This window comes from Halichoeres trimaculatus, unplaced genomic scaffold (genome assembly GCF_033239565.1).
Source record: "Halichoeres trimaculatus isolate MK-OKI-2021-1 unplaced genomic scaffold, fHalTri1.1 fHalTri1_scaffold_6, whole genome shotgun sequence".
NCBI lineage: Eukaryota > Metazoa > Chordata > Actinopteri > Labriformes > Labridae > Halichoeres > Halichoeres trimaculatus.
In genome coordinates, this window is record NW_027437184.1 from 31,191,314 (window position 1) to 31,305,209 (window position 113,896).

Consider the following 113,896-nt stretch of genomic DNA (forward strand, 5'->3'; position numbering starts at 1 on the left):
AGGATACAGAAACCCCAGTCTAAGATTATCAAAGTCTGTCTTCCATTTTTTTTTATTGAGGTTAGGATTTTAGGACATAACAGTGTGGTAAACCACCTACCCTGTTTTACACCTTTATTCCCAGAATTAAGAAGGATCTAGCTCTTTCAGTCAAAAGTTAACCCTGTTTTTAACATGAAGCTATGGCTAAAACTGAAAATATTTCTTTTATCATGTTTATTCTTTTCATTTAAACTATGCTTTATGTTACATCAGTGACTCCATCTTGGGGAGGTAAAAAAAGCTACTAGATTATTAACATGTAACATGATAAATCACTGTGAAAGATAGATTAAATAAATAAATAAAGTAAAATAAATCAATAAAAATAGTGGATCTTGAAGTTGTAATTAGTAACAAGTATCACAAATCTTTAAAGAAAATGTTGATTTTTTTGTTATGTGAAAGTCAGAGGAGAAAGGGGAACCTCAAATTGTCACTTGGTTTGGTCTACGTTTAAAAGATTCACAGTGACTAACTCAGGAACTTGTCGTTAGTCACTGAAAGCTGTATGAGATTGTCTTCAGAGCTCACAAACACTGTGATGTTGTGTCAGCTCTGACACTATCTGTAGCTCACAGGCTCTGTTACATGAAAACAAAAACAGCCATGAGGGGTGACATCGAATCATGGGCAGTAACGGATAATGAAACTGAAAAGGATGATACCTGGATTCCATTTAGCTGCGTCAGTGTCATCGCCCTGTGCTGATTCATGTCTCATGATCAGAACCTAGAAACACCTCAGCTTTTCCTACTACAACAAACCAAAAATGCTTTAGTGAAGACCCAAAGATCTCCGGGTCTGTATACTGAGGGATGAATTCTTTAAATGTAGTTGGATCCACCCAGTAATAATCAGATTATATGCCTGTAATTCAATGCTGAGTCTGTCCCTGTACCTTCTTTGACCAGTAGGTGGCAGCAAGAAAGAGGGAATCCTCAGGAGTGTGAAAGGCGTTTTTCTTTCAGTCTAATTTAGTGAGAGCAAGATCCTGACAAAAGATTTTGGAAAACTGTGTGTTTTATAAATGAAGAATCAAGTCCCTCCCCTGATGGATGCTGAGAGCCCTGCAAAATACTGATCTGATACCTCTTTTTTACAAAACTTAAATAGGAAATCAAAGATTTAATGGATTTACCAAAGTACAGATATTTGATCTGTTATTAATGGTTTGGATCTTAATCAGCTGCACTGTGACCTGTGTTTTTCTTTACACCAACTCCAGGATCCTTGTGCCATATTCTTGAGATCCCTGCTCAGCTTCTTTGTTGTTTTAATGGAAATCTCAGGCTGCATCTCAGAGGATGGTTAGATGAACCTGACATGACACCAGGTGAGATCATGTTTCAGAGCCATGACTTTATGAGATTTATCACAATGTTAAAGTACAAAGAGTGATGTGATACTTGAAGGAGATACTTTGGACTGATATAATTTAGTGTAATAGTATGCAGGTAACATTTTTTTTCTTGGAACTTTTAATTGCGTATTTTTCAAATATTTAAAGCTCCTATGAGGAACTTTTGTTTGTGTCAAATCTAACGCCCCCTGTAAACAGAGTAGTTCTTTTTATTTATATTCCTCTGTCTATATGCAGGTAACCTTTTTTCACAAATTGAAGGACTATGACTCATGCTTATTTTTTTACAAGTTAAATGCTTGAAATATTAAGTATATTGGGTATATGTGACTAAAAACATGAAAAATATATTTTCCTCAGTGTGCTCTTGACATCATCACAGATTTATTCAGCCTTTCTGAAGTTAGCCATGTCTACTTTTGAAGCTTAAAAAAGGAAGAATTTATTCCAGTATGTTTCATAACTAGTAAAAACTTCTCCAGGAAGCCTTCATGTACACACATTTTGGCGCCAGCGGTCAGTCAGTGTTGGTGGAGGCTGCTGACCTCATAGCGTTGGTCAGCAGGGCGTGGCCAACCGGATTTCAAAGGATGGTCAGAGGTAGCTCATCCCCCTGTTGAAATCTTACATTTAAGTTGCCACCCTAGAATCCTAGTCTATGGTTGATTTAACACTACAAAAACTAAAATCTAAGCAGGAGTTCATATCTTGTTTTTTTTTGTTTTTTTTTAGCAAAACCTGTCTCATGAGAATTGATATGAGTCATATTAACCGGAGAAGTCCAGAAAAATGCCTTTTTTTTCAAGATTTTCAAAGGCAAAATGATGCCTGAATTTCTTGTAAGGAAAAAAAAATAGCCAGTGTGGTAAGATAATTTTTCTTGCCTTTTTTTTTTTTTTAAGAAAAATGTTATTATACAAGAAATTTACCCCACTCTTACCTCATTGGCATATTTTTTTTTTACTTTTTACATGCAATTATTTACAGTTAGACATTTTTCTGGATTTTTCAGTCAAATATGGCTCAAATTATAGAAAAAAAAATACAGTTTTATGAAAAAATCTGACATAAACTCTTGGTTAGATTTCAGTTTTTATGCTTTGTCAGAGGTGAGAATTGACATTGAAATATTTAAATCAACTATTTAGGTAGATTTCCTCGTTTTATATATATACAATGTAGCACATCTACTCATGTTGAGACTTTGAATTGGAGAACATAATATTTTTGCCACATAGTCAACAGGAAGAAGTATTAACTCACAGCCCTCTGTGGATTGTTTTAATGTGATGTGAGTGATTTGGATTTTTTTTGTCTTTACTTTGATTATTCAGAGTCAACTTCTGTTGTTAAAGCATTTTTACCAATCAGAATCAAGTATTAAACACATCCAGGTGATTAGTTTGGAAAGAGAAATATTATTTATTGTTTTTATATAAATTTCAGTTGATACTCTGTGATGCGTGTCATTCAAACATGCTTTGTCTCCTCATAGTTGTCCCATCAAATGCATGAAAAAAGCCCTAAAAATATATATTTCTAAGATTTACCTTTTGAAAAAAAAACCATGAATCATTTCTTATTTATCTGAAAAGGCACTGGATTATGCATCTTATTAAAACCATAACTGTTTATCAAACTTCCAGCTGAATCCTAACTAATCTCTCAGTATCACAAACCTTGTGAGTCCTCTCCTTCTAGTAACAAAAAAAGAATGACAATAGATTTAATGAATATTTTAAAAGGTCAGCTCCAAACATGTCCAAAGACATTAAAATATCCTGTTTTCAGTAATTGTTTATGGCTGATGTGTTTTTTTCCTCAGGATAAACAAGTTTAATAATAAAAACACATCTGTCTCCTCTGTCATAAAAACAGAACCTGAGCTGCAACACCAAACACAAGATGTCCTCTGCATCACTGAAAGGTCTGTTTTCAATTTGAGAACTACACTTTAAGCTTCAGCAAGATGCAAATTAGACTAAATGAGTCCTCTGCTTGTCATGTCAAATAAAAGATCCTTCTCAGATGTAAAGTTGGCACACAGACTTTCCCTTCTGATGACTGATAAAAGCACGCTCTGCAAAGTCAAACATCATCTGCAGAGTGGAACAATACAAGCGAATGTATTTTCTTGAGTGGAAAAGGACTTAAAAAGTGTTCAGTTAAAGTCCTGCACGTATCAAATAACAAACCAAATGACTTGTTGTGATGACGCAACGTTTAACTGCAGCATTCATGAAACAAATCATCTGAGTTTACAACGAAAAACACAAACTGTTCCTCCGTTTCAGCCAGCAGATCATGATCACTCAGCGCGGTAAACAGGGAAGCCCGATGAAATTGTGTATTCAATAAATGTAATCCCTCCCTGCTGTTTCCAGCACAATGATGTAAAAGCAGCCAGCAGGGAGCTCCAGCTGCACTGACTTCAATTATTGATGAGATTTGTCTTAAAAGAGATGGATCTTTTTTTTATTTGAGTAAAAGTGACAATGATTACAGATCAGCCTAGAAGCTAGAGGGTCAATCTTCACCGCAGCGTCTTTTATTGCGGCGGGGTTAGCCTAAAACCTCTCCCTCAGTGGCCCCCTGCTGGGCGGCGGTGCTTAGGTTCCCTCTGATAGTTTGTTTTACTTTGATTGCCCGGTGATCAACTCCAGCTGCACTGGGTAACTAAATATGTTTTCTGTGTGTGTTCTCTGTTTTGTTTAGCTTTGTTTATGTTTACAGAAGAACAGACCAGACACTGTTAGAAAGTCACACAGCTCTGTTGTGGGTCTGTGTGATGACTTGAGGTCAGTATTGTGTTCAACCAAAATCACTTTGTATATCAGTCGAGTGCGTTGTGCTCTCATGTTTGGGCTTAGTCAATATGGAAAGGCATCAATTTAAAGATGGAGGGTGAAAGCTGTCAGCATCTTGAGTTGATTTTTACTTCTCCTGGTGTTTACTGCAGAACAAAGACTTCTGGAGGTTTCTATCATGATCCAAATGTTTTTATGGGAGCAATAAATCCCCGTAATTCTACAACACAGAACCATATCACTCTCTATAATGCTCAGCTGTCATGTGCGGACTAAACGGATCAAACACTGAAACCACTTCGCCGTGCAGAAACCTCCAGGGCTTAAAATGAAGCCTGCAGTTCCTCGAGCGGCCACATGGTGGTGGCTTCAGAAGTGAGACGATTTCAGAAGAATGAAACATGTTAACAGCGAGGTTTATAAAACAAGTTTGATTTTCATAGCTTTGTAAAATGTTTTGACATTTTTACAAGTGGAGTGTTTAGCATACCGAGGTTTAAAGCTATGTGTAATTACGGGTGTGGCGGCTTTGAGTGACAGGTGGATGCTGCTAGCTGTTTGCAAAGTGTGACTGTAGGCAACTCAGGCTGTTAACTAAACCCATGGATGTGTCATTTGTGGTATTCATAGATGTTTTAATGCAAATATCACAACCCTGGTTCTGCTCAGCAGTGATAGTTGTCTGCTGTTTTCACTTCTGACATGTTTGATAGTTCTCTTTTTGTCATATGATGTTTTAAAGAGGGGGCATTCTGCTTTCCCACATTTTAAACATGTTCAAACCGATTTTTAAAGCTCTCTATATCCAAATGTTGTAGAAATCCCTGAATCTGTCATGAAGATCTTGTGCTATTTTTAGAACTGATCAAAACAGTTCTAAAAATAGCACGAGATCTTAATGAGATCTTCACATTACTTGCTGAAATGATGAGGTCTTCACATTAGGATCTCCTAACTGAGAAGCAGACCTCTAACACCAAGGTCTGCCAATATCTCTGCCTTTCACAGGCCTCTAGTGGACTGGCCAATCAGAGGAGAGGGGGTTTGTGGAGCAGGAAGTCATAAAGAGACAGCAACCCAAACGAAATGTTTCAGACCAAGGCTAAAATAAGGAAGAAGAGTTTTTTTTTTCCTGCTGTAAATCACTTAAAGGTACTGCAGGGAATCAGACAGTATAAAGCCTTTAAACAGGAACAATACCCCCTCTTTAAAGTAGCTTGTGATTATGATTCAGGGTTGCTGCTGGTTTTGGTCATGTACAAGATGGTTTATTTCAAGTAACCTGGTTTGTTAATGAGTTTGCTACATGCCTGACAGACTGTTAGCCTCTTTAGTCTCATTAAAAAAAGAATAAACAACTCTGTAAGCCACCACCACAAATTGAATCTCATTCTACAGCAAACACTGCGGTTACCTGGCTCATTAGCGAGCTAATGAGTTAGCTTACACAAAGCTTTGATTTTGTGTCCCAGAGAAATACCAACTAGCTCCACAAAAACAAGATGTTGGACGTCGTCATTTTAACCCCTCATGAGCGGGTAACATCTCAGGGTCTTTGTCCACTTCATCCAGTAACTCCTCAGCGGCCTGTTATTTACAGAATATATCAGACAGATAGGAAGTCTGAGAACATCATCTTTTGAGAGTTGAAGAGGATTACATTTATTGAAACGTACGTGTTCTCCCTGGATTCTGCTGATCGCGTATTGAATGACCCATTTGCCAACCAAGCCTTCGGTCAATGGTTCAGTAATCATGAATAACCAATAGCAGATAGACATCAGAAAAATATACACTTGCACATAAATCATCACGAGTAACTGACTTTAATGATGGAAAACATGTCTGAGAAATTTATTCAATGTTTATTTCAGTTTTCTATTTTGACCAATGTTCCATCTGTTATAATGGAGACTATAATAACTACACTGCCACCAGCCACCGGGGGGAGCTCTAAAAGTACGGGCTTCACTTGGGATAGTTATTTCTAGGGATGTGTTAATCCGACTTCTTTAGCCCCAAAAAGAATGAATTCAGATTTAGGGGTTTAGGGTTAAGGTTTTGTGTTAAGGTTTGGGTTTAGGGCCAGGGTTAGCAGGGTTAGGGTTTCAGGTTAGTAGGTTAGGGTATAGGGTTTAGGGTAAGTGGTTAGTGCTGTGGTCTGTATAATAATAATAACATTTAATCTTTTTTTATACACTGAGAATGACACAGAGAATATATATAAACACATTTTTTTAAATCAAATTTTTCGATCTTTGTAAACCTAAAAGAACTTAAAATATTTGAACTGACTTTATTAATATTCTGTGGGATTATGGATGTCTAAATGTGTGGCAAGTATATCTCCAGTACTGATGTAGATTACAGCTTAATTGTACAACAAAGCAGTGGACAAGTGAGGAATTGAACTTGCACACACTGCAAATTGACTACATACTGTATCTCATCAGTCAAAGACATGGTTTTCACCATTAACAACTTTGCATACTTTATTGTTGAGGCAGAAAAAGACGCTGAGTTTATTTTCTCCTTATTCTCTGGTTGAATTTGGTGTATTTGGATTAAGTTGGTGTGTAACTACTGCAGACACACCTCTACTGTCCCCCTAATGAAAAAGGACTTCTTATTAGAGTTGGAGGGGATGTTTGTCTCGTCCTTGGCTGCAGGATCATTATTATGAATGGTTCCAGGGGCTCAGGTTAGTGGAGCAGTCAGAAACCTTTGGTGGAATATCCCTGCAGAGGAGCCTGAGCTGGGAGCACAGTGTGTTTGTTGTGTAGTCTGGCATGGATGTGTCTGGTTTTGTTTGCACTTTGTGGTCGTTTGCAGCACGTTGATGGGCACACTGAATACAACCACACTGCATGTGGTGAACAGACCTCATGCAGAGTATGTGGACGGGACTAAAATTAGCTCTGATTGCAACGCCGTAAAAGCTGAGAGCTTAGGTTTGTAACAGTCATGTCATATGTTTTTGATGACTGAATATAGACACCAAGGATACTGCGGTGTGACTCTTAGATTTCTCTCTGTTTTCTCTTCACAGAGGTCTTGTTTGAATCTTGAATCTTTAAAGGAGTTATTTTTTCTTTCTGGAGGTCTTACATAACTACAAAGGCTCTGATCCCATACAGTGGATCCATACGAGTGACAACCCGGGTGCTTTGAAGTCCTCTGATCCACGTTAGATTAAATTTCTACGTCTGTTTCATCACAAAAATTGGCGCTCTGCAGCAAAGTTCGATAAAACCATGACGGCTTATTGACTTTAGTATCAGAGAAATCCCTGACGTTGACTTTCTTGATTCAGTTTTTTCCACACATCAAAGTTTAAAAACATGTGGGTCAAGTTGGGATTGGGAGAGAAAGTAAAACATGCTAACCACAAACTGATAGTTAGCTAAATGCTAACAGTAGCTTACCATCCTTCAAAAAAAAACAAAAAAAAAAACATTTGGACAGGTTATAAGCACGCTAGGAATGACAACAAAAACACAACACGACACCAGGACGTCATGGTGCTGAGCGAGTAGATACCAACATACCAGAACGTACTCACTGATTTCTCCTGCATGAATCATAGGTGAACGTGACAAGCCGTGACACATTTAACATTTTGTGACAGAACCTGTAAGCGTGCTGATGGTTAGCTGTCATACCATGTGGTTAGCACACGTGGCTCACTCGTTCCTTTCAAACAGACCGACTGGAATATTTAATTACTCCTTTCCTGGAGTCCATATGTTAAAGGGTGCGAATGAGTCAACGCACATGACAATTTGTTCATCATGTGCTAACAGTACTTGTAGCTCATATATTTATTCAACAAAGAATACAAAGAAAGCAAACAAAAAAACAGTTTTATCTGTGAGAAAGGTGAGATAAAGCTTAAGACTGAGTTTGTACTCAGTTTATATTTAGTGAAGTAAATCATGTCGAACTTTGTCCCTGTTGAACAAAAGGACTCGACCAGACTGGTAGAGTCTTTACCTCACAGGTGCTCCTTCGTTCAAGCATTTGACTTAGTGTTGTCCGTCAATAGACTATGAAAATATTTGTGCTGCCACTTTGACGTCATGTTTTGTTGAAGTTCCATCTAAGACTGTAATTTTGACATTTTGGACATTTCCGTTTCTGCTTTTGGAATCAGAGCTGACTGTGTCTGGACAACAGACTGGATTTAATGTCATTTTATCCCAATCACTGTTGAAGAATCTCTGAAGAAGTAATTTGCCAAACACCAGTGGGCATTGTCCAAAACAAATTCTGCGTAATAGTCTATTTTCTCCTCCAAACAGGCCAAATAAAAACACACTATATTTAACCCTTTGAGCCCTGGCCTCTTTTTTTGGGTCTCTGCAAGGAAAATGACCAATATTGGAAAAAGTATATCTCTGCAAGTACAGAGTCCATTTGAATCATTCTGGGGTCATAATAAAAAAACTAAAAAACTTATGAAATGTGTTCAGAGGAGTCAGTGTTGATATTTCTGTCAATGACTCAGAGTAATAACTCTAGTATTCTTTATGCCTTTTGTTGCGGAGGGCCCTTCGAGTCCCCCAGTTGACCATGCACTCATCAGGAAAATGTTGACTTTGGATAAAACAAAATTCAAAGCAGGCTAATTTCCTTTTCTATCCATTCACACCAAATGTGAATACTTGGGCAAGTGCAGTAAACCAACATGTGAATGCTGATTGGCTATCATGGTGCAAATAATTTAACCCAGTCTAGGAGAGCACAAGAAGAAAATTTTCCGATGTGCTGAGTTTACGCCATACATGCTGTCAGACAAGAACTTGTGTCTATTTAAATCTTTACATGTAATTTGCTCATGTTATTATTAGGGTCCTCACCCACAGGAAGAGGGCGCTATTGTATTATTTTAACTTCTGTTTTGTGTGAACACAACCTGCCATCTGTACAGTCTCGGTCTGGTTGTTGTAAGATAAACTGCAGATTTTTGGCACCTCTGTATCAGCTTCACTTTTGAACCAAGAGTCTATGTCTGTCTCAAATCCTGTACTCCTGTTAGTACCATAGACTGTAAATAAAAAATAGACGTCATCTTGCTTGGCTCGAAGTGAGGTCTCCACATAAACTGCTCCCCCTGGTGGTTGTCTGCAGTACAGGTCAAAAAATCCAGCTCTCCAGTCATTCCAGATGGGCTGTGGTCAAACTTTAGAAAATGTATACACCTGGTAGAAATTTTTCTCACATCCGCTTGTTGTGGTGATTTGAAGATATCATTTGGCTGCCTTGTATTCAAGTCCTCTTTTTTTCTGAAAAGTTTTGTTTTAATTAGTTATACGAGGTTAAAAATGAGGTTTTACGTCACGTTTAGCGATGATTGACAGCTGCTGTTCTTGTGTATTTATTTCAGTTATAGTAAAATATGTCGGGAGGTAGAGTCAAGAAGTGATCAGACTCTTGAAAGAAAAACATTGCGGCTTCACACTTACAGGAAATGACCATTTAATTTCACAACCGTGCACAGGTGTTCTGATATTCATTCATTAAATCCATCAATCATCGTTTGATGTATTCCTGCCCCTTCCTCTATGTCGACAAGATGGTTATGAGAAACTAGCGTGACTTTTGTGCAGACATTCATATACAATCATTCTCATTCCAACATAGCGTTGACATTGTTTTATTTCAGCTCACTGTCTTGATCAGTCTTACAGATTTCATTGTCTCTGATTTGAAGTGTTGGCCTCCAGCACGTGGTTTTGTTTACTGAATCAGGAAAGTAGGTTATGTGCTTCCACTTTGACCCCTCCCTTCACGTTATGAAGCTGTTTGACGTGTTTCCAGAGCACTCAACAAACCCTCCTGCCTGAATCTGCATCCACCGGCAGTTTTCGCGGTCGGATCTCGTGTTGCCTAATTTGCATCTCCAGTGGAAAGGGCAGACCACACATTCCCAGAGCTGGTATGCTTGGAAGGCAGTGTGAGACATTCCTGAGTAATATTTCAGTGATGGCATCATGTCATGACACAGACACCTGCATTGACACGTAAAGCTCAGCTTAAGCTGCACTCAGAGCCCCAGGATAAAGCAGCGCGGTGGAGGGCGGACTCTCGGATCGAAGCGCACTGGAGGACGAATCTGTGACGTCTGCTCACATCAGAGGAGTGTGCTGTTTTACTGTGCGTGGGTTGAAGCATTAGAAACATTTCCAAAGGTTTGCGCTGACTCCACTCCAAGGCATGCAGGGTCTTCTTTTCAGTAGTCAAGCACACTGTATATCTGTGACACACCTGGATGACGCAGATTCACTGGCAGAACTCCCGGGACAGTAAAAGTGGGAGGGTGGAAGATGCATGACTAGATATTATGTCGAGCAGAGACTCCTCTCTGTCTAGTCATGGTGAGGTGGCTTATATGCAAAAACTCTTTACTCATGCTGGAGGAAAAACAGTTTGTTGAATGATTCTGATCAAAGCAGATAACTGATTCAGCTTCTTAAAAAGAAAGTATGTTGTCTGTAAAAAAAAAAAAAAAACTGAATATGAGGTTAAAAGAAATTATTTAACTTCCAGCTTCTTAAGTAAAGTGATACTAAACTGAAAATGATCAATAACAACTTTGTTCAAGTGTTCAGACCAATTAAAAAGATGAGGCTGAAAATGCCAGTCCTTTTAAACTTAATAATATTTATTGAAAGGATACGAAAAGGGGTCATCCCTATGTTCCCACATTCCTGAGACACTTTCAAAATTATGTCCTGTGTTCCTACATTTCCTTTCATTTTATGTCCTATTCTCCCACAATGTTTTGGAAACACTGTTTAGTAAATAAATGAATTAATGAATAAAGGATTTTATTTTGATCAGCAGCAGATATAAATAATCACAAATACAATCATAACAAGAAAAAGAAAAAAATGCTGATGGAAAAAGGTTTTGGTTTAAGCAGAGCTTATAGATGCTGAACCCCTTGTTTTGGTTTACTTGAAGATAGAATTTCTTTAAAAGAATGTCAACTTTTACAGGAATAATCCTGCTCAATTGTCCCCTACAGGCTTCCATACATGTGTGTCAGTGTCTGTGTCTGCCTCAACATCTCTTCTCTGCCTGTATGTTGATGTTTTGGTTGTTTTGGGATGTTTCTAGACAGATAGTCAGCGTTACAACACCAGCCAATCACAGCGTGCCCAGTGCACAAGTGACTTTGTGTGTTGATGATCATGAGTTGAAGATGCTATCTTGAGCGGCTATGATAGCGAAGGTAACACAAAGAGAAGTCCAATCAAACTGGAAAAAAGGCAAAACAGATAAAGCTTTTTCCTAAACAAGGGTGAAGCTTGGCTTGACTATCACTTGCTTTCAGGGACTTGGAAAGCAGCTTGAAACAAAGAGCGACACAAGTTGCTGAGCAGAAATATGTCAATATTTCAAAAACGTAATTAGCTTGTGCTAACATGCCAAGTAAGGTGCACTGCTCTTAAGACGCTTTCTCCCAAAAATGTGATACTGCAGGTGTATGCTAGGCTAGTAAATGTGTTTAGGTTGTCAAAGTTGGAGGTTGAGGGTGTGTGCTGCAGCTGGCACTGAGCCAAGGAGGAGGAGCCCAGTTTGAATTTGTGATTGCTAACAATTGATGAAAACTCCTGCATACCCTACTTTTAATGAACTCCTCATGGTTAATATTGGAATACAGAGCTGTGGGAACATAGAGCTGTGGGAACATAGAGCTGTGAGAACATAGGCCGGTGGAAACGTAGGCACACTCCCTCCGCAAACAAGCCAGGATACAAATTTTAAAACCTTGTCATTTTTCTGAACTGAAAAAAAAAAATCTTCAGTCACAAACTTGTTTTAAAATGTAAGAAAAGTTTAGTGTATAATGTTTAGACGTCAGTGGCAGGTAAATAAGTTTGATTACAGGAAGGAATTGTACCTGAGGAAGTCCAGTTACCTGAAAATACAACTCAGTAAAGTCAAGACAGCTCTGTACCTCATCACTTTTCACCTCTAATGACTGAACCTGGACAAATATGGATAAAAAAATTCTGCTTTGAAACTTAAAGCTATCAAACAGTCTACTTCTGAAAGTGGCGAAGATCAAACCCAACTTTTGTTTGAGACGACGGCGGATAAAAAAGTTCAGCGTCTTCCTCACAAACTAACAGCTTAAAGTGGATTTATGCTGAATAATCTTTCACCTGTGTTGAAAAAATCTGCGAGTACACAGCCCCACTTGGATCTGGGTGTTAACTCTTTGAGAAAGCGGAAGCAGTGCGGATGTGTGTTTCGTCACGCTGCCCTGGCGTGGGACCATTAGGCGTGCTGCCATGTTGGCACTGTGTGGGCAGGAACAGCAGATGCTTCTGCCTAGCTGTGCTCTGTTAAAATACCCACACATAATTTAGTTTAACGCAGCGCGGGGAGACGTGTTTGGTGGTGTCAGAGCTGATCGGAGGAGCGGAGCATCAGTGGATAGTGATGGTTAGAGAGTCTGTGTTTAAATGATTGTAAATCACAGAACAACAGAGGGCAGCCAAGTTCCTGTTGATTCGTTGATTCAGGCTCTAAATCTTTCTGAATCGACCCAGTGATCGACTTCAAATGAGACCAATAATCTGTGCTCTCAGATGGAGTGAGTTATGAAGAGTCTGAAGCTGCTGATAAGCCTGTTTGATCTTGGCATGCCAAAGCCACAATAAAGGAAACAAAGGCTTTTGGAGCTGAGGCTTTGCACTAACCACAGCCATGATGTGTTTAGGAGTGTGTGTGTTTATATATTAATGTGTGGATGACAGGAAAGGAGACATCCACACATATAAAACTCAAAGATTTAGTTGTATTTTTATTTTTACAATAATTCTCAATATTTCAGAGATATTCTCTGTTTAATGTGTCTAAATCTTCTCATGTGTGAAACAAATGTCACCCACTCTCCTTCTCTGGGTAGAAAGTTATTTTTATCAATTATTTATCATAACTCTTTTGATCAGTCAGTCGGGTAACTGTTTAATAACTTGAATCCTCATTTCATTTTTTTTAGGTCAGGTTAAGACCTGTAAATCAAATGTGACAACCACCACAGTTAAGTGTATTTGTTATTATTATTTCATTAAGCTATAGACCAAAGACAACCGTAAAGACAAACAGCTGACAGGAAAAGGAAGTATTATTATAAAGTAATTATCTAAATCTAAAAGACAAAATCTGAACATACTTAAGACTAAAATAATCTGCTAGAGGTTATTTTTGTTAAATATGATCGTGACACAAATTTAAAATTGAAAGCAAAACTTCTAAGTTTTTGACCCATTTGCTATATTTTATTTTTACTTTTACAACTGTTCAGTTTTAGCTCTGTATAAATAGTGTCATGACCCTGCTAAAACAGGAAACACACATCTTATCTCATCTTACTTTCACTTTACTGTAAAACCTGACATCCATTATAGTCAACATTTTATTCAATTGGAAATAAAAGTTGAACACGTTACAGTTGACTCGTGACAAGAAGTCTAAGGCCTAAAGTAAAGTTTGTGGTTAAATAAAATGACATAAAGTTCATGAGAAATTAAAAAAAAGAAAGTTGATTATAAATCAGGCTCTAAAGGTACAAGTTTGGATTAACTTTAAAAATTATAGATATTTTAAAAATATTTAAATAATCCCAGAATTATGCAACAGAATGGAAAGGATGTTAAATTTTTTAATCTTAATTTGGGGATGGTGTATTTACCTCAAATCATTTTAAATTTGTTTCATCCAAAATCTCCAACCCTGCTTTTAAAATGTGTTAAGATCTGAATATTATTACTGATGCATAACACAATTAAAAGACCAAACTCATGTAAATGTTCACATATTTCAGAGTGGATTAGCTTCTGAACTAGAGGTGTCATAAATTCCTAATTTTGTGTTCACTTAAAAGAATATATTTTTCATGGAACGTGTTTAGTTTGAGTAAATAAAAAAAAAAACTCTGTTAGATTTCACAGTGAACATTAAAGATCTCCTGGCAGTAAAGAAGTCAAAGTTATTACGACACTCTCCTCAACTGTCTGATTGAGTTTAATCCAGTTTTTAGTAAATTACCCACTTCCTCTGTTTTGTCTCTTGCTCCTTTTTCTTTATTTCATTTTAGGATTTAACGTACAACCTGCTCTAGATCCACCAAACCAAATGTGAAATCTTGTGATTTTGGTCTTAAGATTTAATTCGGGAGTGTATTCGTATGACAGCTGGAAAAAATCAAGAATGTTTCTTTTTATCCTGGAGGATGATTTCAATCAAACATTTTGCACTTGCGTTAAATTTTTGACTTCATTTTGTAGTTTTTAACTTTTGTTGAAACCGTTTTTCTCCTGAACTGTTCGCCGTACATTCGTCTGATGATACTGTACCCTCCTGTATTCTTAACAAAACCTGCTCCTGTAAATAAAACCTGCTCTAATCCTGGGTGACATCCCCATAAAATCCGAATTTGAGCCGTAAGCATCGTTCTCTGTGCGGTTCGTTCTGCCTGCTTCCTCCTCTCCGGTCCCATACGACCCCCTGACAGCTTCTCACAAAAACAAAGAAGCTTAATGTGATTTTAACTAAAAAAGGGAGGAAAAAAATCCAAATGGCCAGCATAATTTAATGAGACAGAGTGTGAAAGGAACTAAGTGGATAACCAAATGCAGAGTGGGCTTGTGGGTGGGCGGTGGATGAAGTCAGTGATATTTCAGCATCCCTCGGTGGTTAGCCTGCTGACAGGAAGGAGGAAAAAAACCGTGGAGTGAGAGACAGGGAGGGAGGTGGTGTGAGGAGGGAGTGGGGTAATTGTGCCAGAAATTAAAGCAGCGATTTAACAGTAGAAGCAACACATGTACAGCACGAGGAGAGACGAGAGGGAGGAAAAGGGGAAGGACAAAAGAAAAAAGTGTCGTTATTCGAATCGTCGGTCCCCCAGCCTGTTTGGACAGGCAGGATTTGCATGTTGGGTTTTCAGTCGGAGCCCCGGGGTAGGGTGGGGTGGGGCGAGGTGGGTGGAAACAGTCGTCTTCGTGGTGCTCAGGGTGTGGCCGCTCTGGGAACAGGACTTTCCTCTACGGAGGGGAGGGGGGGCTCAGCAGCACAGGTCACACACCTGACCTCCAGATATGAGATCACACCACGGTCAGGTCCACTTTCATGTTTGTAATTTATGAAAACAGGGATGTAATCTTACTAATAAAACACCTTTGATTTCAAAATGAACATTGCATAAAGCTTATATCGTCATAGTTATGACCTGCATGTTTCACCTTTTGATGAGCTGTACCAGAATTAGCTTAAAGCTAGTTTATGTGTAGTCCTTGTTTATTGTACATGGCTCTGAAACCAAACAAAACATAAAAGTTTTCAATCTGTTCTTAGTTAAAGCACAAGTTATTAAGAGCAAAGACATGACACAAAAGTGAGTATTTAAAGGTAAAAACACTTTTTTCAAACCTGACTGAATTAGTATCAGGATAATAAAGTTCATCTGGCCCTGCCCTCTAAAGGTTAGCTGAGTGTCCAAAATGGAGATGATGTCAGTGTGAGGAGAGTAAATCAGTAACGTGATAACCGTTTGGATGTGAAACATAAGACGGGGAAATCAGAGTTGTGATGGACTTCTCCTCCTTGTCGCTCCTTCTCGGCTGACATGTGAGATTCTTCAGAGGCCTGAGGGTCAACACCGGCTCAGTGTGGTCAAGACTTATCACATGGAGAAAAAAACCAGAAGAACACTGATCCTCTTTTTTTTTTTTAACAGACTTTATTTAAAGCTGATGGCATGAAAAAAAAACAGTGCTTACATTTTTCAAATAACCCACGTTCAGGCAGCTGTCACACAATAAATACAGGCTTACACATCAAAATATAAACAGAATTTCTAGACAAACACACACACACACACATTTAGACAGACATGCCAAAAGGGGGCTCCCTTATGGAACAGGACATCCTGAAACTGCCAAGAAAAACACTCTGTCAGCCAGCGAGCCATTCCTGTGTTATCCAATGATTTTAGCTTTTATGACGAGGAAAAAGCTCTAGAAAAATAAGAAGAAGCTAAAATAAATCTGAGGCTTTGTGGCAGAAAAAAGTATCCAATGGTCAAGCAATGATTTTCAGCTTTATATAATCAGCAATTTGTGGCCCCTCGGAGAAAAAAATCCCCAATAAAATGCAGCCTCCGACAAAAAAATAGAAAAAAAAAAAGTGGATGTTGAGAAACAAAAGAAAGTCCTCCGAATACGAGAAGAGGGAAGTGTAAAAGGGAAGGGGAGAGCCGGCTGAGCACTGTGTGTACCATACCTAGGACTGGGTGTCACAATGTGATGTGTTGCAATAAGGTGTGTACTGTCTGGATTCTCTGGAAATTCAAGAGGACGGAGCCAACTCACACACACACACACACACACTCACGCACACGTATACAAAAGTACACCGTTGACATCACTACATCTGCATTTGCAAACATGAGAAGACACAGTTCCCCCCACATGTAACCACATAAAAACCCTCACGGACGTCAGCATGGAGGAAATAAACAATAGAGCCATGTCTCTGACGCTACCGGAGCGGTTGGGATAAAGGGAAGTGACATCGCAGAAGCACACACTCACACACACACACCTCTAAAAATGGGAACTGATGCTAACTGAAACAATGACAGTAACAGAAAGGAGGACAAAACAGGATGCTGGTCAGATGAGAGAGCCCGAAATGTCAGACAGCCTACAGACTGTTGTCGCCTTGCAATCTTAACAGCCAACACCAGTCTGATAAGCTATTTGACAGGCCGAGAGAGTGACGAACGCATGTACAGACAACAATGAAAGAAAGAAAAAAAGGAGCCTAATCCGACTTACCATGACAGGAGAGAAAAAAGAGGAGGTGTAAAATGTTCTGACTAGAGCTGGTGCAGAGCGCAGGGTTCAGCCCGCTCAACAGTACCCCTCTGTTTTGAATCTACTCGAGTGATTCGTCTCCTGGCTCCGTGACTGGGGCAGTGCAACGAGTTCATTCGAAGGTTCAGCTGAGGTAACGGCACAGACGCTTTTCACTGTGCTGCGCTTGAGGCTTTTTTTTCCTCCCTCCCTCTCTCTCCCTCCCTCCCTCCTGCTTGTGCCTGCTCTAGCGCCCACTGTGCTCAGTCCAGCGTAGCACAGCGGCGGTACTGAGAGGAAGAAAATAGCACATTTCTCTGGTAATTTACACAAAAAAAGAGAGAGAAAAGGGAGAAGATAAACGGAGAGAAAGCTGAGGCTAACTCTCGACAACGGAAGCGCGGTTATATAAAACGGAGAGTTTCTGCTTTAAGACCGGATCATGTGATGCCAAACATTAGCTTGCTATCCTCGTTGGGTGAAAAAGGGATTGAAAAAATAAACCCTCGATTGAAACTGAAGACAAAGAAAACATGTCACGGGCTGTCCGAGTTAAGACGAGGAGCCACTCTGCATCCCACCACTTCCAGGCAGACTCCTACTGTAGCCTCTTACCGGAGCTCAATCTGCTTTAATCCATAAAAGATAAAAGGGAGGGAAACAAATGTGGCAGCCACGCAGCCTACTACCACGGTCTCACTCAAACACACGCAAAAACACACACACTCTCTCACACACACACACACACACACAAGGTCGTAGAACTGATTCAATATATGGCTGCATCTGGTAAAGTAGCCCCCGGGCTGACTCATGTGCTCTCTTCCTGGAAGCAGAACAATAAGGGCAGACAAAGGGACCAGCAGGGTGATTCATGGCCGATTTATCATTTCACATCCAAAAAGTAGTAAGAAGAGCTTTTTGTTACACAAGAAGTGGTCCAGAGACAGCACGAGACTAGCATCACTACTACAGCTGCCTGTAGAGCTCTTCAGTGAGGAGAAACCATCTGATTTACTCACAGCTCGTACTCTGACTCTACTCACTGTACGTCTTTAAACACAGAAAACATGTCATTCAATAAATAATAAAATCAAAGATTAAACACTAGCTTATTCAGATGTAGAGGCTCTACACTTGTGTTAGACTTCATGGTTCCTCTATGGATCAGACAGTGCAGCTTAAGGCCCCACTGTGGAGAATTACAGCCAGCAGCTTCTTCTCACGTGCTCACAAGCTGCTAAAAGCACGGACACGGACAACAGCTTACTCACACGCACCCCACCAAGCACCTACCTTACAGAGAACACCCGCAGAAAATCACTACCAAATGCAAAGCAAGAGTGTAACACAAGTCCGAGTTCAAGAGAAACATGCCGCTACAGAATCGAGAAGAGAAACCAGATGGAAGCAGAGCGGCGGCGTCACGGACTGCCGAGGAGGAGAGCAGTGATGGGAGCTGGTGAAGTTTGCTCTGACGGCGTGCCGGCCTTCACTCCGTCTTCCCCTGCGAGTATTTCTCCTGCTGCCTGCGCTTGGCGTAGCTCTGCGCCATGGAGTTGACAATGGAGCAGACAAAGAAGCATACCATGATGACCACAACCTTCTCGAAGAGCCACGACAGCCAGCTCTCCTCCTGCCAGAGAGAACCACAGAGAGAAGACAGAGAGGAGCTCGGTCAGTGCGCTCGCCGAGGGCCACCCGTCCCCCCCACCTCTTCCTCTCCTCACCCCCACACCCTGCTCTTTCCCCTCTCTGCTCCTGATGCTGTAGGCTAGGTGGGGATCCAGCTCCATGTGCAGGACAGATAGAGATCAGGGGTAATAAAACACGAGGCAGCCCCCACCGTCCTCCCCTCACAACGCCCCCGCTGACCCCAGCCTGCAGCCTGCCTCCACCAAGTTAAATTGCCTCGCTTCTCTCCTGTAACTGCAGGAGGCTCAAGTTACAAGAAAAAAGGAACATTGTTCTAGAAATGCCTTAATCTGTCCTTGTGCAACTCCTTTTTTCTGCTCTGCATCTCAGTCAGCGTGTGGAAGGAGCAGCTTCGCTCTCAATGAACCGGGAGCAGGAGCGGGAGTGAGAGGGAGCTACAACTGGCTCTTTTTGTTGGAGACCGGGGGGTTTTGATGGATTGTCACTGGCGGAGGTGGAGGTGGATGGGGGAGGATGAGGCCCCCGCCCCGGTCTACAGTCAGTGAGGGTTCAGGCGGGGCACCGAGTGCAAGTGTGTGTATGTGACACATAGGGGAGTGACCACACTCACACACACACTCCCAATTGGTAAGATGGAGCATGAGTCAGCACGCCCCGCGCTACAGTAGTACAGTTCAATACAGCTCAGAGCCAGACCCCACACTGGCCCCTCTCCTCCCCCTCCCCCTCCTCCTCCCCCCTCCCCTCTTTCTCCTCCCTCTCCAGCCCGCCCAGCACAGCCCGGAGCTACTCTGTCATTCTGGCCCTAAACAAGCCCCTGTAATCTACTGTAACACTACAGGCTGGAGGAGAAGACGCTCACACCAGAGATCAGTCAGAAAAATCATTTAGAGTCAGACCCAGAGGGAGAAGTTGGAAATAATGTGCTCTTTAGAGAGAGACGGGTCAGAGGGGGAAATAAAAGAAGCTGGGATAAAGAGAAGAAAGGGAGCAGAAGAAAAAAAAAGGAGGGAGAAGAAGTGAAAGAGGCAAAAGTAAGGGGGCTGCATTCTTTCCTCAGCGCGCACACGTGAATGAATAGGAGCTGAGAGGCCCCTGTACTTACAGTCGGGATCCCCGCTCCGGCGTGATGGTGCAGCTTGGCCTTCTGGGCCTCCAAGTACTCCCTGAAGGGCTTCTGCAGTGCCGCACCCAGCAGAGGAACAGATCTGCCTCCAACATAGAAAGAGACAGGGAGAGGGGGAGAGGAAAAGGAGGGAAAGAAGGAAAGAGGTAGGGAAGAAAGAGGAGAGAAGGAGGGAGGGAGGGAGGGAGAGGATGGGGTGGTGGGGAGGAGGAGGGAGGGAGGGAGGGGGGGGGGGGGCACAAATCACGTCACATCATTGTTACTCACCAGCCCAAGGGCAGCAACAAAGGGAGGCATGCTGTCCTGTGTCCTGTACAGTGTCGTCGGTCTCCCCTGCTTCCCCCGTCTCCCCTCCGTGAAGGGTGAGACACAGACGGAGAGAGCAACGAGTGCAATCCCTCCACTGCTCATCCCCACACACACACACAAACACACACACACACACACACAGACGCGCTCTCACACAGAGGAAGGGAAAAAAAAAAAAAAACAAGAACGGGCTGTGCCGGAGAAAATAAAGCTGCTTCAAAACAAAAACAGTCAAAAGAAAATAAATGAAAAAGGAAAGAAAAGGAGTGAAGTGATCCTCAGAGAGCAGCCACGGCAGCAGCAGCAGCAGCAGCGATAGTCACCCACATTCTCCCGCTCTGCTCTCCTCTCCACACACACACATACTCTGCTTCCTCTGCCTCACACACACTCATCGGTGAACCCGTTCAACTCCCCTGCAGTGCCTCCTCTGCCGCTGCAGCGAGGAGAAATGAATGACTTCTCAGAACTCTCACATTTATCACAAGGCGGTTCCTGTAAGAACTAGTTTCAGCCAATTAATGAGGAAGTGAGTCGTACCCGAGCTGTGTCATCACTGGCTGAGACCTGGAGGGGAAGGCCCACAGGGGGAGGGCACTCCTATAAGACAGCCCATATTAGGAAAACCCTTTACGAGATTTAGCCACCCCCCCACCACCACCACCATCACCCCCCCTTGCTTACACACACACGCAAAGAAAAAAGAAAAAAAGACGCGAGAGACTGCAGAGAATGCCCGAGAATACTGAATCAGTGGCCCATCCCTTGGCTGGAGTTAGTGATTAATCACTAAACAAATACAAAGTAAAGACCCTCACTTCTCCTGCTTCACACACTCATTACATCCTCAACCTGTGTTCAGCTCACACACCTCTGCTCCCCGTCTCTCAAAGACATCACTCACATCAAAGGTTCAGGGGCAGGTTTGCGTGGGCGCTCGTGTCACATACGGTTGAGTTTATGGCTGATAACTTTCTCCGAGGGAGGCAAAGTCATTTCCGTCCCTTCCCCACCTCCACAAACACACACACACACACACACACACACACACACACACACACACACACAGGAATGAGTACACACACCTTTATAATGGTGAGAGAAAACAGGTTGTGTTGAATGGCTGAGTTTAAGACAAGGAAGCCTTTTAGTAATGATTAACCAGGTAATGGATATCCTCCATGTGAATAAAGAGGACAGGATGTCGAGCAGATGGATCATGTGTTAAATTAAACAATAGGAAATGGTCAGGAGGATCAAAAATCAAGCTTGTTTTGTTTTTTGTTGTTTTTGGAGGGAAACGAAGCCTCGACTTCTTCCCATCCCCCCACATCCAAATAGAAGAAAATCCTCATATTTACAGACACGAAAACTAATTCAAAAGCATCAGACGTGGATGAAACTGTGAGTTTGAACAAGAAAAGAGAGATTAGAGACACAGGAGACGTGGAGTTCTAGGTAAACAGGCAAAGAACAAAGAGTGAGGGAAAGAGTTTTTGAGAAATGGCGGGCGAATCATCTCCTACACGATGAGCAATACTGAGTCATGAGCCCGGGCAAATCCACCAACAAAGAGGCTCAAAGCTAGCAGTCTAAAACACGTTTTAATGCCTCACAGTCAGCTCCGTCTCTCTCTGTCTTTACATTAAATATCTCATGACTTTCTGCTTTCTGAGGATTAATTTTCACCCTCTGATGAAGAAGCTGTGAAACTGTTGGATTTTTGCTCTAGGTGTGTTCATGTTTTACCCGTGAGTACCTGTGAGAGCCTCTTTCTGTAAAACAAGTTCAGATCATCTTCTCTCTGACTCTGAGGAAGATGGTTGAATGTGTAAATTGTCAGGTAAACGTGTAATGAGCTGTGTTGTAGCTTTTCTGAAGGTTGTTGTAAATTTTAAGTAAAAGTTGAGAAATCTTTCACTTTGGTTTCTGACTTGTTCTTTTTTTGTTTCACGAGGAAGGTGAGAGGTGAAAAAAAGCTGAAAATGTAAACAGCCATAATATTATAACAGGAGAAATGTATTCTTAGTATTTCTGCTCTGATGTGCTGAACTTTAAAAAAAGTGTTACTAAAATCCTCAGTCTTGAGTAGAAGTTAAAGAAAACTCTTCACTTCTGTTTTTTTTTCTCAAAAAGTCAGGCTCTGAAAGTCTGTGGCCTTGGAAAACAGGGGAATAAATCAGTTTGGACTAAAGTATTTACAGCCCGTTTAAAAGTAGAGTCACAGTTTTACACTGTAAAAAAATAAAAGGTTAATTTTCTGTATTTTTTTTCTATAAAAGTTAATTTCAAGCAAAAGAAAAAAAAGACAAAGTTTATGAGAAGTTTAGTTCAGTAGAGAAACACCAGGCGGGTTTCTGAGAAAAGCATGCTTGTTAGTTTTTCTTAATTTATTTTAAGTTAAACCTTTGAAATGTCAAAGTTTGAATTGAATAAAACAAAGCCCACAGCTTTGTGTCTTCAGTTTGATTTAATCATGGTAAAACTCCAGCGTGCTTAAAATAAAAAGAAATTGTACAGTTTTTTCTCCAAGCTGTGTTTCCTCATCATTAAGCGGAACATTAAAAAGGACAGAAATGTTTTCTGGGTTTTCTAAAAAAAATATTTTAATTCAAATAAAATATTTTCTGTGTGATTACATCCTCTTTATTAAAATCTAAACCTTAGATCTTACAGAGACAGAAGAGTTTTTCTGTCAGGTGCATAAAAAGCAATTAATAGGATCAGTTCTATAAAACGTGCCTCTGCTCACTTTTTCCTCCTGACAGGAGAAAAAAAAAGGATAGAATTGATGAAAAGTCTTAAACTGAGGTGGTTTTTATATCTATAAAACACGCCTGTGTCCTCTCTAACTTTATAAGTCCTCATTTCAATTAATTCCAGAAGAGCAAAAAGCTGTAGGTGCTGCATTTACGTAGGATCTGAAAAACAGCATCCAGTTAGTTTATGTTGTTTTTATCAACTCTTTAAGAGCATGTTTTACACCTGCACATGTGGTAAATCACAGGAGGTGTGTGTGTGATATATAACGTCTTTATTAACTTCTAACATGTAAGGTATGTAGGCTGACAGAGTAAAAGCATCAAGGTAACGTCACAGCTTCAATTAGTTTCAGGCTCTTCACACAATAACTTACATTTCTTCTGATTAAATCATAAAAATTTAGCAGTAAAAAGTTTATGTTTCATAGATTTATGAGCTCTACATGAACACCTTTTATATCTCATGCAGATCTAAGACCAGGAGCGGGGGGTTAATCTATGAAATGAAAGAAAAATGTGTGTGTCTGCTGATATGTCATGTGTGTGAGAGGAGCTGCTCCGAAAGAAAATCTGACGCAGTAAAGAGTTTGATTTTCTTTTTTTTTTCTAAAGTAAGTGATGAACTTAAAAGAAAAATCCAAGGAGAAAATGGACAAAAATTTAAAACTGCGATCTCACACACCACGTGCCTCTCACAGCTGACAAATTTACTGCTTCTTAGAATTCAGATTCCTCCAGCACTGAATAAAAAGATGGATCAATATTTCTTAAATGTGAAAATTTCTGCTCCACAGACAGTGAAACCCTCAGCAGCAGCAGCAGCAGCAGCAGCAGTAGCATCCTCTGATGCCATCCTCCTCATCATCATCATCCCTCTGTCCTATTTTTTTTTTCAGTGTGGTCGTACAGTAAAAACACCAAACACAACATGGTGGAGCAGACCAAAGTGTTTGACATTTTGCAGCAATGTGTTTTAGAAGAATTTAACAACAAGCTGTCTGCTGGTGGACTCCACCATCACAGTCAATTTGAGCAGCAATGCATCAAACTGTGGAGCCACAAATTTCATAAAGTAACCCCTCACACACTCACACACACACACCTCACACCACACACAACGGGATGTGTGTGTGGTGTTTTTATTTATTTGAAGAAAAGTTCAACTATTAGAAAAAAATGTGCATCCTCAGCATTGCTTTCTGTCTGTTTGAAAAAAAACGTCAGATTATAAAAAAAAGATGTGTCACCTGCAACAAAAGGAATCCTTCATCGATATGTGTGACAAACTGTTCAGGAAATTCAAACTCTGTAATCTTAGATTAAAAAAAAAACTAAATGAAGCTCAAACTTTATGTTTTTGCTTTAAGAAAAAAAATATGATTGTGCTCTTACACAATGTCTGCTGTGGGCTGCAGGTTCATGCTTCAGCCTTCTTTGCTCTGAATGTGAAGTATTTTTATAAACTGTGTAATTAAAAGCTGCACATCTGTTTGACATTTAAATTTCTGCATAAACTCTCATTCTTCTCATCATGTGAAAAGGACAAACAGGTCAGAAACCGTGCCCTGCAGATAAAAAGAGCTGAATCTGATCAATACTGGATGAAGAGTGGAGCAGGAGATGACACAGCTCGGAGAAATGGAGGGAAACCCCCTCTTCGCTCCACTTCCTGCTGCCTGATTATTGCAGTAAAGGGTTAATCTGTAAGCGCCATCTCAGCCGCTCATTTTTTAATGATCTATCATTTCCTGCTGCCGTTTGAGCGTACAGAGAGTTTGTGCGTCCTGCGTTGGTTCTGTGAAAACTCAATCCCACAGACCATGAGACAGAAGCAACCTTTGACCCGCGTGCCCTTTCTTCTGACGAAGCCTCCTGACTCCGAGTAACACTTCAAAGTCACATTTTTTGTACTTGATGTTCATAAAAATCCCCAAATCAGATCACACACGCACACACACACGCACGCAAACACTTGTGCCCTGACGCCACAGGCAGCAGTGATAGAGAACAAGGGCTCACATGACAGCCAAACCCCCGGCCAGGTCCGACTGGTTACGACATCATCACAACAACTGCTTAGGCAATCACCCGCGTTACCCAACGCTCCACAGGGCCACAGTTCACACCTAACACAACAGCAACGCAAGGCACACACTGTTGTTGGGCAGAGCTCTGACCTGAGGCGCTGGGACTCTGACCTCTGCATCATGCCTCTGAAAAACACTCCTGTTCTCCTTTTATCAGCCCGACGAATTAACGCTGATAGGATGTGATTTTATTAAGCGTTGGAATGATGAGATAATGGAATCATAGGAGGAGGAGTGTGTCCCCGTTTTTGTAAGGAAAATTTTGACTCACGTGCAAATGTTGTAAGGTAATATCTGCGTGTGTTCGTGTGTGTGTGTGTGTTTGTCTCTGAGCAAGTGTGTGTCTGTTCCCCCTCCAGTTCATCGAGGCTTTTTCCCAATGACTTCACCACTAAAGCATGGAGCCCACTCCTGGACGGAGATCCCCTTTGCCCAGCGTGTTTATCACATCCCTGCTCCACAGCCATCCATGTGTCAGCCACACACACATATATATCCACACACACACACAAGTTCGGACACATGCTATCCTCTTGGGAGACTGCAGTGCTGCCAGGAAATCAGGGGGCACCAATTATAGCAGTCTATTATTCCTCTCACTTCCCAGACAGCCACATAAAACAGCCCTCCAACCCCACACAACCTCCCCCATCAAAGTTCAGGTCCACAAGCCCACACCGACCGACCGACCCTCCTGGTCTGAGTGTGAAGGTGTGTGTGGACTTGCTGGGTCACTGGGTAACCAGGCCTGGACTTGTCTGATGGTGAGAAAGAGTTGCTCAATGAGTCAGATGTGAGTGGAGACGCATTGGGACGAGTCATGCTGCTGTTGGGAGAGCGGCTTGAAATAGATGGAGAAGAAGACAGAGAGACGGACATTCAGTGAAGTCCAACAGCCGCCTCGTCCCCTGGTGTCACATCTTAGGATTCAGAGCTTATCATGCTGTAATGTTGTTTGTATAGGGACAGGTGATCTAAGATTCACATCATATGACAAAACTTGTCTCATTAGTTACTGAAATGATGATGGACACAAACCCAAGGTGAGCGATTGGGTTGAAGTTATGCAAAATAAAAAAGGTGATTATCTCTGCTGTTAATAAAAGTTAAAAAAAAAAAAATCTGAGCAGAATAAATAAAAAATCATGCTAGAATTTCATAATACAGAATTCACAGATCCCCTGGGTTTATCTGTTGCTGCTTTTATATTTATTTTCTTTATTTCATGCGTTTATTTTAAATGACTGTTTGTGGTGTAGAAATGATGATTGGTAAATCAGTGGAGGAAAACAGGTACACAAAGATTTAATTTTGTAAACTTTAGTTCCTTTTCTGCTTTGTGTTTCCTTTATTTTGTCACATAACAACTGTTTTTTGATATATTTTTTTTAATAAAGGAAAAAGAAGACTATCTAAGAGATGTTATCATGTCTGATGAGTGTGTCATGTCGTCTGTACACTTCACTGGCTGCCTGTGACTTTTACAGTTGATTAAAAATACTTTGAGTATGTTTTCTTTTATATGCCTGTTTTCTTATCTTATTTTATTTCAATCTACCTGTACAGCACTTAATTTACTGCTGTGGTTGTTTTTAAATGTGCTTTATAAATAAAGTTGGTATGGTAGTTGGTACAGGAAAGTGAAACATCTATGGATGCAGCTGACTTCATCTTCTTATGTTAGAGCTTTATCATGGTTAAAAATAAAAAAGATTAAAAATGATAACTTGCTTTAAGGATAAGCTAATGTTCCTGAGATGTGCATCTATTCAGAAGAATCCAACCTGTCCTCCCATACTATGGAGCTCAGTAAAGCAGTGATCATGTTTTGGTGTATAGTAGCATTTTAAAGTGTATTTCTCTGGTTGACAGTACTCCATTACGGTCACAGTTAGAGCTGCAAACAGTAATGGTTTGCTCTAAAGTAGACATGCACCGACGAATCTTTAATTTTGGGAGATCGGTGATCAGTGATGGGTGATCGGCCCATCCTTAAATCTGAAATTAATCATATATACCTTCAGGAAGGTCTGACAGCAACCAATTGGTTGTTAAAGCAAAAACATAAAGATCTTATTGTTTCACAAGTACTGTATGATGATTTTCAATAAAACAAGATTGGAACATTAAACATATATTCTGTCAGTTATAAAAAAAAAAAAAAACGGTATTGGTATCGGCCCAAGTTGGTATCGGCAGGTCAGGCTTTTTAAAGATTGGTGATCGGCCAGAAAATTGTGATCAGTGCACACCTACTCTAAAGTAGGTATGTATATTTGAAAAGCTGAGCATATGTTGTGTCTGAGTGGATGAGCAGCTATCATTAAGTTAAATGAAGGCTTTGTCAGAACCAGCACAGGTGAGGACTGGTGCTGCTAGCTCTGCTAACATGACCCACACTTCACAAACCTGTCTCCCTGATCCTGGATTAAACCTTTCAAACAAAAAAACTGTGCTCAGCTTCAAGTTTGTTTCCTAGGTTTAGATCAGATAGAAATCAAGTTTCTGTTGGAAACAACTGGTAAATTAACTGCTTTGGAAAATCCCTGTTTTGCAGTTTTTCTTGTTACTGTCACAGTCTGACATTTCCATTAACATTTATCACTCCTTTTATAGTTCTGTATCCTGTGCCCTGTTCTGTTTGCTGTTTATTACATGAGTCCTCTTCAGTGTTGAAGATTTCTCTGTCACAGCTTCCAGTTTCTGTCTTTAACCTCTCTTCCTTTTCTCCAACATCTTCAAACCTTTTGCACTTTTATTCACTTCCTTCTGGGTATTCATTTGTTTACATAAAGTCGACTGAAGTCCATGATTAAAGAAGTACCTATAGTCTGTTATAGAGAAATAGCTGACTGTTACTATGAGTCATTGCTCAGTTATAACCAATCAGAATCAAACACCCCAACCTGAAGCAGATGTCTGTCTAACATGAGTCTGGTTCAGCTCGAGGTTTCTGTCTGTTAGAGGAAGTTTGTTCTGTGACTTACTAAGAGCTGCAAAGGTCTCCACTCATGGTGGGTTCAGATGAGATCAGAATGAATCTTTCCTTTAAAAAGAGATCTTTGTTAATGATGAAACATAAGAGTTCGGTTTAGATCTGCTCTGTTTGTAAAGTGTCACCAGATAACATCTGTTGTGATATGGCAATGTATAAACAAAGAGTGACGACATAAACCTGCAACCCATCACCTCAGTGTATGTGATATATAAATAAATATATTAACAAACATTGCCATCTGCTTTTCTGTACATTTTTCAAAGATTTGGATTTGGCAGTCCATGTGACAAAGACAAGACAGAGTTTTGAAAATTCTCCACCTTTGAAAGAGGTTGAGAAAAACTGCATTGTCAGAGATGTGCAGAAAAAAATGTTTGAGCCAGGACATTTTCAAACAGTCCTCTTATCCTCAAACTTGGCCAAATCACTTAGAAAGAGTTCAAATGTCCACAATCTAGAGTCAATCTGCTCAGAGGAATGGTCTCTGAACAGGCTCTATGGTGACACTGTCAATACATCGTGAACACCCACTGTATTTCTTTTAACCACTGTGGATCTCAGACAGAAAACAGGTAGTCAGTGAGAAAACCACACAAAACAAAAACGGAGTGAAATGATCACACTACAACACGACCAACAGATATAAAAGGCAGGAAAGGAACAAGGTTACACCACACAAGAATTAATGACAAGTGGAATAGATGAGATCTCAGTGTGACTGTCCCATAAAGTCATTGTCTGTCACAAATGCAGCACTGGGGGGGGTTAGCCACCCAGAACCAAGAACAGTGAGGGACTTTTTCAGGCTGTATGTATGTGCACGTAGTGACACCACTGTATGGAAACTAAGTGGGTCATCTATACTGTGACAAACTGTTCAGACAACCACAAAGGTTACCTGTGAAAAACTACAACATGACGCTTCCTCTGCAGGGCTATATGTTTTACATAGGCTGCTGTATAGATGTGAGGGCGGGGGGAGTACACTGCTTCACAAAATAATATTGAGAAACTGAAACCAGAATTTTCTACAAATGTAAAGCAAATTCTTTAAGCTAAAACCCTGCAATGTTAAAGAGATTTAATAAATGTTCATGTATGAACTGAATTGTTAAAAAAAAAAACTGTTTTGTACAAATAGAAATTTCTCTGTGTGTAAGATTAACAACAGGATTTAATGTTAGTGTTTTATCATCGTGTCTGCTTGAGATTTGAGTTTAACTCAAAAACAAAAGAATTAAAATTAGATAAAAACAGACTTACAATAAGAACTTCCTGATATAATGGACATTAACAGAGCTCTCAAAAGTTTGTTTGCTTCCTTTTATCACAAAATCCAGCATTTCTTCAGTGTGTAACTTTGGGAACAACAAGAATACTGATAATGTGATATCAAGGGATAACTGATAGAGAGAAGGAAACAATCTTTAAAGTCTGGGAAAAGTTGATCAAATCAGACAAGCAATAAATAAGAGTTGAAGTTTACAGGAAAGACACTTTGTTTCTAATTTGATTGAACACTGACTCAGCCAGACTCGTCATTGAAGCACTTCTTCCATTTTTCTCTTTTCATGAAGACTGAAACCTAGTCCTAACCTGAAATCTACAATCAGGAATGGAGAGCTTTTATTTACTTGGCTTTGACTAGTTTTACTTGGTAGCTGTTTTCTTTCTTTAGTTTTTAAAACCTGGATATTTACAGATCTTTTAGGAGAGAAGGAGTCGTAAAAATACAAATCTGCAGCTCACTCCATAAAAAGTTGTTAACTCTTGAACTCTTAGTCTGGTTAAAATATAACTAAATAAGGTTTAATCTTTTAACAGCATACAGATGTGCTATTTTTAGCTCATTTTTGGTGTTTTGTGGTGTGTGCATTTTAATGTATTTCCATATCTTCAGGCTCTGACTTAGGATTTGACTTAGAGCAGAACATTTTAAGATAAAATTAGTTACATCTAGGAACTTATTAGTGCAATGCCCACAAGTGTAACCATACTAAATATCCATGTTTTTCAAATAAAGTCCCTTCAGTTAATTTTATCTATCAGTTTGACAGTAGCTTTGTATATGAGTTTACATCCTGAACACGAAGAAGACAAATCTAAAAGTTTTAAAACAGCAGTTTAAGAAAAAAAATCTAAAAAAGAGAAACAAAAGAACTAAATTACTTCTAAATAAAACTGTTGTTTTGTGTGAATCTAACTGAAGATCCCGTAGCAGCCTCGTCTGGAGATTTGCACAGTAATAAAATGTGTTCGCAGTGTTGATTCTCTGAGGTTTGACAAAATAAAGTAATAGGCATATGATTTATGAGTTTGGGATAAAACAAATAAAGCTTTCTCATAATCAAGATTTATGTTCATCCTCGTTTCCCGGCCTTACACAGATTATCCACAACTGGACAGAGCGAGCAGAGTGTATTTATGGGGAGAATGAACACAAAGGACCCTCCGTTTGAGTCCTGCTTCTCTCAGAGCATGTTCAGATCCAGGCTGATGACAGGGGACTGTATGTGGGTTTTGACAGAGGTGTGGTGGGGTGAGGGGTCTGGATGGCTGCCTGTCTGGGTCCGTCTGAGTCAGGGCCTGTCTGGGATGACTCCTCTCAGAGAACACACACACAAACACACTCATGACAACTGGTGAAATTACAGCACACACTACGATGTTCATGGGATTTACAAAACAATACCCTTCAGTGGATGCTGCTGATTCAGAGCTTGGGGTCGGGTTCTGTTCTCCCTGATGAATGAGCTGCTCTAAAAATGACTCAATGGCGTACTGTTTCCTAAAACAACATACAAGCCGGTTGCCATCCTGGTGAATAAGTAACTTCATAGCCTGGACTTGTGCTTGTTGTAGGATTTGATGAGCGAGCAGGAGGGGAGTGTGAGACTCAGGCCCAAAACAAATGAATCAGAGATGAATAAAGCCGGAGGTCCTGGAACATACAATGCACCCAAGAGGCACATAACATGACACCGGACCTGGATCACACATCTGACCTCTCCCTGTCTTTGTGTGTGTGTCTCTTCCTCACTTACTCATCAAAGCTACAGTTACATTCACGTCTTTGTGTACCTCCTCTAAATCTCTCAGCCGGGCCATAAGCTCAGACACGGCCTGTACTACATGAAATTAACAATCTGTCTTCCTGAGCGATTGAATATTATTCTTTAACAGTTGCGGTGAGACCTTTTGGCTCACAGTCAAACCTCTCTACAGCCTCTGTATTTCTGTCACAGCTTGAGAGCCAAGGTAATCAGAATGAAAGTGGGGGTAGATGAGAAAATGGACGCCCCGCTGAGCCTCGCATTAAACTTAACGACTCAGTATAAAAAAGGAGTCGGCCACGACCCGCCGCTCCATCCCTCACTCTCACTGTCTTACCCTGTTTCCCCGAGACGCCGTCACCCTAAGTGAGGCGTCGGACTGTGTTTGGGTTTTGAGGAGAGAAGGGCAGGCAGTGGAAGGACTGATCAATGCCATCTTTGTCAGGGCGCTTCTCAGGTGACCAGCGCTCTCGGTGACTAACAGGATCGAAAACACTCCCTTAATGCAGATTGAGTTAAGGGGAAGACTTTACTCATACTGGGCTAAATATAGGATCAGTGACGTCATGGGGTGTGAGCACTGACTGAAATGCAGAAACATTTTGGGTTTTCATTAATCAATCTTGAAAAGGTTCCTCACCTACAGGAAATACACTGAATCAAAGAGGCAGTTACACTCTATTAAGAAAACCAAACTATGGAGCACCCCAAGGAGGATGTCTTGAGCCACTTTATTTTAAGGCCAACCTGCAACAGCGCGTTGCTTTGTGTTGCAGAAGTGTGAGAGGCAAATATTGCCACTGTTTTACTCACACCACACCTTTGTCAACCTCCAGTCTAAGAATATAAGACAATGGTGAAGTGCTAAAATTTGCCGTTTCTAGAGGGTCTGCTTGAGGCTGGCTCTGGAAGTCACATACACACCAAGACAAAAAAAAGCTGTTTTCAAAGCAGAAATTAACCTATTTACATCTTGGTTCAAAACGTCTCCTGTCTGAGTCGCTAATTTTGCTATCTGCACACACTGTACGGGGGGTGAATTTTTTTCTAACTCTACAGTTCAGAGAATATTCATGAGCTCACCCAATCAGAGGGACAGCTCGGGGTCACATGACTGACAGGCACCCTATAGGCTGTACGCGAAGCCCTTGCCACTACCAATATGGCTGCTATAGCCGATATGCTTCATTTTCCGTTTCAGAAACAGACGGGTGATGTCGTAGACTACGTTCATGTTTTATACAGTCTATGGTCTCATCATTATATGTGTTCAACATTGTAGATGAAGAGTTTCAGGGGTGTAAATATGCAACTTTTTTGTTTAAATAGTTAAAACAACATATTAATGAGACAGTGCTTCTGTAAGTATTACTCAAGTGTCCCCTGATTTAGTTGTTGTGTTCATTATATTGAGTCTTACTTTAGAAGTAAAGCACTTTGTAGTGAATTTTCAATTACTGAAATGTATTTTTAAAGAGAAGCTACAATTGGAACTCAGTAATTGGTAAGAAAATAGTCTGCCAAGGTGCAAAAAACTTCTCAGATTAACAAACATTAGCATCCCTCAAAAATCTGTTTCCTCACTTGCTGACTTTCTAACACCGCACTACTTTTACCTCCAGTACAGACAACCCCATGCTCAGTGTGAAACTACACAAACATGGTTTCAGTTTGAGTATGAGAAGGGGGATCAGGATCAGTCAAATTCAGTGGAAACAAGCAGAAACAGACTTTTGTTTTCTCCAGCAACACCACTTTTTAACTACTGTGAAAACCCCAAAATAGTTTGATTTGCATGTTTCGCAGCAATTTCACTTCTCCAGCAACCCAGCTTTCCTTGAGTTGGCTGGTAGTTAAAGGTCAGAAGAATGTGAGCTGACCTAGAGGCTAATTGATAGGTTCAACTGTTTTACATCTTTTTTTTTTTTTTTTTTTTTAATTTTTGTTAAAATATGAGGTGTGCATTTAAAACTAGTGGTGATCTGATTGTTGTAACTATTCTTCTTTTCAGGATAATTATTATATAATCACTGTGTATATGGCAAGTTTTCATGCAAATGATAAATATTTTTTCCAGCTCTCACTCTGAGCAAAAACAAAATGTAATTTGAGGTCTAACTGAGAAAATATAAACTTTGTTGAGGCTGAGTTGGAGAAAGTAAGTAGGGCACCTTTTTTACTAAGGTTTCGGGCTGCAGTAAGAAATTATATTATCACATGCACTGAACTGAAACATCAATAAGAGCCTCTTTAAGCTCAGAGGGTACCAACCTTGTTTAATGGTTAATAATAATACTTTTATTAAGTGTGCATAGGGCAGCATTTTGCAACATTTTTCATTTATTCTTTAAATTTGATGTTGTGATAAATGCTCATTACAAGCTCCTTAAGCTCAACGCCACATCTTATTTATTCAACAGAGACTGTTAAATTACTAACATTAACAACAAAGCCCCGAAACAATCCATCACATTTAGAAGATAAAACTGGTAATACCAGCTTAACATGGGTGCACCACTGCAAACGTCATTTTTTACAGTTGTCTGTGGACTTCTTTCACCTTCACTGATACCTTGTGTAAACACTACTGACAATTAGTCATCAAATTGCATCCGCTTTCAACCAACAGTTAAAAACTAATGAAACCCTCATTAACCATTATGAATAGAGAAAATAGATTTCTAAGATGAAAAATCTGCCCGGATTAATCATCCAAATAATTGACTGAGTGTTGCAGCTCTGAGTTAATCACACGGGGAATAAAGTAGCTGTCGTCTCTCTTTTCTCTCATTAAGACTGATTTAAATGTTGATAGTGAAATGTAAAGTTCTAGCATGTTCCAGTGAACAGCTCATCCACTCCTCGCCTTGCCCTGCCCTGACCTGTGACTCTGCCCTGGCCTCCCTCCGAGTGGGGCCGCCTGCGGTGATAGCCTTGTGTGGCAGGAACAGCCATCTGCGGGCCCTTTGTGCTGTTAATGGACTCCCGCCTCAGAGATGGCCTCTCATGGAAATGCATGTATTCTCATGTAGAAGTTCAGCCCCCCCCACACGACCTGAGCAGACCAGTTCCTACTGGAAAAGCTTTTCACGTCCGGAGTCTTCCTCTCTGCACCTCAATGGATTTCTCTCTGAGGTCCTGACAGTGATGGTCCCTCCTCTGATACACTAGTCTGATGGATTTGTCAAGCTCAATACAAGACACAGAGAGAGACAAACTGGGTCGTGATGGATTACTTTTAGTCACTTTGAGAGACGCTGCGAAAACAGGGTCCTGTTGTTCAGATAGTTAAATCAAGACAGGACTAATCTGGATTTAGAAATCTCAAATCTGACTTTCCAGGTTCAGAAAATTTGTTCACCTTTAATGACTTTCAGTTTTAGATTCTGGATCAAATGGGGCTGATTTTTTTGATTTAAGAAGACCAAAGTGTGCAACAGCAAACAGGTGTTAGCTGCATAGAGTTTCACTGGGAGACAAAAACTGGGAGAAATACACACATTCCCTTCTATTTCAACAACTCTTTAACAGTTAGGGCTACTCAAGTCTGTATTCAAATAAATAAATAAATAAATAATCACTAAAATCTCAAAAATAAGACATAAAAGTATTTCATCACTTTTTGAAGGCGTTCTGACCCTTAAAGTGCAAAATAAAATCACTTTGACGGACAAAAATTACAAATCATAAATACATAAATACATTTAAATTTAGATAATTTCAACAAAAACGATCAAAACACGGCTAGTTTTTGATTTTCAATTAAATTTTGACTCAAAAGTTATAAAACGATTTGATGGTGACCTAGTATCTTTTCTGTGTGCTTTTACAGAAAGAGTTAAATACAACAGGTAGTTAATGTGAAAAAAAGGTATAAATAAGGGGGTTTATGTATAACATCAATGATTTTTTGTATGATAAATTTAAATATTTTACTTCATTTAACATACTTCAAATTCACCATGAGTCCACCTTTTATCTGGAATCAGTTTAACTTTTCTTTTAAGATTAAACTTTTCCACATCTATCAAAATACTAAAAGCTTTATCCTGATTGAAACCAGTTTAAGCTCTAATCCAAAACCCTTTTTTAACAAACCTTTTCTTAGATTTGTTCAACCTCAGCTTAAGTTTGAGATTAATTTAAAACAACTGATGAGTTACTCTCAGATGATGTGCCCATCTGTTTCTCTCCCCTCGTGTTTTTTCTCTTCCATGGTCTCACAAGCACAATCATCCCCAAAACACAAACTCAAACTTAGCACTGTCCCAGACCTCAGCAGAGAGTCCACCACAGTCACCACAGACAAGGTGTAAACACACAGAAGTCCTGCAGACGGTGATTCACCAGAGCAGCCCAGCAGGACTCATCACAACAGCTGTTTTCATAATTAGCGGAAGAAATCTATTTTTTCCTGTTCACATGTCATCACATGTAGCTGCTGAGAAAGTGGCCAGAATCATAGGCTGGAATCTCGTCTAAATTAAGCGACTCACAACAGATCAAACGAGGAGACTGGGGGCCCAGACAGCATGTCTAACACAGGAAAGCTCCCTGTTCCATTACTGCATGCAACGGTTGATCCCAAAGCTTTTCCTGCTGCAGATCACCTCCTCACCGGCTGACGAAGCCCCAGCTGAGATAAGAGAGAGGAGGACAGGGAGGGCTGAGCACAGACAGAGATAGATGTGCTGTTCTGAGGTAAATGAAGCACATGAGAGGGGCTTGTTAGGATTACTGACCCAATACAAATGTATAAAACCAGCACTGAATTAAGTTTGCAAAGTATTTCCATTATTTGCAGAAATAAAAGTACACAAAGAGTAGCTTTAAAGGATGACATCAAAACTAAGCTTTGACAAAAGTCTGCTGCGCTGAATCTAATCTTACATCTTGAGTGATTCATGCTGATTCACTTTCACCCATGTTGCTACAAGTTTGTCCTTTGTTTTAAAAACAGAAATGTAAGATAATTACGTTTTGGATCAAAAAGGGTTAGAGTTAAAACTTGTCTGAAAAATGTGAAGCACAGATACATGAAACTAGTTTTGTTCAGTTTCAATTGTACTTGGTATCTTTACTCCTCCAGCACTGAGACAATACAATTGACACCATGAATACCTAGCTAAGATCATTCATTTTTAGGGGAATTACCCTTTAAAAAAAGGGGGAGTCACAGTATAAACTAGGATGATAGAATACCACTGAAAAGACAGAAAAAGTTTCAATGCAACGGTAAAGGTGTATTCATTTCTAAAAATCTGTAAAGGTCTGGTATCTATTTTGATCAAATCTTCGAACTCTCTCGACTTGAAATCCACAGCAGGGATTTTTATGACTAAAGGTGAAAAACTGCAAATGAACACTTTTTTTCAGCATAAAACTTCTTGACATATGAGAGCTTCAGATCTTGATCAAAGCCTCATTCAGACTGAGTCTGCAGATTTTTCTGCAAACTTAAACACTGACTGTACACGCACGGCTGGCCCTGAAGAGCAGACATCTGTACATTAGTCACAGGACAGAGGAAAGTTAACAAGTCTGATCAGACACACAGCTTATCTCACCCTCTTATCTGACCAAAAGGCATCTGAGGAAGGTTGTATTGTGACTTCCTGGCACTTCAAAGCACAATTATCGCTGTTGTCATCTAACTAGTGCCAACAGAAGGTTAGGAATTAAACGTTAAATGCTTTGCATGGCAGGAAAACAAGAGTGAAACTCAGAGATATAAAAATCTGTTACACACAAAGAGGTCATACTACATCAAACTGCTGAGAAATGAGGAACACAATGCCTCAGTTACTGAGTGTTAAAAGACAACACTCCTTTTTCTTCTAAAACTTTTGACATCAAGCTCTAAAAGGAGCATCAGACAGTCATAAACGTATAATGGAAATCTGAAGTCACTAATGTCCAACATGCTCTAAAAAAAGTGCCTTTGAATATTGTCTGACTTTTATTTCCAGCTAGTAAAAGAATGCTGGAGTTGGTCATTTTTGTTAACAGAGGTGATGAAAATGTCTGTTGACAGTTTTAGAGCCTCGTGACGTTAAAGCCTCAAATCCAAACCTCTTTACTTGAATGCGCAGTTTTCCATTTGTCACCGACAGAAAAACTACTGTCCGGATTCAAACTGCTGATGGGCGAGTGAAAACTTTCAGAATATCCTCTGAAAAAAGGGCCCGTTTTGGGTGTTAGGTCATTGGGTAATACACAACATGTCTGTGTCATGAAACAAGCCTGATTGCCACACAGCTATTTCTTAAATGTGAGTGAGTGTTGCAATAGAGAATATTTTCTGAATGAAACTTCAGAGGAACTCGTGAACACTCCCTGCTGAGTGGCTGAGGAAATATTCTCCTTTTAACCAAGCGTCAGTCTTTCCTGAGCTTGTCATCTTTTCACTGTCATATCTTAAAGAGGAAGTAAATGTGCTGCTTAGATGTGCTGAGTGTGGATAAAGAAAAAAAAACTGCACATATCACTCACTTATTACTAAAGTAAGTTAAAATTTAAAATAAATGAACTAATTAAAGCACTATAACACATGATCTGGAAGTTTTAGCTCTGCTTAAATGACTGTTAGTAAGTTTTTAACAGAGCTCCTGAAAGTCAAAGCTGCTTCTGTGTACTTCTTCAAAAAACAAACAAAAACACAACTTGAGTCGTAACTTTAATTAAATGTGTAGAAATTAACAACTTGATGGCCATTTAAATCATAATTAAAACTGAAAACAAAAAAGAACATGTTGAAGATAAATGAGAAAGTCTTTGTTCTCTTTAAGGACATTTCTGTGTGTGTGTGTGTTTACATGTGTTTGTGTGCCAGCTTGCTCACCTGACAGGAAAAGAGCAGGAAGTTCACTGTGTTAGAGCTGCATTACGTCACGTCATGCGAGAATGAAATCACTACGGCCAAAGTCCAACGGTCACTTCAGTCACCCACAGAGACCGAAACTGCGCCCTCCACTAGCAGACAGTGAGCGCACGGAGCCAAACAAACTGAGACAATCTGAGCGGAAATAATCAGATTAATCAACAATAAAGTCACATTTTGTGTCCTCAGTTAGTTTTTGTCTCCAAATCTGAATTATGGTCAAATAAAAGCAGAAACCAGCAAAGAAAGTTCAGAAAAAGAGATATTTATTAGAGCCCGACCGATATGGGATTTTTGGGGCCGATACTGATACCGATACTGGAGACAAGAAAAAAAAAAAAAAAAAAAAAAAAAAAAGCAAACGATATCTGATATATTGGCTGATATATGTAATAAATTCATTGATATACACAGGATATTTACTGTATATGAACTCAATTTATATCATAATACCCATATGATTCAAGATAGAGACAGAACACTATTAAATTAAAACAAGGAACTTTAACTATAAAACTGTCAACTGAGAACTGTAGTGTAAACCAATGATAAATAAGAACAAGCTGTAAACACAATAATAAATAAAGAAGTCAAACTGTCAACACCCTAAATAAGTCACACTTAAAACACAGTAAGTAGAAGAAAAAGTATAAAAGTCGACGTTAAAACGCTGTTCTATAGTCTTACATTAGATAATGGTTGACGTGTGAATTTACTGTTACATATATCTTTATTTCACAAAGGTGCAACTTACACAACGTTAAACATTGTTACACACTCTTTAAACTTACGTGAAAAAAACCTTGAATGCTCTCCTTGGCATGTCTTAACAGTGTGTTTTTGTCAAGGAGCACTTAAAAGGGCTGATTAATCGGTCAGGCTCTAATAATTATGCCCTAAATCAATTCAATCAAGATTATCAGATGTACCAAACACATCACATTAATACTGAAAACCTGGTGCATAACTTTTCAGAAACATCAGTAAACATTTTTGGGGGGCATGGCTCTAAAATCAGGATCTAAGAAAAAGTTTCCAAACACTCAATAAATCTGATTTCAAAGGTCAAAGTGCAGTAATAATCATAGATGGATTCTAAACTGGAAACTGAGGATTTTATTTTTGAAGCTTGGTGGCTCAGGCGTGAGAAAATGTGCTGTTACAGAATTTCCAAGACAGTTATTTTACTGTTCTGGTGTGTGTAAGTGTGTGTGTGTGTGTGTGTGTGTGTGTGTATAGTGGAGTGAGAGCAGCTACAGGTGCCTGTGTTTAAAGTGTGAAAAAAGGTGAACATTTGTTCCCTAGCACCTGTGTAGCGAACAGCGTCACTGCGGTCTGAAGGCCCTGAAGGCCTCAGATTGAGAGGCTGTCGCCCATTCATAAGCCCACATGTGACTGAGTGTGAAAGTGAGACAGAGGCTCAGAGAGACTGTGGAGAGGCCTCAGAGAGGAAGGAAGCTGACGGTTACAAAGTAGTAATGAGGGGAAACTTCCTTCAGAGAACAGGCCAACATCAAGTCAGAGTGAAACCTGATGAGATGTTTCAGTCTGAGTCTGCAGCTCATTGAACAGTGACTGACGATGAGGAGCGTTTTCAATTTCTAACGAGGCCACAACTTATTTAACCTTTGAGGGTTTGACTTTAAATGCAGCAAATCTGTTGATTACAAGAAACAAATCATTTTTTTCATATATTTTTTGTTAACAGAAAAATGCTCAAAAGAAAGGAACGGGAGATTCTTCATCGTTTGTTTGAAAACAAAGTTTGTGAAAGTTAAATTTAATCCCGACGCAGCATCGATAAGAGCTGATGCAATATCATCGCCCTATTTCAGAGCGTGTGCGTGTGTGTGTGTGTCTTTCTGTGCACAACACGGCACTCCCACCAGCAGGTGTGAGGAGGGCACTTTCCAGCTGCAGCGCCTGGCATCTTTACAAGGACACCGATCATGGCACCCATCAGCACCTTCACCCAGCAACAAGGCCTTTTTTACTCCCCATGAGCCTTGGTGTGTAAAGAAAGCAGGAGCTGTGTGTGTGTGTGTGTGGATGTATTCCTAAATTTTGATTCCTCATGGATCGTTTTTTATGCTCTCACCAGCTTCATGAACTCAGCCCGTGTCTGACTTCTTCACAGTTAAAAAGTCTAATTCATGCACAGCCCTGACTCTTCTCGTGGTGTAAACAAATACTGACGCAGAAAAGTTTCCTTTGTGAAATCTCCCTCACCAGAAATTTAATCTTCCCTATTTCTTTCCTCCTAAAATTTTCCAGCCTGATAAACATCAGCACGCCCAGCCTGAGAGGCCTGACACCTGAAGGCCTCGTCTTATCCAAATGATAGGAAGCTGGAGTTTGGCTGGCGCTCCTCGTGAGATCAGGTGTGTAATAAACGCTTGGATAGAAGGGGGTGACAACCAAGAGGAGGTTTCTCTGATAGACAAGAGTTCATTCTGCCCTGTGAAGCAGCCAGAACATGTTCATGCCCATAGTCATCCAGTGGAAAAATCCAAGACATTAATCACCACGAGAGACTAGAAGAGCAGAGCCAGGAGCCAGCAGAGGAACAGAAAGTGACAAAACTTCTGTTTCAGGGTCTTTTTCAGGCCACAAATCATCTTCAAACATCAGCACGTTGGACTCAACGTCTCCTCTGACTCTGTGTTAACTTTAGCACAGTCACAGTTACAGGGGGAGGGACACTTCACCCCAATGGACATAAATTACCTGAATGCATCATCACCACCCAAAGGCCCCTCAACCGTCAAGTTCTGCTTTAACCCTTTGATGTGTGAGAGCTGTACACCCCCAAGGTACACACACTAACACTTTGACACACAAACACACGCACTCACACACCCATCTGAGGCTTACTCACCCGATGAGGGAGACCATCTGCTCCACTATGTGCCTGCTGAAGGTGACGATCACAAACAGTTTCTGGATGACAAAGAAACACACACACACACACAGAAAGAAAGAAAGAGCGAGTCAGTAACTGAAGCAGGAGGTCACTGCTGGGGTTCAGATCCACGCAGTACGTGCATCATAGTTTGATCAGTAATTCCTTAACACCCACACACTCACACACACACCCTGTCAATTATGCCCATGCATTACACCAGCTGGGCGTTTTGATCTAAAAGCAGCTTTTGTCATGAAGGGCAAGAAATGAAAGACCTGGGCTTGATGACACACGACCAACAAAGTGCACGAGGTCAGCGTTTCACACTGCCTCCATGTGTGTGTGTGTGTGTGTGGGTGTGTGGGAATCTAAGAAGATGTGTCACTGCTGTGTAGGGGGTCCACAGGCTGGCTCCTGTCCAACCTTGTTCCTGCTTAGTCACCAAACCAGAAGGGACAGATAGGCGACTGGCAGCCATTTTGGATCACATCTGCACCGTGTCTTCAAACGAGAAACCAAAAACTCACCAGATTCTGCCTTTGCTTCGCTTCGCTTGCCCTTTGCGGTGTTTGAACATCGCTGTGCTCCTCTAAACATGCGTCTATTTTAGCCGCTTTAAACGCAGTTTGACCAAGTAACATCCAGCTGACCTTCAACATGGCATCAAGAAAGAGCTGCTCAGACCAGGATGTTAGCAGGGACCGTCATTACTGGTCCATGTTGTGTAGAACAGGATTATTTGAACCCACAAAGCCTTTTTTTCTAAACTCAAACCCAGATGCAACAGTTTCCAAACATCCTAAATATATACTGCTGAAATTACAGGGAAACGTGTATGAAGTTATACATGAGAGTTTTCCTTTTTGTGTAATGACGGAGCGATACACAAATGTCACCCAGGATCTGGATATTTGTCTTAATTTAAACACTGAGCTCATAAAAGGTGTTTCTATCATAGCTGAGTGTGTTTCACTCTGACAGCAGGTGGTCAAAAGATCTGACGTTTCTATTTCTGCTGAGGAGCTGAAAACAAAGTGGCTATTGTCAGATTTCTCAGAAGTTGATAACTGTTTCACATAAACTGCTGATTACTGACAGGTTGAGTTTTTTATATATCTGAAGCATAAAAAAGTGTTGTTTTTTTTATAAACTAGCAGAATATTAAGTGTCAGTGTCCTTGTCATCAATGTCTGCACTGCTCAGATGATCTGATACCACACATGAGCTGCAGGGTACGGCAACATAACAGACCACAGTTGCACTGTTACTCCAGTTTCTGCTTTTCCAACACAAACTTCGGAACAATTAGAAAAATATTCTATGAAAACATGCAGCATGTATCATTGAGCATACATGCAGCATGTATCATTGAGCATATTTTACGTCTAGGTGTGTGTAGTTGCCTTTACACCATGTGATGCAGGGGTGAAGCTCAAGTCAGCTGCTCTGCAAAAAACTGAAACTTATCAAGTGTTTTTTTTCTTTTATTTCAAGTAAAAACTGTCTTGCTAGACTAAATATGAGCCACATTCAACTGGTCAGTCCAGGAAAACGTCTTGCTTCAAGTAAAAAAAATCTGCCAATAGAACAAGAGAAATGTGCTCGAAAATGTGCTTAAAACTAGTATAATGTCTTAATTCAAGTAACTTTTCTCTTGGTCCAGTGACAGTTTTTTTACTCATTACAAGCAATTCAGAGCTCATTTATCTCTTTGAAGAACTTGAAATATGACATTTTTCTGGACTGCTCAGGTGAATTTAGCACGTTAGGTCTAAAAAGTTATTTTCTGCTGAAAGTAAGACAAAAACACTTGAAAATATTTCTTTTTTTTCATTGTACCCTCAAATTTTCAGTTGCCAATTTTCGATCAATCAATCAAAAGCACTTTTCATGCACAATGATAGCCACACAAAGTGCTTAACAATTTAAAACAAAACAAAGCCAACAACAACAACAACAACAACAACAACAACAACAACAACAACAACAACAAAAACACATCAATGTACAACCCTCCACCTCAAACCCACCAACCCACAATCCTAGTGCACAAGGTGAACACAGTTGATTCAAATCCCTGCAGATGACCTGAGGAACTGAGGAAACGCTATCAGGAGACCTTCATGAGGAAACACTAAAGGTAAGTAAAAGTAAAATGTTAAACTCACAGTAAGGAAATAAAACAACCAAGCTAAAAGAAACAAATAAGATAATAAAAGATTAAAAGATTAAAGCTGTAAAAAATGAAATGATGAAGAACTAAAACTTGAAGATACAAAATTAAAAAGCTGAAAGTATTTTGTGGTGATAAAAAAATGTTTTTTGATGTTATTTAAGATTTAGGAGAGACATGTATCCACGGGTTACAACATGAAACACAGCAGGCAAAGACGTTGACAAATGACAACTACTGCGGCGCCAAAACAAAATTCACCATCACTGTGTCTTTTAACCAACACGCTGCACACTGAAGCGGCATTATACAGCTGTCTCAGTGTATGATTTCACACCCTGACAGCACTGTAGGGACACAAAAGAGAGTTTTTATACACATACAGTAGCTCTGCCCCCACTCTCCCCTGTAGCTCTCTGCTACACACGGTCACTGTGGATGGAGGATTAAAGGTGGAACAACTCTGTCCCACCATAACACTTCTGTACTTTACACATAGCAGGAAAAGTTAGTTTCCTTCCTTGAAATGTCAATATGACAACAGAAGTTATAAGCTGAAGCTACAATGCATTCTTTCATATTTGTGTGATGAGGTGCTTTACAGACTATTATTTTAACACTGATTCATGTAAGCACAGAGTTTGGCTCTGTGCTGAAAGTTTCATATACAAAGACACAGTCAAATCAGCATTTTTTATTAAAACTAGGAGTGCACTGATCACAGTTTTCTGACCGATCATCGATCTTTAAAAAGCTTGACCTGCCGATACTGATTTTTATGTTTTATAACTGACAGTGTATACCTTCAATGTTCCAGTCTTATTTTATTGAAAACCATTGAACAATACCTGTGAAACAATAAAATCTTTATGGTTTAACTTAAAAAAAATAATAAAGTGTCCTGTGTTTTAGCTCTCAGAGCAAAAAGCAACAATGACTGGCTGTCAGACCTTCCCAGAGGTATATACGGTCAGTTTTATATGTAAGGATGGGCCGATTACCCCAAAATTAAGGAAATTGATGCATGTCTAATGAAAACATACACACTAAAATCTTAAAATTATTACTCTAACAACTCTGAATCTGAAAAAATCAGCTGTCTTAAAGATTGTCAAAACTGTAGTCCTGACTAATGACACACTAATGAATATTTGGGTAAGAGGTTTTAATTTACAAATGCAGCAGACAGGGAGGATGTGAGCAACAGGTAAGACTGTAAAAACTCCCAACACCACAAAAAAACAAGTGAAGTGTAGATTTGTTAAAGCTAAAGTGAATAATCAGAGTGAAACACACCACGCTTGGTTTGAATGAGTGAAAATAACTGTGCCTCCACGACACCTCCCCATGACTACACTGAAGATAGCTCCGCACCAAGACACCTCAAACACTGATAATCACATGTGACAGCGCTCTTTGTTACAGTGCTCATTGTAAAGTTGCATAACATGTCATCTAGGTCATACATGCATTGTCAACTGGAAGTCTCCCAATAATTACTTCTCCAAACTGGGTCTTAAAGCCTCAGAGCCTCACTGAGGGTTAGACACAATGAGGAGAAAGACACGCAGTCACAGTGTTGTCGTAAAAATAACCAAACTTATAATTGACATGTGCAACCTTCAAAAAAAAAAGTTTGACATTTGCAGTCCGACTATTTCTGTGCCTCTCAGAAAATAAACACAAGGCGGTACTGTAAGTAAATCCCCCACGGCGACATTTAAACGGCAACTTGAGAAACAAGTTTTGGAGCGATGCACTTGAACGTGAATTTGGAGCACCCACATCTTCTAAACAGACTCTGACAAGAGATCTGTCATCCTGCAGAAAAAAGGAAGGGACAGCAAGATGTCTGACACAGGAAAGCTGACTCAGAAAGATGAAGTGTGTCTGCTGGGAAACGGACGGTGACATGATAATGACTGGCTGATTTCAGATAGCTGGTAGTGCTGATAAAAGCACAAAACGACGCACACTTACAGGAGGAAAGCATGACATCAGATCCTCAGAGATCAGTTACGAGAACCTGAAGAGGACTGAAGGTACGAGGGAAGTGAGAGCATCCTACTTTTAACGAGTGAGAGCTCATCCTCCACCACACCTCACAGCTCCTCTGTCCTCTCCAGCCTTTCTCACATGTGTCTGCATGACACCAACCCTCATTCTCTGGTGACCCGCTGCGTCACAAAGGCCCTGACATTCACCATTCAGCGGCTTACATTAAAGCATGACGCTAAGCGAGCATGAAAGGAAGCAGGAAAGAGAAGCCTCTCCTCTGAGACTGCTGCTGAGGACACACCTGAAGCGCAGGTATGAGTGTGGATCAAAAAGCAGCTTTCAAACACGTACAAGAGAAGACTGAGGTTCCTCTTTTGTTGCCTGTCGGGCCATGAGGGAGGACGTCACCTGCTCTTCAAAACTTCTCCGTCTCTGCCCACACACTGAATAATGACTGAATCATTTGCATTTAAAGCTTGAGGAGAATGAAACCAAGCAGCTACACCGGGGGGACCAGGGGCCCCCAAACATGCCAGAGAGCCCAGTGAAGTCTTTCTTTCTGCAAGACAGAGAGGGACACACCTCTGTCAGTGGGGGCCCCTGGGACCCCTGGGTGTAATCTGCTCCTATGTGTGTGATTGTGCCTGCCATGCATGCAACCCCCACCCGTCCCTCTCACTTTTCCCTCTTCTCTTTCTCCATCACCTCCCACAGACAATGTTTATCTGCTTTGCCTCTTACTCTCTACTTCCAACCCACCCAGGACCACCACCTTTTTTTTTTTTTTCCCCTCTCAAGACCGCTGCAGGACAAAGCTCTGGACGTACGATAAGGAGTGAGGCACTGTGAAAAAATGTTTGCTTTTAACCCTTTGTCTTTGAGTCACAATGAGAAAATTCCTGCGTTTGCTCTGAGAACAGAAAGTCGAGCCCTGGCGGTAATCACACACATACTGCAAATTCCTGGACGCAAATTGAGGATTTTCCAGGATTAGAAAAAACATTCGTGAAGCCAAGTCTCCTAACAGCATTTTCCTATTCAGGGGTTAGGATGTATTTTTCCTATAAATTCTCAATCTGCTGCAGTCTGGCTTCTCTACTGTACACTGGAGCTACTGGGGGTGCTGCAGCTGCAATCACAAAATGGTTGACTGCCCCTACTTTGGCTGCACAAAATGGCCTCCTCACTACCAGCTGAGGACAGAGCTGCAGAAGAGCCTGTGCATTACTCAAACCATTATCTATCACACTTCTTCCTCCTTCAGCTGATGCATGCAAATCTGAATCTTTGGCTCATTAAAGATCAGCTGTTTGTCTGTTTGCAGAATATGAAATGTAAAAGATGAGAGCAGCACACTCAGACACACAGCACAGCACTGAGTAAAGCGTCATCTATTATGAATGAATGTGATTAAACCTGCGCTCACCTGAATGTGCATTTTGATGACTGCTTTCCCGATGAGTGTTGCGCCAAAAAACGTCCAAAAAGGAACCAAAAAATGTCCACATGTGATCCCTGCCAGGTCAAACAAGGGGTTTGGAATCTGGAGGAACACAACAGGAGTGATGAGACTTTAATTGTTGTGAGTTTAAATCAAGAAGTACAAATAGAACATGAAAAAATAATATTCAAATACATTTTCACAAAGATTTGCTTCATTTTCACCAATTTAACATCTGTTTTTAACACTTTCACCTGTGGAGTGTGGCTCAATTAAATTGTCCAATTTACATTTTTTACTCATTTTCTTTCACATTCAGAATAAAATGACTGTTTTCTTAAACAGCTGATGAGCCACACACTCTGTGATGATTTTTTGTGCATGATTTAAAAAGTAATATGTGATCTGACTCACAGAAGCGCAGGCTAAAATCCCAAAGAAGCCGACCCTCTGGATGAGTTTCTGCACGGCTACTTTTGCTCGGGTGGCAAAGTCCTAAAATGGGAGAAGAAGAAGTTAAAAAAATATGAGATTAAATATTGACTCAGGACTTGATGATGCTCAGCTGATGCACACAGTGTGAATAATACAGATGTCACAGCAGTCACAGGAGACGTCTCAGAGCGGCCTAACGGATTTTTCTTACAACATGCAAAACTGCAAAAACAACAAATAACTCCTGGGGATGTTGTTTCTAAAGTCTCAGACAGAAAAATATGAAGCTGTCCTTCTAAACACTGAGTTTTACCTCAACCGTTTCATGTTTTCTTAACTTTTTGACATTATTTGGGGTTTTAAAATTAATTTCAGGTCAATTTTAAATTAATACATTTCTTAAAGGTTAAAGCAAATAATCCAAGACTGATAAAGTTTCTGCATCAAATTAAACTGTTTGGTCTTTTTCCTGAGTATTCATGCTGCTGGGGGAAAATCAAAGGTGTGATGAGTAAGTGTGTATAGCCAGCTGCAACAGTTTTAAAGTGTTTCATCTAATAAATTACTTTTAATATTTTCAGATGCATCAGAAACATTTTTAGAATTTCAGATCAAATCTTGATTTAAGAGGAAATCTCATAATTAGAGATCTGCTTACACAACTCCTCTGACACATCTCAGCGATGGTGTTTCAGCTTCATCACAAATTTTCTGTCAGTTTACAAACTTTTAAAATTTTCATTTCACTTCTAAAAACATGTTTGTGTCCAGATGAAACGAAAAATCAGCAAAAAAGCTGAATTTGAAATGTGAGATGGTTTTTAAATGAAGTTTAGAAAAGCAGCAGCTGTTAGTTTCTGGCTCCTGTGGTTTTGTCCTCAACTTTAGACTTTTATTAATTTCTGATTTGAGTTTAATCTGACAAACAGAATCATAAAATCTTCAGAAATCAGACGTACAGCTGTGTGAACTGTTATTATTTTGAAGTTACACATATTTTAACAAACTTTAAACCAGGATGATTTTCCTCCCTGAAACTGGAGTTTAAGTCTTCAAACTCTTCTCCTTTTTTCCTACTTTGTTTTTAACATAAAAACTCTTTAAAATCTAACACACATGCTTATTATTCTCAAAATATTTCTGCTGTTTTTATTCTATTTTATACAGATTTGGAGATTTTCACATGAAAAGCAGAGGTGATCAGAAGTCTTAGTTGGGAAATGCTGCCTCTGAATTTTCAACATCAGATAGATTTTCTCATCCTTAAAAAAAACTTTTTTTTAATATAACAAATATTTTTTATGAGACTGTTTTAATATAAAATGAGGGCTCAGCAGTTTAATTAAGCTGGGAGTTATATTTCTGAACATCTTGTTGGCATATTCATCTTGTGAAATCTCGGAGTCACCTGCTGCATTTTCTCAAACAATTAAAAGTCTTATCTCTTAAAAAATTATTTTTCTTGACAGAAGATTCCTGATCTGGTTTAAATCAGCTTTTATTAACCTCCAGAGCTCGTTTTTTGACTCCTTTGTCAGGGGGAACGTGAGAAGAAGACAACAGACTTTGGTCATTCCAATGACTCACATATTCTAACTTTTCTGCCCCTCTCGCCCTATTCCTCCTGACAGCTCAACAAAAGCCTCTTTTCACAGCAGTGACACACATTTTTCCCTAATATACCTTTTCTGGGAAGAGGAGCCTCAATCTGTTTGGATTTTAACCTAAACTAGTTCTGGGAACACAGTGGGGCTGCAAACCTGAGCTCTGATCTTGGACCTTTTTACTGGTTTGGACACACTGAGTATCTGGGTAATTATAAAATGATTAGTTTAAACTGTGTGTCTCATTGTTTGATCAAAATTAATTATTCTTTTGTTATGAAATGATTTTTCTTTGCAAAAATTTAAATTTTGACAAAAATTACAATTAAAAAAAACAAAGAAAATGTTGTTCCCTAATTGATTTGATAAGAGATGTTTTATTTTGAAGGCCTTAGTGTGCTCAGATTGTGATCTGCAGTTAAATTATGTTGATCTAAAAAAAAAAACAAAGTGATTTTTGTTCTTTTTATTTTTATTTTTGTTGATATAATTTAACTTGTTTTAAATTGTTTCACTTTTATCAAAAAGATAATCTTTGAGTGGAAACTTCATGTAATTCTAATCTTTTTAAAGCTCTTGTTTCATTTAATTTTCAAGTTTTCCGTTTTACAGAAAATCTTCCACAGTTATATTTCATTAGATGAAATATTTGTGCAGATTAAACAGGAGTAAATGTGTTTTTTAACTCATTTTATATAATAATCACTTTCCTAACATCTTCAATTTAATCATACACAAAAATATGCTCTAAAAATCAGACTTTTAATGCTTTAATTCACATCCATGTTGCACTGTAACAATTACATGGATTCAAGTTTGCAGAAGTTATTTAAAGAGCTAAAGGAGTTTCTTTTTAAATGCTTCTTTCTGTGTTTTTCAGAATGATAAGTCTTTTTATTAAATGTTTGTTACAGTTGCAAATGTTAAAACTTTGCTGTGAGTGTTAGTTACGAAATGACACACCCTTCATTAAATAAAATCACACTTTCATAATGATGGATAAAACTGACTCACACGTCTGTTATAATTCACTTTCATCACTTTATGAAACTTTTTGGAAGTTTTTCATCCAAAGAAGATGTTTTCTAATTCTTTATGATGTTTTCATGATGCAAAATGTTACCAAATAATTAATTTGAAAGAAAAACCTTCAAGAAGTGAGTCATTCAGGTTCTGGTTTCTTCATTTGAGCAAAAAAAATGTTTAACAAATGTGGCTAACATGGAAAGAGGATTTTACTTTTTAAGAATATTTTTTTCCTGTAAATACATCAGATGAAATCATAGAAAACAAAACATCAAATGATTTTATCAAGAAAAGAGTGAAAAATTGTTTTCTGCTAAATCTTAGGCCTCTGTTTCTTTTAGCATTGTGTAAATTTAAAAATCTGAGGCTTGGTGGGGGCTGGCAGATCATGATCATACCTAATATGGTCAACAAAACCAGTACAGTGCTGATGACATTCTCTACGGGGTGCAACCGAGCGGTCAGGAAATTTGAGAGACATGGGAGGTCGCCTAATAAGGCGCTGGTGGGGGGAGCGAAGGGACATGCAATCTGATTGGTTCACGGTTTGAATTTCTGCCTCCACCGAGGTCCAATCAGGACGGTTTCTTCTTGGACTAGTCTGCAGTTTTAATTCTAGCCTGTCCCCATGTGTGCAATTGTGTGCGTGTGCGTGTGTGCGCTGCTCAGCTGGTGGGAGACAGGGAGAGGAGGAATGTGTATGGTTGGTTTACAGCTGAACCACTGAGGACTGGTTCTGGACCAGAGACACCTGACCAGTGTGGGTGCTGCTGTAGTGCGGACAGACCCGAGCGTTCCCATGGAGAGCGCCTGTGAATCCCCTTCGTTTTATGACATCATGACACGTGCGTTGTTTACATTAGAGCTGCTGTATCTGAGCTGGAGGCTCATGCAGTGAGCAAGCATGGAAATATCACCACAGCAGTGAACAAAGGGTCCCAGAGGAGGTGAGGGGAGGGTGTGTTCATGCCTGTGTGTGTGTGTGTGTGTGTGTGAACTTGTGACACTGTGATTTACTATAGTTGAACTCTGTACTTGGATTCTCTCTCTGTTCTGCATTTCTGGACCCAGGAAGCATCTATCTTGGATGGCTGGGGTTCAGACATCCAGACTCTGTTGTTGACGGCTTATGGAAAATCACCATCTTTGCCAGGCAGCTTGCCAAGTGCTGCCTGCCGATCCCCCCCTCCTCCTCCTCCCTCATCCTCCTCCTCCTCCTCTTCCACCACCCCTGTCACCACCGGCCCGCAGGGCTGGGCTTAGCAGCAATTACATTTGGTAAGATCTTGTCAAGGGTGCAGCGTCATTAAAACCATGGCAGTTCTTTTGGTTCCAGGTTTGGATGCTTGGCACAAATGCTTTACTCAGCAGTTTACAGAGAGTCACCCCACATGGAGCCGACCTCAGCGCAGAATAATCACATATGATCTGCTGTTTATAGGTTCAAAAAGGAACACTTTACAGGTCTGGAGTCCTGCTTTTTACAGCATGTTTCTGACCTGTCTGACATGAAAACAGAGACCTGTTAAAGTGAGAGCTTACGCTGCTTATCGAGGTAAAAACGGTTTAATTGATGTAACAAATAAGGCGATTAATGAAATTATGTCATGGGACAATTTACTGAAATGAAATAAAATTCTGCTCAGAGAAGAATGACTCAGTGACATGACCAGACTTGAATTTTATTGAATCAGGGAGAACTTTTCTCTCTAACAAGATAGTTTTAATGTCTGGTTACTGTAAGGCGCTGACAGAAGTTTGGACATTTTTTTTAAACCAACGTTTCTTCCAGATTTTTTTTGTTGTTGTTGTTGGAGGGGATGGTATGGGATTTCTTTTTTTAGTTTCAACTTCTGATAAGATTTTTCCTCTTGTTGCATGTTATGAATCTAAACTTGCATCCCTGCTGGATTAGATATTTCTTTATCTGAAGGTGCCGAGAGGTTTCCCCCTCTCAGACACAGAGGAGAATCTTTCGGAGAGATCTGCAGAGCAGCTTTCCTCAGCCGTGATGATGGGGTACAGAGTTCAAACACAGACAAAAAGCAGGCAGCGACAAGGCGCTCTGCTCCATGTGGAAACTCAAAGTGTCTGACAAGGAAAAATCTATGCATAGCCTATACACAAGTCAACACCCACGCACATTTTTTCTCTCCCGCGCTCTCTCTTCCTCTCTGTTTTCCTTTTTTTTTCTCAATGAAAGTCTTTCACGCAGAAGACACACATCTCCGGAGCGGTCGAGAGCCCCCCGACACGATGACGGCTAAAGTTCATCTCATTAACTCCAACAAGTCTGCGCCTGCTCGCCCAGGCACAGGAAGAGGAGTGATTAAGGAGTCCTGACGCAACGTTAAGCTACAGTCCCCCTTTCAAGAGGAAATAAAAAGAAGAGCTGTACATTGAAACCTATATGGACACACACAGTCTTTCATGCGCACACACAGACACACATAAAAAATGCACCCCTGAGTCCACGTTGACAAATTCTTTAACAAGCTGTGGTTAAAGGGAAGCTGGTTTTACTCTGACTCACCCCCCTCCTTTCAAACAGTTTACTGGAAATAAAGAGGGAGGAGGAGGGAGGGGGCACTTTCAGAGAAGTCACGTGACGGGGCCGGGCAAACCACAGCACAGAGAGTCTTTGAGTTTAGTAGGCCAGGGGGGAAGGCAGGCATACGCCCAGCGCAGATGGCCCTGATTTGAGTTACAGGAGATATGATACTGGGAGCTGGCAATCAAGAATTCACAGACTGTTAACCCCTTCCGTGCCGGATGAAAGAAAAACACACAGGGCAGGAAATATCTTCATTATCAGGTTACGAGCAGTCATGAACCGGATCCATGCAGGCAGGATCCTCGGAGGCGGTCTGAGGATTCCTCCTCAGTACACGAGCGCTACGAGCTAAAGATTTAAGAGGGGGAAAAAAAAGAAGCTGATGTTCATGACATCAGCGTCTGGAGCTGTTAGAAAAAGCATGACTTCATTATTCTTGAATAGCTCTGTTGAATGAATGAGAAAAAAAATTTCCTGAGTGCTGTGCTGCTGCTGAGCATCACGTGCACTTGTGGCAGGAAGTTGGCACGTGCTGGTTTGGAGAAATACCACTGGGTTTAAGTCAAGCTGCTGGCACCGACAGTCCTCTGTGACTGGAGTGTAGGGGACAAAGTCAGCATCTTAATCCAGCTGCTGCCACAGGGTGTGTGTGGGAGAGATCTGAGCGTGAGTGCGTGTGGAGGGGTTTCACGTCCATGAGGACAAAATTTAACCACTGCCTGTCTGATACACAGAGATCAAATGATACCAAAGCTCCACGTATCCAACACCGGTGGAGTCTGTTTCCACTTGGGCCTACAATCCGCTAATTAACAAACTGCAACGGACACAAATCCAGAGCGGATGAATTCTTCTGTCCATCTTTTAAAAAAAGTTAAAGCGGAAAAGCAGGAAAAAAAAACTAAGACGCGGAATCTCCTCGAGCAAAAGAGGGAACCCTGAGAACATCCGAGCAGCGGTGAAAGCCCTGGCGAGAGAAAAAAATGTTTCCGTATGTTGCAGGTCCTCGCTGGTGCATGCAACCTGCCTCCAGATGCTGTCCAATCACGCGAAGGCACATTATATACATACACACAGCTGCCACATATCATCAGAGAGGGAGGGAGAGAGAGAGGAAGGGACAGAGAGTGTGCAATGCACAGCGGGAGTTGAACGGTGCGTGAGAAAGAAGAAGAACAGAGGAAGAAACAATATTTCAGAGAGAAGAGAGAAGAGAGGAGAAGGCAACAGCTGCTGCGTCGACTCTAATCTGCCTCCGTATCATGGATGCGAGGCAAACAGGCGATGCTCCTCCTGCAGCGCTCTCTTAGTTTGTTTGCGAAAAAACAGACACGGGAGCTCCTCAGCGCTGAGAGCATCATTAAGACAAACCCTCCTGTTCCCCGTGTTGTCCGTTTTGTGTCGTCCACTGTCTCTGCGCTTTCCTCACCGTTTGAGTGGGAAGCAGCACTTTATCAGTAAGTGATGTCAGAGTTCCACTCACACATGTGGTCTGATGCTGGTGCCAACCTATCCAGCTGTCCACAGCATCAGGCAGCTAGAGTGGACCCTACAGCGACTCGGCTCTCTGTGAAGCTGCAGCACGTACTCTTCTCACCGCGCTTTTCTTACTTCCTTGTGTCTGTTTCAGTATTAGTGTCTTTGGTTGGTGTGCGGTGCAGAGTGTGATGCTGAGAGAGAAAATAAAAGCTGTTGATGCACTGTTTCACAAGAGCAATACCTAATGAAGACATACTGTGTGCAGCACGGCTTCATATCCCGACATAACATTTATGAGCATTTTGCGATTGTATATCGTTGTATACTTTCATAAAAATCAACAGAGGAATGATCAACAAAATCAAAACCTAGGCGAGGCAATGAATCACATGTTGCTGCTGCGGAATATAAAGTTTTATTTGCGTCATATGACCCAGCCAGAGGGAAAAAACCTGCCTCAACATCCTCAGAGCTGATGAAAGACACTTTGAAACAAAATTAGAATATCTTTAGTTTGCTAAACAGGAACAACATGATTTTTAACAAGGATGCTGTTAACTCCTCCCTTCACTCTTGCATCTTTGCACAAACTTAGATCAAGGTGACGCTGTTAAGTTCTTGTTTACATAATAAGAGGCTGTTCTGCATGCTTACCTATGCAGCCAGGAAGAAGATTTTACTGCAGTGGATCAATAAAAAGTATCAACTGTTGAAGGCTGGGAAACAGTGGTGCTTGATCTGCTGCCATTAGAGTACCTTACATGAATACGAGGGAGGGCTGAAAAGTTTATAGCCTGACCAGGAAGGAGTTATGACATGAAACTTGGCATGCATTTTCTTGGGTTGTTTTCTTGAGTTGTTGCTGTGGCAGGACGTTCGGACCTTGGGTCACCTTCAAGACTCCCCCAACCCCTCTTAAATTCAGCTGCTCACTTTCTACCAGTTGATAAAGCTGGAGCATCATCCCCTGATGTAGCAACCATGTCGGCGTGAATGTCCTTGGGGGTTAACCCCTTTTTCTGCAGATATTTGAAAACAGCACAGTGCCAAATTTTATACATATTCACAAAATATCTCTGGTTCTACTTTTCAAAGTCCTTCAACACCAAATCAGCATCAGTCAATCTGAAAATAATCCATGCCGTAAGTGTCAGAAAATGTTGAATTGAATGCACATCAAGTTACATCACTACGGCATAACTCCTCCCCAAACTTTTCATCCCTCCCTCGGACTGCATTTAAAAACAGACCAATCCTATAAAGTTTGCGATCCCTCTTTTGAGCCTGATGTATGGGGTTATATTTGTGCCATCAGAAACTGAATTTGAATTAAAATATTGCATTTGAAAAGCATGTGTACTGAAAATTAATGTTTAGAAAATGAATTTAGTTTTTTAATTGAATTAATTTCTTTAATTGAACTTGAATTTGTATTTTGCCCATGAAAATTCAACTCTTTTTATACTTTGATTCAACTTTTTTTTAAACTTAAAATTCAAAAACACGGAATTCAATTTCAATTCACAAAAAGCAGATTCAGTTTTAAAATTCATTTTCAATTCAAAGCAGCACGACCGTCACGTCATCTTGTGCCTCTAAGGAGACTAATTGAGCAGATTCACAGACACCCTCTACACATCCCCGTACTCTCCTGTGTTGTGTCTAGCTGTACCACTCCTCCCCTGAGCAGGACGATCGTCAGTTCAACAATGGCTGAAGACCAGCGGTTGAATAATCAAGTTTAAAATCACATAATACACATGGTTGTCTGTCCACTGTTACCCTGCGATCGACTGGTGACTGGTACCACCTCTCGCCCAGTGACAGCTGTACCCGCCCCGCAACCCTAAAAGGGACAGCCGGTATAGAAATGAATTAAATCACATACACGCCCCTCACCACCCAAGAGTTGACAATCAAAGATGGCTGCTCCCCATTCTAAACAGTTATCAAGCTCCTGTAATAATCAGTTCATTGGCACTTCTGACAAATGTTTGTAACACTAAATCAGCCGTTTCCATAGTATTGTTCAACTTATATTTGTAGAAATGCTGCCACAGTGTTATTTACGTCCCTCGTGTGGTATTTGTGAACTTAACGCAGGGCGTGCTAACAACAGCTAACTCAACAGCCCTGGTGTGTCAGCACAGTTAGCGGACGTGTAGAGGGGTCAGTGAATCTGCTTGATTAGTCTCCCCAACGGGCACAAGATGACGTAATGGTCGTGCCACTCTGAATTGAAATTGAATTTTAAACCTGAATCTGCTTTTTGTGAATTGAAATTGAATTCTGTGTTTTTGAATTTTAAATAAATAAAAAAAGTTGAATTCAAGTATAAAAAGAGTTTAATTTTCATAGGCAAAATACAAATTCAAATTCAATTTAAAAAATTAATTCAATTTAGAAAAAATCATTTTCAAAACATTAAACTTGATTACACATCATGCTTTTTCAAATTCAATATTTTAATTCAAATTCAGTTTCTGATGGCACAAATTTAACCTCATACTGATGCCTCTAATATCATGATGCAGGGATTTTTTGACTGCTTACACTGAATATTATTACAGTAACCCTGAATATCATGTATCGTATTGTTCTGTTTGCTTGCGTGTTCATTTGTTTTTACATTCTGCTGACCAAATTTTGGATTTATCCTTTACTTATAAAAAGTTAAAAAAATATATTATAGAAATTGTTTAAAAAGCCAACATGGTAGCATTTTCATATAAAATAAACACATTCTCTTGAAATTTAGCATCTGAAATCAGAGAAATCAAGATGGGTACCTTTCACATTTGAAACGATACGGTGCTCATGACCTAGCAATCGATACCAGTACTCAACAATTTTCTGTACTTTTTTGTGTTTATGTGGTAAAATATATCAATTTCTTTAATAATGAAATATAAATACATAACCTTGAAATGCTGTGTTCATGTCCAGCATGGAAAATCGCCTACTCTTCCTCTCCCTCACAGTCACAAGGATGCATTTAGGTACCTAAACATGGTACCTTTTGATTTTACATGAATCAGTACCTAGTTTGGTACCCATCCCTAAACACACACATCTCCAGATACAAGGTTATGATGTGAGGAGGATTTGTGCTTACTTTGGAATGAATCAGATTAAAGACTTGTTAGAAAGGCATGATCTAACTCCAGTTTCCTGCTTTTGACAAATGCAGCATGCCTGAGTAATGCTCTGTTAACACTGAATTATTAGATTATTTCCAGCTTTTTACTTTCTGCTGTAGTTTATCTGAATAATGAGAGCGTGAGTGACTCTGTAGTAAAGCTGAAACCATTGATGGATTCACTTATCCTGCTGCACTTGACCTGTCTGGCTGCTTGACCCACGTGCTGCTCAGAAAGAAGCATTCCTGGGGATGAAAACTGTGTCAGGGCAAACGGGTCTGACGAAAGCCTTTAGTAGAACACACGCAAGTTCCCCCTCATTCCTCCTCCTTCACCATTCATAATCACCAGTCACCAGAGGTTACAAAATAAATATTTACAGTGAGATCTTTGGCGCTGTTGAAACATTTTCTGGGATGTTTGATATGAGGACATTTTTTTCCTTTTTTCTTTTTATCAGGAAATTTTTCAAACGAAGAAGGGCTGGTGATGGTGGGAACATTTTACTCTAGTACACAGTTGCTGTTACATTAGTCATGTCATTGTGAAAGCACTTGATTCCTGTTGCACTGTTGAGAAACAGGGGCGGGGCTTGGTCACACACATGCATCAACACACGGGGAACAAACAATACGATAAATGAGGAACAATAGAGTTCACCTCAGTGAGAGCGATTTGGAAAAATACTACAACTGAGGGAAAAAAAGCATGGTTAGGAAGAAAAGGTTTGTGAAAGTTAAAAGTGATAAAGACTAATAGAGGTGCAAGACAGCTGAAGAGGTGAGAGATTACAGAGGTTATAATTTAACTCAATGAGTGTTGTAAGGATAAGAGGACTGGGGGAGGGGTTAGTAAATCAAAGTGTGAGCTGAGGATGATGGGAGGACATGCAGGGAGTCACCTGAGCAGACTGGCTCTCATCCAGCATCTCCTCAAACCTCTGGTAGTCCTCGTCATCAGGGTCAGCTCCGGACAGCCGCGCAGCCCGAGCCATGAAGTAAGGAGGGAGCTCTCCTATAGCTGTGCCTGCACCCTGCTCTCACACACACACACACACACACACACACACACACACACACACACACACACACACACACACACACACACACACACACACACACACACACACACACACACACACACACACACACACACAGTCTGTTATAGTTTTGTATTACTATGTGGGGTGAAACAAACAAAACTACATTTCCACGCGTCTATCTAAGGAGCTGCAAAACCCAAATACTGGGACAAAATTCAAACATCTAAAACACATCATCCAAGAAAACATGATTTTTATGTAAATCAGTTTATAATAATATGATATAATAATAATAATGATAGTTAAAATGAGGGCAAAAGAATGAAACAGAAATTCAGATTTGTTTTAGTATCTTTACTTTTTTCCTGTGAAAAATAAAAAGTTATGACAGAAAAAAGATTCTCAAACTGCGGGAAGGCCTAGGGTGATAGTCAATAAATCAAGTAATCATACAACAAATGACATGAACTCAATACTTTGTTGGCCTCAATAAATCGCCTGTTTGCTTCCAATCAGGCTGGGTACTAATAATAATAATAACTTTATTTCAAGGTGCCTTTAAAGACACCCAAGGACGCCGTACAAAACATAGTTTAAAAACACTTCAACAAAAGTTCGAAAAGAAAAATGGATATATAAAAGTTTAAAACAGATTTAAAAGGTAAGATAGATGACAGTCAGATTGCGGAGGCCAGGCGGAATAGATGGTTTTGAGGTGGGATTTGAAAATAGTCAATGAGTCAATGTCACAGATCCAGTGGGAGGGAGTTCCAGAGACGGGGAGCAGGGGAGCAGAGCGACTGAAGGCTCTAGACCCCAGAAATGACAAGAGGGTTCATTTTGTGCATCTCTCTCAGCACCTGGGTGCGTTTGTTCTACTAATACCCATGAGAAATAACATTTGATTGTATTTTAAAGGGTGGGCTGCATAATTATGATATATCATTTTCACATCAGTGGCTAATTTGGTCCCATAAAATACTGGAGTGATTCTATAATTAGGGGTCCATTTCATGTCCATGGGATATGCTTATAATTTTACTAAATATTCATTTAAAGCAATGACCAATTTTACAGTGGGTCATTTGGATGACATTTCACTTTCTTTTAATACAGAAAGTGAACAGGTTCCATCATTTATTTAGCTAAAAATGCAAATCATGTTTTGGAATTTGCAGTTTTTGTGTTGTCCAATACCTCAGATGTCAAGTTTGTTCTTCAAAATTAACACTAGAATAGAGAATATAATTAATACAACTTACAGTATTATTTGTTCAAAGTAATTATTTAAGTATGACAAAGGTGTTTCAAAACTATTTTAATAATTTATATGGATAAAATAATTCACTTTGTGTGTGTCCGAGAAATCTGCATCAATCGTGTTACACATTGAAAAAAACCCTATAAATCAGTAATGGTTTGCTCCAAAGTCACATGACTTAAATCAACTGAAGTCACATCCTTTTTGGTGAGAACCATGAAGAAAGTGTTACATATTTTTAATCCTCCTCATCAATACTGCATCAGAATGACTGTCTGTACATGGGGCGCATTAATTGTTCGTCAACTGTGTTACCAACATTCTTGGTGTCCTTACTGTAAATGTAAAAACAAAGAAAAACTGTGAGGAAAATGCACAGAAATATAAAGTGATTGAGGTCAGATGGTGCCATGTTCAAGGTGTGCAGTTGGCTCAGGTTTGTCCAGTCAACTGTGTTACCATGTTTTGTCAACGGTGTTACATGTGAATTTTGTGCCATAATTCTTTTAAATTTAGGCTAACCTGTGATACAAATGATGAGGGACATCTCTAGGGAGTGTAGTCTTGCATAGAAATGTTGAATAACTCTTAATTAGGGATGGGTACCAAATTAGGTACTTTTATAGGTACCGACCAAATTCTGTCAAAAGTACTGGGTACAGATTCATGTAAATGTGGACATGAACACAGCGTTACATGGTTGCATATTGAAGAATAAATATGTCAAATCTAAAAAAATATATATTTTTTATTATAAAACAAATAGGTATTTTTTACCACATAAACACAAAAAAGTACCGAAAAATTGGTACCTTTGAGTACCAGTGCCGATTGCCAGATACCTGGCATCGGTACTGTGTTGTTAAAAATGTGAAAGGCACCCATCTCTACTCTTATTTCAGTTTAATATGGCTTCATGTTGAAAAAGTAGTCACAACTTTCGTCCTTAACACGGTTGACAAAAATATGCTCCAACATTTTTTAAAAATCTAAACATGAAAGAATTCAAGCTTGCCAACTAATGAATTAAGTACATGCCAGGTGTATCATTTGCAATCAAACAGATTATTAAACAAAAAAGCACAGATTTTTCACTTTTTTGTATTCCTGAAATGTTCCCCTAATCATAGAATCACTCATTGATAATTGTGGGACAATGAATCATCCAGCAAAGTTTGTTATCAGCCCAGGCCTAGCTGTGAGAACAAGCAGAAAGAAGTATCAGCAGTGCCTATGAAGTATTTATTCACACTGTGCAGCAATGTGAGCGTTCAGATACTTGTCTCTCAGGCAGACTGAGCACACAACACTTAGAGCGTCTCCACTCCAAATGAAATCAGCTGCGTTTGGAACAATAAGTCATTTTGACTAAAATGAATGACAGTGTGATAAAAACTACAATTACTGCTGCTGCTCATCTGAGAGAAAGCATTACTTTTTATTTCTTTCCATTTTACTGACATGTATTCAAATGCCGTGGCTGCTGTTATTACTTCATACTCTTTTTTTGTTTTTTTGCCCTGTGCTGTTGTAAAATCATTCTTTTTATCTTTATAACAGTCTTATTTTCACTAAAAGCCTGTTACTGTGGTTCCAGGAGGGTTAATGTTGCAAAAATATCAATATCCACTACCCAAAGGAGCTTGCACAGCTTGACGTCTGGGATTGTGTGATCAGAATGCTTAATAGGAATAAAACGGAAAGGATTTATGAGAACGAAAATCCCAGATTATTAAACGATAATGGACACATAAAAACACAGGTCCAAGGAAGGTGAAAAACCAGATGCCACCTCCAAACAGCAGATCAACACGCCGCGCTGCAGCGTACTCTGGACGTGTGGAATGCAGCGTTTCTGGAAAATTTAAGAAGTGCGAACAAGCCCAGGAGGTCTGCAGGAAACCATGATATCGATATCTCACAGCCAAAAGGAGCTTGTAGTTATAAAACGGTCGGGCTTAATGGGGAGAAAGCGGAAGTGATTTGAGGGAAATAAATCCTCAGCTCTTCGTCGGTTCACCAAGTTCGTACCGCCAAAACGTGAGGACAAGGAGGGGGAGTAAAGGGTGAGGGAGTGAGGGTTACAGTCTTAATTAACACAATGAAAACAGCCGCCAAGAAATGCAGTGTTTTTGGAGTAACTCACTGCTCATTACTCTAATGTTTCCAGGCACAGGAGGGGAAACAGGGGCTGCACGGGGGGATGAGAGAAGATGCTCAGGATAGAGTCAGTGTGAGTTACAGTTACAGATCATTTCAGGCCCAAACACATCCCTGACATCCTACGATGCACAGCAGGGAAACGACAAGTACAATTCACCCTAGCATACACACAGTCACACACAGTCACACACACACTGGAGCACAATCTACGCTTCATTCAGTCCAGCAGAACAGCATAACTAACTAATCACCACCACATTACTTGTCTGGAGCTCCATGGCAGAGCCAGAGGATGATTAGTGGGTAGTTAGAAACCATGGCAGCGACAACAAGCCAAAACAATCATTCTCGGGCAGCAGTGCTACTCCAAAAGAAACTGGCAGACTGCATCTTTAATCTAGACACCCTGTTCTCTTGTTAACATTGCAGCCTTTGATGAAATCTGCCAGTTTTCTCTCATAATGGAGACATGCCCTAATCTCCCTGGCAGCTGCTCCATTCAGCAGCTCTGCCTCTGTTTGTAAGCGTGCATGTGGCTCTGCCTGTGTGTGTGCTCGCCTGTGTGTGTGTGTGTGTGTGTGTGTGCGCTTGTCAAGGGGGCAATGAAAAACGTCCACCTGCACAGTGGTGGTGTTTGAAGTGGAGCACTTAAGGGTGCTGCAGCGGAGGACAGAGAGGCCTCAAGAGGGAACAAACCAGGCACCAAAAAAAAAGAAAAGTGGGAAGAGAAAGGAGAGAGGAGGAGAAGAAGAGGTATTGGTGCTGGAGAGGGGAGTGTCTCCTGTGTCATAATCAGTGAATCCACACGATGAAGTCCTGGCAGGAGGAGGAGGAGGAGGAGAAGGAGGAGGAGGGGGATCACTTGGCGTGGGTGCTTTGTAACCGTGGGCACAACAGGTGTCTCCAACTGTAAAGCTGACAAGCCGAGACCGGGGTCATGCCAGGCTAGGCTTACAGGGGGGTGTGGCAGGGACTGGGTGGGGGCAAATCCAAAGGGATTGGGTGGCACACACAACCACAAACATGAAGGACTATATGACACCAGGGAGCTCAAAGAAAACTTGACACGAGTTTGATGCCAGAAAAGCTGTAACACCTCCACAGTAAATCAAAGATACTGACTTTTTAAAATCATACACACCAGCAGAATGTCATACATCAAGACGGGTCGTGTATCAAATAACTTCAATGGAGAGAGTTACAGGCTTAAACTGCTGGAGGAATGAAAATCACCCGATTATATACAGTAATTCTGTCTTTTATTGCATGTCACTAAATCTTTATCAACTTTTTTTTAGTGCTGTATCGACCCCTTGTTGCTTTTCATAATCTTTCACTTGTTGTAACTTGTTTTAACTGACAGTCTAATTATCCCTGTTGTTATAAATGGGAATGATGTTATTAGTCTGCAATTTTTCATCATTATCGTGTTTATTGTTCCTCTAAGTCCATCTGTCTCTGTCTGTGTGCCTGCCCATCTGTCAGTCTGACTCTCCTTCTCTCTCAACTCCATTGGCCTGAACTGAATTTATTTCAAATACTGGCACCAAGGTTTCTGAAACCATTGAGCCAATTATTAGAAAATATATTTGAAAATATGCAAAATCTAAAATATTTGAATAACCATTACCGTCCCTCACGCGCTGACTTGCTCTGTGCAAAATGACACCCCCTCCCATTAGACCCCTGCTGGTTTGCACTCACACTGCTTCGGCTCCAACTGAGCCCGAGCACGCTCACCTCCTCTACATATGTCATCACATCACAGTAACACAAACACATGGCTTTACGTCATCGTGTTGCGCTCTTAAGTTAAGTCAGTTGAGTCAGCCCAATGGACAACAACAGAGAAAACTCACATCTACCCAAACTCCAGGTGATTTGTGGAAACTCTCAACATCTACATTACACCAGTGGGGATGTTTTGTCACCAGGATTAGAAAAACTATAGCTACATGTCATGTCCAGGCTTCACAAGAAACTGGACCAGGCCAGAGCCCTAGTTCTTCCACTGTGCCAAGGCCAAGGTAGTGCGTCATGACTTTAGGTATGAAACATGTGAGTACATCCTTGCTCCCTTTCCTTGGCTCCTTCTCTCTTGACTTTAGTAATTGAATTTTTGTTTTGCTCAATGTTTCTGCCTCTTTTAAGAAAGATTTTTGTATAAGTTTTTATTAGTTGTTAAAGTTTTGTCCCTCTGTAGTTATATAACAGTCCTTCTAAACCTACACTATAATCTGTGAGAGGATGGGTTTTGTTTCACGTCACCAGTAGGCCTTATGCACAGTTAAAAATAAGGTGGCATGTAAACTTTCGGTTACCATGGAGTGCTACCAAATGATAATATTGAATGTTTATAGTCAAATCATCCAAAACGGTGCATTTTCGTTGTTGCTGTATGGTTAATATTAACAGCTATGTTGATGTTTTTAGTTGTGGCCTGATTTTTAACTGGCTGAAGGAAATTACATGTGATCGTACATACGTGTCCTTTCCAAGACGGGATGATTCTTTCAGCCATCTCCAAACCACTGTTGTGTGCTGTAGTATAGATATAACATGCTGAATGAACTGAAAATTAATCTCTTGTGAGGAAGTTATTTATATTCATTTACGTGTTCAGTGAGGAAAGGTGATATTCTGCTGGAAAAACAAAGTTTTATCAATGAATGCTAACCGTTTGCATAGTAATGCAATTTACAATGTACGTTAGTACCAAGCTAGCGCCAAGTGCTCTGTAGCGTTTTTGTAGATTTAGAGCTATAGAACATGTTGAATGGATTCAAAATGAGTCTCTTGTGCGAGAATATTACATTTGTTTCTATGTTCAGTGATGAAAGTTTAAATTTTGCTGAAAGATGAATTTTTATGGTTGTATGCTAACCACTAGCATATATCTTGTAGGAGAGTTATGTATCAGTGGGCTCTCAGGAAGACCTCTTGTAGCCCCGTTTTTACATTATGCTTTAATAAAAGTACAAACACATGAAGTGAGAGGTATATACACATAATTGAACTTACTTTAATATATGATTGACCTGAAGCTCATAACTTGTAAAGTAAGTCTTCTAGCTTAGGTTAGCTAGTGTTAGCAAATTACCTTCTAAACTCCAAACAAATAAAAACATGTACAGTTTAATGCCTTTATACAACTTGCTACATGGTGTTGTACGAGATACCTGGACAGATACCTACACTTTAGGCAACTCCAGCTAACACCTTATATATTTTATCCCTGCCATCATAACACTGTTTACGTCACTTTCTACTTTTCTTTAGTAACCAGAAATGCCCAAGCCACTGCACGCCAATTAATAAGCGCTCTGTGCATAGTGTTTATTACTAATAATTGAATTTTAATTTGTAATTGTGGTTTAATACAAGTTTTAGTTCCATTACTTTGCTTTTCAAAAAAAATTTGAAGTTCAAAATAACAGCAGGTAATATGCAGGGGTGTCTTGTCATGAACAATAATTTCCCAGTGGATTCAGTGGTTCTTTAAATTAGGAAATGCACAATCAGAAAAATTCCAATGGTTTGTGAAAGCTAAAATTTTGCTCTTTCAGCCAATATGTGGTTATTACTTTCATTTCGCTCAGGCATTAAATGAAGCTTGGAATTTACACAGCGTACAGAGCAGATGGATGAAAGGAGAGCACAGAAAAACTGAACCAGGTTTGTTAAAAAATGCCAAAAAGAAGATCCTGAATTCAGGACAAATGAAGCTCTCTTCATCTAGTTTTTACTCTGTATATGTTACTGCACAGGTAGCTTGACATGCACAAAGTCTTGTCTTGTCTGTACCGTGTGTAATTCAATGTTGACGATGTGAAGTAATCTTCTTAAAACAGAGTACTATGCTGTGTATGTTCCTTGTATGTGTACATGTCAAAACGGATATTTTGTGTTATTTTAGGACCGTGTACAAAGTCTTCTTTGTACTGTGTGTGTGATGATTTGAGGCTTGTATTGTGTGCTAACTTTAGTAAAACAATGTGCCATGCCTTGTTTGTCCTACACAGTATGAGTGATGTCTTTCTCCACTACTTTCAGTTCGTCTGGTGATGAGGAGCAGCCATCCTCAAGTGGCTTGTGTGCTAGGAAAGGGAGAGGCCGTGGGGATGCTGAGGTTCTGGTGATGCTCTCATCTTTTTTTTTTTTTTTTTTTTTTTTTTTTTTTTACAAAATAAGAGACAAAGACTCAAGAATCTTTTTGTACATGTTTTATTATTTTTTTCTTTTTGTTATTTATGATTGAGTACAGTGTTTCTTTCTTCACTAAGCCTTCAAAATTAAACTCCATTTATGTGTTATTTTTAATTTTATACTGTTTTAATTTCATGTAACATGCAGTAAATTGTAAAAAACTTCCAGATAGTGAATTTTTAGAAGAATTCCAAAAAAATGGGCCAAAGCTTTTACTCACAGGACGTGATTTGACTTTTTATAGTCAAAATAAGCAAACGAGGCCAGGCAGATGTTCTGAGGCTCAGTGTTAAAGGGTTAAACACAGACCAGAGTCACTGTTTTTCATCATGTGGGTGGCAGGAAGCAGGAAGATGCTGCAGCAGCTTCATTTTAATGTGCTTTGGTGTGTTCTGATGTTTATGTATTACATAAATCAAACGCAGCCTTTTGGTTCTAGTTTCGCAGTATGTGGTGTGTGTGTATGTGTGTGATAAGTTAATGAGTTACAAAGAACGAGGAAGCTTGAAGGCAACTTCCAGGTTTTGGAAATTCTGCCTGGTTCCTGTTAAGTTCTCAGCAGTGAAGAAGTAGCTCAGGATCTGTGTTTCCCCCTAACCTCATCTTCTTCCACAATGTGCTGTTCAGGGAAATAAGTATCAATGAGTGGTAAAGTTCAGATCAAGTGTCAGTGACCAAGTTCTCTTTTCTGAATGCTCAACAGTTCTGCCTCGCTTGAGACAGAACAGGAACTGACAGAAGTGATGCTGTAGGTACGAAGCAGGGTAACTGGATGTCAAAGCAGGTTGCTCTTGTTTTATAAGGTTCACTATGTTCTTATTGCAACATATTCTTATCTAAAACATTTCTACCCCTGAACCAAAGTCTGCAAATAGGACATGTTTCTCAGCAGCCACAAAGCTGGTTTGAGGTGTGAAACCACCGCTGCTGCATGAGGGAAATTCACGGTAAGCTGGGGTTTTCCGAAAAAAAAAAAAAAAAAAAGTTATCAATGAATACATTTGCTCCCACAATGAACGCAATACACGCTGTTTAAAGTTGAGGCCTGTACAGAAGAAGTGCCAGAAATATAAAAGTTATCAGTAACCCCATGTGACGGTAATTCTGGAATTCAATAGATTAACTCAGATGACATTCTAAAATTAGATCAAAAGAATTTTTGAGTGCTAATATTTTTATTTTTCATAAGTCTGATGCCAGATAAGTCATATGGCAAAAAAATGTTCAAAAGCAAGAACAACATGCTCTGTATTCTTCATTTGTGGGGGGTGGTAGGCTTACACAAGATGTCACATGTCAACATTCCTGTGATAACTGATCTATTTTGAGACAATAATTAAACATTAAATTCAGATATCAGATTGACTGTAGGAAACAAAAAGTACTGAGAGGTAAGGAGCAGGGTTTCTGTCAGTAGTGCCACCATGAGGACCCAAGAAGTACTGATGTGGTGAGCTGATTTAAGAAGATTCTCTACCCATACATAAAGTTATACTGCCAACAAAGATTGGTATTTTGCAGAGGGACAGACATTTCTAGCAGAGGAGGGTTATTCATATGTAACACTTTCTGTAGTCTCCAGCAATAACCCTGTTAGCGCAACTGATTTCACACAAACTGGACATCTAAATATGTTTCAACAGTCACAACTTCAGGTGAAAAAGTCCACCTGTTTAACTTTGTGATGCATCCACTGAGCTCTTGATGGTGGTTTCATGTCCTCTGAGCTCAAAGTAACTGTTTTACAGGAAATCACTCTGTTACTTACTAAAATATAAGGATTTGATGACTGTGACATGTTATTTGTGTCCAGATTATCAGAAAGATAAAGTTCCACATCAATACATTGTCACTCTGTTATTTTCAATAAAGAAGGCAGAGGCATGGGGTGCAAAAAAACATACATTAAAACTGAGACAAAAACTTATTTCTCAGTTTGTATAAATCTAAATTAAAATGCAAACATTCATTTTTTATTGCATTCATTCTGTTTACACCCCCCCCCAGATAATGGGGCTGTATCAGTCAGTGTTGCCACAGTTATTCTGAAAAAGTAATCCGATTACTGATTACTTCTTTTAAAAAGTAACTTAGTTACTTTACTGACTACTTGATTTTAAAGTGACTAAGTTAGATTACAAGTTACTTTCTTAGTTACAGCTGCCGACAACACCTGCATGTGACACTGCTACATGTTTTGTTCTAAAGGAACATGCAGACAGTGGTAGTTGTAAAACGTGTACTTTACAACTAAAAACAAAAATATTCATTTTATACATTTTGAATTTCAAAATACTACTAAAGAAAGCTTTTACAGTATTATTTTTGGTGCACTACAGCAATGTTTAGTTGGATTTTAGATTTAAACATTATTTTTTTTTAATGCTTTGTTTTAGTCCAGTTTGTTTTTCATCAGTTTCATTTTTTATTAAAGCTCTAGTCTGTTGATCCTGTATTTGTAAAACAAAAAGCAAAAATAAATGTTGCTGAAGTGTGGGCTCACATAACCCTCAGTACTCTGCTTGGGGCACCCCGGTCTAAAAAGTCTGGGCACGCCCCTGCTTCCCATCGTTGTAGCCTACATTATGTTGCTCTGCTGCTCAACGGATGGATTTGTGCTAAATAGAGGGTTCAGCTCTTGGAATAGAGGGAGTTACAGCAAAAGACAGGACTCACCTTTCCCCCAGGTAAAAGTCAAACAACTTCTCAAGCATTTATGGTCACAGTGTGCTGATCTCTCTCTGATTGATTCTTAAATGTTTCAAAGATCTTAAGCAAACTGCCAGCACAGACTGAACGATGAACTGTAATACTGTCATCCTTTAGCTGACAAACTCAAAACAGTGACTGTGTTTTCAGCTAGAAAACGCACATCTCTCCTCTCCTCCTCTGTTTACCTTTGTGTGCTAACTGCTGTTACACGTGAGTTGTTCACATGCTGAAAACGTGATGAACACGTGACTCCTGTCACTCCCCGAGACGCAAAGAAAAAGCATACAGATTTTTTTTACAAGAAAAATGAAAGATTACTTGTTCCTGGCAAAAGTGGTCAAATCAGAGTGAAGCGTGTTAAGCTAGGCTGTACAGCTTTGCTACAGCATCCTGTTTGCTTTGACTAAATGTTTAGATTTCCGCTGTTGAATATATGTTGATGAGCTCTGTGGACCGTCAAAACTGTGTTCTTTTTTACATCCCATTGAAATCTTTCTTTCATTGTATGGCTCTCTCTGATTGGGTGTGCGATTGATGTATCATTTGTTCCATTTTTTTTCTTTTTTACTTCCTGATAAAAGTTTTACAGGCTTGTTTTACTCTTGCTTTGGATATAAGTTTGCATTGCTCCATTCTACCTCTTGGGATTTGGTCTTCACCTGAAACACAACAGTTTTCAAAGCCCAAAGTGAGATTTCTAGTTAATGTTGTGTCAAAGGTTCAAGATCCCTGCAGACAAAACTGAGCCATGACAAACATTTATAAAACTGCCCTCTGTCTCTGTCTCTGTTCTGTGTTTCAGAAGCACTCACCCACATGCAAGCCTCCAAGCGGACTTTTGAAATGATGGTCCACAGAGAGATGCCTCCCTGGACAGCTGCTGCACCCACCAAGAGGTCCGCCCCTGCTGCCTCCACGCCCACGTGCTCAGCATCAGGGCCAGGTGCCCGAGCCTCCTGCTGGGGACAGACTATTTGGTCTGGATAGGGTGGCTCGGGGAAATCCACAGAGCCACATTCATAGGCTGCCAAGGTCACCGATGCGATGTGTGGTCCCTGAGAAACAGAGAGAGAAAGACAGAGATGGAAAGGGTAAATAAAAAGAAGTGAGAAACAGAGTGGGAGTGAGTCTACCTGTTGGAAGTTGTTCTGAGTCAGGGGAAGACCCCCTTGTTTTGATCAAGTGAGAAAGTGACAGCATGAATCAAATCCTAAATGACATTCAGACTGTTATGTCTCCTTTAGTTCAAACATCAGAAAAAGTGTTCCTCTGCTTTTTACTGTGAGCTGTAGGAGTGAACACTCCCTCTGATTTCCTTTTTAATGAGTCTAACAGACCATTGAGAAATAAAAAAAAACACAATTAGTATCAAGAGAGACCATTCTGCTGAAAGGGGGCTTGTTTACTAACCTACACAAGACGACTGAACAAATCAGTCATTCCACTAAGCGATGGATGTAGGGCTGGTGTTGATTTACAGGCACATTTTATTAAAAAAAAACGCACAAAAATATTAACTTTTCACTGGTAAACTTCATTTATTAAGCCACACACATGCACTTACAAATAAGCACACACCTTACTCTCTTGCAGCATGTGTGCCCACAGGACGGTGACAATAAGAAGTAATAATAAAGGAAAAGTAAGGAAAAGAAGTCTGTTTTCAATATGGGCTGACTTCAGACAGGATTTATTGATGTTTGACCGCTCCTGTTTTAACAACGACACATTAGCATACTTAAGAACCCTCCGTCTTTGATAAGGCCCGCTCCGGTTTAGATTTCAGCCTCTTGTTTATTTACCCGTTTCAATGAGACTTCCAGTGAGAAAGCAGAGAAATCAAAGGACGGCAGAGAGAGGCAGGTTGGATTTTGGGTGTGTTGAAAGTTCAGTGTGCCGCCAGCTTTGTGTTTTTCACTTGGCAAACCCTAAAACAAGTTATCACAATATCCACAATGACGCGGAGTATAACACCCCAAAGGCCACACACACTCTACAAAATTAAACTGCCTGAAAAAGAAACACCAGAAAGAACACTTTAAGTGATAATATCTACATTTCAACATTATGAGGTAAAAGTACCAGCACAGGTGGTTCCAATGTTCTTTCTGTGATTCCAACACTGCATCTCACAAAATAGTTCAAATAAGTCATTTAATGGTTGTATTTCACTCCAAACACCTGTATTAAAAGTCATTTTGTGTAATTTCAGGAGTAATTTAACACTTTATTAAGTCAAAATGAAAGTACGATTGCTTCACAGGGAACAGCAGAGTGTCATGCTCTCTGAGCACTTTCTCCAAACACGCAGGGGATGAGGCCTTGTATCTTGCATCACACAGGAATTTTTTTGGTTGTTTGTTTTTTCACTCTGGGGGTGGGCATTTAAAGCAAAAATATCATTAGATAGTCAATGACATAGTAATAAAACCAGGTTCTGACAAAAACAATGAAAAACTGTAATTTTCAACAGAGATAATAAACATTTAAGGTTCAATGAAGTAATAAGAAATTAGCTTTAAAGAATTTTTTTAAAAAAAGCATAAAAAGACCCTAACCCTAACCAAAATCATAAACCACATAATTATTTCTGCACCTAATCATAGAAATTAAAATCAAGAGACCTCACACCTACAAGAGATGAACTTCAGTTTTCACTGAATAAAAATAATAAAATGATAAAATAAAAAAGAATTAATTAAAAAAAAATTAATAAATGAGTAATGATACTTTTTTTTTCCTTTGACACTGTAGGAGTCTGTCATGTGGTCATGTGGTTCCTTTCAGCTGAGTATCCTTTTGGTCAATATTAAAAAAATTAAAGAGGGCCCAGGGGAAAAAAAATATTTGGTACAAAAACAAAAATAAGTGGAGAACTAATAATAAAAGTAGTAAAATAATACTGAATATTTGAAAAATAAAAAATAAAAAAATATATATATTAAAAAAAAAATTAAGAATCATAAATGAGAAAACTAATATACATATGTATATCCATAGACAGATTTTTTTTTAATAAAGTGAAAAACAGTTCCTGAAGTAATGTCTAAATCGTGATGACATTTATCACAATAACACTTGCAATATTAAAAATAAAGCATAGGATAACAATATGAGTAACAATAACAATTTGAACTCTTTAGCCTGAACCAAGGGGATGACAACCAACCTTTGCGTATCAAAATGCAACTTAGCTGTCTTTGAGTACTCTATTTTTGCCAGAGTCCTTTGATTTTATCCAGATCTAATCTGAGCAAATACCTCATTTTTCCCATGCTATAAATTCTTTACACCACTTCAACCCAGTCCTTGACCTTAGGTATCTCTGTAGTACGCCATTTTTGTGTTATGGCTTTTTTCCTGGATATTAATTTTATCATAAACATATATTTTGGTGACACACCGATCACAGTTCTCTGGCCGATCACCGATCTTCATTAGCCTGACCTGCCGATATCGATTTGGGCTGATACCGATTTTTAATCTTTATTTTTTACAACTGACAAGATATGCCTTCAATGTTCCAATCTTATTTTACTGAATATCATTGAACAATACCTGTGAAACAATAAAATCCTAAGTTTTAGGTCTCAGAGCAAAAAGCAACAATGTCTGGCTGTCAGACCTTCCCAGAGGTATATAAGATCTGTTTCATATGTAAGGATGGGACGATCACCGATTTCTGATCTCTGATCACTGATCCCCCAAAATTAAGGAAATCAGCACTGATCGATCGGTGCATGTATTATATATTTCTTCACAAATTCTGTAATTTCCACTGTGATTTTGTGATGAAAGTGGAAGTGTAGCTCTCATAATGGTCTCCATACTCTTCTGGATCCCAAGGCAGAATGATTTTACTAAGGAACAGTCCAAAAGACATGATAGTGATTGGCTCTCCCCTCTCCACCACCTTTGTATTTTTGTATTTTTGTTGTTTTTTGTTATTTCTCACAAATGTGGATTCTTGTCATTTTTCCTTTTTTGTTCAGGAGTTTTTTTTGGGTTCAATCTTGGTGGTGATGGTCACAGCATCCTTACACACAGCCACTTTCTTCCGCGCAGAGCTGCAGGTGTCAGGAAGTCTTATCTGTGCTGCATTCATGCATGCACCAAAGTTTGCTGCCTTCAAAGAGCGTCATCTTGTTGTATTAATGGCGGTTTGTCATTCCACAATGAGTCATCGCTGAGATAAAGATCTCAATCATTTCTGTGAGCTCTGTGTGTGTAAATACGTTTACAGCTGAACCGGATGCAGTAAGGAGGGACAAAGGTCAGGTTGCTTTTCCTTTGTGTTGATACACACTGAACAAAGACCTACATAGATCTGAAATAACAGATGATCAAACAAGTCAGCAAAACAAGTGTGATCCCTGCAAATAAAGGAGAGTCTGTGTGAGTGTGGCCCTGTGTCTGTTTGTTCCCCGTGTTTACACTCATGCGTATGTCGGCGTAGGAGGGGTGCTCCCATTGACGCACAGGGGGGCAGTTTGGCATTATGCAACGTAACGCAACAGTGACTTAGCAAAGCTGGGGTGGGGCCAGAACTTCCGGGGCTGCATGGGACATGGCAGGACAGGACGGGGCGTGGGAGGGCAGGACAGTGGCGTGTGAGGCAACAGGAAACAGCCATGACTTCTGAACGGTGCACTCCCTTGTATGACACAGATTAGTCTCTAAACACACAGTGCTATTAGGTAGGTGCAGTCACATTTGCATAATAATGTAGGACAACACTCCCCGGATGTGCAGAGAAAACATGACAGCACACACACACACACACACACTCAGAGGAGAAATAGGAAAGTCATGTGTGACCCAGAGGGAGAAGTCAACAAACTCCCAGCACTTTCCCAGTCCAGCTGGATTCTCCACGGACTCATGTACTCTTTAGTGTCTCTTTAGTAGCACACACTCGCACACACACTTGACGCCAACAATTCGCCCAAGCAGAAAGTTTGTGTGGCCGAGGTAGATTAAGTTCCTTCCAGCTCTGTCTCAGGTAATGTGTGTTTAGTAAACACACACAGACAGCCTGCCAACGGAGAGCGTTGTGTGACTTCAGGTACATGTTCTCCCTCTAACGCTGTGTCACTGCCTCTCACCTTACACAGAGCCCCGTCATCTCGTGCTGTTCAGGTGACTCACCCATCATCAGAGGCCCTGCCCACTACCTGTATCCACAGAGCTGCTGTCGCTGACACACACAGACTCACGCAGAGTCAGAATCACATTTCATCATTTAGTTAAGACTAGAGGATTAATTTCTGACAGGAAGATGTGAAATAAAAAGTCCAGGAAGTATTCTGTCTCTCTGAGAGTATCCTTTGTTTCACCTCACACACTGTGTTTACTTTAAATAAAGCTGTGGTAAGGGGATATGTCTGTGTGTTGAAATTACAGTTCAACCTCCCGTCTGGGTCTCCCTTTGAATTTGTGCGATGACTCTATAACAGCCACTAAAATATACATCAGCAGTGACAGAGGGACTAAAAACCTCTCTCCAGCTCCATGGGATTTACAATAGAGGCGACATTTCTGTCATTCCTGTGGGGACCTGCAGAAACCAACGCTAAGTCTCCAAAACAAGTGGGATCCCCACTTCTGGTTCTGTGTGCACCCACAGAGAATTACAAGAGACGCACACAGTTTGAATATAGTGTATGCCATAATATGAGCTATTTAAAGGAGTGTCATGAAACTGAAACTGAAAGCATTAGTTTATTTTTGTTTATAAACATAAAGTTGTATATTTTCTTTCAAGTGGAGTTATGCACTTGTTAATTTCAAAACAGCAACAAAGCACCATCCTACGGAAGCGTATTGCATTTACTTGAAGAAAAAAAAAACTCAGGTTATTCAGAGTAATTAATTCTTCGGTTTGTTTTTTGTGGTAATTAATTTTGTTTTTCTGATTAATATAATTTTTATTGGTTTGTTTTTTGTCATAATTATTTCTGGTTTTATGAGTATTTCTGTTTTCAGATTACTTTTTTCTTGTTTTTTGGAGTAAATTTTTTTCTGAAGTATTGAGATACTTAGAAATCCCGGGAATACCTCCAACCTGCTGTTTTTCATGGTATTTTTTTCCTCCTGTTTTTAGGAGTAATTTTTCTTCCTGAAGTATCGGGCTGAGAACCTCCAACCTGCAGACGACTCCCGTGGATGGAGGTTCTTGCGGGATTTTGAAGTAGCTTGATACTTCAGGAAAAAAAATTACTCCTAAAAACAGGAGGAAAAAAGTACCACGAAAAACCGCAGGTTGAGGTTCTCGAGGGATGTCTTAGTATCTCGATACTTCAGGAAAAAAATTACTCCAAAAAACAGGAAAAATGTAATCTGAAAACAGAAAAAAAAATTACTCAAAAAAACAGAAATAATTATACTAAAAAACAAACCAATATAAAAAATATTAATCAGAAAAACAAAATTCATTACCACAAGAATATTACTTATAAAAAAAGAAATAATTATAACAAAAAACAAACCAATAAAAAAATTTAATCAGAAAACAAAATTTATTACCACAAAAAACAAAACGAAGAATAAATTACTCTGAAAACCCTGAGTATCTTTTTTTTTTTCAAGTGAATGCAATACGCTTCTGTACCATCCCATTTTTTTAGCTGAAAACTTTTTCAAGTGAGGATACAGTCTTGTCAGTCATGTCTACTATCTAAGTTCTTGATAAGACATCTTGATTCTGAAAGCTTTAAAATTCCTAAATTTGTGATAAAAAATATTTACAGCTGCTACCTTCTAAATGTCAACCTCACCAAGCTTTGAAGAGGAGAGCTAACCGTGGCTAATGTTGGCTAGCAGATAAACAATCCATTTACCTGCTCCAAGCACATTTACAAGCCTAAAAGCAGCAGGTGTTGATATTTACTCATTATCATCTCTCTCTGGTAATTAATGGTACAATAAAATAAAACAAAATAAAATAAAATAAAATAATTAAACTAAACTAAATTAAACTAAACTAAAATAACTTAAATAAAATAAAATAAAATAAAATAAAATAAAATAAAATAACTAAACTAAACTAAACTAAACTAAACTAAAATAAAATAAAATAAAATAAAATAAAATAACTAAAATGAAATAAAATAAAATAAAATAACTAAAATAAAAAATTTGGAGCTCCTGGGGTCTGTTGAAAAAGTGGCTGGAAAACCCAATACGGAAGTAAAGCTGCTGTAGACAGCATCCACACAATATTTACAAAACCAAACAGACTCTAACCTTAGTGCTGCTCTCAGTGTAGGTGTGCAATCTTTTTGGAACATTTTCAGAGCTACACTTTGCTCTCAGAAAGTCATTTCTGAATTTATTCCTAGAGCTGGTCCATTTTCATACAGCACACAGCTTTCATCTTACAGTGTATTGATTTTGGCACTAAAATGAGTCATGTTCTATATTAAGTGTACATTTGCATTTTCTGTCAAGTGCACAAACCAAAGTCTTCCTAGTAAGGTCTCACTAAACTATATTTGGAGGCAGCTTGTATAAAGCTAAAGCTCTGCACATACTGCAGAAACTTAACTCTTACAGCTGACGTCTTTAGATTAATGTTTTTATCATGATGTGAAAATGCGAGAATTCAAAAAACACATTAGAGGACATAGGCCTTGATTAAAGGTATAAAATGGTACATGAAAGACAAAAAATGTGTATAAAACTTTTACAAAATCCAGGGTAAGAAATGTTTGGGTCTAAAAATGTTGTTTGCAAGTCAAAATAGTCTCAATATGAAAAGTAATTTGAAATAAATCAGATCCTGATCCTGACATAATAAATCCTGACATATTTTCCTCATATCGCCCCCTAATGGAGAACATTTACCTAGTTCAGAAGCAGAGTTTACTGACGTTAACGCAGCAGGTAACACTGCGGAAAACTAACCACTGATCACCTGGGATCGAGAGACACGTGAGGGACAGGTAAAGTTTAAAGGATATGTCTACACGAGGGAACAAAATGTTTGAGCAAATGTTTAGTGACTGATTATCACAGCAATTACTAAAAGAAAGAGTTAAATGGAACATTCACTTAATAAATGTGTCAGTAAGAGCTGCTGGCCTTAGGTCATTTTCACAAAATCCAATGTGGACCTCTTTGAAAAAGTTCAGACCCCCTAACTTACACCAAAAAAGGTGCTTTGGATGGAGTTTGTTCCAATTCCCCACATCGACCTGTCTGCAGCTGTTGGACGCTTAGCTTCTGCTCCACTTCTGTGGCTGCTTTCTCAACAAAGAGGCTGAGCTGACTGGCACCCCTGTGACTACTTTTGCCAAGTACTTCATACTCCCACTTCAAACAAACCAGGCTTTTCATTAAAGTCAAACTGCCGTCTTAAATTGTCCCTGCGAGAAAAATTCAGACCATATTTTTTTCTGAGAGAATTCAGAAAATCTAACAAGCGTAGTTTACTGATTTTAATGTTGTCCATAGTCTGCGTAATCTTTCCCTTCTTACATAACATCAATTACACCCTCATTACCATCTGTTTTTTAGTGAACTTGCTAGTTCTCCTCTTTTTATCTATTTTATTTTTTTTTTACATAGAAAAGTCACTTATCCTGTTGTCATTTATCATTTTTTTGGTTTCTCTTAACATAATCAGTTTAATTTAGCATCAATACTCTTGCTACATACTGGGACGTGTCATTTTTAGAATGGTAAGCTGTCCATTAAGGCCCCATGAGGCCATTAAGGTTGTGACATTAGACCCCGGCCAGGTGATAAGGAATCAGTGGCTGTGAGCCGAGCAGTTGGTTAAATCACATGAACGGAAGGGAGCTTCCTCTCAGCCACTGCAGGAACAAACTGTGCCTGCTGAAGGAGGATGTGAAAGCTGGTTGGCAAATAGCTGCTGCTGAGGTGAGCCAGTGGCACGCTACTTGATGACTGTTGGTGACCCTTTTTGGTCAACAACATGATCTGCAACAGCAGCACAAATATTTTCATCACAGTCTTAAACTGTTTAGTGTAGCTTGAGCTGGTCGATGAGCTTGAAAAGTCACTCTTCACCGTCACACCTACACATTCACAAAAAGAGAATAGCAGCTGAAAGGTTTCATATAGAAACATAGATAAAAACTAAGGTACTGTAAATGAGACGGAAATTAACAGTTGTGGAAAATGAACATCATACACTTAACTCTTTAACAGAAAATAATATTACAATACACTACAGAGTACTCTACGAATTAAAAGAAAAAATAAATAATTGAAATTAACTCAAGTAATAATAATAATCTTAAATAATAATTCAGGTTAAAATATGGAGCTCATTTGAGTCTTCTCTTTCTCTTTGAAACTTTTTAAAGACAGAAAATAAAAGCATTTAAAATCTTAAGTCCAGTTTGGTGGGGAAAAAAACAGTAATTTCACCACACTTAACCTCTTAATCTGTAAATGATAATTTTCCACCCTGACACAGTGACAGTTGGTAAAAGAAAAGTCCAGTTCACAGTGTGCCGTGTAGGTGTGATGACTGAATCATAACTCATGAGAGGAGGGGACTTTTCACTTTGACAGATTATTAATATCTGTTAATGATGTATGCTGAAAAAAGGTGAAGTGGTGTAGTTGGCCAGTACGAAACAAAACTGTTTTCAATTTCAAAATCGAGGTGAAGATGTATCTTAAGTATTTAAGAATGCACAGAACTCACGTTAAAGTCAATTTCTGCTCTCCTACAAGTTTTTCACAATGCCTTTTTTTGAAGCATGTCTGGAATTGAAAATAAACCCACACCAAATATTTCCACCACTTAACTAGCATCAGCTGATCTGAGCGTAGCTAACAGCTAACAAGCTAAAGCTTTAACTGGCTCTTTGTTGAAATAATGTGAAAGAAGGGTCAGTTTATCCCCCCATTTAAAAGTGAAATATATGATTGCCTTTTGAAAAGCATTGTTTATAAATTATATGAAAATGCAGTTTTTATCAGCTAACGTTTAGGCCTGTCACCATAATCAATAAATCAAATAACTGAATGAAAAATAAAAACGTCCTCGGTAAGTTTGCCAGCCTTGATAAACTGACACGTGCATGCATGTTTGTTTTCCTCCTCTCTTTCGACCAAAGAGGCTGAATGAGAAGATGGCTCACTACGTCTATCTTTCCTAACATCGGGGTGCATAGGTTCTATAGCGGATTAAGCGTATTAATAGCGGAGTGAGCGTCTGTCAAAAATGCGATCTTTGGGGTTAAGACGGGGCTGCTCGCGCATACACACGGAGAGAGCTGAAGTGAGCGTCCTGAGGGGTAAGGAGGAAACACACGCTAATATGAGTGATGGCACAAAAGATATGGTTCTTAAGCCGCCTGCCACAGTACCAGTGTGGGAATATTTTGTTTTTTATAAGAATGAACAAAGTGTGAGCTCATGAACACCAACGAGCTGATATGTCACATTTGTTTGAAAATAGTGGCGACGAAGAAGAAGAAGAAGGGGAGGTGTAGCGGAGAGTTGTTCTTTGACAATCCGCTCTTACTGAGGCTTTTGGTCGGCAAAGTAAATAGAACTAAAAGCACCAAATGATGGGTGCTCAAAGACAGCTACATTGCCAAAGAAATGCAGGCCTTCAATACGGTTGAAAGCCAGAAATGTTCAAAATGTTTGACAGACAGTACGGAATGACTGGGAAAAAGTACATGTTACAAACTATTCAGGAACTCTATAAACTCCCTTTTATTTAGGCAATAGTTTTTATTGTTGGTTTTTTTTTTTTTTTGGAGTTTCGTTTTTTCTTTAGAGACAGGGTCTATGTTTTATTGTTTTTGATTAGTATTAATTATTTTCATTGACATGTATTTTTTTCTAAGAGAGTCCATTTCATTTTTATTGTTATTTTTTTCTTTCTTGTTTGTTAAATTTATTATATTTTTTGTTTAATTTAATTCATTTAAAAGATCCTGACCTTTTAATTACAGTTGAATACTAGAGGTGTCCCAGTCCAATATTGATATCGGATATCGGTCTGATATCAACAAAAAAAACAAATATCAGTATCGTATCGGAATGCATCTAAAATCTCCGATATAAGCAGTCCATTCCAGACCCCACTCCTGCTGTTTTTGTTTGATTTATTTAGGTTATTTTCTGGGTGTTCTAATTTATTCTTTATTTTATTCAATTACTAGTATATTCTTATACTAAATGTTAAAATTTCTGTTACCCATTGGTTAATAATAAATGGGTCCGTTTTTCCTCATACCTACTGTTGCTGACTACTGTTCTTTGTTTGAATAATATCACTTAATCAAGCCTTTTCTAACATGACAGACATACTACAAAATAAGTAATAAAAGTATGCATGTTTAATGCTGATATCGTATCGGATTAATACCGGTATCGGCCAATACTCAACGCTGCAGTATCGGTATCGTATCGGAAGTGAAAATGTAATATCGGGACATCCCTATTAAATACTCTTAAGAAATTAAAGTTTCTTGCTTTTGATATGGTGTACTCACTTTATTATCCCATTTATCATAATTACATCAATGAAAAAATGGAAAAAAAATCAAAATAACATTGACAATAATATCGTTTATCGGCAATAATATTTGGGAAAATTATCGTCTAGCAAAATTTGTTATCGTGACAGGCCTATATGGTCTGCTGTCTCGCATGCCCTCTCAATCTAAATGCTTTGCACCAGATCAAAGACACAAAAATCATGTAGGATAATTGAATGATCTCTTATTTACTGTTTTCAATCATGAGACCCTGCCAGACACAGCCCACAACCATCACAGCCACCACTCATGGTGTGGACTCCTCTTGTTAGTCCATGGCGGCAAATGCAGCCCAAAACCAGACATTAATGGGTGACCATAAACTGACCAGTTCTCAGGGACCACGACCACAGGACGCTCCAGTCATTAACAGGTCGCTGTGGTTGTCAAGGACCATTTAAGCGCATTAGACACGGTCAGGCTAGCATAACCTGTTAACCGCTTCTTACAGTGGGAGACTGCTGCAGGCGGAGCAGGACAAACATTAGAGGTTAGTTTGTTATGAAGAAGCCCTGGTCAGGATCTCTGAGGGAGGTAAGAGAGCGCTGAGCTGAGGCCAGTGATGGAGCAGAGACAGAGAGGAGGGGCCGGGGCTGTTTAGAAGTGGGTGGTAAACACACACACACACACACACACACACACACACACACACACACACACACACACACACACACACACACACACACACACACACACACACACACACACACACACACACACACACACACACAGACTGAGAAATGGTGGAGGTTTTAGGGGCTGGTCCCAGTGATTTATCCATGTGGTTTCACCAAATGACTTTATGTTCAGAGACTTCTCCCTGACTAGCAGACAGACACTGTGACCCCCCACTGAGTGATTATACATCTACAAGAAGACACTTTCATTACCATCCAAATGATTCGAAACAAACTTCAGATTTGGAGAACTTGTTCAGTAACTTTCAGCGAATTACCTCACGCTGCAAACATTCTTGGGAAAATTGAGTGTAAATTGAATTTAAACATGTTGTGTACTTAAGCAATAACTCTGCTTAGCATGGTTGAACATTTGAGCCTTTTATGAATTATAACTACAGATTCATGCGTTCTGCTGGTAGCTCACAGAAAAACATATTTTTCAAGTGAGTTTCATTTTGTTCCTGCCAAACATAACTGTTCAGGGACATTTCAGTAAAAAAGTGTGGGTGGGAGTTTTTTTTTAAATCTGACCAAACCAAAAATTGTTTTCAGCTTTTCAGCTTTGGATTCTATAAAGACACGTTTGTGTGGTGAAGGAATAATAATCTATGTTTTTTTGAAGTATAGATATTGTAACATATCCTCCTGACTACCAGTAGTTCAATTTTTTCCTCTGTGGAGGACATTTGTAAACCTAAATATCTTCCACTTACTTCACACTACTGAATAAACTCCTCATGCCATCTACAGAGGACCAAATGTGAAGGGGTGGGGCTTTGGTACCTTTCTCTTTTTCATTAAGGAAAATGGCATCCATCAGTGGAAGAGGAAAAGTAAGTGTATAAAACTTTTTAATAAGCAAATTTTGGCTTGAAATTTTGGTGGCATATTTTATATGGGACTCTTAACAACACATTTGAACATGGTCTGAATAATTTTTACTGTATTTTAGGTATTTTAGGTTTTTTCAAAAAAAAAATGTGTTCAGTATTCTAATAACCTCACAAAGATTGGGGAATCTTAAAATCTTTGTGATTGGACAATATTTTTTTTCCTGGTAGTCAGGAGGATTTAGTATTTAATTTTGCACGTACACTTTAACAATAAATAAAAGGAAATCTTGTTGTTGTAACACTTTTTTTTCATTTTCTTATAGTTTAAAGCCATCAATGAATTTGGTGGAATTGCTTTAAAGCTAGAAAAACAAAAACCTACCTTTTCAATTTAGATACAACTGACTGCACCTGTCTTGATTTTCAGAGGTTTAGTATTGTTGAGAATTGTGTAAATGAAAAATGTTTCCTCTTGTGGAAGCTTCCTGTTTGAGTCTTGTATAAATCATACTTTTTGTATTTTTGGTTTTAAACAGATATTTTCTGCATGAGCAATTCTACAAAACACAAAAAATGTAAATGTTATGCCTGGGATTAATAGACTTTATTTTTGAACTCAGTATAAACAGAGAAAATACTAAGATGACAGTTAAAAATGAAAAAACTGTAACCTAATCCTATGAATCACAAAAAAAAATAAAAAAAATCCCCTTTCTAATTCTGATAAAACCTTTCTTCTTCAAAGTGTACGATGCACCAAATGATGATAGAGTATGTATCATTTTAATATTGAAGAGCCTTGGTTGTACATTCCTTCCTTGAGTAACTTTGATGCCAAACCAAACCACTGCAGGGAAACAAAAGGTCTGACCCCGTAATAATTTCAGCAGGATCATCTGCAGGCTGACGCAGTGACCGCACACACACACAAACTCTCACACACACACACGTGGACCCACCTGAGGGTGAGTGATTTAACCTTTGTGGAAATTTTCTGAACAAAAATATGCTTCAAATATCCTAAATACCTGCAGAGTGCCAGCAGGGCTCTGGTTTGGTCTGGTCAGGTTTGGCTTGTTCTGGCAGCGGGGTTGGTTTCATTCCAGACTGGCTACACACTAAGCTCACTTTGGCCCGAGATCTGCTTCCTGTGGGCACCGTGTGTGTGAGTGTGTGTGTGTGTGTATTTGAATAGTTATTGTACTTGGTATTAACAGGACTCCCTGGGCCTTCAAGACACAGACAGACAGACGCATGCTTTGGATGGCTGAAGTGTGACAGTGAAGACTGAGATACCATTAAGCCTCTGTTAACACATCTCTCTGGTATTCAGCTTTAAAGGAGATGATGAAGATAAGGCTAAAGATGAGTGAGTGTACATCAAGTCTGGTGAGGAAGTACCTTAGACTGAAGTTCTTCTGTGTTTTCTTTTAATTCTTTGCACTAAATGCTCTTTAATGAAACTCAAATTCAAACCTAAAGTCAGAAAATTCCCCTCAGAAGCAGCTGTACATCCACAGCTCACCCGTGTGAAATTCCCATCCACTACATCTTCACAGTTTGTAAGTAACACCGCCTTTTCTGCAGCGTGGGGATCAAATCTGTGGGATTAAGTTCTGACACTCTATCTAGATGCAGTTAAAAATTGATGGCTTCAAATTAAGTTTAAGAGGAGTTAGAGTTAAAGCCAGAGATCTGTTACTGCCAGCCATCGGTGAGTCAAGAGTAGCTTTTCACCTTTTCAAAGAGCTACTGAACTTGATCTCGATGTGTCACCCACGTTACGGGTAACATGCATGTGAGGTATCAATTCTCACTTTGGTGAAAAGAGGAGCGTTTGTGCTGTGTCCAGTCATGTCTGACACAGAAGGTATGTTCAGTGAAAGCAAAAAAGCTGTGAAGCGGTAACCTGCAACGTTCTTTTATGCTGTTAAGTCCAACAGAGTTATTCTTTAAATAGAGTTATGAGTTTGCTTTAGAAAGGGCTGTGAATCATACCTTTTCATAAGCATTAAATATCAGTACAATACTCCAGACAACAGCTAAACTATGGCCTGCTGTTGCCATGACAAATTCTTAGTCTTTATGAAAATCTAGGGTCAGACAGATCTATTTAAATCCATCTAGAATAATAAGTAATGCTTATAATGTCTTAATTTAGTGAACTGAAGACTGAAATCTCAATATTGAGGAAACAAAAATCTTTAATGAAAGCAAAAATAAATAAATAAATAAATAAATAAGGTAACTCAAAGAAAAAAAAGAAAATAGAAACATTGTGATTATTTATTTATAGAAAAAACTATCTTAGAAAAAATAGTGAAATATTAAACCACAATTATCCTTTAAAAATCAAAATCATTTCATTAGAGGATGTAGAAATTATTTTATTCCACATTTATGTGCACCAATGTAAGATAAAAACACATCTACACTGAGTCTACACTCTTTACAATGAGCCAGTTTCTCTAGCCTCTTGTTAGATCATTGCACAAACAATTTTACATTCAAAAAATTGGTCAATTGATGAAAAAACTACAAAAAAGCTACTCAAGACTGGTGGGAATCCAGTCAGGGCAAAGAGACAAGGAGTGTGTGAGTCAGAGCTCAAGAAAAGCCGCCAAGTTTCTGTCCATGAGAACACGAACGTGCTCCATTGTTCGCTTCCAGGATGTAGCAAAGCTCATCAATGTGATGCCAGGCAATGGTCAAGGTGAGTAAGGGATAGGGCACACACACACACACACATATGAGAAAGAAACACACACAAGCACACACACTCTCACACACATACACTCCACTCCTTTGTAGGACGCCCTGGCACGCTGTGACTGAGTTTCCCTCACCAACATTAGCCTGTCAGACTGTAAATGTGTGGGCAGAGTGCACTGCACTGTACGACGACATACGAGCAGAAAACTTGCAGATTGTGAACAGCAGCGTGTGTATGTGTGTGTGTGTGTGTGTGAGAATTAAGACTGCAGGCACATCCAGTGTGTGGAAGCCATTCTCTCAGACCTGCTCAGCACTCAGAGCAATAGTTGGCGCTAATTAAGGCTGTACTCCTGGTAATTGCCAACAGCCAAAACTTAATTTCAGGGGGTTTGCTGGGGAAACTCTGTATATTCTACACAAACCTCTTGTGGAACATGTAATTTAGTGGTCCTAAAAGAAACTCGATATAGAAAGCAACAAAATTTGCCTTTATTTAGATGAGCTCTTGGTTTGTTTTCTAAAGACAAGGGACTGTAAATCATGAGTCATGTGGTGCAGCAAACACGGTTAAACGTTGGATGTTATGTTTTCCCAAAGCTGCTGACAGTCATGCACCTCAAATGATAAAACACGCTCACCTCTTTCTCTCGTGAAACATCTCAAAGCCAAGAGGAAAAAGGAAAAAAGACTTCCCTCGTTGCTATTATGTAAACAGCAACGTGCACGGCTTCAATTATAATGACTTTAATTCTTTGTTGCTGTTGATTTAACGTCAAGCACAACAATTTTCATGCTGCCCATAATGACTTAATGGCAACAGCCATTACTGAAAGTAATTTAATGGTGAATGACTCAGATGAGCTCTCTTCTAAAATATTTACAGCATTCCCAAGCTTTTGAGAGTCATCGCTAACCCCTTCTCAGTTAAAAGAGGATTTATGGAGGGCAGTGACACTAGTTGTCGCTGGAAAACAAACACTTAAAACATAAGTGGGAGATGAAAGCGAGTCCCACTCATAATTGTGATCCTCATCACAATTATGAGGAATAGATGTGCAGGTGCAGGACTTTCAGAGTGTGTATGTGTGCGCCTATCCTCGCCTCCACAGCCCCTGCCGAAATGAGATCTCTCCAGTGTTCCTGTCTGATTTTATTGTTTTCATGGCCTGTATTATAAGCACCCACCCACCACCTCCTCCCTCAGAGCAGCTGGATAAAATACACTTGATGGTGTGCCAAGAAGTGTGCTTTTTTCTTCCTGTACGCTTGAGTTGCGGGGTTTTATCTTTCCCTAATAACCAGTCCTGTCTGGGTACAATGATCTCCCGCAGTCTCAGCGGGATGCAAACACAGAGCAGAGACACAGGGCACCAATTGCCCATGTCAGGGAACAGGAGAGCTGCCACTTCTGCTCTGGTTTCATTGACTGGGATGGTTTGCGTGTTACTGGCCGTGTATCCCCCTCTACTGGTGGCTCTGCTGTACTCAAAGAAGTGTTAACCAAATGTTAACCAAATTTTAAACTGTTGATTCAAATATGTTTTCACTCGTTTATTACAAGATGTTTCTCAGAGGGATGGCAGAATTTTAAACACGGGCCAAAATGGCAACCAATTCCCCAAAAGATGGTGGCCAAGTTATAAATTTGGTTGCCCAAAAAGTAAACAAATGTTTCAACAATTCAGAAAGAGTGATTAACTCAAAATTAGCATGGACCCTTTTAATTGTGGTTAATTTAACAAAAACCATACCTTCACAAACAACATAACTTCTTTCTAAGTTACTTGGAGTGTTTCATTGGCTTTATGGGATCAAACAGCTGTTGAGAGACAGAAAACATGGGAACTAGAGAGTGGGTTAAAACATGGAGCAAAGGCAGGAAGTCAAACCAGTAAATACTATGTTGATGACTGTAGCCTCTGTATATGGGGTGCGCCAAAGCTGATACATAAACTGGTGCAAAATGTTTAAAACTTGTTTACAACTATACTTTTATTGTATTTTAATGTACGATAGTCTTTTAATACACTTTGGTTTCTCTTGTTTTGCTTCATTTTCACTTATGCTCTATTGTTGTGTGTTGTTTTATATGATGCTCCTTTTAACCTCTGTAAAGTGTGTTTTGGTTTCTAAGAAGCGCTTCATAAATAAAATATTATTATTATTATTATTGTTATTATGATTATTATTATTAAAGTCATATCCTGGTTACACAATTCTTGTCTATGTCCAAAAATGTCACCACCACATGTCAGCGTGTTTGAATTGGGTTCACCTGAAGTGCTAATGGAAACAATTAATACACATTAGAGCTGAAAGCATTCCTCGAATGATTCGAGGTACTCGATTATAAAAAATACTCGAGTAATTTTCTCCGCGTCGAGGAATCGTTTAATTTTAAAAAAGATCAAAGAGTGGTATTTCAAATAGAGCTGAGGCCATATTAAGAGAGTTATCAGTTTTCAAGCTACCCCTTATACAAAATAGCAACTAGCAAAAATTCTAGCTTCTCTTCTGGAGTTTGGAGACTAATGGGTCATTCTAAGAAACGGGTTCGCAACATTTGATGAGATGTACAAGGCACAAAAATGTGTCAAAGTGTGTTTACAAATTTCCGAGCTACCAAGGCAAGTGCTCTTATTGACATGCTGTATCAGAAAATTCTATTTCTTAAAGAAAAAAAAAATCATTTGAAAAATAACTGCTCTTTAACTAAACAAAAATGTATTTTATCCGATTACTCGATTAATCGATGGGATTTTCAGTAGAACACTCGAATACTAAAATATTCGATAGCTACAGCCCTAATACACATTGAAGAATCTTTCGTTTTTTAAGCTCCAAACCCCCAAAACACAGGTACAACAGAAACAAAACAAGCAGACATGTTTCACATTTTTTGTAGGATTGGGATCTTTGGCGACTGGAGCACTTTCTTTGGTGACTGCCCTCACTTGTGGCACCATGAGGCGATCTAGATGTCTGTGGAACTGCAACACTTTGCGGTGGCAGGCTAAACGTCAAACTGTTCTGTTTCTGATGACAGATGACACTGATTTGATTTTGATATGAAGAGCTCACAGTCTCTGGCTACAAATATTATTCTCAATGTCTGTTCCAAAGATGAGCTACACTGAGAGAAAATGTTGAAGTTTTCTGCGTGTGAAACCCAACAAGGAACATAAAATGTATATAGTTTCACAAACTGTTGAATATGATTTAAATAACTTGAAAATAGATCAATCTAAAAGGGGAATGTTCCACTGTGTGTAACTGAGGCTGATCTGTCACATGTCCCATTTTACAAGCTATTTTTATGTACTTTAAATGGGAATGTTGGATTACATTTTTTGTTTATGGCAGCTAACTGTGGAAGAAAAACTGCTGCTTTCTGTCTCAGCCAGGACACTAATTCAAATAAAAGTCAAATCAAAATAACAAAAAAATAAAAGTTATTGGTTGATTTTTCTGTACTCAAACAGTAGCCTAAATAACAAGTCAGTCTTCCACTGTGGGGAAGTAATGGCTGCCACTGGCAATGAATGTTGAATAAAATCAGGAAGAAGAGCTATTTTTAGATAATTAAGCACATGGCATGAGAACATGGTGCCAGCAATTAGAGAGCAGACTGACCAATGGCTGGTGTGTAATGCCAACATCTAATTTTTGTTGGTGGTTGTTTGCATTTGGCAAAATACTGCAACATGATATTAACAATATTCCTCATCCATGCACATTATAATCTAGGAAAGGTAAATTCAAACTATTTATAAGGTCAGGCGCCCAGTAACAAGAGGGAAAAACTTTATCATTGATCTTTGGGTTAGCAGAATGGGGGTTAAAGTTGGTCACTTGTGGCGGCCCCCTTTTGGCATCAGCAGGGTCGCTGGATGTTTCCATAGGCTAAACTTTAACATCAAGCTAAAAATGACAAATGAAGAGGTTTGTCAACAATCTTTCCATGCTGTGTTGTGGCAGATAAAACAGTTACCACAAACACATTCTTTCTGGAGTAAATGGCAGAATTAACTCCAAATAAACAAGTTCAGTCCATTAAAGGAGAAAAAAGCAAGGCTGAAAAATATTAACGGCAGGAATGGTGAGAAAAGTCTTATGACATCACAGGGTCACATGTAATATCACGTGAAGGGTGGGTAAAGAGCTGCTGGTATGCTTGTCTTTTCAATGCTACAATAATCAAAGAACTTTAGATGAAACGAGAGAACAGCTACTAAAACAAATGATTGTTAAGTGGGTATAAGATGACGTGATGCTATTCAAAGTTTGTTTTAAGACATGCTGTGGAGTCTTTATTTGAAATTGGCCCAAAGGTATTAAAGCTGCAACACTCTCTTGTGTTTTCAGGTCTTAACTGTGCAGAGAGAGCTAAAGAATCAAACAAAAACTTTTAATAAAATATGAGTATTTATACTTTTTATCAGTTTAACAGGATGATACATTAAAATGTGTTACTGTAGTGATCATCACTGCTTTTTTAGTTCGTCAACATCCTAAGACCACTGGCTCCCTCTGCTGTTAGTTTGTAGCTATGACTTGGGTCAACTATATACGGTATGTGTTATATTTTCAAATTATCACTGAAGTCTAATTTAAAAATAATCCCAAATGAATGTACGTTACATTTCTTTCAACACGCCTCGACTGGAGTAGAAGGATAATTGTGATCGATTATGTTTTTGTAACCATTTTGTAGCCACTGGTTGTTGAACTTTCTCCAGAAGGAGATTTTCTCTACTGCCTTCTGACTCAGTATCTAACTTGTGATGGTTATAATGCGTTGGTTGTAGCAACTTTAAATCTCAGGTCAACATTGATAAAACCAACTTGGTTGTAAGCAAAGTCCCCAGGCTAACATCTTTTCAGATAAACATGACTGATCGACCATCATCACTGACTGATGGAGCAAAATTGCCCTTAAAGAAAACTAAGATGATAAGCTCAATATCGTTACTAAATCCACAACTTCCTGTTAGGTAATGAAAACAAACAAAGGGGTTTATATTTACATGAGCTGTGTCAAAAATACCATAGCAACATTGCCACAACAAACTAGAAGCTGGTTTGAAGAACAAAACATTCAGTGATTAAACCCAATTTAGCATGAGCATGTTATTGAATTAATCATCCCTCCTGCACCATTCATCATTGCTGTACTACTTTAAGCATGGACTTATAAAGCTATAGAACCAGACTGGTGTACATCTCTTGTGGTGCACTTGCAAACAACTCACAAAGTCACTTTTTTTTCCTTAATGTTGAGCTGTGAGTAAATAAAACTCAAATTAACACCCAGGCCCACTCAATTTCCCATGGCATCAGGATATTATTAACTGTTATGGTTGGGAAAGAAACTGTTTAAAAAAGTAAGGCTGAAATAACACTTATAACCATCTTAGCCAGAGTTCTGAAATTGTGACCTATTTATAAACATTGACCCAGTCTAGAAACAGGACAACATGTCCTCTGGCAGTGTGCACTGTTCAGGCACTACAGCATATCTTCTACAGAAACTCAGTAAACATCTCCATCAGGGTTCTGAAATTTGCAAAATCAACTTCATGGCTCCTTTAAAAAGGTCCTTCACAGACAAGAAGGTGAAGGATTGTGACTCTCTGAGCTTGGTTTTTGAGGTTTGAGCTCACAGCTGAAGGGAGGAAGCGGAGGGTTACCTTGATAAACAAACGATGTTGCTCTAGTTATTTAGGCCAGTGTTATGTAACATTCATTAAATGTGAAACAGTTAACTGAGAGCATTTACCTTTAAAGTATCAGATAATCCTCACTTGACTGCTAAATGTTTTTAGAAATCTGTGCCTCCTCAGTGAAATGATTTAAATGGGTTAAATAACAGAGCAATGACAGGATCAGGTGTGTCCCTGCAATGTGTGATTTTAATACAGATTCATGCAGGGTGAATTGTTTCATGAATATCTTTTGAAACACCTAAACAACAACAGTACTCAACAACAAAAAAAATCTGCACCAGTATCAGCTTTTCAGCATCAGTCAAAGTCTATAAAAATGCACCACAGCAGCTCTAGCAAAGAGCACCAAGGTCTCACATGAACTCAGTGACACCAAATCCTGCAGTAGCAATTACGCAACACTAGATGGTGATATCTCACCAATCCTGCTGAAAAACTAAGCTGGGCCACGAAAGAGGAGTCAAGTTACATTTGGGAGCGCCAGAGTTTGGCTTTTAAAAACAGCAGAATGGAGGACACGCACTTCAAAGTTTCCAGTTCAGCTCCACTGGGCAAGGGCACATGAGTGCAACAGCGGACACCCTGATGACAGATGGACTCAGAACACTGAAGACAAGCAGATGTTTAGGGACCCTGATCTGATCAGCAGAGGAGACCCAACACCTCCTCGTGCTCAAAACAGAGCAGAAACACCCAGAGATGGAGAGAGTTGCGGTGAAAAAAACAGAATGAAAGAAGAGGGGAGAAGGAAAGGGGGGAGAAAAGGCAGAGAAGAGACATAAAAAGGAGAACGAGTGAGGGGAGGGAGATTCACAGTGGGGAGCGCGGAGAGCGCGGAGAAAGGAAAGAGAAAGAACTCTAAGAGTGGGAGGGAGAATGTTTTTATCCTCATGTGCACTCAGTTAGAGGGGTCAGTGAGTGCGATTGTTCCTGGACTGCCTGTCAAAACAGTGCGGCTACCACAGCGCCTATTCATCTCCGCCCCACTTTGAAATGCACGCACGCACAAACCCTATACCAACGCACTCATGTATGCATGTGCAAATGTATGAGGTTCATCCAAAAGCTTTTAATACTCTTATTAAAGCCTTAGCAACAACCCAATAACAGCATCAAAACAGCCTTTTTCAGAGCTGCGTCACTGCACCACCAACACTATCCACTGACTGTGTTTGAGTTTCAGAAGCATGCACAGGCAAGTGAATAACTGCAGTGTGCAAAAAGTGGCAGGCAACTTGTCGTGGTCACGGGAAAAAGACTTCTTACCAGGTAGAGGAGGAAGGTGTGCAGGCCAGTGCCAAGACCCACTGAGGAGAGGATGCCCAGACCGACCCAGTAGGCGCACCACAGCGTCTTCTTCTCCATGTAGTGCACATACTGCAGAGGCCAGAGAGAGGGACGGTGAACCACATGGCAGAGACACATGCACAGAGTGTGAGGAAAACAAGAAGGGGGTGGGAGGAAGGGGTTTACAGAGGAAGGGAGGGAGAGAGACAGGCTGAGAGAAGGTACGAGAGTGAAAGTGTGCAAAACAGAGGGCACTTTAAAGGGTGGGAGAGGGCAAGTGAGCGGTGGAGGAGGAGAGGGGGACAGACCTTTAGAGAGACAGAGGTTGTTGTTGAGTGTAGAGGACAGAGCCGTAGGGTAGGAGTGTTCAGCACACTGACAGAAGAACAGAACTATTATTCTTATTGGTGGCAGCCAGCTCTTACACAACGAGTTAAGCAAAGCAAGCCAAGAACTCTTTTATCTCTCTTTCTCTTCCTCCTGTTCATCCACCGCTCTGTTTACACCTCCTCCCTCCAGCCAGGGCAGGTTGTTTTCAGGAGGAAGCGTGGAGTGTGTAGATTACGGGAAGAAGGGAGGGGACAGAGGATTGGAAGGAGGTGGGGGACCAAAGACTTCATTTCCCAGGAAACCCAGCAAAACAAAAACACCACAAACTGCTTCTGTCTTTGCTGGCAGGATTCTGGGAAACGCAGTGCCAGCCATGGGCAATTGTTACGTGAAGTTACTGAGAAGTGATTACACAACTCCCAAGTCACGGCATTAAAAAAAAAAAAAAAAAAAAGTTTAATGGAAGTGGGTTTCAAAATACTACAGGAAAATAAAATAATAATAAAGTAAAAAGGAAGAAACGGGCTTAGTGAAACCACAGTACGGTTTACTTCCATATACATTAACAGCTCTGTTGTTTGAACTGTGGACATAAGAGATTAGCAGCTCAAACAGAGCTTTGTGTGAGGTTAATAATTTAACCAAAGTCAAAGACACTGGCACAAGCACGCACTTGTTAGAGGTAATGTTCGCGCAGGTACCCTGTCATAAGAACTGTTCAGTTCCTGAGGCACAGATCGTAACACCGACAAGGCTTTCACATCATGAACAAACCCTCTTTTGTTGGTAGATATTGCAACACCTTTATGACTTATGATAAATGAACAAATATCAAAGTCTGCAAGTTAGCTATGAAATCATTTTGGTGATGTGTTTCAACTGTTTTTCATGTAAAACAGTTCACTGTGATATATTTCTGATAATTATTTAAAGGGGACATATCATGTTTGTTTCTCCTTTTTACTATGCCAGACTAGGATGCCTGTAAAGCATTTCTGCCCTCAGTACAAATCATTTAGTTCCTTCATTGCCCCACAATAGCGTTCTCAATATCCTCATTTTAGGCCATTCTGAAGATCTCGTTGAAACGCTCCGTTTGGAGAATGACCTCCAGTAACCTCGCAACGTCACAGCCCTTTGTGCTCTGATTGGTCAGTTCTATCAGAGGGGTGGGGGGGTAGAGCCAGGGGGCGGTTTTTGCAGCATGGCAGTATTTACAAAATCGCCATATTAAATGGAGCAGTCCGAGCAAGTTTGCTGTTTGCCAAGACTTCTCCGTAAGGCATTGATAGCACTAATAAAATGGCAGAGTGTAGGGTACGTCCTTTTGTATTGGACCCTGAGTCAGACCCGGACGGTTCTGCAGCTCAGGAGGAAGAAAATCCACCTCGACAAAGATCATCTCAGGACGCTTCAGTGTGGTGAGTCAAACCGGTACTGTAACATGTATAGTTTATATGTGGGAATATAGGCAGACTTCACCAATAAACTATTTCTATAACAGGGCTCCATCCTGCTCCTTCACTTTTCTCTGTCTGTTTTATCCATCATGCTGAAAGTGTAGTCCAAAGATCGCCTCTACCGTCAGTTCGTCACTATGTTATTACCGCAGCATTATTGTGGTCCAGGTTCACAGTGCATGTCAGAACAAGCATGCAAATATCACAGTCTCACAAGTATTACGACGTCTGCTAAAACTACAGTGTTTTAACTGCTAATTCACCATGTAAACCCGAGCTGCTCAGCAGAGCAGAGTCCCTGCATCCAGCACTCAGTCAGTCGGCTCTTGGTGGGTGTATCCCTCGGTGGCGGTTGTGTGAGTAACTGACATCACAGAGGAGGAGCTGCTTTATCAGATTACTCCAATAAAAAGAAAGGATCCTCGTATCGTCACGAAGTTCGAAATCTCGCCGCCAAATGGCAATGACCTATTTTCAGAGGCATCAAATCTCGTTCTAGGATATCAGAAAAAATACAATATCTCATTTTTTGAAAATTCAGGGGGTGAAAGGTCTTGTTTTCAAATTTATTATATGTAAGTATCAAATCAGGGATCAGCATGATATGTCCCCTTTAAAAGCAAGCAACTGATACTGGAAGAGATATAAAGGTAAACAATGTTGTTTGTTATGAGTACTTGAAACTGCAGTAATGGGATTCTGACTGTCAGCTCTATCATACTCAGCAGGATCAGTGTAGAAAAGACAATAGAGAGTACTTTTTACTATTTTTAACTATTAAGATTAACAGGGAGTAAAAGTAATGTAGAATGTGTTCATGCTGTTAATGGTGTTAAAGTGGCATCCAGTCACCTTCTGATGCGTTCCTTCAACACGGTAGGCAATGGAGAGGAGGACAAGCAGCATCAGCAGGCCAAACACAGTCTGTCTTTGCTGCCAGAGCCTATATGAAGATGAAACAGAGAACGAAGATGGAACATGATTGATGCAAGAGTGTAAAGAAGAAGATGTCACATTACTTAAGAGGAGGATAAAGAACATGATACGGCAGTAAAAGTGCTGAAGCAGGTTAAAAAGATAATGAATCAAAGCATGATGAGGCAGTATTAGTGAAGCCAACGGATGCCACTCTCTGGCACAAGAGGAGGTTCTTTTCATTTCTTCATAGGGAGAGAGGGACATCTGCTGGGAACTATTCAAACCACCGCAATTATAGTGTTAAGCAACAGGAATGGCATGTTCTCAGTAGGATAACAGTGTTGTGTTATACACAGAACACAAATGCATTTCTCTGTTCCTGTGCTTATCAGGTTCACTTGACCCTAAAGGAGTGTTGATGCTGGCTTAGCAATTTGTATACACAACTATTATGAGACTAAAGGGGACACAAATAAATTAAATCAGTCTCTAATTTTTAAGACTACAGCACAAATAGTTTTCCTGGATTGACTACTTATGCCAGCAATGACCAAAACCTTAAGAATATTTTAAACTTAACATAAAAATCATAAAATGAAAACAATGAGACACATGTTGGAGATACAATAAGACTGGTGTCTCCATCTTTCATATACTGTGGACGTGCTCTGTGCTCAAAGACAGTGGAAAAACATTTAACATGTTCTTTAAGAGGACCTAAAAAAATAAAATTCAAGTATATGCAAAGTTGACTGTTCTAGACTCTACTTTTGAGCCCAGAGATTCAGACTTGTCTCATTAGGAAAAACCATGGATAACCCTGGCTTCATTAACATCCCAACAGATATTACTGAAGTACTAGAGAAGAAAAGAAACATCCCAAGGAGAGGGGGCATCAACCATGGCTCAAGTTGCTGCAAATGAAAGAGTGACATATAGCTCACTTGTCAAGCTTTTTGTCACTTCCTCTATTAAAAATCAGTTAAACTGTTCGACACAAAAAGTGACAACACTGAACTTTTTTGCACAAGATAAAATACTGACAAATATATGTGATTTTTATACTTTGTTTATTAATTTAAGATAGCTTTATGAAGCATGAAATGTACGTAAGTTAACGTTTAACTAGCTTTTCTATAAATAATAATTTCAAACATTTGTGACTTCACACGAGGCCTTGTTTAAAACATGCTGAACTCGAGAAGCAGTGCTAATTGTAGCATCAATGACGTTATTTCGGCTAACTATTGTTAGCATTAGCTTACTGTGATTAATTCTTCGTCAAAGTTAGTTTGACCGGCCTAGGTGGAAATGTTAACGATTTCTCGGTTAAACTTGTTGAATACATTAACTCACCGGCGTCAACGATGGTTTACCTGCGTTCCTGAGAAATTACGACAAAAAACACTCGACTAGACGAGTTGAGGTGACTCCCCCTTTCCTCAATTACCTGCCTGGTTATCGCGAGCTCAACCAACCGCTAACAAGAAGTGAGACGACGGTTAGTTTACGGGCTGTGTACTACGCAGGGACTGTTAATCCTTCATTTAACAGGAAACTAAATTAACGCAGCCTACAATAAGATTACACCTCCATTATAATATGCGCAATTGTTCTTTTAAACTGTCACTCAAAAAAATAAATTAAATAAAATAAAGACGTGCGGTTTATAAAACTGGTTTGACTAAATCAGATATAACGTGGACGCTCTGGAGCCCAAAAATATCTCAATGTGATTGAGTGTCAAAATAAGAATTATAGTTACTGACAGATGGATAAACTTTATTAACTAACTAACTTTACAACAGAAATTGGATATTAAGAATATGGTGCCCCTGAAAGGTCATAATGAAATAAAAAATATTTTTTCCAAGGGGACACATCCGGTTTCAAAATACAAGACAATGTGGAAATGCTAAAATCTAGTTTCTGGAGTGTCCGCTTGAGGCTGGCTCCAGAAGTCACATACACACAAAGCCAAAAAATGATATTTCACAGCAGAGATAAACATATTTAAAGCCTGATACAAAGAACATCTCTGTTCTTAATCACTAGTTCCACTATCTGCTCACACTGTACAGGGGTAAACTTTCTAACTCTGCAGTTTATAAGATATTAAGATTGCGAGTTTGCCCAGTCTGAGGCACAGTAGGAATGGGTACCTTTCACATTTGAACTGATACAGTACCGATGCCCAGTACCTGGCAATAGGGTCACCAGGTGTCCCACTTTGTGCACAGCATTTTAATCACTTTTCCCACATCCCACAGATTGAGACGATGACCCATGTTTGATCACCTCTTGCTTTCCAAAGTGGGGCAGTCTTCTTGATGACAATATGGCTTTCATCCAGTAGCTTAAAGAGGGCCATCACTATTGCATGTGTCTATTGTCAGTTAATATCAGTGTGCATGTGGCATTTGTGTAACATACATGAGTTCATCAACCTGTCACCTGCCTCTTTCTTACCTCCACCTGCTAACACGAAAATCAAAGGCAAATACCACAGACAACAGGATGCAGATTTTGGTGGAAAAAACTTTAAATTCCTCTGCTGGGAGCTGAGAACATGTTTATTTAAAGTCGAAACCAGTGCAGGGCAATTTACAGCGAGTGTTTTGGGAACCTGATTAAATATTTCCACCACGCATGGAGGTGAGTATGATGTGAAGCAACAGGTGTCATGGTGTAAAACCTACAAGAAACAGCTCATGCAGAATGTTAAAATGTTGTCATTTGTGCCTTTTTGTCTTATTGCGAACATAAAAACAGCCGGTACTCTAAATGTATACAATCACAATATTTCACAAGCTCTGGTTTCTTTTTTTGAATTTTTATAAGTAGATTTTTACTAAGTTTTTATGAGTATTATTGTCCTGTGACAAATGCATTTCCTTGTCTTTTGAATTGGAAAAATTCCATAAGATGAAAAAAATGAAAATAATAAGCACAAATGTGCACACTGTGTGCACCAAATCAAATTGTTGTCATTAATATAAGCTCAGTCTCAATACAGATGTTTATGTTTGAGGGTTAGATGGACTTTATTTAAAGTGTTTGCTTTTGTTTCACCATTGTTGAAATGTGTCCCACACAAACACACTCCTTGTCCCACATGTGGCTTTTAAGCACCTGGTCACCCTACCTGGCAACTGGTACTGGTACTCAATGGTACCAATTTTCGCTAATTTTGTTTGTCTATGTGGTTACATATGTGGTTTATTCTTCAGTACGTGACCGTGTAATGCTATGTTCATGTCCAGTATGGAAAATCGCCTACTCTTCCACTCTCTCACAGTGTTAAGGTATCTAGAGATGGTACCTTTTAATTTTATGTGACTCAGTACTTAGTACTACAGACGGACTTATTGAAGTACCTAATTCGGTACCCATCTCTCCTGACATATGTAGCTGTTCGTGTGGGGACTCAAAGACCGCATCACTGCCAATAAGGTCGCACCAGACAATTTGCTTCAAAAATCCATTTCAATAAACGGACGAGTGGTGTAAGGGATCCATTTATTATACAGTCTATAATTTCTTCCAAATTCTGGAAAAAAAGTGTTGTAATGTTGGGTGGTAGCCTCAGGCTGTGAGAAATGAAGCTCATGCAGAATCGCTAAAAATCGCTCTTGTTTCTTAGAGTCCACTAAAGAGGGGCTGCATATCGAAGACTGTTTGATAAATGGACGTAGTATCTGTAATGTTTGCCCATCTTTTTCTAACATAAAGACTATTTCTTAAATTGCATACATCTGCACTCACACTTACTATTTTGGGTGCATAAATGCATTTGAGTGATGGTTGCCATTCAGGAATAACACCTGTGAACAGTTGTGCAATGCGCTCATCATTTCCAGTTAAGTGCGAAGCCATAGCATTTGATTTAAGATAACACTATTCTGTGAACACTTCTACACTACACTAGGAAGTAAAAAGTGTGCAGTTTACCTCATGTAAGTGTACTAATGGATTTATCTCATTTGAGACACAGCAAGAGTTTTGAAGCAAATCATCAGCAGGAACTGTATTTAAAATAGGGCGGGCTTTGGGTCTTCTCACTAACAGGTGGAGGATAACCTCCATGTCAGTCTTGTGAGCTGTACCTCTGAGAAAATCTGTGATCTTAGTATCTCCTAAACTGCTGAGTTATACGAAAATCCAGCCCCATGCAGTGTTTGCTGATAGAGAAATTGGCGATTCAGGCTGAATTCAGTTTTTGCACCAGACAGTGAACTTGTTTATTTCTGCTGTGAGAATCGTCTTTCTTCGCTTGGTGTGCACTCAGTTTCATGTACTCCTGGAGCCAGCCTTAAGCGGACACTCCACAAACTGCAGTTTTAGCACTTATGGATTGTCTGGGTTTCTCACAGCCAGGGGTTGTATATTTTTACAACATGTTTTTTCCAAGTTATAAAATCTACAAGTTTCACCCATATAAGGGCATTGGTGGTGGGCATGGTGGGCACCCTGTAGTTGTCTACAAAGAGGCCAAAGACCCGCCTCTTTACCTCATCCTAACTTGAACAAAGCTGGGTTGAGTTTAGCATATCCAATATGAAGGGCTTAGAGACTCTGTATCAGAAACAAATGAGTGATGTCATAGACACAACTTCTATATATCATACAGTTTGTGGTTAATTTCAGTTATTTTCTTGAGATCTTGAGAAATATAGCAGCTTAATTTGGCTTGTTATCTTGAGAAAACAAGGCTTGTTTTGCTGATGTAATAATAAAATCAGCAAAGGAAGTATTTTTTAGTGCTTTTTGTTAGGTAGCAAGGCAGCTTGGAATGCCATCTTCTGGCTATTGATAGCAACCTACTGATTGGTTTTTATATCAACAGATATTGATCTTGTCAGTTTGAGAAACCAAATAATGAGGAAAATAAGACAAGACCTGAAGAAAACAATTGAAATTGAGTTGTTATCTCACGAAAAAAAAAAGTGAATAAGATTTATTTTATCATTAATTTTTAGGATTTCCTCACATTCTTTTTCTTACGTTTCCTTACTTTGAGCTAATTTTATTTCACAGTTGTCCTATGTTTCTGACCTGTAACTTGAGTTCCCTTAAAGACATTGTTGGTACATCCCCAAGTTCATCAGGTCATTCAGGTTAAAAAGCAAACAAACCAAAAAAGCTGTATTGCTTTTCTGTGTAACTCCTCAATTAGAGACTAATAATTAAAGGATGCTGGGTAATTAAATTATTATTAGTATAGTCATGGCTGGTTGTTATCTAGCCTATCCCAGCCACCAGCCTGTTGTCTTAAAAGATCACCAGAAAATTGTTCCACTATCAACAAGCTTTGTGATCTCGACATAATGAGATTACTATGTCTGTGAGAGAACCAGAATTTGTTTTATAAGATAATCAGAAAAACAAATCAAGATCATGAGAAAACAACTGAAGTAAACTTGTTCTCAAAGGAAAACTCTACTTTCTCATCTCAGCAACAGGAAATCACAAGTCATTGTGGGAAAAGGGACAAAATAAAACATATGGAAGCATCTAGTCCTTAAGACTTTAACATAGGTTATTATTTTATCTAATTGATACACAGGGACTCATTTAAAGAGAGACCTGTCTCAGAAGGACGTCTTTTTTCATTTGTCTCTTATTAGACCAGAATTTAGTTTTTGCAAAGTTGCACAACATTGAAATAAGTTCTGCACGCTACACATCCTCTTTTCGATTCACGCCCAATACCCTCATTTACATTTGGAGCCAAACAAGTGCAGAGCCACAACACTGAGCAGCAAGTTGCCTCGAGGACTCCCTGCACATGTGCTATAAATTACCAGCCACTTCTATCAACATTCAGGATAAACGTCTCTGCACGCTTGTGGACTAACTTGTAACATCTTTGCGTGTATTCCCCTGCAGCCGTTACAGCACCATGTGTTTTTCAGCGTTGGAGAGCAGCAGCCTCTCGCAGTCAGAACGCTGCTCGTGGTGCTTGCGGCTCACCACATCCTCTTGTAGTTTAGAAAATAAACACGTTGTCCTCACACACTTAACCACAATGGCCTCCCTGAGTGAACACGCTGACCTTGTTTTGGGCCCTCGATGTCAACAAAGATTATTAGGTGTGTAAGAAGATGTTCAGAAGGGGAATGTGACGTAGCGTTGTCGGATGTAGTTGTTTTGTTGGCTGAGGAGGAAACTGCAGCTCAGTTTTTGAGCTTTGTTCGCAGAGAGAATGAGAAGGAAAGAAACCTTTCTTGTGATGTCTGTTTTGTTTTGCGTTACAGATTTCATTGTGCTTCTGACTGAAGACTAAACGATGAGGGAGAAGCCTGCTGGGGTGATAACACAGAGACGGTCAAGGTCATGTCACGTCTAGCTCTATGTGTGTTTTTGTTTTTGTGCTGCTGTGGGGGAGCACGCCGTGTACGCTGGGTTATTTTTCACTACCGTTGTGTTCTCTTTTAGCCTGAGATTTAAAAGCAGCGTTTGAAGCTTTCTAATAAAACTGTCATTTTAAAACTTTGCTGAGCTAATGCAGCGCTAGTGCAATGAGATCAGAAACAACTTCTGTTTTCCACACTCACTCTGCAGCCATTTACCTCGTGCTTAGAGAGGGAAGCTAAAAACCTAATATCATGTTTCAAATTGTTTTCTGTTATTGTTCATAAAACTACTTCAAGCATACACCCTTGCATCTCTACTTCTAAGGTCTTCTCTGTGTTCTCTTCCTGTCCCCACATGATGATTTTGAGGAACTAGAGGCTGATATCTGAGTCACAAGAGGGTTAGGACAGGAAACAAGGAGGCACAAGAGCCTTCAGTCTCACCTCCATATCCACTCTTTAAGCATGATGAGCAGCTCCAGACTGAAGTAGTACAACGTTAGAAAAGGATTCTTCCACAAAACCAGACTCTCTCGCTCCTCTCGGTCCCTCTGTTTCCTCTCCTCCACGACCAGCTCAGAGTCTGTAGCAGAAAAATAAACAAACATAAAAACACACACATGCACACAAAGCAACAAAACTGAGATTACTTAGAAAAACAGTGATTTTAAAATACAAATGAATAATAAATAAAAAAAATTATAAGGAATTGGTCAGAGGAATATATAAAACAAAGTGTCTGTGACATTGTTATAAAATCACTCACTAGTTCAGCACAAACTGATATACGCATACCATTCATCATCTGGTAAATGCTGTCAGTTTAAGAATGTCTGGAGTCCAGCACCCTTACTTGTGTGACCAAATTCTGTAATTTTTTTTAGCATTAACAAGTTTAACACTATGATAATTATTTAAAGTCATTTTCTCCTAAATGGAATGGTCTCAGTGTGAAACTGCCAATTAGCCTGTCGAGTGCTCTCTGCTGCTCCTCTCCCATGAGCTTCATTCAGTGGTCAGTTGTTGTAACTGCAAGTGAATTTTTTCTGAATCTAGGATTAACCCCTGACAGACACATTTGTGGACCCCTGCTTGAATATTTCATCAGTCTTTCTATTTCAAAAGAACGCTGAGGGCATACGAAGTATGACGATATACAGTATCTTCAAAGTAATAAGATTATCCTCTCACAAGTGGAAACCAATTATATTTCAAAGTCGAAAGTCATCATAAAGTCAAAATGTGTAAAATTTGTTAAAATGTTTTGTAAAACATTAAAAAAAATATTCATTAAACAACCACACATAAATAAATAAATGAAAAGCTACGAAGGAGAAAGAAAAAAAATCATTTTCAAACTAATCTCTAATGTTTTATGTTGAATGCTCCTGCACATGTAGTCCACTGGAGTGAATATTTCTAACTTTATGGAAAAATCAAATATTCAAAAAAAAAAAAAAGAAAGAAAGAAAGAAAGAAAGAAAGAAAGAAAGAAAGAAAGAAAGAAAGAAAGAAAGAAAGAAAGAAAAAGAAAAAGTGTAGTAGAGTTGTAGTACATAGCTTTGTTCTCCATATTTATAAATTAAAAAATAAAGAAAATAAAATGAGCTGTGAAACAAAAAAGGCTTGATTCATTGCAGTAAAAACAACAAAGACAAAATATAATAATAAATAAATGGAAAATGAAATTAAGTTGTGTTAAAGGGTTTTTTTAGAGCTTGAGAACAGAACTGAGCCTGTGTGATGGGATTATTTGCAAATTTCTAAACCTTACTAATTTTCATACCTTTCTTTGTTTTATGTATAACTATTCTTTCCAGCCTTGACAATCTTTCATCTTTCCTTTTCTGGTATTAACAGCTAATGTTTGAATCTAGTTCTTTTAGTTTTAGGCCAGCTCTTACTAATGGCCTTCTGTCTAGCTGTGAGGAAGATTTTGACCAGGTCATGGTTTCCTGTATGTACAGTTCTTTCCAAATGTCTAAGGCAGAATACACAAGGTAAAGAAGGTTTTATATTTCAGTTAATGTGTGCATGATGTAGTTCCGGGTGGTTATCAATTTGTGAATTCTTGTTTTTTACTGTGATAAAATATCTGAGTTGATTCTTCTCCATCTCAGTGACTTTGTCATAGTTTGGTGTATTTTCCAGGTATTAGTCTGCACCTTCTTTGTGATTTTTTCACCCAGATCTCTTTCCCATTTATCTTTAATATACGACATAAATCCTTTATTAAAGCCAAAGTGACAGCTCTTGGGATACAATTGCTGGACACTAGAACAAAAACTTTTATGATAGGGTATATATCATCCTCATTTGTTTAATATTTTAATCATAATCATCAACCCCTCATTTGCAGGTTTCTGAGGAATTGACGACAGAGGACTATGGCCAATAGAATAAATAAGTATATAAATAGATAAATGCAATTTTTGAAAGAATTTTTTTCTGAGAAAAACTTGGAATTCTGATTTTAATCTCAGAGTTCTGAGATTAAAGTCATTATTCTGATTTTTTTTCTCAGAAAACAGTCAAAATTTTGACTTTCATCTAAGAGTTCTGGGAAAAAAAAGTCCAAATTTCTAAGATTAAAGTTAGAATTCTGATTGTTTTTCGAGAAAAAAAAAGTCAGAATAAAGACTTTAACCTCAGAAGTTTGAGATTGATATCAGAATTCTGAGTTTTTTTTCTCAGATAAAATAGTTATAAGAAATGTACTTTTGTGAGTGGCCCTGATCCTCTTCCATAGAAAGTCCTGTTTTTTTTTAGATCATGTTTTTTCTAGGTTTAACACTGTTTTTAATTTTTATTAGCAAAGTGACTAAAATAATGTCTTACACTGTTTGTTTATTGATATGTTATCATGTATCATATATAGCACAAATCAATACTCTCATATAATGAGAGTATTGATTTGTGAAGGCATATCAGTGTCCTTCTTTTATAAATCCAGTGAAACATTAGAGAAGGGCTTGGCCTCAACACCTTGATTGTTTTCATATCTGCATATCTGCACAAGTTAAAGTCATACAAACACACACATACACACCTGTAAGCTGTAAAATACATAAAAATAAAAGAAAAAAATGTTTGTCACAGAGTTTGTGTCTTTCTAAAGGTATTTATTACATAACATTTGGGTTAAAAGTATCTCTGAGGTCTGGATGTGTTCTCCTGTTACCTGCCAGCTCTCCATTTTCCTCTTCCTTCACACCAGCTCGTCTTCGAGGTAGCTCAGTCATTGCACCGCTCACTGCTGTCTCGTTCCCAAGGCAGGCGTCCTGCTGAGACATGATACAGACGTTCGGACAATTATCACACTCTCCACTCTGGCCAAATCTGACACCCAAACAAAGACACGCACACAGAGGCACCCCTCAACACTTTTTACACTCCAACATGTCTGTGTGCGCTCTCACTCAGCAGCTGAGCAGCCGGTGTTTTCCTGCTCCTGCAGATTACTGGTAACCCAATCAGGTCTGTTCATGACCTGATGAGTACTTTAATGAGCACTAATGTGGACACCAGGAGACCTTCTCGGTGTTTACACTTGATTATAAGTACACCTCTCCTGCTGATCAAGGACCGGTGATATGTGAGTGAAAGACCAGAGACATTTTTTTCTGCGTTTCAGCCACACACACCGACACACGTGCTCCAAGCACATAGTCTCACTACACGGCTTCAAGTCTCTCAGGAATCTATCAGTGAGCAGTGAGATGGGGACTCTGACATGGAGGTATGCAGCGTACCATCTGGTGGAATTGTCAGTGTGCCTCTCTCACACAAACACACACTCTCTCAAGGCTAAATCCCTCCATCCTGTGCCCGAGGTCTGGGCCTCTGGCTCCTGTTTCCATGTATTCGCACTCACTACAGACGTTAAACTGGTGTTACAGCAGGCTGTGGTGCCTCTTCAGGAGCTGCAGGAGTATGATTGATGAATTCAGGTCAAATAAAAATCATTCTGAAAACACTTTTAGAGCAGTATGTGCTGACTACAGTGCTCTCTGGCTTTGAAAGGAAGCACGTTTCCTCATACACAAGGAGATTTCTACAAAACTGTGTATCTAAAATCTAAAATAACAAAAAACAAGCGTACTCAGTCTGTTCAAGAGTCAGAGGAAGTGGTTTATGTGTCAGAACTTTTGTCTTTTAGTCATAGATAACTGAAGCATTAGTAATGTTGAACGTTATGACATCCTCAGGACACAAAAACAACTTGAAACCCACTCGAAAAAGAGCTGACGTTTTTAGTCAAGGCCATTTTCTTGTTTCTTGTTCCGAGGCGTAATTAAAACAATATGAGCTGACCGAAGTCTGTAGACGGAGTCAAAAAAGATATTTCAGTTAACAGGGAGTGAAAATTATGCCAAGCACAAATCAAAAGGGAAACATAAAAACTAATAAAACTAAACTTTACTTGTGTGGTAACAGCAATGAAAGAATGACTGTTGAAAACATCGTCTTTGCTGCTGCCAGTCTCGGCCAGGACACTCCGCAAACTCTTCGAACAGATGAAATTTATTGAGCTTTTCCCAGTCAAATAAAAATGAACTGAGGGTTAAATGATCAAAATGAAAAGAGGTTTATGAAACTTTTTTTTCACAGCATCAGTGACTTTCCAACATCCCAACCCTGAAAGACTCTTGAAACCCACTTTGGTAGGTCTGGCATGCCTTCATTTTGAGTGTTATCTTCAAGGATAAACACAAACACCCAAACAAACTTTTTCAGGACCAGGAACAATGACGCTGCGCATATTTTGCAGCAACTGAAGCATCACAGAGAGGGAAGTAAGAATCTTCTCAGATGATTAGACTGTGAGGCATGTGGAGAGCTCCTTTTGGCCTTCTTAGGGAACCACGAACAAAAGCTTTTCATTACAACCCTTAAACACACACACACTTGAAGCCCTGAGCCAGTGCTTCATGGCACAATAGCACTTAATGCACCCTATCATTTCTCCCCCTGCACTGAAGAGAACAATACAATGTCCAACACGGGAGCTCAACAAAGTGCGTCAATCTGTGATATCCTGTTAGCAAGATCTCTAATAATAGAAGATGGAGCCAAAGAAGGTCACTTTCAAAGAAACGTGCAACTCTGCTGCAAGACAGCAAAATGCAATTCCTTCTAAATATGAGTTAATTTCATTTTTCACACATGCACATTCAGTGCTGAGGAAACAGTTTGAGACTCTCCCCACAGCACCACTGCAAAACACAGTAGCACAGCGCTGTTCCAGCACTCGATTGCGCAATCGCTTCTACCAAAACAACCCGGACCTGTTGAGTAACTTCTTGTGTGAGAGACAATGAGAAACTGAAAACAGAGCACATGCACCTCAGGATGAGAAATCTGAGAAGTGGCAATCAAGTGTTCACATTTCAAAACAGAGAAAAACAGCATGTCCTGCTCTGGAGAGGCATTATTAGTTAAAAACAGGGTAAACAGAGACAGGATTAAAGACAGAACAGCTTTTTTCATGCTCTAAAAGCAGAGAAGGTACACTCACCGTTTAGCAGATGTTCAGTCCACAGTAAACTCTGTGCACAACAAACTCTGCAGCTCAGCCCCAATGGCAATGTAGGGCAGAAGTACGCTACCCATGCACTGCATCATAACTTGAGTGCAGGGTGTGGTGATGGAGGGGGCCAGGGAGGGATAGAGGACTGATACAGAGTGCCGGGGGAGGGGAGCAGGAGCAGGCTGACAGGAGGGAAAGACACACAGAGAGGGCAGGAGAGATTTCATCTCTTGCCTGGTAGAACCTCCAGAGAGCCAGTCTAATTAAAGGTCTATAAATAAGTGGATCACTTTCCTGGAGCGCACTTCTAACACTTCTCAGTCCTCGGTAGGTTTCACACACCGTGAATGAATGGCATGTGGGCAAAGAGAGCTCAGCGAAGTCCCAAAATGAAAGAAAAAAAAACACACCTCAGGACATCACGTTTTTCAGGTCATAACTAGAGACAGACGGCCTCCACTGTGTCACTATCTTTGAGTGATGGCGCCATCGTGTTTGTCAGAGTGATGAATGTTATAAGGACGGCTGAACAATCCACTGACCAGGTGATTGATTTCTTTTGTAGATCACGACACGGCCTAAAATCAATTACATCAATATTTTTAAGCTTTAATTTGATATAGGATACATACATCTCGATTTCTTCTCTAAATCACTATAACAATTTTAAATTCACCCCTTTGGTGCAAAAAATGACACTGGTACAACAGTTCAAGCAGACTCCTGAGTTGGATTTTTAGAATTTGCATTTGCAACTAACAAGATCTGTAAGCAACCTTTTTCCCTCCTCTCAAATTACAAAAACACACATGCACAGGAGAGTTTTCTGGGTGGGCAGGGGATTGAGCTGCTGGCTGTGACAGGAGCACCAGCAGGAAGTGAAGGAAGTGAAACTCCAAAGAGAGTTACAGACTGACGTCCTAAAACATTTATGGAACAACTTGTACTTAGTTACGATATCGTCATTTTATACATCTTACATGCAACAACCTGCAATACATCAAGCACATGCAATATATCCCCCACCTCTACCTGTGACAATGATTAAACAAGCTCTGTTATATTAAGATAACTCAGTTCATTATTGTCAAATTCAAAGGTAAACTGAGTTAACAGGGTGTCTGGAAGCATGGCCACCTGGGGCTTCCATACAGTTGAGAGATGTTGAAGGAATACGTATCTAGACCTTTTTATGAAGATGCTGTGAGACTGAATTTTATGGGACAACAAACTTAGAACTTTTGTATATGGATACAAACCTTTAGATTAACAATCTTAAACTGTTAAAATTGTCAGGGGTCAGCTTTAGTTTTCTGGCTGTTGCTCAGTAACACTCTGACACCTGGATGTAAACAAACCTGACAGGTCAAATTCTAATGCGTAACCTGCATAGGTACATGGACTGTATATAGAGTGGACAGCGTGGCTCCACCATTTACTGTTGTACAGTTTTGAAGCCAAAATACCCTTGATACAGGCGCAGCATTGGCAGCAGGTGTGCAGCCAGAGTTTGTGCAGTTGAGACTGTGAGGGATTCTGGGGGAATCTGAGTGGAGCGGGGGGCAAAAATAATATACATTTTTTTCTTTCAAGAGTCTAATCACTTCTTCACTCTACCTCCTAACATATTTCAGTGTCCCAGAAAAAAATACTCAAGAACGTCAGCTGTCAATCATCGTTAAACCTGACGTAAAACCTCATTTTCAACTTCCTTATAACTAATGAAAACGAAACTTTTCAGGAAAATGATATCTTCAAACCACCACGACAATCAGACGTGAAACATTTCTACAAGGTGTATTAATTTTTTTAAATTGACTATCTGGAATGACTGGAGAGACGGATTTTTTGACCTATACTGCAGCCAGTCACCAGGGGGAGCAGTTTTTGTGGGGACCTCACTTTGAGCCAAGCAAGATGACCTCCATTTTTTTTACAGTCTATGCCTAGATGAACTGACCTCAGAGGCTCTGTAAGGACTATACATTTGGCTTTGACTGCAATGACTTCTGCTGTGCCTCTGACTGGACAAGCTCGTGAACCTAATATCTTCTAAACCGCTGAGTTAAAAAATAGCATAACTGGTGTTTGAAACCTCTGTCAATTTTTGAACCAGCCTGTAGATATGTTTTTCAATACCAAACAAGTCAGGTTTTATGGCTCGGTGTGTATGTGGTTTCTGGTCTTTCTGCAGCCAGCTTCAAGCAGATTCTCGATGAACAGCGACTTTAAGCACTTCCTCATAGGCTTCATTATTCTAAACCCGGATTTCACGCCTTGGTTTTAGCCTTTAGCTTGTGTTTTAGCCTTTGGCCCACGCTCTATCCCTCCTCTGTTTGGCTTTCTGCTCTAAAAATTTGTTTTCCTTTTTAAAGTCCAGTTCCAGTGTCTTACAGCATAAAACAAATCCAAATAAACGTTTCCTTCAAGAAAAAGGGGCAGATCTTGCCTCTCACTGTTAAACTCTCCTGGCCAGCATAGCGTCACTAGGGGTGTACCGATCACAATTTTCTGGCCGATCACTGATCTTTGAAAAGCCTGACCTACCAATACCAATTTTTATTTTTTGTAACTGACAGCAAATACCTTCAATGTTCCAATCTTATTTTATTGAAAATCACTGAACAATACCTGTGAAACAATAAAATCTTTATGTTTTATCTTAATCAACCAATAAAGTGTCCTGAGTTTTAGGACTCAGAGCAAAAAGCAACAATGGCTGGCTGTCAGACCTTCCTGGAGGTATATAAGATCAGTTTCATATGTAAGGATGGGCCGATCACTGATCTCTGATCATCGATCCCCCAAAATTAAGGAAATTGGCACCAATTGATTGGTGCATGTCTTCACGTCAAAGGGATTTTCAGTCAATGTGCTGTAAATGGATTTGTGTTGTATCTGGAAAACTGTACCCAACCACTGAAACTGAGAAATAACATTTAGAAACAACTGATTTTGGTGCTGATAACCTCATTTTAAATCTTGAATTATGAACAGGCAAATAAACAGAAGTGAGACTTTCTAAATATCAGTCATCACGGTACCTATGACCCGTAAAACAGAGTGTCAGTCAACTCATAACCCTTATACTGATAGGAAACAAAAGTATTAGCTTACATAATTGATTGTTTTAATGATTTGTATCAAAACTGATGACCTTTCCTTCCACAGGGTATCTTACTACATCCTTTTTCACTCCTATAACAACTGTTTTGTGTCATTATATTCTACAGTTGTACATTTGTTATGTCATAAGCCAAGAAGAGCTTTGTGCACTGGTGGAAGGTCAGGTGAAACAGTCAAATCATGTTTCCGAATTAAAAAGAAACACTCTGAATATAGACAAGTATGGACTTCATTAGTCTAAAGAGCAGTGGATATAATTCTCTTATTTCTTTCGATGATGTTTAAAGATGGGTTGTTGTTTGCCCCACGCTGGGTGCCAACTGTTGCAAACATGTCTGTTTTCTAAATTCTTAATATTATTCTATTTATGCTTTCTGCTTTTTTAAAAAAAAAAAAAAAAATATTCACACCAACAGACCAATACAAATTCATTGTAATGTAAAAAACTGGTAATAAATATAATTCTGATTGTCTCATCGGGTGATTCCTCCTTTGTGCAACAGAGGGCAGTGTTTGCCTATAAGACTGTGTTACACATGTCCTCTGGAAGGGGGTACTACTAAATTAGTTCCTGCTTAATGCTGCCTAGTTCTAAGGTAATCAATATGGCCATAAACTCCAAACAGACGACTTAATCTGAACACCTCAGTTCATGGTGACAGCCCTCCAGTTTCTCATAGATAATAAGGGATGTGGGTGGATGACAGGTGGATGCAACAAAGGCCTACAGTCCACCTTAACTTCACCTCTTGATGGGTTTCTAAGACTGACTGAAAGTTAGGAGGAGTGTTTTCAGGGAGGTGACTGGCTTAGATTATGGATGCTGAACAATAACTTATACAATAACACTGGTCAGTATTTGTGCTGATGATTTTAATTGTTTTTTTTGGGTCATAATGAGGCAGGCTCATTGTCATGACAACCCAAAAACTTCACACAAACTTTGGGTAATGGTAAGATGCCAGTCAATTGATTTAATAATTAATAATCAATACACTTTGTTTACAATACTCTAAAAATGAAAATCAAAGCGTGTGTGTGTGTTCCACAGCTTTCCATTCTAGAACCCTCACCGCTGTGACATGTGCCTTCAGAAAACTTGTGTTTACACATTTATCTATTCAATACATGAATACTTTTTTATTCTGTTGATGTTTTTCAGCCTTATTTGGAAAAAATAAATGTAATAACAAATATTTTGGTTTACTTTGGTGTTCAGGTTTCAAGGTCAGGTGGCAAATATCAGAAAAAAGCACAGCGAGGAGGAAGAGTATATTTACATTAGGGAGTTGGTAAGTTCAATGCTATGGTCATGATTTTAGATTTATTACATGAGAAAATCAAAGACGAAGGTATGAATATTAGAATAACAACTGGAAACAAAACAAAGATAGAAAATTCAGATTATAAGACACATCTGATAACCTTTACCTGATAAATTGTTATTTATTGTTAGTAAGTCTGGAGAGCTAAGTATGGTTAAACTTAAAAACACATTTCTGCTTGTGAACTACGTAGACTTATTCACAGCACAGCAGTGAGATGTTTGCTCTGACATCTTTGCTCTTTGTTTGTGTACAGGAGAAATGGATACAGATGCTCAGGAAGAAAAACGATGATTTGAAAGCAGAAGTAAGACCTGTTATCATCGTCATATTGTGATATTAACTTTTTGATTAATTATAAATTCATTACAAGAGAAAGTCTTAAACCCAGCTCTCACTTTGTTCTTGCTCTTTTACAGTTGGACGATCTCTCTCAGCATAAATATTATGGACATCAAATGCAGAATCTAAGACTAACTGAGCAGGAGTTAAAAGTAAATACTGCTTTTCTTATCTAATACATAAACATATTACTTACCTTGTCGTTCCTTTACATCGTGGTGCGACAGATGGTGGTTGAATTGTTGTGTTTGTTTTGCAGGTGAAACTGAGAGAGACTCAGAAAGCCCTACAGAGAAAAGATGAGGAGATACATAAGGTATGATGAATATAACAACCTGCAGGAAAAAATGTAGTTTTCTTTTTATTTTCCATCAGAATTTCTGAAAAATGATTTTCTTTGTATCTTTTCTCTGACAGAAATGTGAGACTTTAACTGAAAAAATGAAGGCGATAGAGGAGCTCTTCCACGTAATACAGGTATGTGACAAACAAAGCAATCTGTGGGCCATCAAACATTCACACATGTTTTAACAGCAAGTCTTAGGTCATATCTAGTTATCATGATCACAGATGTGGGAACACAATACCAGCACAGTCTTCTTTCTTTCTTTTTCTACTTTTTCTTTGGCGAGAAAAGTTTCCATTGCTCACTTTGAGGCATCTCTGAACCTTCTTGTCGAAAAAACATAGCCATAAAACATTTGAGTTATAACTTTTAGGTACTACTGCGATATTATCTTGAAGAAATACCATCTAAATGGTAACACCATCAGGTTGATGGTGTTACCATTTTTTTTGGTCTATTGAAAACTAGCCAAATTAGCCTCACACTGCAAAATACTGAAATCTTATTAAGTTATTTTGTCTCATTTCCTGTAGAAAACGTATTTTTAGACTTCATATGAACCACATTCATCTGACTAGTCCAGAAAAATGTCTTATTTCAAGTTATTTGAAGTCAAAAATGAGGTCTGACTCATTTGTATCAGGTGAAAAAAAAAATCTGCAAATGGAACAAGAAAAAAGTTACTTGTATTAAGACATTGTTCTAGTTTCAAGAAAATGTTCTGGTAAATTTTTCTTATTCCATTGGCAGATTTTTTTTTTTTACTTGCAACTCAAGCAATCAAGACCTCATTTTTGTCTTCAAACAACTTAAACATGAGATTTTTCTGGACTAATAAGTTGAATTGGGTTCACATCATACAAGTATAATAAGACAATTTTTACTTAAAATAAGACAAAACAATTGATAAGATTCCAGTTTTTTGCAGTGTAGCCTGTTTGATATCCAGGGGTTCCCAAACTTTTAAGCCAGTGGCTCCCAAAAACAGCTGGACACAGGTGACCTGCTGTGGGAAAAAACTAGGCTCATTCAAAAACAGACAAAAAAGGGGAAAAAGACTTGGATACTTATTTTTAGCTTGTTAGAAAATCAGACTCCCATGTGGCTGTGTTTTCTGAATTGATCTGCCTCTACTGATGCCGTCGTTAACCTTGTTTGGTCACCTCAGGGGGTCTCCTAGCAACAAAAACTGTAGAAAGCAGATCAAACATTTTCTGTATGCAAAGTTTTATGTTAACATTTAAGCTTGATTTTTGGTTATGATTTTAAAATTATGGCACAAATGTACAATTTTAAATAGTTTTTGATTTTGGAAGTCATTTCCAAAGCCCCCAAAGGTCCAAACCTCCACTATGGGAACCATTGCTTTATTCAATCAGCTTCAACCCTCAAACAAAGTCCTACCGATTTTAACATCTGAAGACTCTGAGGAACTAATCCAAACTTAGATCTTATCTTATCTAATCTTAGCTGGAAAAGTACAGAAAAGTACTGCCAGATTTGTAACCTATATATGAACACGGATTTACATCACCTCTACCTCCCTGTCAATTTTAATTATTTTTTTTTTTTTTGTTATGTGATTTTATGACTTGTTTTAAGTCCGTGTTAGAACTTTTATCTCCTACATCCTAGCATGACCACTCAGACCCTCTTTCTCTGGTCTTCTCTCAAACTCAGACTCAGGGGTGAATGTGTCTTTTTATTCACTTCTCCTCTATCTAGCCTTTGAATGAGTTCATAACACTTAGTAGCATGCGTATGGGTTTATGTGCAACCATGTTTGCCAGTGATCACAAACTTTCATGTCCATGAAAAAGTTTATTTAGCCCAGTTTGTTCAGTTTTTAGGAGCTACAATATACCTCAAAGACATGTTCTGAAGCTGTTTGTTTTCTATACAGGACGGAGAACAAGACGAGAGACCTCTGGAGACCAAAAGTGCCTCTAGCTGGTGGGATTGTGGTAAGTACTTGTGGAGGGGAGTTAAGGTCGCAGGGGTCCTCGCTCTTACTGTTCTCCTTCCTGTGGGAATCATGGCCTCCATGGCCCCTGCTTGTGACTGTCCTGATCCTGAATGTAACCTGTGGAGCATCGTGTACAACCAGCTGGATTCCTATGTGCAGCTCCAGCACAAATATCCTTCACTTTTTTAACTTTAACAAGAATCACACGGAAAGTTAAACACGTGACCAGAGACCTGAAGTAGACAACAGAAACAACAAATACCGTGAGACTTAGATTATCTAACATGGCATTATTTAGAGGGTTAAGCACTGAAAACTGGCCTATGATCAGAGTTAGATGTATTTACTGAGGTTAACTCTTTGCACTCATCAGCCCAGGAAGGGGGCTCCCTCATTTGTGGTCCTTCTTGAGGTTTCTTCCATTTTTTTTCCCTTTAAAGGTTTTTTTGAGGGAGATTTTCCTTGCTCTTTTGAGGGGGGTGCTAATGTAAAAGTAGTCATTTAGTTTATCAGTATAAAGAACAGTATGCGGATTGTATTGAAACTTTTTGTTAGTCCTGATGAATGTTTAAAAATCCTTTAATGGGTTAGTGCTGCAGGCTCACAGCCAGAAGGTCACTGGTTCAGTTCCCAGCTGGGCTGGTGGGCCTTTCTGTGTGGACTTTGCATGTTCTACCTGTGTGTGGGTTCTCTCCGGGTACTCCGGCTTCCTCCCACGGTCTCAAAAAAAGTATACTCATCAGGTTAAATGGTCACTCTAAGTTGTCTGTAGGTGTGAGTGTGTGATTCATATAAAAAAAACAATCTCCTCATGGGTGTGGCAGACCACTAGGTGGCGCTGTCGAACAATAGTTTTAGAAACACTGTTGTAGGGTATGTTCAGTATTACTGTGCAGTTATTTAATCCTCACTATTTCTGTCATTGTCAACGGAGGATTTAACTGTGTGTTTGATAGTTGATACTTTTTGTGTGTAAATAATTTTTCATGTAACATTAAATGTATCTTAAATAAATAAATGAATGTAAATATCCAACTTGATTCTCCCCTTTCCTCTTGGTATCAATGTCTTTCTCTGATTTTCTACCAACATCACTGATCCAGCTCTCTGTTTAAGGAGTCTGATCTTCATTCTTAGTGTGGCTAAACAGTTAAAGGAGTATTAACTGCAGAGATGGCAAAAGTACCTGGATTTCTTACTTGAGTAGAAGTAAAATACCTACAGTGGGGAAAATAAGTATTGAACATGTCAACTTTTTTCTCATCACATTTATTTCCAAAGATGCAATTGAAACGAAATTTCTACCAGACATTGGAATTAACTCAAATAACCCA

The 113,896-nt window shown here is 39.4% G+C and overlaps 1 protein-coding gene across 3 annotated transcripts; it reads right to left on the bottom strand.

Annotated features, from left to right (window-relative positions):
- Positions 1–18,512: 18,512 nt before the first annotated feature.
- On the bottom strand, positions 18,513–105,577 carry LOC141791833 (vacuole membrane protein 1-like). Of its 3 annotated transcripts, none has more exons than XM_074672493.1 (12): positions 105,446–105,577; positions 103,109–103,208; positions 100,372–100,510; positions 93,506–93,596; positions 90,843–90,953; positions 68,904–69,146; positions 57,609–57,740; positions 46,884–46,964; positions 46,455–46,571; positions 40,831–40,892; positions 19,843–19,945; positions 18,513–18,717 (listed from the first exon to the last, which is right to left on the bottom strand). In XM_074672493.1, the coding sequence occupies exons 2-12, from the start codon at positions 103,167–103,169 to the stop codon at positions 18,574–18,576; spliced, it is 1,284 nt and encodes a 427-aa protein (XP_074528594.1). In that variant the 5' UTR covers positions 103,170–103,208; positions 105,446–105,577; the 3' UTR covers positions 18,513–18,573. The 3 variants fall into 3 exon arrangements, with proteins under 3 accessions (XP_074528594.1, XP_074528595.1, XP_074528596.1); XM_074672494.1 differs by having other exon boundaries at positions 103,109–103,211; positions 105,446–105,558; XM_074672495.1 differs by lacking the exons at positions 100,372–100,510; positions 103,109–103,208; positions 105,446–105,577 and adding an exon at positions 94,928–95,031.
- Positions 105,578–113,896: the final 8,319 nt, after the last annotated feature.

Excerpts from the sequence above, each read along its gene's own strand:
- LOC141791833 (XM_074672493.1), bottom strand. The coding sequence starts at position 103,169 with ATGACTGAGCTACCTCGAAGACGAGCTGGTGTGAAGGAAGAGGAAAAT. Across the intron at positions 90,954-93,505 it reads TTGAAGGAACGCATCAGAAG|TATGTGCACTACATGGAGAA; the intron begins GTGACTGGATGC and ends TGGCCTCTGCAG. Across the intron at positions 40,893-46,454 it reads TCATCAAAATGCACATTCAG|AAACTGTTTGTGATCGTCAC; the intron begins GTGAGCGCAGGT and ends TTTGTCATCCAG.